The sequence below is a fragment of the Streptopelia decaocto genome, assembly GCF_964273445.1.
Source record: "Streptopelia decaocto genome assembly, chromosome: 2".
NCBI classification, from domain to species: Eukaryota; Metazoa; Chordata; class Aves; order Columbiformes; family Columbidae; genus Streptopelia; species Streptopelia decaocto.
The window spans coordinates 116,583,920-116,705,815 of NC_138655.1; the positions used below are offsets into that span (position 1 = coordinate 116,583,920).

Below are 121,896 nucleotides of genomic sequence, written 5' to 3' on the forward strand. Positions count from 1 at the left end.
GGCTTGTTACTTATTTTTAGCACTTGAATTTTGCACTGTGGTCTCTATGAACTTTACTACTTTGATAGTAACCAGAGTGCTCTTTGTGAACAAAACAAGAGAATAAAGCGACTACGAGTTTTAACTGCCACTGTAGGGGAAGCTGCAAGACACAGCAAAAGGCACACGTGAGTTCATACCAAAGAACTTCAATAGCTGACTGCTTATTTAGAAGCTATAGCACTGCGATCGAACAGCCCTGGCATCTGAAGATTCAGTAGCAGAGGACTGATTTGGGTATACAAATACACTACAGCACTATAAAACCAAAATGGCACTTGTTTTACTACATTTCTGGAACATAATGCCTTTTTCTTCACTTCTAAAAAAGCAGAGTGTCAAATTCCAGTGACTGAAATTAGCCTCCCCTTTTAGTTTTGTGGTTCTTCTGTTCACTGGTTCTTCTCATGAAAAACCTGTCCAATGAGGGGTCCAGTCTGCCTTGAAAACTTTATTAACTTCTACAGGAGACACTAATATAGCCAGGATAACCATAACTGGATGGAAACCAAAGAATGCAGAGAAAACAGTTGTAAGGGACAACTATTTGTACTAGAGAAGTACCATCCACACCTTGGTGTTCAGATACCAGCTCCCTTCTTCACTGGAACTCAAAGTCCTTACCTATGATTAACGCATTCACGTTTTTGAAAACCTGCAGTACTTAGAATGCAAAGTGAATTTTCAGTAGATTTACAACAATATCCATTAAACACATTTTTAACACAACTAAAAGTAAAGTCTGGGTCTCTGTGATACTTAGCACTTCTGTCAGTCCTCTGTTCAATGTTTCCATATGGCTAAAGATTAAACTCTTGTGTCCCCAGGCTGCATCTGAAGACATTAGCTTGTAACTAAGCCAACCTGGTAGTGGTCTATAGAAATCTATATAAAATTATATAGATTACTGGCAGGGTCCACTCAACAGATCTGTCATTTCCATAGCTGCCTGATCATTTGCACGATCTACTACCAGCTCTCTCTGCAACACTGGATGATAACGTGCCATAGCCTATGGTCAGAACAGTGGTGGCAACCAAAGGGCACTTGTGGCATATTAGCTCCACCTGCACCCAGTCTAAATTAGCCACCTAGGTTTCCTCTAGGAGCAAGAGGGAGAATGTGACACTTTCAGGTGGCAGTTAATCCCTTCTAACTTACCTTAGGACAGGTCTCCCCAGAGGCAACTCACCTTATAGATCTGCACTAACTAGAGAGTTACTTATGACAACTGAACTGAACACCTTTCTTTTAGCTACCTCAAGTAAGACAAGGCATGCTTGAGATTGCTACCAATATAACAGGAACTTTCAGGAAACTTAAAACATCTTTAAGCCAGACCTACCCTCCTTCACTTTTTTTAAATTCACCTTTGCTGCTGAATTTACCGTCTGAAGCAAGCATTCAGACTGCCAGAAATAACTGGCTATGTAGGTGAAATAAAGATGTGCAGCTCATTGCATTAACTTAAGGGTTAGGAGGTCCCTAAAGCATTGCTCTGTTTGTGCTCATAAACACATTATACCCCTTCCAAATATTGCCCAGAGCCTAGACTAGTCAGATCCCCACTCTGCTGGCTGCGACTTGTAGAGAGGCTACTATACCAGAAGGCACTTGAGCTTTTACTGCTCCAGATCAATTTTTTTTGCTTACAGATTTAAATTTCCTTTGCAGGGCAAAGTTAGGATTGTTTGGCAGATGTAACCTGTATATTTCAGTAACATACAAAGATTTCTTTCAAATGTCCCCTCCACATACTTTTTATTCTTGAATTGCTGAAATAAACACTCCACCTTAAAGGACTTACCCTTTGAATTAGCTGAGGCCAAAGGAACTGAACCTTTATTCAGTGATAGTGGCACCATTGCCTGCGCAATTAGAAGTTGTCTTCAGTCTGTTAGATCATCAGAACAGCAGTATTCTGCATGATTTCAGATAAAAGCCTATGATGTGCTCTAATTTCCAGGAAATTAGTTAACTTTATTAGAAATATTTCCTGAGGTCAGTGCTCAAGACTTACAGGATGGCTTGCATTGCCAAGACAAATGTGTGCATTTAAATCTGTAAGCAGATTTAGAATTCCTCTTCCAAACAGCAATATCTTGCTGCCTGACCCCTACCATGCCAGTAAATCCCATGTGTGTCTCAGAGCTCATTTCACCCTGTAGAAGGTAGGAAAAATCAGTAGCTGTAAATAAAGATTCAGAGGCCTCAGTCACATACTTATGTAGCTCTGTTCACCCTCAGGGGACAGGAAAGTATAAACAGAGGTCCCCTTATGTTTCTTCAGACTCACACGAAGAGTCCAGTACATCATGTTCCAAGGGCATCCATCAAGAAAGAGCTTCTCTACTGTCCTCGTTAAGGGCTTCCCATGAACTCTGGAGTCAGTAGGAGATAGTCCTTTGTGTTTTGGATGCACAGGGAGAATCAACATTATTATTTGGCAGTGATCAAAATCTGCCCATGGTTTCTGAAAGTCACAGATAAACACTGAGTCGTAATGGATAAAGTTGTCTTAGTTCTCCTTCCTTCTGGCCCTAGCACCTGCTAAAATGCTCAAGAAAATAGGATCAGACCTCATGTAAACAATCCATACTGTGCCCAAGCACCCACCCTTTCCACTCCAAACCACATGAGCTCCCAAGACTTTCAGAAATAGTCAGCCATACCATTAAAATCAGCATATCTAAATGAAAGCTCTGCGTACCATCCCACCGCTAGCAGATTTGGACTTCTGTTTGGCAAGCAGAAAAGATGGCTTAAAACATGGTCAGTCAGTCCAGCAATAGCTACTTACACCAGAAGGTTGCTACTTCGAACAGCATTGGACCATGCTGTCCAGATGTCAACTTGGAGGCTCCTGCCGCCACTGCTCAAGCGATAAGCAAGGGGCTCTCCCCTGTCTCGCCCAGCATGGCAAGCTCTGACCCCAAGGACCTCAATCCTCCCCTCCTGCCCACCTTCTCCCCACCAGCAGTGCAGTTCAGTGAGGCTTTTGTTATTTGTTTTTTAATAATCTCCTTTACACGAGCCACATACCTGTCAGTCCTGGACAGTGCTAGTGGGAAAGCCAATTGCATGGGGAACAGGTTAAAGCACCCCATCAAAAAAGCAGCAGCAGGAGAGAGGCATTAAAAATGAGAAGAAGGAGTGAGGAGGGACAGGTTAAAATCAGTGTCAAATAACGTTTGGGAGTTGCAATCCGGGTCCTCCTACTGTGCAGGTCTTCACATTTGTCCTTAAAATCTTTACTTATTATCTACATACGCATAAAAAAACGGTCAATACATAGCAAACCTTACCAGCAAGTGCAGTTTTGGGAAGAGCAGAAGCTCTTGGGAAGTTTTGGGAAGAGAGAAATTCAATTCAAATTTAATTGTTTCAATTCTCACAAAGGGAGCAATTTTCTTTTTTAGTGTTGAAACATTCATTTCCAACTTAAGAAGTATTTAATTCCTTTCAACACTTTTTTCTTAGGTGGTATTTTTAATTTAAAAAGCATTCCCAGTTACAAGCAAAAAGTCTAGGTCCCTCAAAAATAAATGTTTTCTAAATAAAATGCCAACCCCAAATTCTTTTTTCTGGTTTTGTGTTTTCCCAGAGAACTTTATAAAACCTCTGGGTTTTGGTTCAAAACCCAAATTCTTCTGGTCCAGCCACTGCTCAGACAAACCCCTTTTTTTCTGAGTTCTACTTGCAAGGGTATATTTCCACCATCAGATCTGCGTTCAGTGCTCCCAGCTTCTCTGCATTTGTCACACATAAGGTGATTTTATCCCGGAAGAACAAAAGAAACCCCATCAGTTTTCTGACTACACAACACGGACCCCTCATACTGGCTGCAGAACAGTAGCAGGTCACAACTACCACAGGAGACAGGAAAAACCAAAAGGAGATTTTGGACACGATGGACAGCAAAGGAAATAATCAGTATTTTCACAAGCAGAGATGCAAAAGTGTGAAGGCCAGTTGAACTAAGTCTATGGCTCCTTTGTGTTACCAGAAGCAATAGAGGGTCCACCAGAAACCTGCTGGACCTCTTAGTGGGGCCAGATGTAGCTCTGACTCTGCCACCACCTCATACCCCCTCATTCTCCACCCTCATGCCCCTCTGTGATGTGCCTGCCAGACTTTTCTGACTCATTTTCTTTTTACCTTGAGTTCTCAGACATCATATCCATGGGAGGGGGAAGGGAGGCGCTAATTGCATTTATTTAAAAAATTAGGAAGTTAAGCTTATCTCTCTGCCTGCATATGGGGAGCTGTGTGTCCTGGATGAGTGAGCTAACGTGAGATGGTTTCTAGGCAACTTCTGCAAACTGTGTTGGAATAGGAACATGAATTAAAATTAAAAACAAAACCTAAACAAGTCAAACAAAACAAGTAGCAGCTACTCCACACAAAACCAGTCTTGACTGACTCATAAGGTTCGTGTGAGGTCTTTTGTGGGATTAATATTGCTTTACTGTTAAGGAGTCTCATCTATTGTGAGACATGTGATAAGTGTGTTTATGCAGACAATATACATAGTCTGTGCATGATAAGAGGCCTGTCATGACATGTCCATGTGATGATATTACTTGATTGTTGAAATGCCACAAGCCAAGTGTTCCAGAAACATTAGTCCGAGTACTTCCAGGGGCTGGAAAAGAGTGTCATTCGGTCCAGTTCTTTCCTCTTTCCCAAATAATTTTACTTTGTATTTATCAATTCATTATACCTCTTTTTTTTCAAGGGATTAGTAAAGTTTAGGCAAAAAGTAGTGTTCCTGGAAGCTGCCTTTATTTTTTTACTGTGTAGTACAGAAATGAGGAAGACGTCTTATCTGCTTAGGTTAAATAAAGTTGCTAGCAGGTATTTTAAAAGACAGAATCACCATGATTATTCCAAAACGTGTGTTCAGGTTTCAAGAAGGGGGATACCAACATCAAGTGAAGTGATTAGTAAACAGACCTCCAAAGCAGTTTAATTTACAAACCAGCTTTTTTTTCCCTTAAATGTTGTGTGGCACTTTTTGCCTGAGTACAAGACTGTCTTCCCCCAAGAAAGTAGGTTATAAGCAGTGACACTTCACAAATTCTGTTATTCATATGAAGTCAGAGCAAATCAAGGTTATGGTTAGAAAACACAATCTCTACGTGTAATTCAGGCTGTTGTCCCAGCTCTAAAGAAATCATTGACCAGCAACACTCCTGGGCTTTCTTCCAATGTTTATGGCCCAACCTGGCTTTAGCAGCATTACTTTTCCCCTGCTCAAGAATCCACAGCAGCATCCCAGATACTTCAAACCACTCCACACGTATCCAGCTCCTGACCCTTCACAGGTTCTGACGCACAGACAGTGAGTGTGCAGCCCTGGGCTGCTGGTGGAAGCAGACTCATTTCTGGGGACCCCGCTGTGCTGGTGGTGACATGCTCTGGCTCCACCATCTCCTGCTAGAAAAAGTGCTGGGTTTCCCTGCCTTAGACATCCTGTGCAGTGGGACCCTGCTGGTTTTTTCCATAGCTGCTCCTGTCAATGCTGTCTGGAGTTTGTAAGCCCAAATTTAATCACGCTAGGACTTGATTCCCATGCATTTGGCCCCAGTTTCTGGAGTTATCCAGCCCTTAGCACTGCTGGGTGACTATGCATAGACTTCTTGTAATGCCTCCCAGATTTCTTCATGTCTGCTTTATTCACAGTGACCCTGACCCACTTGGACCTCTAAGACTTTGGTAGGCTCAGCTCAGCCTGAGTGAAGCTGATGCAGATATTGAGACTGGCCTCTTTTTTCCTGCAGTCTTTCCATTTATTCCCAAACTGACAGCTCTGCTCCTTGCAGTAAACACTGTTGCCTGCTGTCATCTCTGGAAAGCTTTCTGCCTGCCTTGTCTGCAGAGAGAAAGGGGCCTACCTAATAAAATAAGGAGAAAAAACGAGCAACACACAAAGTGACTCACAGTGTTGGGACCAAAGCATTTGTCCTCTGCAGACGCTCCTTTGCTCCTCACTACCTTTTACCAACTCTCCACTGTCCAGAAGATACTCCAATGGCTATTTTAGGGGAGGTGTTGGATTAGTCAGAGAGCTTACATCAGAACAAAGAAAGGCAATTTCTCCTCTCCTCTGCCTCAAGAAGACTTACAAGCAGCCCTTGAAAACTCAGGTCAGGAAAACACAAAAATTAGGTGTCACTTATTGTAATTCCAACCCAGAATGAAAGACACCAACTTGGTTTGCAGTGCATTATTATTATTATTACTACTACTGCTACTAATACAGAGTGAGAATGCAGGTGGTACCTAAGATTGCTCACATATTAGAGAACTAAGTGTTGTCCTGCATTACCTTTTGGGATTGTAGTGTTTTACAAAGACATTAGATTATCCACAAGTGAAAATTTAGCAGCAGAGCTGATGGACCTAGGGCTGCTCCAGCCTGTGCCCTTGCCTTTCCCACCATGCCCTTCTTGATGAAGGACTGAAGCATTAGATCACCCAGCTTGATGGCAGTTGTATGGTCATAGAGGTCTCCCTTGTGCCTCTTGGCTGCTCTCACCCCTGCTGGCACAAAAGGAAATCTGGCATCAGGTAACATTGGAAGATGCTCTTTGGAAAGTTCAAGTGGAAGATTTGTGTGTAGCAAAATTAAACCCCAAATTGTGGATGACTCAAATCTGGGTCCTATCATATCTAAATCCCATGGAAAGAAGGCTCCAAAAAGAGGTCTTAGTTTACCTCTCCCATGTAAGCAAATACATGGCTATGTATGAACAAGTGTCTCAGTGATGGCTAGGTGTGTTTCAGAAACTTTCAGTGTTTTTAGGAATTTAAAAGACCGGTCACCCATGAGAGGCCTTTACTGTACCCTCCAAGAAGCTACCCAGAGCTTTGTCAATTCTGTTCCATGAAGGAGCCATCTAAACCAAAAGCACTGTGGTGATGCACAGGTCTCACCATTTCAAGGACTTCGCAGAGGAAAATGGCTGAGGTTCACTTATTAGCTTTATTGGACACCCATAAAAATTTCAGGATTCTCTGTTATTATATAAGCAAGTGCAATTTTTACACTGCAGCTTGAAAACTACCATGTAAAAGGATTTTGGAGTAAATGTCTACCACTTATTCATGCCTTTTTAGGGAACTATTGGAGATTCACTTTTTAAGTAACTTCTGCTCTGGATCTTTGTGATTCATCTCTTCTGGAGATCTGAGAACATTGCAAGATACAGGCACATCTGTTTCCTGAGTGGAAACCTATAGGCAGTAACAGCTTGCTCTAATTGTGTATGTGAGTTTGTGGGCAGTACAAATACAATTGTGTTATGCACACGCACATACATGCAGAATATTCTGTTGGTAGCTTAAGCTAAAGCCTTAAATCAAAACACCAGAGGCATCAGAATCAGAAACCAATTCTGTAGGCTCCCCTCACATGTGATTTCAGCATAATTTTACAACATCTTGCCTTGTGGGTTGTACTTGATTGCATTTTTTTAAAGGGAAATTGTGAGTAAAGTACAGTAGATGAGAACTTGATCAGCTTTTGTAATCTGGTGCCAAATTTGCAGCAGAGTCTGGGTCAAAATAGCAGGAGAGGAAAGATTACAATGACTTTTCATCACACTTGTTGTTAAAACTTAGTGGTAGGATGCTCAGGGCTGTGTCACAGCACAAGCACTTCAGCGTATGATGGAAGCGAAACAGCACGTTGCCATGGCGGTCACTACCTGTGGAGTTATCTGCTCAGCAGAATAAATGCCTTGCTGTGGTGTGAAGCACACCATGTAGGCCCACAACACTCAGTGTACCCTGCCATGTCCCAACAAACAGCCAAGCTTTTCTCCGCATAAAACAGCTCATTCCACATGTAACGCCTGCAACAATTAAATTTTACCTGCTAATTACCCAGCTTTTCTGTCATCAATCTACTTAATCACAGCCCATCTCTCTGATTTTCACTGGTCAGGTCTTACTAATCCACATACTCCTTTCCTATGTGGCTCAGGAGAAGGTAGGCATGCATTAGGCGAGGACTCCCAGGGGGGATTACTGCTTCGGCACTGCCAAAGACAGACACGCTGACATAAAGATGAGCAGAAGTTCATGCGTAACATTATTTCATGATGTTTTGAGCAACTAAACCTCAAAAAGTCTGCAAAATGCTCCCAAGCAACTCACAGATGGGTGACCACACTGTCACCTCAGAGAGATGCTAAGTTGTTCAGTGTCATTTTCTGAGGTACATTGGACTGCAAGAGGGAAATACCCGTAACAATGTGAATAGTGATTCATTAGATATCTTTCTGACCGGCCATTTCAAATGAACATGAGAATCACAAACAATTTTTCAGACTGAAGGATGGGGCAGCTAACCAGCATAAAAATATATTACTTTTAGAATGCTGTATTTCCATTATATGTGGATTTTTCTGCAGGAATTCCACTGAAATCCACTACTTCAGGTTTACACCACTGGGATCAAAATCTGGTCCCCCTCCATAAGGAGGTCCCATTAAGGCATCTATGATCCTGCAATGTAATAGGCCTTAATGTTAGTAATCCATTGTTAGCAGTATTTTGAAGGAAAGGGAGAGCAATCTCCTCTCCACTGACTGCCAAGGAAACTCCCAGGAATGGTCTCCTAATGGAGGACTCTCAACTGAACGCTTGAGTCTAGACATTGGGAACAGAGACTATGAGTAGTAGTACTTGGCTAGTAGTATTCAGGCTTGACTTTAGACAAAAATCTCAATTATAGGCCTCACTGCTACCATGATGGTGCAGCTGGAGTCCAGTTGCTGTGCAGATACAGAGACTCTCCTGCTTCCCGATGCATGGTGGTTATCTGCAGAAGACAGAGCCAGTCACTTGGAGAAGTGTAAATAAGGTAGAGGTAACCAGAAAGTTCTGAAGCAAACTCAGCCAGTACAAGACAGTGGTCAGCATTTGCTAGCCCCCAAACCATGTCGTGAATCTCAGTCTAGCTCCCAGGGCACCAAGGTCTCCCCTGCAGAGACCTTTGCGGCCAGTGATGATGAAATGAGAGGGCCATTCCCTCAGTGCCTCTTCCCTGGGATGCCTTTTAGCTTTACAGATCTGCCCATATTTGCTGTCATGGAGGAGAAGACTGCGAGTTTATGAAGACACCCTGTGAACTGCAGAGACTGGTCTTGTCAACACCTGTCCTTCCAAATCCTCACTCCTACTGTGATTTTTCAAGCATATTTAAAATTCCCTTTCATGTAATTGGTGATTTCCCTTCCTTCCCTCCTACAGGTTAGGTTTAAAGGGGCAGGAGGTCTTTTTCTGTATTGATTTGTTTTCCTGACCTTTCAGATACATGCAGAGAAGATCAGGAAAAAGGCACTGGAAAAGGCACAGAACAAAAGCACAGTGCTTGCTCTCATTTAAAGAAGTAAGAGAAACATGAGACTTAGCATTGAGTAGAAAATAAACTGTCCACTGAGGAAAAGAAAGAAGCTGCCCCTATGGAGAAGGGACTGTGAGGAGTTCCACTTTGCATGGCAACACTGATGGAGCAGGCTGTGAAAATGGAGAGTCAGCCTGCAGAGAGCAGGCGTGATCTCAGACGTTTTGCTTTCCTCTTTTCCTTTTTTTTTTTTTTTTAACAAGAAATGTAATTTAAGCAGATAAATCCTATTTCCAGATAAAAGGAAATCAGATAAATCATTTTTAATCCTTGATATTTACACCCTGCTATTAAGCCGCTCCCCACCACAGTGCACTGTGTGTGGTACTGTTAAATGTGCTGTGGATTTGGTTAGACATAAAGCAGACGCCCTGATCGCTAAAGCTCCCCTGACATTTCCTCGTGAGTGCATCATGGTGGCTTGACCAAATTCTAAACTGGGTAATAATATTTTTTTCTTGCTTAATTCCTCCCATGCGTTCAATAAGATTTTATATTCATCTTCCCTCCTGTATCTTGTAGCACTGCTTTGCCTTGCTGTATTCCGCACTAAAAGCAGATATAGTACAGCATGAACAAAGTGATTATGACAAGGCCTTTACCAACCTCATAGCAACATGGTGAGGATTAATTAGTTGCTTATTCAGAGTTTTTATATCCTAAAATTAAAAATAGTATAATAATAATAAAAACAGATTACAACATTATCAGAATCAGTTACTAAAATCCCCAGTAAGACAATACAAGTTTCCCACTCAAAAACTTTCAAGACAGTATTCCAATCCCACCCCTACTGGGAGAAACACAAAAAAATAACCCGGACTAACTTTTACAGTCACTAAATTAAATCTCATTAAAGGCCTGTATGACTTCCTCTTTCATAATTATGCTGAAACAAATTATGACCATTTTAATTCTGAAGAGAAGAATCTAAGGAATGCATCCATTTATGCAGCATTTCTAATCTACTTTCCGTTCACATATTTAGTTAATTCAGATTAAGTTTTCCTCAGTGACTCTGTATAAGCACATCCTCATTCTGAAGCAAACACCTTCCTTTGCAGATACTCAGCAGCAGCTTTTGTAATTTCAGTGACCTTGTGGATTCATGTGTTTGGACATGGGAGATGGTTTCTTCCAAGCCTCAGACCTCTGGGATTCAGATCTGACCACCAGAGATGTGAGGGAACTGCAGAGGAGGTTCCCATAGTCCCTCACTCAAGATGTCACCCGAGATTGCTTCAAACCACATTCCAAGGGCAGCAAACTATGAGGGCTGTCAAGGAGCCAAGAGCAGATGGCTGTGGGTCCTCCGGTGCCATTCCCACTCACACTTTGTTCATCCCTGGTGTTCAGAGGCAGCAGAGATTGGTCTCTCCATGCAAAATCTATTCCTTTGGGTGCAAGGTGCATCCTGAAGGAATCCTTTTTGGAGCACATGTGTTCATATGGTCAGAATGAGATTTAGGATTGAGACTTCTATGTTCAATTTTGGTACCATGAATACCTGTCAGGTCTTCAGGACCTCACAGCAAGAATAACTTCACTTTCTTAGAGAGGGAAATACTCTGACAAGTTTCAAACCCTCTGAAAGGTGTCACTAATTCACTCCACTATTACACTACTACCAGCAAGGTCTGATGAAAGCCACCAGCACCAGGGCAAAGAGCCCACAAATGGGAAACTAGAGTACCCTGATACACAAAGAGCCAATGCTCAATAGAAAACAACCAAAACTAATCCTTTCCTTGTGGCCTGAGGCACAGAAATTCTCTCTGAGAGTGACATTCTTTTAAAAGAAGAGTAATCAAATATAAATGCTTTTCAGCACAGAAGCTTACGCCTGCACCCACGATGTGCAGGGACAAATGCACCTGTGAAGAAAATACCTTTGTTCCTTTCTGGCTTACATCAGGGCAATGTGCTGTTGATGGTTGCAACTCATCTGCCTGAATGTAAAGGCAGTGCCCTAAAAAAACAAAACATTGCTTTTGTGTACGGTTAAATCTGGCTTGCCAACAGGGATTCGTTTAAGATACGGGGGGTCCTGAGGCTACATGCCACTGATGTATTTTGAAGTTAGGGCAGATCCATTCATTGCTTAGCAAACCTTTACAACTATGCCAGCGTACCCTGTGTAAGCCATGGGAGGTGTTTAGGAGACTACAGAGGAGCATTCATTAGAGCCGCTCAACGGTGAGGAGCTGAAGCACAAATGCATTCTGCTGAATGAGGAACAAACGCACTGCTCAGAGCAGGTTTGCAGATATGTACACCATTATAATGTGCTCTTACCACAGTCTTATGTCCTTTTCAGCTTCTTTGTTCTAGCTTTTCCTGTGTTTCCTCCTTCCTCCCCTCACCTTCATCATTCCCAATTGCTTCTCTGCCTTTACCTTGCTCTTTTCCCTCTTTCCTTCCCGTCTCCAGCTGCAAGGCCACTCTTCCACTCAGTTCTGAGCAGTCCCAGCAACACAACAGCAGCTTCTCGGACACTTCACTAGCTCCATAGCTCTCCCTGGCAGGACCTGAACACTTTCAGACACACAGACCTGGGTGCATGTCAACTCAACACATCACCTGTACTTTGCATTACTGACGGGTCACCCTAAGAGCTCTATTTTTCTTCTCACAAAATAGATAAAACAGGTCCTGCAGGGTGATCCATCCCATTCTCATCGCCTTCTAGAGTGGTCTCACTTGCACTGGCTGTAGGTATTATAGCTCAGGCAATGCTCTTGAATCAGGCACCTCAATTAAATTGCCCTTTATTTAAGGGTAGCCAGGATGAATCTGGGCTCATACTCTGCCAACCTGATGTACTTTTTGCAGTAGGCTGGGGGCTGATGTATTTTTTTTGCCAACTCAGGCCAAAGATAAATATAAAATCTGGATTCACTGAAGCTGTATACCTGCAGTCTGCACTGGGTTCAGTCCTTTTCTAACTGTGGAGAAGTTCAAAGCCACCGTCAGCTGCACAAACAATCTATGAATTCATAATCTGTGAATTTTGAGGATGGGGAACAATTACTGTACAATGCTGCACATGTATTATTCAAGCTCCTGAAGCCACCCAGCTGGCAAGACAACAAAAGAACAAACGTTTTGCAATAAAGTTCATATTAATTGAAAGACCAAAGAGTCACATATGCCTCTCCTTTTAGCCTTAAGGACAGCCAAAAAAATAATGCCATTTTAAGAGCCACTGCTTTCAAAAAGGAGGTGAGGGGGGGTTTGTTTTTTAATTATCAGAAAGCCATATTCACTTTTAATGCCCATCTATGCTACTCTACCATTATACAGAGCAATCCATTTTGGTGAGCCTATGATGCTATATAGTTTGCCTTTTGTGGATTGTATGACCTGTCACCTCAAATGTTGATCTAGATATTACCAGAGAAGGGGTAAACACAATAAAGATCTAGTTCTGTAAACTCAATTCACATTCATGACACCACTATAGAAAACCGGTGCTGGATGGGAAGCCCTTTGGTTTGTTATTGACAGCATAAGAAGTATGCCTCAACTAAATTAACTTGGATTTTCTGATTTAGAGGTAAGTGTACATACAGCTGTCTTCAGGACAGACTCATCTACGAAGCTATATGTTGTGATAGCAACATTTTTTTGCTGTACTCCATCCACACAAGGGCAAATTTCATGGCTCCCTTCATTGATTTAAAAGGGTGTGCAGCAGATGAGTTAGGTAGAAATAAAACGTGGATTCTCAGTGCTCGGATGGTTGTAGTAGATACAGAGCGCCTCTGTGATACTGCAAGAGCATGAGACTTGCATGCCTCCTGCAAAGTGGTATTCTGCGTGGCCACAGCTCCTGGGAAACTGCTCTCCTGAAGCAAAGAAAAAGGTATTCCCTGCAGAAAAGAGCTCTGACTTCTCGCCGGGACAACAGGTTATGCTGGATTAGACAGAGGTGTTTTGCCCATACCCTGTAGGACAGCACATCTGCTTTCCTGAGGATCTCAGCACTTTATTTAGGGCTGACCCTTGTTTCACCAAGTCAAAAATCCCACTATGTCCAAGTAGTGTAGGATCAGCCTCTTAATTCTTCAACACATTCAGGAACACAGACTTGAGTGAATTTCACTGTTTTACTGAAATCTCTGGCCAGGGAATCATGATTTGCTCCATCCTGAGCTCCCTATAGCACTTTATTTCAGATCTCCAAAAATGGTGACCACATTTAAACTTGTTCAGATTGCCTTGCACTTTTTTTTTTTTTTTTAGGGGTGGAAGTTTTGCCCTTTTTTTTTTTCTTTCAAAATTGATTGTTTCTAAACAGCTGATTGCAGCATTGATTCCTCCCCTTCTATCATGCAAGGTGAATCTAGATACTTTAATAATGGTCTAAGATTGTGTCTGCCCTGTACCAAAAACACTCTTCAGTTCTGTTCTGCAAAATATATATGCATTGCTTGCTGTTTTTTGGCCCCTGGTCAAAGGAAATAACAAATGAGCACAATAAATTTAAGATATGGGTAAAGAGAGATCTTTTGCATGTGGAAAGATCACTACCAGGAATTTCAAAACCCCACTCCACTTGCTCCAGCTCCTCCAAACACTGTTCCTCTCCTACCTTCCAGGATATCAGCAGTCATGGAGGAGGAGAGAAGCCAAACAAATGACAGCTGCTGAAGTCTGGCTTCTGCAAACAGTCCAGGGACAATCTGCTCCTTTCCAGACCACTTGGGGGAAAAAAATACCCTTCAATTTTTTAAGCATACATTTTGTATTTGAAAGACCACACACAGTCGAGAGCTTTGAAATGATACTGTGGAATTCAAAAGGATATTTTCTGGCCATAATGATTTATGGTGCTGCATCAGATCTCTCTTTGAAGAAATGAGATGAAGCCAAGTGGCTTTGGCAGGAAGGGGAACGGCCATCCAATGATGTGTCCAGACATCAGGTTTAAAACAAATAAAGACCCAACCATCACCACAGGATGTTGCAAAGGCTCGAATTACAAATGGGTTAAAAAAGGGATTAGACAAATTCACGGAGACTGGGAACACTGGCAGCTATTAAACTTAAGGATCTGGCTCCAGCCTCTGGCTTGTAGAGTCCCTTAATTCATAGATTACCAGCAACTGCTAGGTTTTATTGAATGAAGATGCCTCTGCGCGCCTTGTCATTGTAGCCTTTCCTTATGCAGCTGCCAAAGGTGGTGCTGGTACCTGCAGGAGGGGGAAGCTCTGATTTGCTCTGCTGAGTTACCCTGGGCTGTGTGGATAAGCGCTGCCAGCTGCACCAGGGGGTCTCTCATCAATTGGACATACAAATGTGTTCAGTGGACACCAATTGCAGAGCAAGTGGGAGAAAGTATCCTGTGCTGTGCTCAGTCAGGAGCTGAGCAGCTACGTGTCTCCTGACGCAGCTCCCAGAAGGATGACAGCTACGAGAAAATACACTCATTAGGTTTCCTGCAGAACTTTTGGAAAAAAATGCATGCACCCTAGGATTGTCTTTAACACTGAACACAAACACTGCAGTGTAGTCAGCTGGAAGCCCCTCCACAAATTCAAAATACAGCCCAGAACTGAGAGCTTGTACAACAATATCTTCACCCCATGGGTGGAGGAAAAGCAAAAGGGGAGTCTCTGAGGTTGCAGCCTGGAAAGGAAAAGCTCTGCTCAGAGGAGAGCTTTCCCCCAGGGCTCTCCAGTGACATCCCCAGGCCTCTGTACCTCACTGAAGAACAACCCAGAGGTATTTTCAGAAGAGATACAACTGAGAGCAGACTTCAAAAATACTCATCATCTCCTGTAAAAAAGAAGTTCTCACCATTAGCAGCTCCACGCATGATACAAAGAGCCTGGTGTTGGTGAAGACCCTGCCCTGTGGTTACCTACCCAGGTGAGAAGGGACATCTCCTCAAAGGCTGGTTCCCTTCTCAAGCAAAGAGCGTTTGAAAATCTGGATTTTCACTCAAAAAATCCACTAATCAATGTCTGCACTTTAATACTGTGGTGTAGGAGAGCTGTCCCACATTTTGAGAAGTTGTGTGATTTTTTTTTCGGTAAATGCTCCTTCCCTAATACGTAATGCAAGCAGACTTTAATGCCGATCCCACACAGCACCTGTAAGCCATCTGGAAGATGAACAGCTACACAGACACAAGCAGCCTACCCCAAAGTTATGGCAAAGAGAGAGAATGATCCCAGCTGCAAAGGTAGAGGCAGAGCACTAGTCTCAATACATTTTTCAAGTCTCCTCTCAGACATAACTTGTCTCCCAGCTCTGTCATGCCAAGCCCAGGCTCATTCTCCTCATGTTTACACAGGTGTAAACCCAGGAATGTATTCATTGCAGCTGGTAGTGGGGGGTTTCCTCCTTTCTCAAGCTGTAGAGTTCCATTTTACCAAATCGATGGCATGGTCACTTTGTTACTGAGCGAAAAAAAACAAAAGGTCCTCACTGAACTCTTTGAGATTGTGCTTTGTCCTGCACATCTTCCAGCACCCAGCACTAAATGTCACCACAGAGGGCAACAGCAGGGAACTGTCATGGTCCCCAAATCAGCACGTTAGTGTGGTGACAGTGACAAACAGCTGGAGTACAGCCAGCCCTCTTACTCACCCCCTCCTTGATTGCTACAGCTTGTACCCAACAGTTAAAAAAAAAAACAAGCACTGCCTACATTTGAGACAATAAAGCCTTAGGAGAGGTGAGGTGCACAGAGGAAAAAAAATGATGTGATGACTAAAACAGGTGCCAGGGACCCCAGGGATGCAGGCGCTGCGTGACGCCAGGCAGTTCAGCTGCCGGTTCTGCGTGCCTTCTGCACCACAGTGGTGGTGGGAGGCTTAATGAGCACTTGGGAATCCTGTAACTTTTTTTTCTTAATTAAGTTGGGCTGCATGGTGAGGTTTTGCTATAACAGATCTGGCTGAAATACCATGCACAATGATCTGCTGAAAAGTCATCTCAATATTAAAAATGATTGGAAAAAATGTATCTAGAATTAATTTTAATGTGCATATTTTTCTCTCCATCCTATTTTACCTCCCCCATTTTTTCCTAACCTGCCTTCCTCCTTTTATTTCAGTGCAGCCTTGTAAAAGACTGGTCCAGGTCTCTCTGACTTCTGTTTCCTGTGCTATGGGTCTTATGTTCAAATCCCCAAGAGGCAGCAGCAGGTGGAGCAGAGGCAGATGACCTCTTCAAATTTTTTAGGGCTTTAAAATGGATGTTGAACCATTTATGGAATGGATTGTATGCTTTTTCTTCCAGTCCAAAGGACCTTTTAAAAGCAAGAAGTAGCCAAAGGAGGGAAAAGACTTCCATTTAAATGAAGCAAAGCTTTAAATAAACTAAGGTTTCCCAAGGAAATGAGACTTGCAGACCAATTCCCCAGACACCTTTTAGGCTGGTTGGTCCAACTCAGCCAGTTTTGCTAAGCAGGCAGACACCTCAGATTCCTGTGAGCTTTGAGGCATCCAGTAGATGAAAAGGGTCACATTAGGTCATGCACTGTGCTGATAACTATGAATGCTGCCACTACATCTCCAGCCTCCCCATTCAAACGGGGATGTGAGTGGGGAGGAAGAGGAAGGCATGAGCAGCATGACTCCTGGGGTGGGGTGGGAAGGCACGGTTAGGAACCTGAGGATGCTTCAGTGAGACTCTAGCAGGCTTTGGGGGAATTGGCCACAGCTCCAATAGCCAGCTGGAGAGCACTGGGCTCGATGGTGTCTATCAGGAGGCCAGAAAGCACTGTGCTGGTGCTTTTTTTTTTTTTAAAGATAACAAAAACAAGGCTAGTAAGAGCTGATAGGGCTGTCAGAAGAAAGCAGCTGCAAAGGCCAGAGATGGTCCTCAGTCTCATAAAATCTACCTCAGTGGGAGCAAGTAGGACTCATCTCACTAGTCACATTGCAATGCAAAAGTCTGCCACTAAAATGGTGACCCCTGTCTCTATTCATAGAAAAAGGGGAAGAACAACATAGTTAGAGGGTGCCATAACTTAGTTTAGGACAAGAAGAGGAAGACCCAAGACTATGCTAGTTATGTGTATGCTGACTGCAATGGAAGCCTAGGGTCACTGCTGCAGAAACCTGGGATGGGGAAATCCTTCTTCAGATGGATAAGTCCCATCCAGTAGTCCCCCTAAACTCTTTTTGCTTGAGCCTGCCATCCAAAAAGACATTCCACTCTCACAAGCAGGTATTTTCAGCAGAGAGGATCCCAAACTCCAAGACAACTCACTCAAAGCACTGTACCATTAATACAGATATCTCCTGTGCCCAGCATTCCTTTTGCAACCCCCTGCCTCCCCCAGCACCATCTCATTCCCCGTCCTTCTGCCAGGGAGAAGTTGTAAGAGCTGGAGTGCGAGCATACAACCTGGCTGCCATTGTAAGCACAAGGAAAGATTGTCTTCCTTCCTCAACTCTGCCCTGGTGAGGTCACATCTGGAGTACTGTGTCCAGTTTAAGAAGGACAAGAAATTACTGGAGGGAGTCCAGCGGTGGGCTACAAAGATGATGAGGTGTCTGGAGCATCTTTTTTATGAGGAGAGACTGAGAGAGCTGAGTCTGTTCAGCCTGGAGAAGAGAAGGCTGAGAGGGGATCTTATCAATGTTTATAAATATCTCAAGAGTGAGTGTCAAGAGGATGGGACCAGACTCCTTTCAGTGGTGCCCAGAGATAGGATGTGGGACAAAGGGCACAGACTGAAACATTCAGTTCCATCTGAATATGAGAAGAAACTTCTTTACTTTAGGGTGCCAGAGCACTGGAACAGGCTGCCCAGAGAGGCTGTGGAGTCTCCTTCTCTGGAGACATTCAAAACCTGCCTGGACTGATTCCCATGCGATCATCTTTAGCAGGTGGGTTGGACTAGGTGATCTCCAGAGGTCCCTTCCAACCCCAACCATTTTGTGATTCTGTAAATCTGTGAAAGGACTAAACAGCGCTTTCTCCAAAGGGTGTTGCCAGCTACATGATATCCACCTGCCAGCTGTACCAAGCCGTGCAGCAGCATGTCTAACCAGTAGCACCACAGCCTCACAGACCTTATTTGTAGAGGCTACAAATAATGAAGAATACGTCAAAGGGGAAAAAAAAATCTATTAAAAACTTCTCTTAACTTCTCTTTTTAATAGGATTTCTGTAGTCATCCCATTTCACATCTTTGACCTCGGAGTAAAAGTCAGAGTCAGTTTTGTTGCACAGGAATCCCCTTGCAGCAGCTGCAGTGTGGCAGAACTGCCATCTCTCCTCTCCCACTTCTTCCCCCATGTTGGTGAATCCCCTGCAGGTTTTTTCCGAACTGCCTCTGTCTGCAGCTCCTGCACAGTGCAAGCAGATCTTAACATCCATCAGTAGATCCACCAGACCTCACTCCTGCTGTCATCTCCAAGGCTTCAGCTGCCATCCTCCTTCACTGACAGCCACCTGCCTTTGCCATGAGACACCATTGCATGTTACTCAGCAGGACTGATTCCTTTAGCTGGAAAAGTGTGCCGTTCCATGTGGTCTTTTTCTCTCTCCTTGCCAAGTAGCAGAGAAGGTCTCCAGGTGCCTCTGGCAGGAGATAACCAGAGAAAGCAACAAAGGAGCTGCTGAGCCAGTTCCTGCCCTGGGATTTGGTGAGATGCCCAAAAAGAAGGAAAGCCTGTGCACTGACAGTCTCATGAGCTAGTGCCAAAAAGACTGCCTGCTCCTCCTGAACACAACTCCTACATGCCTGGCTTCGATAACACAGCCCACACTTTTGCAGTGGTCATGAAGATGCACTCTGACCTTAAAGCCTCTGACCTTAAAGACCTCTTCCAGACCTTGGACCTGCCATGCAGGTTTGCACGGGGGAGAATCGTGGGACCTTGCCAGCCTTCCCTGCCTCTCCGCTGCTGATTCAATGGAAATGGGAATGCACTGAGTCAGACACCAGACCCCATCGCTCTGAGCACTCAACAGACTCAAGAGTCAAGAGACCTCCAGCTGAAAACACACAAGGAGGGAGATAAGCATGCCACAGATACCTCCCTTTTTTTTTTTTTCTCCTCCATGCCTTTCCAACCTCTTTATGTGACACATACAGCTAATCATGATGCTCCCCTTGATAGTCAGTTAGCGATTTGCATCCTTTTGGTAATTATCCCATCACCTGCATGGAGCAGATAATTCAGTGGGCCTGCTGGCGCTGCTCAGCAGCCACGTCCCCAGGTTATAAAGTGAAGTGCTGAGTGGAAAATTTTAATGACTAGGGGCTGGTGAAATCTTAAATTGATGGCAATGTATGGTGAAGTCTCTTAAATAATGTGAAATGCCCTTTTGGCTGGAAAGGGCTGGATGAACCAGAGGTTGATAAGTTGTTAAATTACATCCCATGGCTGGCTGCTTGTCTTGGGAAGGTACTGAGTGATAAGTGCGCAAATTATCATTACTGCATGGAATGAAACTATTTCCAGCAGAGATGATTTGATAAAAGTAAAAGAGAAGTTATTTATCATTATTAAAAATGGTACATTTGTACTTCTCCACACTGAACAGATCCTGAACTGGCAATCATCTTCCAAAAAGTTAAATGAGCCTGATTTAAAGGGCTTTATGAATGTTTTAATGGATGGATTTTTCTCTCATGGAGAAAGAAGGTTTAAATATCTAAATTGCTGTGTTTCTCAGAATATTTTCCCCATTCATTGCAGGCAGCTTGATTTTCTTATTTTTTTTTTTCCACACCTTGTTGTCATGGTTGTCTTTTCCTAAAAAAACCCTAAAGCTCTTTCACAAACAAGGAGGAAACAGGCTGCTATATGCAATGGTAGCTGAGAGCTTTGTTTTCTATACCTGCACTTTGGGCCCTGCAGAGACAGACAAGGCTTAAACTAATTTTCAGTGGTTGGCTGCTCAGTGGTGGAGGGGATTAGGTGGTAGACTCAGTTTTGTTGCCAAACACAGTGACCTCAGCTTTAATTACTACAGTTGGCAGCTAACCATTAGCCACTGACCAGTGGCCCTTTGGACCTCTCAGGATACAATTCAAATGAACCCGATATGAGTTCATATGGGTTTCCCATACAGCTCTAGAGGGTTCCAAGGCCATGTTGGGCAAGGTGAAGCTGGCAACATTCAGTGAGCTAAATGGATTAATGGTGTTATTCTCCAGGATCCTTTAGCTCAGGTCACTTAAATGAAGGTGGGACTACCTATAGATTACCATGACTGCCACAGGAGAGCCATCACTAGCTCTTGCATGGGGAAGAGCCCAGTTGTATTCCCAAACCATTTCCTTTCCCATCCCTGAGGTCACAAGGGACTTGGTAATTTTTTATTCCTTGAAACTGCATGCAGACCCTACTTCATGATAATGTTAAGCTTAGAGTCCACCAAGGTAGCTAAACATGTCTGGGCGAAAAGACAAGAATAAATGCTACGACTTCAATGGGGCAGCTTCACATGTGTAATGTATGTGAAATCCTGTTTACCGAACTAAAACCTCTTTCCAGTATTTATTGAGGTTTTCTGAGGAAGATGTCATTGTTGATATTTTGGCATTAAGTTAGAAGCCTGCTGTCTCCTATTAGTATAGTAGTGGTTGGTTCAGGTTTGATTATCAAATCACCTAATAAAACTTTCCATCTAATATGGGCCAAGGGCTAATACAGATTAGATGTTTATTCTCCTGCAGTTCAACCAAGTTCACCTGCATCTGACTACAATGGCCCTTTCAACACAGTCTTAACCTTGACCTGAAGTCTTCCAGAGAGACGATTCGGCATCAGTGTAGGTATTTCAAACAAAAGTACCTTTGAAAAATGGGAAAGACATTCTATCCATAATAATATAAAGATAATGCCGCAGTACTTAGAGCACCAGTGCTTTCCAAAGCCCTGCTAGCACCATCACCAGAGGGAAGAAAACATCAGCTTGCATTGACATGATCCCTTCTGGCAAGATGCACTTCCAAGGTCTTTGTAAAGTTTTTCTCCTCTTGTATTCCAGGACTTGAGATGCTATTACAGATCACTCATTTCAGTATTTTTTCCTCTCTTTCTCTGTTTATTTATTAATTCATATTACAATAATGTTCTATGCCCATGAAAGTAAGACAGTCTTTGAGATTTACTGATGCTCAGAACAAGCAAAGCCCCAGTAACAATTTATTTACATGGAATGTGCTCAACAAGACAAACTTAAAAGAAGAGAGCTGGAATTAAAGATCAATTGGAGAACCAAAACTTTGTTCATTAAATCTGCATGCTTGCCAGCAAAACAAGCACAAGGCAGCAGTAGGATTTCATAAGTAGATTCTCCCAGGGCTCCTCACGCTGACCTGACAGGAGCCAGCATCAAATATTTTAATTCTGTTGCACCTCAGTATCAAACTTAGCTCCATCACGCCTCAGTAGAGTTGTGTCTTCTCAAACAAGGGACAAGTTTGGCCAAGAAGCTTCAGTGGGAACAGCACATAGATAGCCCTGAGCAAAACTTGGTCCTGTCAAAACGTCTGTTTTCTGTGTCCATTAAAAAAACATGTCCCAGCATATAATCATGCAACTGGCAGAACGTGGATCTCCTTTAGCACGCAATTCATCAGAGACCTGCTCCTTCTCTCCTGAGCTCTTTTATTTGCAGTGAAAGACCAGTTCTCTCAGCTTGCCTCTGGCTTGTGGAAGAGCAGGACCTCGACTCCGAGAGCTTTCTGTGTTACACGGACTGAAGAACAAAGTGGTACGCAGGCCCTTGTTGCCCTTACTGACATCACCAGGAAAGACCAGATGCTGAGAGTGGAAATTGCCAAAGGGACATTTTCAGTGATTTATCTCCTTTGCTGAAGTCCACATGCCTTACGGCAAATTACCTTCCATGAGAAAAGTTTCATGAGGGAGAAAATACTGGGGTGCTGTCACAGACTCAATTAACTCCCGGTGTGCGACAAAGACCATTGAATTAAAAAAGTGGGTGAGCTCACCCATTCAGTGGATATCAAAAGAGGGCAAATTCTGTATTGTCTAAACCAGGTGTGGAACAGTGCTGCTTACCTTCAGCTGTGCCCCTGGGAAGGAAAACTCAGGGTCATCCACAGCTCTGGAGAGGAGTTACTCTGGGCACCTCCTCATCCACCACCATCACCATGTTGGATGGGACGTATGAAAACAAATGGCAAAACTCAGAAACTGCTCCAAAATTGGAATTATCTTCCTCCAACTGACTTAATTAACCAGCACTTTATCAGACTCTGGATTCCTTGCAAAGATGTGACAGTCTTGGAAATATTAAAGCAATACCAGCTGTTCAGTTTCTAAATTCACTCAGGCCTGGCTGAGCAAAGCATTCCCCTACTTGCACAGCTTGAGGTGCACTTAGAGGAGTGAGCCTGGATTAAAGCACATGCTAAAAATAACACATATGAATAATTGGCTTGCTAATTTGGGGTCTTAAAGTTGAAGAAGTCCTTTTATAAACTCAGGGAGGATATATGATTCTGATTTCCGATGGCATCGCTAAGTGTAATTCCTCTCAGATGTTTAAGCATGGTGAATACATGTGCAGCAGTTAACTTAAAACTGCATTGACTCAAACTATACACCATGAGTAATAGTTTCAATGCTCATGCATGAAAAAAAATCCTATGCTCCATTTATTCTTCTGCTCCCCTGTGTCTCCCTTGTAGTGACCAAGGGCAGTGACAGAAAACAAGCTAATACCCTCCCCATTTTGCTAGGATTCCCTTTTCAAGACCCCAGAGGAACAGGGCAAGCTCCTAGTGGCTTTCTGCATTAGTAATTCTGCCCCTGGGGGGGATGAAACTAATTTTCATCGTCTTGACTCACAGAGATGGAGCGCAAGAGCCTTGATCTCTGCCCAGGCATCTGCAGTGCTACCTGCAGCAGAGGGAATGCCGCAAAGCCACAAGTGCTGGGTATGCAACAGTACACCCTAAAATGGATTTAACAGGCCACACTGCATCAAAACAAGGGTTTGCCTGGCCCAATATAGCCTCTCTCTGACAGTGGTCAGAAGCAAATTATTACGGAGAGCAGAAATAGGGTTTGTGTACAAAGATCTTTCCGTGATACCCCTCTCAACTTCTGTCTGCCAGCAGTTCAGGCACTCTCTGGGTCTCAGGTTGTATTTTAGTTACCATTAGATCAAACCTCCCCATTTCTACCCAAAACTTTGCTAAAACCGTTTACACTTAAGGTTGCCAGAGCAATCTGTGGCTGTAGCTCCACAAGCCTTTCCTGTCACCAGTGAGTTACCAGCACACAAAACTGAGGACTTGTTCCTTCATTTCAGGGAATTCAAAGAGATCAAGTTTACGGACTGATGTAGCTGATCAAGAACAAGCCAAACAAAAGATGCTTGTTACTTATCATGTCAATTTGTTACCTCTTCATTCTGCCAACAGACCTTTGTTGAGAAGCCACTTTCTCATGCTGATGCCCACGCTCCCCTGTGTTCCTTCACTTCCCCTACAGCATCTGGTGTCAGCTTGCAAGGTCCTGAGGGTAAAGAGTTGTACTCTGAGGGGTCTAACGAGCTCCTGGTAACCAGAAAATATAATTACTGATAGCACTATTTAGTCTATCATATCGAAGTATGTACAGCTGGCTAAAACTCACCCCTATTCTGCTAGGCAATTTATTTGAGATGGTTGACAACCAGCACGTAAATGACAAAGTTACTTTGTTGTAGAGGAAAAGCATCTGGGTACTTAAGATATTGATGAACTGGACTATAAGCGGATTATCACAATGCTATGAGTAGAGACTAATTTCCCAGTAGAAAAAGCCTTTTGAAACACAAGACAAAATGTCAATCCATTTAGTGGTCACACATATTTAAAACATATCTCTTATTTTGCTCCCTGCTACTGACTCTCAGCCATCAAATGAAATGGAACTGAGAGGAATGTCCAGCATTTAAACACGATATAACTTTCAGACAATCTGGATCTCAGATTCGGAAAGATGGGATTTGGTGGAAAGCTAAAAGGCTTGTACAGTTCCATGGTCTATTCAAATTCCCCCTGGAGTCTAAAAACATGAACACATAGATTTTCCTTGGAGATGACTGCTTCAGGGTAGGAGGATTTCTCCTGTGGACTAGTGGAGGAATCCAGGACCTTCTGGCTATACCTGGAGGGCCTCTTCCAGCCTCTTGTTTTAGTCATGTGCAAAATTTCCTTTGATTTTTGTGTGACAAAGAGAACATACAGCATTAAATCCTTACTGGAGAGACCCCACTACTTTCGGTGGAAGTACAATGGCCAAAAGCAAAAAGAAAATAAAACTGGGAGGAAACTGTGGAGAAACCCTGGCGCATATAGTAAATATACAGAAGTCTCTATAAGAATAGATCTCTTATTAACACTTAGTGGAGAACTTCAAAGGACTACCTCTTCTATGGGCAAACCACACCTCACCCTTGACAATCTGTAGGTAGATCACCCAAGCCACAGGTTCAGCATCTCTCATGGTACGTGAACCCAGTGCCATACCATTCATGCCACTCAGACTGGGCTCTAAACTTCCCAAAATCCTGCCGCTGGGCAAAGAAAACTTCAGGGTTGGGGGCCAAACACAGGGCACAGTTTTGTCATCTCTAATTGCAGTCTCTGCCTGGGAGGAAGGAGACCTGGGATTAAGTTCCTGGTGTTAGGACTGGTTCTGTGTTCTAGCAAGTGACCCTTTAACTTCAAAAATAGGTCCAGGAGCAGGACCTGTGGTACCACGCTCTATGATGGTGGCCCAGCCACTGGCGAGCAGGAGACAGGTGCCCTGGGGTTACCATCGGCCAAGATCCAGCAGCTGCTGGGAAGGAGCTGAAATCACACAGGGAGGGCTGAGCCAAGGAACATCCACCCTGGGGAGCTTTAATGGCACAGCTCAAAGGGGCTGCTCCAATATTAACTGAAGACACAAGGGATATTTCCACCCATGTCTTTGGGTAAGATTTGAGAGCCATTTCAGGAAAATGCATCAGCACATGGTAAATCCTATTGAAGATTATGACATTCAATCACACCCTTAAGTCTGACCTCATGCTTACGTGCGTACCTGTACAGGAGGCTGATAGCAGCGCTCCCATGAACTCCCACTTTCCAGACTTGTCAGCTGATCAGATCCTTATGTCGCCAGGGTCATTTTAATCCTAACTCAGCTGGAACAATACACAAGTTGCCTGTCTAGACATAAATCTATTTCTGAAAAAAAAAAGGGGGGGTGGGGAGGAGCGGGAAAGAGGGAGAGAGGGAAGAATGAAATTATTTTTGAGCCATTTTCAAATCCCAGACCTTCAAACAATGCAATTTCACAGCCGATTTCAGGTTCCGGGTTTGGTTTTGCTGATAAAAGCAGATATATAGATATATATTTTTATATATATATATATATATATTTTTTTTTTTTTTAAAGCCATTTAAAGGGTCCCACTGAGGCAAAACTCAAACTCCTGTGCCTGGTTGCCATCCCAAAGGATCAGTCCCACCAGTGGAGCAGGTGGTACTGGGTCACCCGCACCAGTGTGACAAACTGTGATAATTGGATTGTTTGGGGAGTGGGGGAGGGATGCGACCACTGTGTACAAACCTCGGAAGGGAATTAAAAGCAAGCCTGCATCCCAGTTAATAGCACTCTATAAAAATGCAAAGTGGCTAATGATAAGCAAAGGAAGTTCCATTAAGCCATGCGCCAGGCACGAAGGGGCAACATTGACCCCAAGAAGGATCTTCGCTGGAAATGGTCAGGCAGCAGAAACAGGTGCAGAAATAAAAGCAAACCGACAGCTTATTTTAAACTCCCCAATATGCAATGATAATGAACACAAGGGCCAGGGACAGCCACAGAAACTGAAGTGGCCAGAGCATGATTTTTTATACCCATTAAAGTCACAGGCATGCTCAAAACCAGAGGAAAATTGGTACATGGCTTGCCTAGCACTGGCTGTCCATTAGCCCTGTGCTGCACCGAGGGCTTGCCTAGGGTATTTGGGGCAGGGTGGGACTGAGGGTAGGGGAAGGAGCACAGGGAAATGTTCCCTTCAGCCCCAAGCACCTGCCAAGCTGCGATGCGGTCAGTAGGGAAAGGGACTCTCGTCGGGCCGATAATGAGCCGTCCTCATTATAAGATTAGATGCCAGAGTGAACAACACCCTCTTAATAATGCACACATCACTATGACAACCGCGGAGTTTGATACCCGAGGACAACTTTATTGTGCTTGTGAAATTTCCTTATTTTAAAAACACTATTTATAGTTATCAGACATTGATTTGCCATATCCACCCTCCTCCTCGTCTCTTTGCCTTCCTTGTTTCCAAGGCAGGATTGGCCAAAGTGTTTACACGCCGCTCCTAAGGTTAGCAAACTGCTGTCAAGTATCAGTGCCAGAGTCTGCTGACATAATTATCCTGCTAGCCCATACATAATTAGTAAAGCTAAGCCCAAACTATATTAATACTAGGATTAATTACAGTGGAAGCATAAACAAGGATATTAATGCTATGAAAGTAGCAGTACGGATATTCGACAGCCCATATGCTTGTCTGTAGGACCACTAGGGATTGTGTTGAATCGGGAGCTGTGCAGTGCCCTGACTGTAATGAGAAATGAGAAAACTGCTGAAAAATTGATGCCGCCTGCAGATTGCACAATCCGCTGAACAGCAGGGGGTCGGCTTCTTACATCTCCCACTCTCGGTACAATATGCTAATTTCTGCATGCATACGAGTGTAAAAGGAAAGAAGAAAAGATTTCACAAAAGGAAAAAAATGCAAATGACAACCACAAAGATCACTGCAGAGAAATCCATGAGCTTTATATGGATTAACTGTGTTGGAGCTACTGCTCGCCTGAGTTTAACCCTTTCTGTCCTAGACCCTTTGGCAGGTCCTTTTTGTGGTGCAGAGGAATACTTATGGCTCCTTTGTGGGGAGGGAGGGAAGGGCAGTGGGGAGCTGAAAGGATGGAAAGGATCTTTTTTGCTCTTTTCCATGGCTGCACTCCTCTTGCTTTAACATTGACAAGGAGGCAAGGGTCTGGAAGGGGGATATAAAGGGGACTGAGAGGGGAGTTTGGAAAAGGAAGTGCACCAAATGTTAGTGGCATTTGAGAGAGGGCCACTAAAGCCCAGCCTGATCCAGCTTTAACTAGCTGGGGGGGAATGGCAACTGACCATCCCTTGTCCTGCAAGAGTTCTCTGACTCCCTTTGCCCTTTGCAGCACGTGGCCAGCAAGGTCCTCCTAATAACATGCTACAAAATCCTCATCAAGAAGACAATTACCTCTGATTATTTTCTACTCCCAATTCACCACCTCTTCCTCCCAGGCGAAAGAAGCAGATGTGCTGGCTTGATGACAAGCCCATCACTTCGCTGGAGACAGCCGAAGTGCCGCCGGCCCCGCGGATTCCCGGCATGCTCATAGCGTGCAGCACGCCTGCAGACAAGCGGGCTCCAGCAGCGCCCAGACAATCCCGCTGCCATTTGCATTCCCCTTGCTCCCTGGGAGAGCCTAACCCTGCCCGCAGCCTGCCCCCCTCTTCTGCCCATGGGAGCCAAGGGAATGGCCCCAACCACAGCGCCAGGGAGCAAACTGGCCACTTTGCTTTGCATGCAGCACTGACAGTGCGGGCTAAAACCCATGTATGTCAACTCCCATGTAGATAATGGAGAGGTGGGTGTCCATACAGCCCCACTCTTTGGGGGCCACCCACCCAACAGTTTAAGCCCCTCTTGCAGCAGAACAGGAAGACAAAGAGCATCTCCTCCCCAACCTGCAGGGGGGGAATACCTACGTTTCTGCAAAAAGACAAATCAAAGCCTTAATTCTTCTCCAATAATTAAAGAGATTAGTTGCTCTCTCTTCAGTAGCAGCAGGAGCAGCAGCAGGTGCTGTTATGCTTGGTCCGATGTATGCATAATGCGGCTTCTGTATGCAATCGCTGTGTCCAAGCGTGAACAGAAACCTTAGGAAATATTTGTCACTAAAAAGTTGCCGCTGGGCCTGTGTAATAGAGTAAGTGCTTAGCAAAAAGAAATTGTTTGTTTGTTTGTTTTAAATACTTTTGGAAAGAATTTAGCACTCCTGGAAAAAAATATTACTGCTCTGGCAGCCCAGAGTACAAAGACCGAAATGCTTGTGTCATGCCCAGCTGGGAGAAAGATCTGGATCTTAGGATGCCCCAACCTGGACAGACACTTGCAGTGAAAAGGTTAAGCGGCAGAGGAGACAAATATGAAGAAGTTTATGCTGCCTTCCTATCTGAACACGGCAGAGACTGTGAGAAAGAAGTAGGACAAATGATTTGGGGGTTTTGTGGCACAAATTTACCAACAGAAATGGTGACAACAACCAATAACCACCTTCAGATTTCAGTACCTATGTGAATCTTCAGCCCACGATTGAGAAACATTTGTATCCCCCTGGAAAGTCTCCAATCACCTTCTGAGTGTCCTCCCATCCACCAGCCTTCTCCCTCAATACACCATCTCCTCCTTCAAGTCTCTTTTACTGCCAGAGCTGTTTACACTGTTTGCTGATCTTTAAGGGATTTTTTTCCTGATTGTGACTTATCAATTTGATTTTATTCTTTGTATCTGTGATTGCTTGTACAAGCTCTTCTTCCCCAACTAAGTGTTCTTCCCACCAAATGATATCGAGTCTCTGGCCTGGCCTGATACTGGAACCCATAAAAGCAGGTGAGATTTCACCTGGGAGACCTTCACAGCAGACCTTTCTTCCCATATGGTTGCATAACACCTTATAGACCCCAGGTGAGAACCCCCAAGTCCAGGCATCCTTGCAGCAATGGTGGGACACATACCCACACAAGACACCAGCACTGGGGGGGGGTACAACATGCTGCCAGATCCCATCCCCCAGGCAGCACGGCTGTGCCTGTGCCAAATCCACCACAATCAGTCGAACTACGTCAGATTAAACCAGCTCATTAAAGTGGCCTCTCGGGTTTATAATGAAGGCTTCTCCTTTATACAAGCTAAACTGGCACCCCTGGACTATTCACGCATTCGATTTGAAACAGAAACAACACCTAATTCTCCTAGTCTGCATTGGCATGGCTGATGAGCAGGTTTTTTTTTGACTGCCACTGCAATTTAACGCTATGGTGGCAAATTTCAGTTTAAATCATTTTTACCCCTATCTCTTTTTGCATTCCTGCATCACCTCTGGGAAAAAAATGTTTGCACTGTAAAGTCAATCCTGCCTTCATTTATTATTTAAGCCTGGATCAGGTCATTGATACAGCCAAAAGCCCAGCACCGCAATCAATCAGCTCAGCTTTGCTGAAGGAGAAGCACAGAGGCAGGGACAGAAGCCCTTACACCAGGATTGTCACTGAGAAGAAAGTAAGAGGAGCCACACACCATCAGAGTCTCCTAGAAACACCAAGTGCTGTTTCCACCTGGGAAACCAGCACTTTGAAATCTATGGCAGAGCAATGCAGGACATATTTTCATCAGGGCACTTCCATTTGAATTTGTGCTGAGCTCAGGAGGACCAGGTGAGTTTGCATAATTAACAACCTGACCTTGCAACCGGAATGCAAACACAGTTCCCAGTGAAGTCAACGGGAGAGTGCTGTGTATGAAGAAACCAAGGCTTATATATGAGTTTTGTATATGGTAGTGATGAATTCAGCTATAAAAAAATGTTTGTACAGTGGTGATATTTCCTTCTTTTTTTTTTTTTTTGAGAACTTCTAAGGAATTTGTGCTAGTAGCAAAGTATAGAAAGTCTGTGACCATTCCCATGACAACACCTTACTGTTGGTGCAAAAAAAACCCTATATAAATCAGGCTTTGCAGAGCACTTGTGGGAAACAATCTTGCTGCCACAAGCCCTACTGAAGACTTCGAAGAGGGCAATAGCTAAGGAGAAAAGTAGCGAGGAAACGGCGAGATCCCCTTCCAGAGGCTGTGGCAGACAACTCGAGCCATGTGGAGACAGATGAGCCCTTACCTCAGATGTGCAAATGCTCTGGCTCCCATCCAGGGAAGCCATCGCACCCCCGAGGCCCCCCTACCCTCCTTCTTGCCCGGAAAGTTGTGTCGTGCCACTGTGCGCGCTGTGAGACAGATGCCCCTCGCTGCTCCAGCCCAGGGGAGCCCTGTGCGACACGGGGACATGTAGATGTGCACAATATGCTTCTGCCTGTCGCTTGGCTGTGGCAGCACTTTGAGTTGTGGGTATTTGTTGGGGTTTTTTTTCTGGATAAAAGGGGCTGCATGAGCATAAGTCCTGATTGCTACCCCGGGTTGAGTGCAAGCCCTCTGAGTGGGACTGATCTGTCATGGTGGGCAGTTCTCTGTCTGATGTGACCTGAAGTAATTAAAAGTGGCCCAGCGGGCTGGTGCCTCCCTCCCCCATCTCTCCTCTCCCTCTGTTTGCTGGCATTTACCCAAAACAACAGTGACTGATGGCTCGCAGAGGGCTGTCGCTGCTTTCCCTGCCATGATACAGCCATTGATCCGGCAGCATCTGCCAACTCATCAGCTCTTACTCTAATTCTCTGCCTCCGGGTTTGGGTTTTGTTGGTTTGTTTTGGTTTTGGTTTTGTTTTGGTTTTTTTTGTTGTTTTTCCCTCTTTCTTAATTGCTGTGAAGGTGAACTCCTTTTTGACCAGACTGACGAGATCTGCCAGTTGCCACTGTGTCAGCACTCAGCCCCAGGAGTGCTCGTGACCACACACTGACCTTAATCGAGGATGTTCAGCTGGCTGGTGGGGCAGAGGGCTGGTGGAAAAGCAGAGAGGCAGTGATTTAGCTCAGCCCCCAATGGCCGCTTTGCATCCATTACTGGCCCTCTGCTTTGGGTCCATCACTAAGAACCTGACTTGATGTTAATGCATGTTATGGCCCTAAATAGGGAGCCTATTGTGTGTTTCTCCTCTTTCTCCCCATCTCTCCCATCTATGAGGCATGGAGAAAAAACATGTCAAGCACCAAGACGGCGTTATACTCTGGTATTGTAATAATTGCACCAAACCTCTATTATCAAGAGACTGGACATGGCCTTTTTGCAAAGTATGAATGAGCTCCAGAGCAAGAAGTATCAGCTGTAGCTTGAGACATGTGAAGGGAGTCTGCCCTGGGTCAGCCCAGCGTGCGCAAATGAGTGTGAGCAACTACCCACAGACTTCCCTGAAAGCAAAGCAGTATTCATCATTAAAGCCAGAAGAACAACCGCCACCATTGACAAGCTGCCTTTCACATGGCAGGTTCATCATAAATGAAGCCTTGGATCTGCAGGCTATATGAGTGGTATGAAAAACTTCGTATGAATTGACCTGGCCCTAAAGGACTCGATACAGCTCCATGGGAATCACTGCAGCTTCTGTGGGCCAATAGCACCTGAGTGATGCAAGACCCACTGACAACACCAGTAGAGATGTCAGTCTGGTTTTGATGGTGTCCAAGACTACCTTTTTTCCTCTCTTCCCTTTTAATGCGTCATATAACTATTACTGCCCACAAATAACGAATATTTTATCATGGTTTTAAATTCAGCATAGGGCCACACTAAACAGAAGCCTCATAAGACTTTCCATTTTCCCTTTTTTCTTCCTTTTTTTTTGTTCTCTTGCCTTCTCCTTTCAGATGGAGGTGTGCACATGCAAAGCAAAGTGATACTTCTTCCATGTGGTGCAGGTACCTGAGTGACTGCTCCACCAGGCACCCCGCTGGCCACTTGCACATCCTGAGTTACAAGCTCACTAGCAGGCTGATCCTCTTACACACGGCAGCGTGCCAGCCTGCCCAAACTGGGCTTACTCATTACCACACACCCACCACTGGTAATCACATCCATGAGCTCCCCTGCCCTAGGGTGAGGGAGGGAAAGGCTCTTAAAGCAAGACCAGGAGACTCTTTTGGCCAAGGTCTTTCTTTGCTCAGTGTCCATTCATCCACATTATCAGCTTATCAGCTTCAGCTGAAAACATCTGAACTTTCCAACCACAGGCATTCAAATATCATCAACCGGATACTCAACCATCTTGAGAGCACCCTAAACGTGCTGGGATTTGGAAGGAATATGGCAATCCCAGTTTGCTACCTGTCAGCAGCTCCTTCTTTCCAGCAGGGAGGAGAATCAGGATGCTTGGAACTGTCTCCTCTGCCGCTTTCGGCCATCCCTCCCACCCCGTGGTGCAGTACAGAGTGAGGGGAAGGACGTGAGGGCACATCTGGCTGCCACACTTCAGCCTCGCTGTGGGTTTTCACCGAGCACCATGTGCAGCAGCACCAGATGGACCTGGGAACCACATGTGGCCCGTCGGCTGCACTTTTGTCACCCTGCACAGTGGATCGCGATGAAAGAAAACATCAGCCATGCCATTTTATCGCCAAATCCCAAACTCAGGTTTCATCCAGATGCAACGCAGACACAGGAGGCTGACGTGACCCTGCAGACATCCCACCTGGCTACATCCTGGTCACCACATGCAGACCTGAACACCAGGTACCTTCTGGGGCTGGGGAATGGGCTGAGCACAGATGAGTTGGGAAGGCAGACTGCTCTTCAAGTGCATCATGGAGGTCTTGGGAAGCAGGCAGAGGAACTCCTGACCAGCACCGCTTTCTGATGAGCATTTTGATGAAATTTTGAATTTTGAAGCAAATATATAGAGATATACTTACAGCAGTTAGAGGATACAAATAGATTTTCTTGCCTGTTCTTTTCTGCAGAATAACAAGACATAAAAGAACCCTTGTTCTGCTTGTGCCTTGGGTTTTTTTTATCCAAATGTCAGGATGGTCCAACCCACTGCCAAGCCAGCAGGACTTTCAGAGGTCTAAGAAGCACTGCGCTATCAGTTTGCCTTCAGTCAAAGCACTGACCAGATTTTTTATGACCACTTTCTCCTTGCAATGTCTTTTGGCTCTTAGACAAAGCAGACCTACCTGCAGAGAGCCACCTAAAGAGGTGGAGGGTCCTGCTCTTAGCCCAGTGTGAGTTGCCTCCCTCCTGCTAGTGCATATGGCAGCGAGGTCACCTGGAGCAAGGAGCTAATCACCAGGACACTACTCCTACAAAAAAAAACCACAACGAAAAACGGTGGCTTTTCAACAGGATCACTCCCATCCTGGGGCAGACAGTGCAGCCACTCATACGCTGCTCTCAGCTGGCTGTGAGAGTGGGCACAGCCCCTTCCTTAGCTGCGGGAGCAAAGTGAACCCACAACATCAGAAGCAGGCTCGGTGTCACTCTCACGAAGGGAAACTCCACGTGCTGGGAAATGAAATTAGAGTGAGGAGTTTGACAGCAACGTGCCTTCCTCAGCCCAAATTAATATCACTATAGAGGTGCAGAGACAGGGAGAGGGTGGTAAACACTTCTATACACACAACTTGGAAGAAGGGGAAGCAAAGACTTTTAACAAAGTCTAGGCCTACTTACCTAAATATTTCCTTTTTACATTACCACTCTTTTACAGTCTAACCACCCAAGTGGTATACATGTTTGTTAGGATCCCTTATTTAGGGATCACCAGTGTCCAAAGACAGTATCAGTTCCACCTGGGAAAAAAAAACAACAATATCTTCAATTTATTTTCTAACGCTGGGGAAGAGGCTGCATTTTTTATAAAGTTTCCGAGGAGTATTTGGAGATATCCCCAGGTTGGTGAGATTACAAGGCAAACACTTTGTTCAGAACCACAAGAACTCTTCTGCTGTCTCCCAAAAAATAACCCGGTAATAATGAATAGCAAATGTGGGTCAGATGCTCAGCTAAGAAAAATCGGCATTGCTTGTCAGTCCCTGGCAGAGCTCAGGTGGTTTACACCAGCAAGGACCAGGGTTCATCACTCTACCTGAGGATATCTACAGAGGATTCCTGATTTGCTGGGGTGGCATAAAGCTGTTATTGACATGAATTTGGGATGCCTGCTCCACTCATGATTAATGAGGCCACATGTGAGTTATACTAGTCACCCTGGCATGACTGACACTTGGATTTTTCCTGTGCCACATTACTGCCTCTTGTTTATGCCAAAGGATTTACAGACACAAACCCTAACTCTGAGATTTAAACATCTGCTTTCTTAATCCCTCTACCTATGCTGCTAATTTGCCTTAGCTGAGACCTTGGAGGGAAAATAATATAAATGGTGCATTTTAAAATGTCTAAGCAACTCCCTAAAACAGCAGTCCTGTCAGTCAATGTCATGATTTTAAAATCTTGTATTTCCAGTCTGCCACAGTTGGAAACACTTGCTGTATTCCTCTGGAAAGGAGGATTTCTCAGCCATCCGGTAGCAGAAAGTCTTCCTTTCAAGCACTGATAATGATATATATTGATATTTGTTTGCTACAGCTGTAACTGTTTGGGGGACTGAATATCATACACATAGCAAAACCAGCTGGCAGACTAATTGATTGATTGGTTGGGTGATTTTTGAGTGGAAGCAAGATTTTGTATTTGAAAAGGAAATTTTTGCTGTTGGTCAATGTGGAGAAGCTTACAGTAAATTGGCTGAGGTATGAAATCTCAGATATAGATTCTCATTTACAAACAGATAAATCTGTTCTAATTAGAGCTGAGATTTCCAGCTACATAATCCCAGGGGAATTCGCAACCAAGAAGTTGTTCTTGAGGAAAAGTCTTCTTAAGCAACCAAGGCCAAAGGCTAAGGTGATCAAAGGTGAAAGTTAGATTAAGTACAATTTAGCACCTGCTTTGGCAGCTTACCACATGGGTATATAATCACCTCACAGGGTATAAATATGTGCAAGAGTGTGCATTAAATACAGACACAAATCTGGGAATAAATTCACTTTAATATTTAAAAGCTTGGCTCTACAGCAAAATTACACTGCTATAAACTCAAGTGTGACTCTGAACTCATATAACTACTCAGGCACTGTCCTCTGTGGATAACCTAACTTTGGAGTCAGCCGTGCACTGTGGTGCAAGCAGCTGGTAAGACTTTCTGCCGCAGTCAGTTTCCAACTCTCTACCTCAGCTGTAAAAGACAGTTGAAGTGCTCTAAACCTGTCAAGGCTTAATTGCAAGGCAACAATAAACTGTGGCAGATGCTCTCTGTTATCCCCTCATCTCACTCACTTAGATAGCAAAAAGTGATAAGGAGGAAGGAAGAGAGACTTCAAGTTGGAAAAGTTTTAAAGGCTTTACTAATGCTACTAATAAATAGAGAAAATATACAAAATATACAAAACCAATCTTGAATGTCCCAGGGTAGAGCAGCATTTAACCCCTCCAGCACGGAGCTGGTGTGACTCCAGCAGTGACGGAGCTGGGAGCCAGTGTCACTCCAGTGGCTGCAGGGAGAGACCCTCAAGTCCTGGGTGAGACTTCACAGCAAACCAGAACTGGATTCAGGGATGCAGGGTTGCAGGCCTTGGATTGTAGGCACGGGTGGTAGGGTCCTCTTCTGATGCCAGCCATGGTCGAAGAGAGCGAGACCCTCGTGATCTCCCTCTTTTATAGGGTGTATGATGAGTATGGGATGGAATACTCGGTCAGTTTTAGTCACCTGTTCTGTCCATCCCTCCCTGCAACTATGCCCCATTATCAGCTAACCTTAGTTATCATAGTAATAAATCTAAACATGAGCTTCTTCTGCATTCCATTGGTCATCTTATCAGTTCGGAGTGAACACTGTCTCAAAAAAAAAAAAAAATGCCATTACTTAGAAGGTACTTAGAAGAACTTAGCTGAAAGGAAAAATCACTAAAGGAGAACTGCTCTTGTTTTTAACAAAACCAGGACAAAACTGCAGGCACAAAGCATCTGTTTATTTACACTGGCTGCTTCATTTCCAGTGCTGCATGGAGTTAGTTAAGGGTGAACTGAAAAAGCGACCACTGTTGTCTATGGAGATAGTTCAATAAATGTATATTGCACCCGCAGCCACAAACCCATTTTCACTCAGGAGGTGAATGTGCCCAAGCGAGTGGGTCTAAGAGCAGTCTTGACATTTTCATTATGTTTAATAAAGGGAAAGGCTGAAGAGATGGGTCGAAAAGCCTGGGGAGGTAGAAGTCATGTAAAAGCTGCTTCCAACTGTGTGTAAAATGGTTAGTGACTCTGGTGTCATAACAGTTTGACAGCGAGTTGAACACCGTGTGGTCTCCTGTGCGCCTGTTTCTCGTGGGGCAAAGGACAGCTTTCCTTGAATTGCCAAGCCTGCTCCAGTGGTCAGATATTATTGAAGAGGTGACAGAGGCTGGGGCTGGCAGGGCTGGTTTGTTTTCAGAGGTATTAGAGGTATTATATTCAGTTCCAAGTTAGCGACATCTGCTTGGACTCAGATCCTCATGAGGCTCTTAGTCCTGTATATTATTTACAGTGCACTTCTTTTCCAGGGGCAAATGTCTAAACATTTTGTAGTTGGCTTTTTCTGCAGAGAAACAGCTCTAGCATATAGAATAATCTCAGTGAAATGAAGGATGGAAATAGTGGCAGGAAAGGTTAGAAGAAGAGCAGCTAGCAAAATATCAAACTTAGCTAATAATAAAACAAAGTGTGCAGATGAATCCTTTTATTTCTTTCTTTCACTGGTGCCTTTTGCCAATAGTTAAATATTAATAAAGGAGAAGGACCAAAACTTGTGGTATGAACAGCTCCTCCCTGCTCTTCTACTAAATGCCAGGGAAGTTCAGCTGCAAAATTTCAGCTTTCTACTGTTTGATATTAAATAAAAAATCCTAGCATTCACCAATGACAACATTCCTTAGCAAATCCATCTGCTACCGTGCTGTTTTCCACGGAGGTTGAGCTCATCAGCTTTCACACTGTTTTGATGCCCATGGATGTTTTCAGCCAACTTGAAGGCACACCTGAGAACCCGTAAGGCCCCTTTCTTCAGGAAATCTTTTGTAGCTCAAAACTTGCAACCTACAAGGCTCATTGCAATGCTGAGTACCAAACCAGCAACTTCAGCTAGAGAAGAAGGGCTGTGCCAAAGTGGAAAGGGTTTAGCTAAGGAACCTACACGTTGTTATCATGCAACCACATTGTGAACTTGGGATTGAACCTCTAAGTTTGTGTACTTCCCATCTACTCTCATAATCAGGAGAGGACAAAAGTCTCAAGATGTTAAAAAATGATGTGGGCTGCCCCTCCTCAGGTCTGGTTGATGTGTGCTTCAGGGAATGGTCACCCTGCTGTCCTGGCCACCCCTCTGCTGCTCCACTCAGTCTCCGCCAAAGCTCACTTCTCCCTCAATTTTGTCAGCATAATTGCACATGAAAGAGCTCTCTAACCCTACTGTTGAAGTGATGAGAGCTACAAAAATAAACGTAGTACTGGAAGTGTTGAGGATGACCCAGATTACTGTGACAGAATTGGGTTAGGGAGCACCTCCAACCTGCAGTTATGTTGGCAGATACAAAGCGGAGATAATGTTTAGCAGGGTGGAAAAGGACAGCTGGGGCTTGGGGGTGCTCTGAAACTGGGTTCATCTGAGGCCAGAAGAGCACTTTAACCCCTGCTTTAAACAGCACCTGCTGTCAAGAGGGCATCTCATTTCCTAGCTGTGTGAACTCTTCCCTACAGTTCAAGCATTCAGGAGGCTTTCCATTGACGACAGCAGTGAAGCTAAAAGAAGCAATGAAGAGAAAGAGGGACAGGGTGAGAAGCTGGTAAGATGTGAAGGTTGTCCTTGCTTTAGGGTCTAGGCAAAAGATTCCTTCGAATTACACAGAAGTAAGAGACAAGCCCTCTTCGTTCACTAAAACTTTAGAGGATCCTGCAGGATCTGGCACTTGGCCTTGTTAAACCTCATACAATTTACCTCAGCCCAACGATCCAGCTGGCCCAGATCCCACTGTATGGCCATCCTACCCTCCAGCAGATCAACATTCCTACCCAGCTTGGTGTTGCCTTCCACCTTACTGAGGGTGCACTCAGTCCTCTCATACAGATCATTGATAAAAGAGATAAAACAAAGTTGACCCCAATACTGAGCCCTGGGGAACACCACTCATGACTGGCCGCCAACTGGTCTCGATGCCAATCACCACCATTCTTCGGGCCTGACCATCCAGGCAGTTTTTAACCCAGGGAAGAGTTCACCTACCCAAGCCACAAGCAGCCGGTTAATGATCACCTAATGATGACCTCTCTGCTGTTCCTCACAAATAAACTATATATATGGTGATACAAAGCACTCCTTTAATAGCAGTTTGAGACCAGTTGGAGGGTGTTGGTTTTGAAGTAACCCCTGGAAAGACTGGGCTCTGGATCACATCATAACAGGGCCACTACCCTGTAACTGATTAAAAGCATCTCTTATTCTTGGCAGCACTCCCTCAAGTCTTGACTTTACAATGCGATTCAGGTAATGAGAGCAAGGTGATCAGAGATATTAATAGACATCAAGTCTAGCTGGAAGATGGAAAGCTGAGTGTAAACGTGAACACGTCCATTAAGCGAGTTTTGTCTGTGAGCTTGGTGAAAGGACTGAAGTGCAGGGAAGAGAAAGTCATTCTCATTTCCAGTAATATTTTATCGATTTACTTCACATAATGCAGTTCAATAACTCATCCCCCAAATAGATGAAACTTCAGCTCCATATAAATAGGTATTAATCTCATGTAAATTACTGATGAGTCTTAATTAAGCAATAAGATAGAACAGCCCATATAGTCGGGCTGATTAATGGCACACCTTGGACATGCACCGAGGCACAGGGAAGCACACGGCAAAATAAAGTGCTTCCAGTCCACCCATGGCATTAAATTAATCAGTACAACAGTAACTCCAAACCCACCCTCAGGGTACTGGCATAGTCGAGGCCTGACTGCTGCTCCATCCATGACCATGCAACTTCCAGCTGGTCGTTTAGAAGAAAATATGGCAGAAACCGAGTCTCTCAGATTCTTCCAAAACAGCAGACCACATGATTGCATCACTGTGGACATCTCTCTTATGCATCCAAATAAAACATGCCAGTAAGAGCAGTAGAAGCACAGGAGAAGGTATATAATGCAAGAAATTCACCAAGTAGAGAGAAGCCTTAGCAAATCCCTGGAATACACTGTGTTCTTCAGTGTAAGCTGAAAACAATTCTGCACATTTCAGAGGGCACCATTCTGATTTTGTTTATGGTGCTGTAAATTAGGAGGGACTCCATGGAGTTCAACAGAACTAAAAGAGTGTGAAATCGATGTGAGGGAGAGAAAAGGGGAAAAAAAGCTCCGTATGTTTCTCTCCTTGCACACTAGCGTCAGAGTCTGCTTCCTGGTTTATCAAAGCATGCGACAGCCTTTTCTATTTCCCGCTAGAGAAGTGGACTATTAGCATACAGCTGCACCTGCAGAGCAAACCAGAAAGAACTGGAGTTTTGGTGGAGTGTTTTTCTGGTTGTTTTTTGGGTTTTTTGTTTTGTTTTGTTTTCACAAAAGGCAATAAAACATCAGAAGAGGGAGACACAATAAAGCAGGTTCTCATCTACAGTAATTCAGTGCAGCTTCATTGTAGTCAGTGGAGTTATACTGATTTACACTAGATGGTTAGTGTATATCAGTCTCCCCCCACCCCTCACTCCCCCTGGGTCCCCAGAGGTTGAAAGCAAGCACTGAAGAGAAAACAACGTATAAGGCCAAACAAATTCAAGTGGCAGAGAACCTTGCAGAATGAGAATGCACCAATATTTAACAATGCAAAGACTATGTGCCAGGGAAGGAGAAGGGAGACAGAGGACATTCCCAGGAAACTGAGAAAAGTTTCTGGTGGAAAAGGCATTGCAGCTGGGCAGTCCTGAAGTGCTAGCACCACCTCTGAGACTCTTCTGAGAAGCGGGGGAAAGAATATTTAAGAAGTGAATAAATGAGGGGTTCCCACTCTATATGCTGAGACTACAGCTTTATTACTATAGGAGCCCACTGATTACAGATTCCTGTTCCCTCCTTGCTCAGGGTCTTCCTAGTCTCCTGCATGCTGGGGCTCTGCATGCCTCCATTCTCACTGTTCTGCCTCACTAAGAACCCTCCCACACGAGGCTTGGCATCTCCTTAAGTTTTTCTTTGTTTTCTCCTTTCCTCCTATGTCCCTTCACCACTGATTTTGTGGGCTCTGCTTTCATTAAGGTGGGAGGTAAGTGAAGAAAAGAGCCATTAGCAATTGATTATTAGCACTAAGGACTTTGGCCCCAAGGATAACTGTCCTTGCTGACTAAAGTACTGACAGTGGCTATCAAATCACTTTCTAGCTTAATAGCACTCTTCCAGCATGCTCCGTCCATCTTTCCAATCCAATTGGAAAAGTCCAGAGCAGGCTGGAAGCTTTGACAATGAACATCAAATATGGCTGGTTGTCACCTGGGGCAGCTGAGGAACAACCAAGTCACTTGTTCTATCATGGCCTGCTTCTGACAGCAATAAGCTCTGACTGAGGTGAGGGGGGCAAGCAGAAGTCAGCAACCTGTCCTGTCACCTCCACTGAATCCAACAGAGAGAATGAGTCAGCGTGCCAGGATGCCCTGCTAATTTTTCTCCAAACTTCAGCACTTTGGGGCTTTTTACTCAATTACCAGAATAACAGCTTGCATATTTGAACTCTTTTTTGTCTTTCACTATTCACTCAGCACTTCTGCACAGACACACATACCCCCCCACACACCATTTGAGCTACTGGCAGTACAGCTACATCCATCCTAGCAAAGCCCTCTAGGGCAGATGTAAGTAATACCAGCCAAAAGTGCTTTGGGTAGTGCACCTTTTAGTCTGGTTCACTGATGTAAATGAACTCTGCCAGGGAAAAAAAAAAAATGTTTGTTTTTATGCTTGATGTTTGTTTAACTGCAGCTGCCATAAAAATCCAGCTGGAAATGTCACAGCAGAATCACACCCTGACTGACAATAAAATACCAGCCAACGTTTCTAGCATAAATCTTGCATAAAGAAAGTACCAAGGTTTAATTTCTAGGACAAAAGGAAGTGAGCAGACCCAGTAGGCAAGAATTTAAAAGAAAAGGAAGAAGAGAGGCACCTTAGGAGAAAACAATTCTATTATTAAATAGATATTCATTCACGTACATTAGCAGATAGTGCTGCATCCCATTAGCAGCCACTGTTACAACAGTAAGAATTTTTCTGTCTGTTTAAGACCTCTGGATAAAGCTGCCAGTTCTTGAATGGAAAAAGCTCCAATGAAAATATTTAGTTTTGGCGGAGACGAGACCACCTACGAGGCTTTCCGTTTCCCTTTTTTCTCCTCATCTCCCTCTCCCAACCCCCTTGCAGCCATTAATTTACTAGCAGCAGCTGTGATTGTCTGAGATATGCAGAGAAGTATAAGAAGACCATCCTGTGCCTCATGCCAATGCTGTTAGTTCAGGAATATTATGGGATTATTTTTTAAGATGTTCCTCCTCTTGTATGCAAGGCTGGAATTGAAAAAAAGGAACTTAAGAGGATTTTCATGCAGTGTGTTTGTTATTCATTTTGTTGTTGCCACAGCATGTGGGATTTGTGTGCATTTAAGATATCAACTTAACTATGTTCCCTTCATTTCATTACTTGTGTTTGCCAGCTGATGGGATGCCAAGGTGAAGTAACTGAATCAAAGAAGATTTAAAGTAAATACCATTTAGAATACAGGGCAAACAATGTAATACTAGTGAGGTGGCTAGAGAAGGGGGAGGTGAGGGGAAGAAAAGGGGTATTGTGGGCCATTTTAATAGAGGGTGCCTCTCCAAAAAACTAATGAGAGGAGAAAACAGCTGTCCTGACAAAAATAATCTCAAATGTTGCCAGAGACTTCCGTCACCATCAGTCCCTTCTTTCGAAGGACTACTGCACTCAGGTTTTATTTGGTGATGTCTTTTACTGTGTTCTGAAAGGCATTCCAATCATCAGTTATCCTTAGGAGGACAACTACAAATAAACTACTGCACTATGCAGTAGATTTGGTTTGTCCCATTTGCATTGTTTCTTTACCAGATAGGCCTTACCAGTGTACGCCCAAGAGATTTTGCCTTTCATCTTCTCGTTCTCAGATTTTTTTCTTTACAGGTACCAAGAAGGTACAGACTGAAAATGAGATGCCTGGAGTATAAGCACTGGCTACATACTCTGTGCCCTACTTACTTTTTTTGGAGAGCCCTATTGAGTTAGATCATGTGTTATTCACATTGTAGAGCTCTGCCCAAGGGGCAAGCATCCAATATCACCTTCACTGTTTTGCAGTCGGGAAGGTACTATAAAATCTACTGTCACACACCTCTCTGTAATTTCACTGGTTAAGGAGACTGACAGTGATCAATAGTTAATGTTTCAGAGAAAGGAAGGAAACATCCTGTTCTTGAAAATAGTGAAATAACTTGGATCTTGAACAACTAACTTCTATCAGGAACTATCACTACCTGCACTTAAGGCACTTCAAGGTTAGAGCCACTTATTTTCAGTCTTTTAAAAAACAAAATGATATTTTGTCCAGGGAACACACTAGTGTGGAAAATTCAGAAAAAATATCTCTCTATGCCTCTCTGTCCTCCATCCAGATTTTGGAAATGAGAATATTTATTAACAGTGGCAAATTGGAAAAGATATGGCCCAGTGAAGGGGAAAAGTCATTGTTACTCCTTGCGAAAATATTTTTCTAACAGCTTCAAAACTCATGGACCTGTCAAGATGGTTTTGGTTTGAAAGTAAAGGAACTGGGGCTTTGGGAATCAGATAAATGTCATGTAAAGCATGAAGAGCCAATGCACCAGCTACCATGCAAAGGCCTGATTTCCAAACAGCTCACTTGGCACCCTCCAAGCCTTGCTGCTTTCTGAGTAGCTGCCCATAACAACAGATTTAGCTTCAAAATGACATCAGGAAACCGAGACCTCTGACTCCTGTTTTACAGCTGGAGGGGCTGCACAGAGGATCAGAGCAAGGAGGAGACAGATGCAGACCTCCCGACTGCTTAGCTGCTGTCCTGACCGCAAGCGATACCCCATCCCCAACACTCCTTTGAGCGACACATGTCACCCGACCGTCCCAGCTGTCACCGTGCCAGCACACTGCCGGCGGTGCCCTCACGGCGGGCAGCAGCTGCACCCGTCACACGTGCCGGCCTACCTGCCCTCCTGCCGGCAAGGGCAGCGGCAGCGGGGAACACGGGGACAGCGGGGGCTTTGGCATGTATCGGGGATCAAACCACATAACCAGGATCCCTGGAGTGTTTGTATGTTGGTTGCTAGCAAATGTTAGAGCCCTAGCAGGGAGAGAGGCACAGCTGCTGTCACCCACACTGCTTGGAGTAACGCAGGACATGATACAACTGCACCTTTGCTCTTGTCTGAGGCTTTTGGTCATCGGTCTTGAGTCACAGCCTGAGGGCACTGGATGAGATGATAGGAGATGTGACTGCACATGGCTTGAGACGGGTCATTCCACTGCTGTGGCTCTGTTTCTCAAGGTTGTACAGCCCTAATGATTATCCCTATATTATCACTGAGTCTCTTTATTCACCTGTTTACAGTACAGTTTACAAGGATGCTGTATACTGCTCTTGTGTAGTTTTAGTTTTTTAACCTCTATTGTTTACAAAACCCCACTTAAAAGGCTGAAAAAAAATTTGTCTATTGATATCTTTTATTTTTCCATTTGGAGAACATTGATTTTTTTTCCTTGTGTTTTTAATGGAGCTTGAAATTAACACGAATCTGTTTGTTCAGATCCCTGTTTGAATTAGTGCAGTTTTAGTAATAAAGTTAGGTAGCTGTTACCTTGGAAACAGAGCTCTGTTTTAGAAAACATTTTAACAAACATCAGGGCCTACACAAACAGAAGTAGTAAAACCAAATTCCTCAATATGAGATTGGTAGATGTTGGTATCAACCTTCAGCCCAGAACACGCCGCCTGCCTGATGGCAATCGCATAGAAGGTGTGTTAACTTGGAGGCTTTGGCTTTTTCACAATGTTCGAGTTTCTGCAAGCACTTCTTTTTTTTTTCCCCTTTTCATCGACAAGCGCCGTGTTGTCAGTCAGCATTAAGGATTCGCTGCTTTTCACTATCCCTTAATTGCCAAGCTAATCTGAACTACTTGGCTTAGCTGTGTGATCCTGTAAAGGTGCTGGCGTACCACGGGTACCTCTGATTCCACAGCAGTATCATCTCCAAGGCACTGGGCACAATTGTCACGGCAAGATGGCCACAGGGAGCTGACGATTAGTTGCAGGGATATACTCTGCTGCTACAAGTACGCAGGTCTGAACAGTAGCCCGCACACTCAGAAATGCATTAGGCCTTATCTTCCGCAGAAGTGCAGGGGAGAGCCTCGAGACAAAACCACTGAAATGTATGTGACAGTTCGGAGAGCGGTGGTACAAACACAGAGGTAGAATATACCCCACAGCTGAAATTAGAAAGCGGCTGTCTGTATTCAACAATTTCAGTGGACAGAACAAGAGACAGAACAGACTGACCCAGCTGTGTTAAGCTTGATCACCTGAAAATTGCTATTTATACCGGTTAGATAAGGTTCATTTTTCTCAATTTCTTTAGTTTCCAGTAACATCCAGCTGGTGCACCAGGATAGGACCACTCCCCTCTTCCTCTCCCCTGAAAGAGGAAGCATTTAACAAAGACCAAAAAACCTCCAGAACAGCAGAATTGTTTCAACACCTCCTTGAGAGGTCTGATTCATGTATGCCTGACTTTGACCATGAGGCTAAAGGTGTCTCAGCCATGCTTAACTCAGACTCCAATTAAAAATAAAGTGCCGAAGGAGAGGTGGCATGTGCTGTTCTGCTGAGGTTTGTTGTTTTTATGATTGTTTCTGGCTTCCAATATCACCTTCAAAAAAATAAAAAAGGACAAAACTTGTAGCTTTGCAAAACACCGACTGGCTGGTTACTTATTTAGCTACATGTATCTTTTGTGGACAGGCAGCAGAACAATGAAGAAGGAAGGCTAATGCCTAGTGTAACCTCAGCACGGACGCATACAGCATAACAGATGAGTAGCCACCGCGTTTGAAGAGCAGTTCATGAAGCAAAGTAGAAATGATGTGTGTGCAGGATATAATTACAGCAGTAATGTAATCACATTCCATGTTAGATTATTAGGGGTCTATTCTGCCCTTGACATGCCTACATAACTCCCATTAATGTTAATTGAGGTTATGCACGTGAATCAGCAGCTGAGTAAATCACTAAATTAATTACATGTAAAGTACCTGTTTCATTCTTTTAAATCCACCCATACATTTGGCCAGTGCAAATGCTTATAGTCCAGGAACGAAATACCACAGGGCGGAGGAGAAGGGATGTGGAAAAGACTGCGTGGATTTAAAAACCCCATTAAGTAAAATTAAGTTTTGACAAATCGGTAAGGGATAGTGGGAATATTAATTCCTGGACAGAGCTTCCTGTACACTCTTCAGAAACCCTGTGGCTCTGTTTCAATAAGCTGGGAGAGACTCTTGCTTTTCTGTAGCACCTCCTGCAGAGGAGGTTATCTGGAGCTTTTGTAAACAAAGGTGTTAAATACCGGCTCTGCAGGCAAAGGCGGCACCTATTGTGAGTGCAGCCCTAAGAGCAAGGGCAAGCTTGGATAAGGCATACAGCTACTATTTTTCTCTGCTTGGCAGTCACAACCCCCACCTTCCACCCAGAAATGCTTTGATCAAGCAGATGTGATGACAAGAATCAGTGCGACGACAAAGTCTTTGCCAATGGTGGGAGAAGTTTGGGCTTGAAATTCAAAGCACACGTTTCACTGAAGGGTCTCTCTGAGAATGCTTATCCCAGAGTTTGAAGGGTGCAGATTGGTATACAAGAAACTGAGTCAACCTTCCCTCACCCTTTCTTTGTTTTGTTTTTGGTTTAAGCACCAGGAGCTCTTGAGCTTTCAGTACTCCTGAGCTGCTAAAACTGGGTGCAAAGAACAGAAAGTGCTTCCTGGAGAGAGGAGGGGGCAGTAAATACCCTCCATCACCTGCACCTCTAGTATTGCCTCCTTCTCATGCTATAATTAGAGCAGAGCTGGGCTGTCAGCCTTTTCCACAGCAGGAACCCCCTTGGAATCCCTGTCTCAACTGGGCAGGATCTGGAAGGGATTCCCCTACCCGTTCAGCAACCTGAGAAGGCCCGGATGGTCATAAAACCCTGACACCTGTTTGTGATACCCCACCGGGAGATGGGACAACTGCCCCACATTCGCCTTCCTGAAATAGAGCAATATCCAGATACAACCATCAGAGCCCCCCTTGCAATAGATTAGAAAGGATGCCTGGGATTTTAAACCTTTATTTTGCATGGAGTAAACAGCCTCTCTGGTTTCATGTAAACCTCTCTAAAAAGAGCAGCTTCTGAGGGAGCTTTAGTTACTGTGAGCTCCGCTGCCCCCACAGATAGTTTGTGGCCCAGCTCCCCATGTGTGCCTGGTGGCACTGGAGCATGTTGGACGTGCTTAGCCATCTAAAGAGGCCTGACTTCAAAGAGTTACGCTCACAGGCTCACTGCCTGCCTGACAGGCAAAGGGAAACTTAAATTTCACCTCTAGACAGTGTGGACACAGCTGCCAAAGTAAAGTGAAGCTAACCCCGGTCAGCTGCACTGCAGATGGGGTTGCCAATTTAATTATCAGTAGGATTACTTTCTGTAATTATTAGCAGATGTTTATACCCATTTATTTGTAATAATTTTCACTTGGGAGTCCCTTGTCATCATTGCGGGTATAAGCAGGGTCAGCTGGAGGCATAAGCAAGGTAAGCAGATGCTTGAGCTGGCAGGGAATTGAAAGAGGTAAAACTGCAGCTTTAAGTGATGGTTTCATCCCTGGGCCTACATCAGTCTAGTGGCAACAGTATAGCTGTTCCCACAGGTCCTGTCCTTCTGGAGGAATAACGTGATGGATCTGCTGCTTCGGCATATGGCTTACCCCTATCTACCTCCCTCACAAAGACAGACTACGTGGTAATTGTGCTTCCTAGTGGCAGGGAAATGAAGGTGAGGCACAATAAAGGTATCTAAAAACAGACCATCTTCCTCTCCTCACCCTGCTCTTTGGTGCATGTTTCAGTGTTGTCTTGATGCAACCCCATCAGCAAGACCACAGCAGCCAACCGTGGGGCTAGGGAACCAGTGCTCAATGCCTCAAAATGCTCAAGAGGGATGAGGCTTAAAGAAATGTCCCTGCTGCTCCAAAGGAACCCCAGTGCAGGCTGGGTACAGAGCCAGAGCTGCTGCTCTCAACCCAAAACCATCTCCCTTACCTTCCTCACACTCTGCACTGTATGTACTGCTGAGAACTTGGAAGCTGTCATGGAGAAAGGACTGGCCTCTGCCTCAGAAAGCTAAAAACCTAACACCTACGAAAGATGAGACACAGAAAACAGATATCTAGATGACAAATAAAATTTTTGATGCTTAATTCAGACTTTCATGCTTAATAATATAGACTTATGTATTTGCTTGAGAAACCCAATGGCTTGTTCATGCCTTGGTTTTATTCAGTTAAAACTACAAAGGTCTCTGAAAAGCATTCAAGGTTACGGAATTAATAGTTTAAGAATGAAAGGTACACCTTGCGGACATAGGACTTGCTTTCTGCCTATGTCTATATTCCTAAGTGTCTGGCTCAAAATCTCAGCTGCTGCTCACTTCTGTTTAAAATACAACTACAAAACAAAATCAGCATGTGAAAATGTCATAATGTTTTTAAAGGGACAGCTATCTCGCTGCCCTCATTTCAGAAAGGAGGGGACTGGCACTTGGAGGAGAAACTGTGAATAGTCAGGCAGCCACCAAATGGCAGATCCATTTAAATGAGCTCCTGTCCCATTTCATGTTGTGCAAGTTCCATCACCTGATGTATGCATGGATCCTATTCCCAGAACAGGTCAGATTCAGCAATATGAGAAAACCTAACTCACCTCTACAACGACTTTTATGTCTCCAGCACATAGTGTCTTTCTAAGACATTGCCCATGCTCAGAGTAAGTATACAAAGACTAATGATTAAATATTCCTGTACCAAAGATGCAGTACTGGAAATTTTACTCTGCAGTTCCACAAATATCAATTAATTGACCCCAACTCTTCTGCACTTTCTGACATACTAGAAATCACACCTTGCTAGGGCCTCTCCTTTCTCTCCTTTTGCATTACAGATTGCACTTCAGTCTAAGTATTCAACTCCAGTTTGTTTTGCTAAATAAAGCTCTGGGCATGTCTGTGCTGGGAGAGAAGTGATAAATTATGTGAATAGATGGCAGGTCAGGCACTGCAAATATAGCCAGCCCAATCCAAGAGAACTTGCAAGATTTAGATATTGATGATACTGAAGTTTTGATGGTGGCACGCAGAATTGGGCTATGCCTCCCTCACACCCCATGGTGCTGGTGATGGAGGCTGCTCTGTCTTTTCACATGACTAAGCCTCCATCTCTGTGTATACTCATTGCATGATACAGTCTATAACCAGTACCCTATGTCAGAAAGTGGAATCTTTTCCAAAAGTGTCTAGAAGAGGGCTGCGAAGTTGGTGAAGGGTTTGGAGAGGAAGCCGTATGGGGAGCAGCTAAAGTCACTTGGTTTGTTCAGCCTAGAGGAGACCAAGAGGAGACATCATGGTGGCTACAGCTTCCTCACAAGTGGAACAGGAGGGGCAGGTGCTGAACTCTTCTCTTAAGTGACCAATGACAGAGCCCAAGGCAATGTCAGGAAGATGTGCCAGGGGAGGTTTAGGTTGGACATTAGGAAAAGGTTCTTCCCCTAGAGGGTGGTGGGGCACTGAACAGGCTCCCCAGGGAGGTGTCACGGCCCCAAGCCTGACAGTGTTCAAGAAGAGACTGGACAACACCCTCAGACACATGGTGTGAACTGTGGGGTTGTCATGTGCCTGGACAGGAGTTGGACTTGATGATCCTTGTGGGTCCCTTCCAACTCAGGACATTCTATGATTTTTCCTCACTGAATTTTAAAGCTGTCTTGTTAAGCCCTGCTTTTGGCCTATTTATGTTGGGGTGCTCCACAGGCAGTCCCCCATCCTCCCCACAGTTAATCTCCCACCAGCCTCTAATTTGCAGAAGGGGTCCGACTCAGTGCTGCCCATCAAACAGGCCGCTAATCCCAGGTCATGGAGAGGCCAGTGGCCAGAGCAGTGTGCAAGCCCCTGCCTGCCGTGTCCCCATCCCCATCTCACTCAGGGCCCAGCCAGGCCTGAGGCCCCGACACCCTCAGCGTGGTGCCCCAGGCCGGGGTTCCCAGTTGCCCACAGCAGCACAGCCCAAGGCAGGAGCCAATGCGGCTGCTGGCAGCACCACGGTGCAGCCCCCAAGGGGCAGCCAGCACTGGCAACCCAAGAAACGCGGCTTTCACCAGAGGCCGGCATTGCCACATCTTGCCCTTCGCTGGACTTCGTGCCTCTCTCGTCACAAATTTAAATATAAACCCGAGCAGCAGGTGCTACCCCAGATATGTAGGAGAGGGAGGAGGGAAAGACACAAAAGGGAGGATGGGAAATAAGGAACAACAAAAAAAACCAAACAGCCCTTCACCATTCAACTCTTCTGCTGACAGCCCGAAGGAAAACCGCGCTGCTGCCTCCCAGCCGGGCCCCCCGCCGCGATGAGAGGCCGGGCGGGGAAGGGCGGCGGAGCGCAGCGCCACCGAGCCGCGCTCTGCCAGCGCCAGATGTCGGGGAGCTGCGCCTAACGGCGGAACCGGGCAGCGATAACCCCGGGGGAAACCGGCCCGCCCCGCTGGCCCGCAGCGCCGAGGCGGCCTCCCCGCCGCGCTGCCTGAGGCGCGGCCGCCACCTGCCGTCCCGCCGCCGCGCTGCAGCCGCGGCGCCCCGGCAGGGGAGGGCGGCAGACGCGGAGGCCCCCAGCCGCGTTGTTAGCTGGAGGCAGTGCGGGAAGGAAGCGTGTCTGTGACGGGAAGGCGGGCTCCGGCATCGGCCCCCGCTCAACGCGGGGCCTGCGGGTCTGACAGCCGCCGGGACGAGGCCCACATGGGACTCCCGAAATGGCTTGGGCGCTGCGGAAGGTGCCGCTGGGGCCCGGGGAGCGCCAAGGCCCAGGGCGCTGCCGCAGGCTGGCGGGGCAGCATCGGCCTCCTCCTTCTCCCTTTCGCTCCGGCATTTCCTTTGCAAATCCTGTGAACGGACCAGCTGCTTGAAGCGAGGCAAAATTTAGCTCTGACGTTCTGTCGGCCCCCGACTGATTTCAGGCATAAAATAAGGCAGAATCTGGCTGTAAGTGAGTGCAAATCTTCGGGGTGTCTTTGAGCAAAAAAAGCCTGGAACACCGCAAATGACACCGAGGACTTAACAGTTGGGAGTAGCAGGAGTCGGCCAGTAGAACAGGCCAGGAACAGGGTAAACCCCACCACCTATTGCTATTCTTTCCCCTTTCCCTTGCTGTTTATATGCTAATAATACTTGTTTTGCAGACAGATTCCCTGTCTGATGTAAATCACACCACGTTGTAATATCCCCTTACATCCTCTCTGTTCACCACGGTAGATGCAGACTGCTGTCAGCCATTCCTGAGCAGATGTCAAGCCAATTCATGTAGGGATTTATCTCCTCACCACTGTTTTGGGGGTAATAAATTGATGATGGATGAATAATTACGGCCACTGCGGTCAAATAGTACACATAGGTTGTGATGAGTGAGTGATTGCTGAGCTGGAGCATGGGAAGAGCCAAGACCAGGAGAGAAGTTTCTCCCTCTAATGATTCTTCTTAGGTAACAAGATTTAAATGCTGTTGCCTCTCACTGCTTTGTTCATGCTTATAGCAGCCAGGATGCAGTCCTGTGGGTTTCAGGAAAAGGAATTAAGGCTAGAGAGGATGCTTACGTGGTTAGAAAATATTTATTCCTCTGTACTTCTATTGATTACCTTTAGGTATGAATAGCAATGATATTCTTGTCCTCCAAATGTTCGTTCTGGTCAATAAAAAAATTAATTTGTATACCAACAAATCCGCAACTACCCAGGAGGGAAATGAGCTCAGTATATAATAGAGGGGAGAGTTTTTGCAAAAGGGAGAGTGTAGAAAGAAGCCTGCTTCTAAGAATTATCGATAAAATAATTATATGTTTATAGAATCCAATTTTGTATCTTGAAGCGTTTTATACACTCAGTCCTCAGCGATAACTGCAACTATTTCAATAATTGCTGTTTGCTGAAGAAAATTGATTTTAAAATCTCCCCGATTCATTTACAAATTATTGTTATTTTTTGAACTAAAGTAGTGTCCTGGAGTCTGTAGCACAGATTAGCGCTCCTCTGAGGTTGTGCTGTGTAAACTCTTAATAGAGGAGTGTTGTCCCTTCAAACTGTCACCCAGGAACCAGCTTTCTAACCACACAGATCCATGAGTATGTATTTTGTGTTTGGTACCGAATGACTGCACTACAGCTGACACCAGAGATAAAAGCATTTATTTATTAGAGCCTACACAAGCTTTCAAGCACCAAAAGGTGCCTTAAAAAGATAGCATTCACACATAAAGGTCTTGAACTCAAAATGGAAATCTACTCTTGAACAGCTGGTGTTGCAGCTACCGTGGACTCTCTGAGCTCCTCAGAGATGCGGAGGAGCTGGGGAATGCTGGAGCACCATTCACAGCTGCTTTCGGCCTCTGCCTGTGCCAACCCAGAGCTGAGGGCAAGGAGGACAACACGAGAGGTTTGCAGAGGTGGGATAGGATCCAAACACTGTACCTCACTAAATTTGAGAAACAGGCTTGCATGGAGCTCGCTCCAGTTGTGCTCGGGAGGTGCAGTGAACAGGCCCCTTCCCTCCTCATGGAGAAAATTTGCTGGGTGACATCTTAGCCTTGGTGCTGGGGCTGTAGGGGGGAGGGAAGAACTAAAGAGCAAATGCCCCAAGAGGTCCAAGGAAAAACATATTGGGGCACTCGTGATCCAAACAAAATTGCCACCATATGCAAATGGTGGCAAAAATGGCAAGAGAAAAGTATTTTTCTCCTCATGTTATGGTATATGGTGAACTGCCAATATGAGAAAACAGGCTGTTAATAACCAGTATTACCCAGGAAATTTGTGACAAGACTTACCTTCCTCTCAATCTCAGCATTAACCAGTGGCCAAAATGACTGAAACAGCATTTGAAGGTCAAGCGATTGATCCCTTGCTACAGACTGTACCCAAAGTGGAGAGAAAATTAATGTCCTGAGCAATGCAAAACACGAAGTAGAAACAAGTGGTGTGGGGGAAATCCATCCTCAGACAAAGGCCTGTGCTGAGCCAACGCATCTTAAGTTGAAACTCAGGGGACACATGGGTTCTGGAGCACTGCCCTGGAGGTACACTTCTATCCCCACATACACAACCACAGCAGGAGCACAAAATGTCTTGCACAACAATGACAAGGAAGGTGTAGCCACGATCTGGACACTCCAGAGTATTTTCGCTGTTTGTCCATCTATCTCCAAAACATGTGAAGGGCAAGTCTCGAGTGAAACAGATGGGCAAAAACTACTCTTGACTCGGATCCAAAGCCCACAGCAATCAAGGGCAAACCTCATGCAGCACCCACAGCTTCTGTGAATACAGTCAGTCTGTAACAAGGAAATATCAAATACACATAGAGGAAAGGGTATCTCAAAGCACCTTCACAAGCATTTCACCTTTGTTAAAAACACCTGATAGGATCCTTGTCCCTGCTGGATGCAGTAAAACAATTTAATGGCCAAATATCCAGTCATAGTGTTACCACCTTTCATGGTATGTGTTGAATTTTTCAAGTCTCAGCTTCTGGAAGCATTCTGTGATTATGTGAAAAGCCCAGTTTTATTCTGGTTTTTGGTTGGTTGGTTGTTTTTTGGTTTTGTTTTGATTACTTTAGTTATTATTCTCCAAGTAGCTGTAGAGAAAAGCTCCAAAGCCAGGAACACTGAAAGGCCCAACTCAAATCAAATGTATAATATACACATACATATAGATACACGTGTGTGTGTGTGTGTGTGTGTACGTATATTATAACCCCACTTCATGGTTTGACATAGGATTTTTTCAAACCTGAGGACTTGGCAATACTGTGATCATTAATGAGCAGGCACGGCCTTTGAGGAGAAACACATACGGCATCACATCGCTGAACACTGAGGTACCACCAGTCACAAGCATTACACAGCCAAATTCTTGGCTGTTCCAAACAGGCTTTAGTTCCACTGAGTTACATAAACCAGCAGCTGGGTCATGAACTAAAACCTGAAATCAGGGAAAATACGAAATTCTGGGAATGCAGACATTTCAGCTTGCTTCACACCCCCCATCTTTTGTTAAACAGGTTTTTTTTTTTTTGGCATTTGCACAGACAACATGCCAGTGTGTCTTCTACAGTGCTCCAAGGAAGAAAATTCAAGCTGCTCTGCCTGATATTAAAAGATGTAGCATTTGGTAATATTTGGATGCAATCCAATTGCTAAACTGCTTAACTGCAGATTGTAGCGCAAGCACAGCTTGAAGGGAAAGCAGCAAAAGACAGATGAAAATGAAATTTATCAACAGGAATAAAGGAACATGTGAGCAGAAAGCAGCAGGAGGAACATCCAGTGTCTGAGAATGGAGAGAAGCGTACCAAGCACATTAACAGTGGTATTAGTGATTTAAACACAGCTACGTAATGAAGCTGAGCACCAGCGTCATGATAAATTGGATTGGAAGAAGGAACTTTGGAGCCAGTGGAAGCGAAGCATGTGGCCAAATGTGTGATGGCATGTGAAATGAGAGTGACCCCACCTGGCATACTTTAGATACTAAAGACCAATGCCAGCTACTTACTCAAATGACAGAACAGAAGTTGCAATGTGTAAGATGAATACACATTTGAAGAAACAGATTCTCTTGCTGTTAAGAAGATCACGGTCTGGTCATAAAAGACTCAGTTGTGTAACCTCCAAGTATTCGGCCTTTGAATAAGTCCAACTGTGTTACATGCATTCAAGTGTTAATAATTAAGGGTGGGATATCAACCTCAAGCTTTGAATTTTCCCAGATATTGCCAGTTTAAATCTGACTCTTGGCATTGCTATAGCATGTTTTTGCTTTGAAAAGGAATGATGAGGTCCTAGGAATATCACATCAGCCTTCCTAATGAGAGAACCATAGAAAATAGGGCTGAAAGGGACCTTGTGAGGTCATCTAGTCCAGCCCTCTGCCCTAAGGCAGGATCAGTTATACCCAAATCACTCCTGACAGATATTTGTCTAACCTGTTCTTAAAAATGTCTGGCAATGAAGATCCCACAACCTCCCCAGGCAATCTGTTTCAGTACTTCATTACTATTATAGCTAGAAAGCCTGTCCTAATGTTTTCCTTAAATTTCCTTTGCTCCAATTTAAATCTATTAGTTCTTTTTGTATTCCCAGAGGACACAGAGAACAATTTATTACTTTCCTCTTAGCAGCAAGCTTTATGTATCTGAGAACTGTTATCACATTCTTATTCCCTCCCCTACATCTCCTTTTTCTAGCTGTATAAACCCATTTCTTTAAATCTGTCCTCACAGGTCATGTTTTCTGGACTTCTGATCAATAGCACTGCTTTCTGCTGGACTTTCCAATTGGTCTACATCTTTCTTTTTTTGATGTATGGTGCACAAAAGCAGACACATTACTCCACCTGAGGTCTGAAAGCAGAGAATAAGTAGGGTAGGATTACTTCACATTTCTTCTCCATGGCACATTATTTATAGAGCCGAAATTGCATTGGCTTTCCTCACACTGTGGCCTGTGTTCAGTTTTTAATTCACAGCAGTCACAGATCCCTTCTAGGGATGTATGTTGTTGGCTGTAGGAATTCAGTGGCGAGATCCTGGAGTGTCCAACGCTTCACTTCCTTGACTTTAAACCTGTTGATCTCAGACTACCTTGTGCAGGTCTGGTAAGGAGCTCCTCTGTCTATTGGTGTCATTCCATTGAGAGCAGTGGAGTAACATCAGAAAACAATTTAGCCCAAGACGCCCATCCAAAACAGAGGAATTCAGTAACAATTCTTCCCAATAGCACCATGTTTAGCATATTCAGTCTGAAATAACCTGAAACACAATGATTGCTCTTCAGAGGAGTGGAGGAAGTTTAAAATACAGAAAATTAAGCACTGAATATTATAGCCCAGAAGTATCCCAGTATGATGAAAGGTTTCCAGCCTACCTGTATCTTGATGGGCATGATACCCAGTGAGGGGAGGGCTCTTTCAATCACCAATAATACTCAAATTAGGATGAAATGGGAACTGTGTCTTACCAGCTCCACCTTGTTAGTTGTCCGAAGTAAAGTTCAAGCCCTATTCGTATCTGTGATGTATGGAATTATATTTGTCTTATTATACAATCTTGAAATATGCTGCGAGGAACGAGGGATTGTTTCTCTTTCTGCTCTTCAGGCAGATCCTTCTCTGTAGCAGATGGAGTAATTTGCAGTTACAGCCTCAAGCAGAGGGAGAACAAGGTTCCTCACAGTAATGGGGCATAAACAACAACCCAAAAAGACACTGTGGCAAGAAACAGGTTAACTCTTCAAGGGCCAAAGTGTTTTTTCTCCTGAAATAGAATTACAAGTTATCCACCCACTGTTTATAAGCACATTAAACATTTAAATGAAATTTTAAAATTGCTCTGAATTTGACATTCCTCTAATTTTGATTTTTAACAAGTATTTGAAACAGTTTGGCATTATTAAAAAATAATGGTGGAATACTAAAGAGCACGAAGGAACAAATCAAACTCCCATCAAACTCAAAACATGTAATTCTCACAGATGCCTTTGAAAATCCCTGCTTTGAATATTGTTGTCCATTGGATAAACAGCTCAAACATCACTGGCTTTCTACACAAACATAGTCTGCCTGCAATAATTTATGAAAATCATAAAATTGATTTAAACTCTTCCCAGCGCTCCATAAATTTTATGCAGCCCTTAAATTATAAAGCTGCTGCTGCTGCTGCTGCGACACTGATCGGAATAATGCTTAGTCTCTTCTCTCGAGATATTAATAGTTGGCATGTCAGAGGAGAAGGGAAGAGACACGGGCAGCTGAGTTGTTTGTTTCAATTTAACAGGGCAGAATAAAACAGCTTAGATGCCAGGGCTCTAGCCCCACTGAGACTGTGTACATCAAGTTCTTATTGGCAAAATAGTTCTTCTAACTCTCCCTGGTCTTCACGTGATTTTAAACCAGAAAATAACTTTCATTGATTTCACAAGGACACTTTTTTTTGCATGCATCATCAGATCTGTGATACTTGAGATGTTTCCCTTCTAATTTATAATCAGTGTGTTCCTGTTCTCAGATATGTGACAACAAAATGCTGCAATCTGCCCAATTACACATTGGTGCAAAAAAGCTCCACAAACCTCACTACATCCTTATCAGATAGGCTCCCACTCAGCCCAAAGCTGTACTAGAACAAAGGCTGGCTTTTTGCTTTTACTAAAATTAGATTTTTTAGGAGTGTTTAATTTTTTTTTTAATCTCCACCTTCTCTGGCGAAGATTAAAAACATAATTTTTGGCACCGAATCTAACACAAGGTGAAATTAAAGTCCTAGTATAGAGAAACTATGTTTGAATGGGCTCCTTTACTCTTAAATTTGGCCTAGGCATGTATTAAAACTGCAGACTTGCTTTGGCTTTATTGAGATTTTGGTTTGTGCAAGCTCACTCAGATTAAGAGCATCCTTGTTTTTCTGGTGAATTCTTATCTGGAGTAGCCCGTTCTTCAAAGGCAAAATGCTCAGGACCTTATTAAAATCACTTTTTTGGTGTTTCATCCTAGGGATACATATTCAGCAGCTGCCATAATATTTTTCTTACAGCATTGACACTTTCCAGCTCTTTCCACTCTCTTGATAACGTTTCCTTGTCTGTCATGCAGACAGTCGGCATTTTTAAGGGATGCGTTTTCAACCTTTCTGTACTCACGCTTTTCTCCCACGTAACCCTGTGAGTTTCATTCTTCCTCGTACGCTATGTTTTTGCTCAGAGGTATACAAACCATCTGTGCCTCTAATACAATGTTCTTAAATAGCCTCCAGGCAGATCTCTATGGTTTTTAAGTACTTCTCTTTGCCCTTCAGCCTGCTGTTAACCATTTTCCTCGTAGTTTTATAATCTGCCCTTTTAAAGTTCGTTGTTACTGTGTTGTCCCTAAGGGAACAACTCTTTCATGATATCAAAATCAAAAGTGTGCAGTGATCACCGTTACCCCACAGAGGCTTGACAACGCCTTCCTCTAGTAACTTCTGCCTATTACAAGGTATAATAGCTCCCCCTTGCCCGTGGCCTTAACTCATCAGGCATTGCACTGAGGTGTGCCACGGGAGTCAAGGAAAAGGAATCCTTTGCCATATGGACTGGAATGGCACCAAAGGCACTTTACATCTCCTGACAAAGGACAAGCTGCTTTTGCCAGCTGTTGCTTTGCCTCCAAAGCTGTTGCTTTGCCTCCAAATAAGAAGTGATAGTGGGGTAAACACTGTAGAATTCCTGTCTGGTCCCATCCATTTTCCCCAGGAGGAAGTTACTTCCCAGCGGCTGGCTCTGAGATTTTGCAGGTTCTCAAAATCTCGAAGAAGTCTACAGGAGATTGCAGTCTCTCATGTACAACCCTGTGGTGTTTCTCCCCTGGTTTTAATGGCTACTCTTGTGGCTGCTGCCTCTGGAATGCTCTCAAGGAAGCAGGGCGGAAAGAGAGGTCTACAACATGAAAAATCTCTGCGGATTAACTCCTGGCTCAAGGAATGGGAATAAAGGGATGATACTGAAGAGGCAGTTGATACACCAGCCTGTTTGCGGAATGCACAAAGGATTGATTTATGGCACCTTGCCATGGGAGAGAGCTATAGGTTATTAACGAACTTCAATGGACAAACACTTGCTGAGCCTGCATATCATACCTCGTGTGCTGTACCAAAGGTAATGACTCATCTTCAGGCATGCCTGATGTCCTTGAAAATGCAATTGGCTCTACACAGCCAAGTGAAGCATTACTTCATTAATACACTACAGCACGAGGGAAACAATCAGCTGAAACGATGACATTGCTACTTCCTGCTTCATTATAAATCTGCAGCTCCCTAATAGGATTATATACCGAAGCACTGTAAAAAAAAAAAAAAAAAAAAAAAGACATTAAGACCTGTGATGAAATTTAAAAAAATGTGTAATTGGAAGAGCTAAATACAGGCTTCTTGTGTTCAGTGTCTTCAAAACATAGCCTTTGATACTCCAAATTATATTTCCTACAAAAGCGCCAGACACAAAAATCAGAATAGAATTCTGATTCATCTCTTCCTGTTTAGGTCAAGGAAATAACTATTTGCAGTCCAACAAGTTTGGTTTTATTTGAGAAAAATTAACCTTATCAGACAGACTAGAAATACAAGCAAGGATAGAAACTCTTGGACCACCTGCTCACGTGTGCATTTTCTTGCTCATGCCATCCTGTGTCTTTGCAATTTCTGTCTCAATAATGCAGCATTCTTAATGATTCACCTTGATTCCTATCATTTAGAGAAAGATCCTGATTCTTTAAAAGAGAGGTACCAGAGCATCTCACCTTTCCAAGTGACATTCAAGCACCTTTGCAACATAAAAAGCCTCCACTATAAGCATCCATGCTACTACAGTTCACTATGTTTTTTCCAGCTGACTGCTCAGCTAAGAAGAGCAAGAACTAACACCACCAGAAATGAATGTTTTGGAGTCTTCACAAGCTTGGAAATTTCAAAGGTTTTATTAATAAACACTGTACAAGATTCCTATATTAGGTAACCAGCCTCAGCTACTTTCACGTTGCTCCTCCAGGGTGCTTCTCTCACGCTCAGCTGAGCAAGCTCCACCAGAAAAAAAATACATATACATTCCCCACTAAAGGAGGGAAAAATTACTGGGTGGAGGGGGGGGGGGGGAGGGGGAGGGGAGGGGAGGGGAGGGGAGGGGAGGGGAGGGGAGGGGAGGGGAGGGGAGGGGAGGGGAGGGGAGGGGAGGGGAGGGGAGAGGGGAGTGCAGGGAGAAAGAAAAAGCCAGGACAATTGTCCATTCCAGCTCTAGCCCAATGATCCATGTACGCACTTTGGGTTCCCTTCTATTAGAAAGTTCTTGTGATGATTGGTTTTTCCATGGCCCATTGCTTAAGGCAGGTGATTGCTTAAGACAGTTGCACGTTTCTTTCCTAAATGAACAAGTAATTGTTCCCTTTAGTCACAGGTTTCACAGGGAGTTGATGGCGTGTGTAATTTTCCTGGTGTTTCACACTAAGAACACTGAATTTTCACATGACTACTTGACTAAAATGCTTTTGTGCATCACTCACACCTCTTAATAAATATATCCAATTAGTTATTGTTAGGTGAAGTGGGAGTGAAATACAATGAATACAAAGGTCTCCTACTGGTCAGAGCACTATGAATTGGGAGTCAGAATCAAGGAAATAAACTGTGTTTCGTATCCACCTCTCACTGCCCTGCTGTGTTGCCTGATGAACAACATGCCTGCCATTGTATTATTTCCAAGTAAATCCAATTAATCTACTTGCATTCCAGACATCTGTCATGAAGTTGCAAGGCAAGAAGCATGATTAAGCAAAAGTACTGCAAACAATATTTTGAGGTAACCCTCTTTTTACTGGACTTTAGTCTCACAAGTCTTTCACTAGAGACAGAAATTTTTGTTTAAATGCCGTTAATAACCACATTCAAACAAGACCTCAATCTTATTTTGAACATGCCAAATCAGCTGCATATTTGGGAGGCCCTCTCTAATTTTAAGGTAAATCCAAGTTCCCTCTGATCCTTGGCAAACATTTATCTCTTTATAGCCACGTCTCCTAAACTGCCTTGCAGCTTAAGTGAAAAGCTTTCCGGCTGTGCAAGAAAAATGTAAGTATATTTTTGTGCTGATGAACAGAACCAGAAAAGTTGAAGTAAGCAGTTGATGGTTAATTCATTCTTTCAGATGAATCTGAGCAAGTCAAGAGTATTTAGGCAGTTGTTGAAATATGTCCAAATATTCCTTCAGTATACTGTAATGCTATAAGATTTCTCACAGGGGTATGTGTGTATATATATATATAAATAGATTCAAACAAGTTTGTAGTATATATAATAAACCGAAAGAGCAATTCCTGGGAACCTTTGATTCTGTATTTCTTCTTCCTATGTTTGGTTTTCTTCTTTAGATATGCAGAATCCATACAAATTATGTATTAATATTTACATATGTAACATGTCCTCATGGGAATAATCAGGTTGTCACACTGCACCTCCCTGGCAGTTGTAATATCAGACTGGTGCCATAAGAAGACTTAAATATGCATTTATAGGTCTGGTTTTAATTTTCTGAAAAGACAACAGATCCATTCATTTTGAAAATCAGGGTAACATGCACTCACAGAATTAGTGTGAAATAGTATGCAGACTTGCATCTGATCTTATGCTCCAGGAAGCTGGTATGTACAGAGACAGGTAGCAGTCATAAGAGGCTTCATCACCGGGTGACAGAAAATCCCATTTTATGCACTGAAATTTTCATTAAAATATCTCTAGGCCACTTATAGAAAACATAATTTATTGTTTAATACCAGATTAACAAACTAAAACCAGCCGTTTCACACAGCAACTTCTAATTTGCTCCTCAATGAAGCTTTACAGCCCAAATAATTTTGAATGTCCTGTCATGTAGCAGCAGAACTGGTTTCCTTGCCTTGTACCCTGTAATTCTGCAGCAGTCTAAGGTCATGCTTAAATATGGTTACAGAATAGCCCATGCTTCCACGTAATTTCAAAGCCACTAGTCCCACTTCTACCACCTTGTTCTCCTCAATTCCATCAGCTCACAGTGTTATTTTGAATGTCAGCACATCCTGTTACATAAATGGTACAGAAATGGTGACTTTCAGTGTATTGTACATGGGTCACTGAAAAATTTTAAAACTTTGTATCACAGCTATAACATTTCTTGACTTAAATTTCCTGTTTACAGTTTCCTATTTGGAGAATATAATGCTTTTCCACAGCTTAAAGATTAAACTGATTTTTTTAAAACAAGATGTTTGATATCCCCAATAATTAGGAACACATATGTAGCCAATTGGAACAAACATATACTTAAATAAAAACAACCCCACCATCAAACCACAAAGTCCATCAGTGTGATAACAAAACTGAACAATCTCCAAGGGTTTAGGCATCTTTCTTTTGCATTAGCTGATACAATCAACCACTTTTTTTTTTTTTTTAATCTTGTTAGCACAAACAATTCAAATGAATTTGATACTTTTTAGATTGCATTCACAGGGTTAAGATCACATAAGTGTAGCAAGTGCAGGCTTCTTTACTGGTAGGGCTCTGCATAGAGCTGATCTGCCAAATCACACATGCCAATGTTAGTGCAAACTTTTGTTAAGCTATGAGACAGAAAAGTTCAGCCTGTTGCACAGCAATGAAGTCTCTCTCTTTTGAATGTCAAGCCAACAATAACAGGTAAAAAACACACAACTGCCAACTTAGGCCAGTAAATAGAAAGGAAATACATTTTTAGTAATGGAGGACATTTTAAAATGTATTGATTGAAAATTTATATAAGCTGAATATGTACAGGTAGGTATATTTTGCTACTAATCTGCGACCTCAAATAACTTTTACATACATGGTTAAATTGTCTTTTAAAATAAATACATGACATGCTATTCACACAGTTCTATCTGAACTGCAAAGACTTATGTCTTGCTAGTTTTATACTAAGTTCCTGTAGCTGGACTATAACTAAGTAAGAAAAGACTCAGACACCATGCTTAAATTTCTAGGAAAACACTCAATCTTACATCCATAGAAGGATAAGTACAATAGAAAAAAATATAACTCCTAATCATCATTTTCCTCATCATCAAATGAGAGAAGACTGCTGTTTTTTATTTGCTTAGCTGTACTCGGAGAAGTAGTTGCTTCTCTCTTAGTTTTCTTTGCCTCTTTCATCTTCTTACTTGAACTTACATTGAAGTCCAAAACTTTCTCTGATGAACGTTTGGCTGGTTTCTTGAACATAATTTTTCCATCAGCAGGTTCTGGTTCACCATCTATAACAGAGTAAAATCAAAACTCATCTGCACATGTTCACACACGCATACAGACCTTCACTATTCCCTTTTTCCACAGAAACAAGATCAGCGAGACCTCCAATAGAATACAACAACCATGAAAATGTACTTTTTGGCTACAAAGCTTGTATCGATGAATGTCCTTCATGCACACACATCTGTTTCACGGCAAACAGCCCTTGAAGACAGTTCCCCTGCAGTTCCTACTAGAAATGGGTTCTCACTAACCAGAGCTTTTACCTAGAAGAGACTGTGAGCAATAGAGCTTTTCCCACACAATCCAGCCACATCCGCTTATCAAAATGGAGAGGACAACTTTACAGAATCCTCTAATTCCACTTCACCATTTGTAAAATCCATGACAACAAATGCACTTATTTCAGAATTATGGTACCTCTCTAAAGAACAAAATGGCACATATACAAGACAAAGCTTTTCTTTTTCTTCTAATACACCCTATCCTGCTGAGACAGCTAAAAATATAACACAGCCATAAACCTGCCTTTTATTATCATACAGAATGAAAGTTGTAGGGTTTTTTTGTATCTGCAAAAATAACAAAACTATTGCAACTGACTAATCCTGCTCCTCTGCTTGTAATAGAGCAAATAACAATTTTAAAAACAAGATAAGTCTGTTCCAGGATTATCAGGCAGAGGAAGATAGGCTGTTGCACGAGAAAGAGCATCAAGGTAATATTTCTGGAAAAAAAAGAGTATAACTGTAAAGTCATGAATCAGACACAAAGGCTCATGTTGTGGTAGTTTGCAATTATTATAATTTATATGTGACAGGATGTTAAAGAACCATAGGTTCTGCACAAGATATTTTTCCTGAAGTACTTTTGTGAAATTCATTATTCAACCGAAATTTCCTAACAATATACAATATACATGTGTTTGACAAGATTATGGGCTATTTAATTGTAGCAAATAAATATCTTTTGTCTTTAGCAGAAATTCTTTCCTCAATTCATATGCATTATGACAGAAAACTAACATTTTAGTGTTATCATGCACATGGCTGGTTGAAACACTCTTCAGTGCATATTCCAAACAATACAAGTATTATTATACATCTGGTATCTTAAGGGTTGTGTGGTACAAATTAAGCCCATCAATCTCATTAGGAAACTTCACTTATTATTCTTTAACTGTCATAGACCATTTTTAAGAAGAAACCAGGCTTAAAAAAAGTAAGCACCAATTCTGTCAATGACTTCTACAAAAAGCATACTTGTGCAGTAGTTATGATAGAATACTACTATGCAGAAAATAACTAACCAGGTTTTGGGAAAATATTTCAGTACTGGTACATTAGAAAAGCATTACAGTTAGAATAAGCTACCAGCAATATTAAACTGTATATATGATAAGCATACTTGTCAGTGTTGTGATTTCTGCATGGAAAGCTGAGGTGGTTAGATGCTGTACATGGGATACAGAAGCTTAGGAAGTGCCTATGAGAAATTCTGGCAGAGAAAAATAACTATTTCTGAAAACATATCACACCCAACCAATCAAAATGCACTATGTACCATTTTTCTCAGAAGCTGAATTAAAAACTCAAATTTAAAAGTATTTTTCCACATAACTGCCTCCATTTTTAGGCTCTGAAGTTAATACAATTCCCCTTACTAATTGTTGTTTAACTACAAGGTTTATTTTGGAAACCCAGATCTTCTAACTTAAACAAGATCCAAGGCACATGATATAAGCCAAATTCTGGGAAAAAAAAAAAAAGGCATCTATAAAAAATTTCACTTAGAAGCAGACCCAGCTGTCTATATACTTGAGCCAGTCAGCACACAAACTGCAGACAGCACCAGTACAGCTGTGGAAATAGGACTTCAAGGCAACCAGCATAAGCACAAGGAGCATCAAAAAAATCTCACTGGACACTCTTTTAAAGAGCAATTACTACATATTCTTAGCATGGTAAATTGAAAAACCAAACCCCTAAAAACCTAATGAATGTATATCTACAAAATAAATCAGATAAACAACTATGTACTCATATTCCACGTAAAAATGGAAGTCAGAAATTTTCATTTTACCCCCAAGTTTCCTGCTGTCCACACTATGAACTGCACAAAATTATTTTATCTTGTCTACCAGATGGAGATACTGATAGGCATCTTTGAAATACAAATTTAAACTCTGAATAAGCAAAGTGCATAAACCAAGCAAAACTCAAAAACTCCACCAAAATGACAACTGGCTTAGCTCTGACCTTCAGGGCCTCAACGCTATTTGCAGATCACTCTGCATCAAACGAAAAAAGATTTTAGCTCTTGGCCTGGTTAAACACTGTCAAAATTTCATTATATGCTCAAGGACATTCCTTCCAACAGGAAGCCCAGGCCAAATTCAGGCAGCTATGAGGTGCTGGCAGTGCTTGACAAAGAGTGAAGCAGATGAAGAAACACAGCAGACCTTGCCTTACCTGAGGAACTTGTGGGAAGAGGGAGGACAGACTAACCCTTTTTGAAAGAATTTGACGCAGCAGCTCAAGAAATCTGTGTTGATTTGTTACGACTGTCTTTTCCAGCTAGTAAAAATTTCACCTCATAATTTCTAATTTTACCAGACTCTTATGTATCAGCTGTTTATTTTATTGATGACCTCTAAAAACAGACTTGTATTAAGCAGTGCAAAGAAGATACTGAAGAAACAACCTCAGTGTTCGAAGTTTTTAAAACAAGTTCTGACAAAAGACTGTATCAGTATTACAAACTAGGAAAAGTAGAATTCCTGATAAACACACCGAAACACACAAAGTAAAATACAACCAACATAAAAGCACTACAGGAGGAATAATAAAACCCATTTCTGATAAGAGAGTCAAAAAACTATACTAGCAGTTCAAATTCTGATTGTTTTAGTCATTGCTGCTTTTACACTGGTTGACTAAGAGGTGCACAACCAGATGTTGAGCTGAAAACTCACTTTGCATGTGACATCAACTTAAGAAGCCACAAATTCAGATTTGGTTTTATTCTTTTTTAATTGCAAGTTATATATTACAAAAGAAGTAGAAAAGAGAGTCTGAAAAATAAACACTGCTCTTCAGTTTACTGTATTTTTTTATTTAGTAGCCATTTGTGTAGTTAGCAGCACCATTTTTCAGCAGTTTCTGCCTGCACGGGTCAATGAGGCAACAACAGACAACACCAACGCCACTAAACTGGCAGGAACAGCAGGAGGAGCAGCACAAACAGTATTTCAGGATATATTTCTATTCAGTGGTAAAGGTTGGGAAAAATTTATGATAACCCAGCAAATTTCTTCATGCTTTCTAAGGTTCAGGCCAACCGTTTCAGGTGCTCCTTCTAATGCTTTCTGGCCACCCATTTCTATGCACACCTTTGCAAGCGTTTACTACAGGAATTTAAAACACTGGTATCATGAAGATAAAAAGGCCTTTTTTCCGGATATTAAAAAGACTTTGAATGAGCAAGGACACCTCCTGCCATATCTGGTCATCTGCATGTATCAGAGTGTCCCAGAGGCCAGATCAACTAGAAAAGCAGTAGAAAATCAATTCCATAGACTATAATGAATGCTGGGATAAATTAGCTTGCAGTAATTGCCATCTTTTGTGCAAATTTAATTTCTCATAAGACCATTCTTTGTCTCTCAATGAACAGTAACGATTTATAAAATACTGCATAACAATATTAGGCAAAATGACTGTTGATCAAAAAATTACTCTTCTGAAAAAGCCTATAAGTCAGTCCTCCATGAATAAAAATATTTCAATATGGAAGGGCATTTTCTCATATAGGAAAGGTTCAGTCCTAGAAAAAAAATCCCTTTGACTACACTTGCAAAAGCCAATGTATAAGCTTCACTAAATTTCTGCCCTAGGATGCAACTAAGTGCAGCTACAACATTAATCAGCGCTTTTTTTGCCAAATTAATGCAAAAGTGTTATTCATCTGTAAAAGAAAATGCAATTCACAGGAACTGATGGCACCTGAAATTTAAATTTTTTATATTTTTTTAAAGCGTAGCTGTGTCAAACTGGTTATAGGAGAAAACAAAGGAGAAAGAATGTAAATGAGATATGGAAAATCATAGAATAATATCCCGAACCAAAGCCTGAAGACAAGGACCTTCAAATGCAGACAATCACTAGAGATATAAAAGAGGAGAGGGCAGAACCTCTGTGCTTACTGAGTGCTTACTATGTTTTGAAAAAGTAACAGTTTCTGTTCACAACAGATAGTTAGCAGCCCATCACTTACAAACTACCAAAGCGCCTCAGCATTGATTTCAACATGGTGAAAAGGAAGATTATCAGTTGGGAAATTTACTTCCCTGTTACCTTTTCAGCTTCACATAATTTCACTCATTATCTGATTTGGGGCTATACATTATGGTCTAGTACCCGTCAATTTCACTTTCAACTCTGAGATAAAACCAACAAGAAAGGTAATCAAATTGCAGCATCAAACTTTATTTATATTTCCCATTTTCAGAATTGACAATTGTCAAAAAAAAAAAGGGGGGGAAATTAACACATTATTCAAAATTTTCTTTATTAAACTGGAAGTAAAGATCTGTCTGAATACCTGCTTCTGATTAGAAATGAGAATCTAAATCTAGAGGTCAAACTGACAGTACAAAGATGGATAAAGACTCAAAAGAAGCCTTCAGCAAGCTGTAGCACAGTCACCAACACTTTAATTGAAAATGTCGCACTGGGTCCTCTCCATAGCAGAGGAACATAGGAGCACTTACCCTGTTTATTCCCATAAGCCAAACTAAGGAAAATGAACCCGAGACCTCATATTAACAGAAAAGGCACATGAATGTTTACACAAAAATGTAGCAGAGAGAGCAGCAGTCCCCAGAGTACAGTGATTCAACACTCTTGCCTACTACTGTGGACTTTTCCCTCAAATGCAAGTTATTACTCAAGGGCTGAAGGGGTAATAAGCAGGGGTACCCAAGTCCTACAAGAACTCAGTACTACTATCCTCACCACATACAATTGTGTCTTAGGAATGTCTTTTTCCACCAAAGAAGTTCAGTTATTCTATTCAAATACATTTCCATTTCACACTGTGTATTCAGCTTCTAGCTCTTTTGGACCCTTTTTCACAGCACGGACTCCACCTCAATAGATTCTCATGGATAATTACTTCTTTTTGCCCAACCTTACAAAATCACTTTTCCTCCTACCGTGATCATGCAAAATTCAAGTTGCTTATATGAAAAGGAAATGAATGCTCAGAAAGAATCATGCCGTTCAACCCAACAGGTTGAAATTTGTCCCAATACCAGGAGGGTGATTCCAGTTTTGAAAAGAAATCATGTGACAACTTTAGAAACTGCACATGCTTTGGCTTCAATAACAACAGACGAGGAAGTAAGTGGGAACCTCAACACATTTTCTCAGAGAATTAAAATTCTGTAAACACAGCTCTCAGTTCTCTACCTGGTTACACACAACAAACCTATACATACCTGCAAAAACAAATAAAATGTAGATTTAAGTAGTTTCAAGCTAATCTACATTATAAAAATGAAGACTTTTTCATCAATCTGCTTTTCAAAACTTTAAGATTCTCAATGTGTTTTCTCCCACTACTGTTATTTGACTTCTACGTTTATACCATTTCTACTATTTAAATTTTAAAACATACTTCTACATAGGGACAACACAAACCTGAATTTTCCAATACAAACAGCAGAAAAAGACAGAAGCTATAAGCTAAGGATGCCATATTGATAGTCACATGCTAGACTCTTAATCTGCTCTAAACTCAATTTACAGCCTTTGTAAACAGCCACAATGGCAAAAGGAGGAAAAGTTCCACAAGTTCTATGAATCACCTTTTGATTTTATACTTCTGAGGTTTCAGTTCTATATTCTTAATTATAAAGACATGTCCACTAGAGACCGTGCTATCTACGTTTAATCCGTCAACTCTGTCAGCAAAAAATAAAAGTAAAGTTACTTTTCATCACACCCTGTGCGATGATGGAAGGCTTTGGCCTCTCAAAGCATTTATGTCAACCATACCTGAATGATGAACACTGGCAGAATTTCTTAACTGTATTCACCAAGTGTAGTTTTACATCTTTATTGTCTAACTGCAGCAACCTCTCCCACACCACTTCTGTATCTCTATTCTTGAATGTTAAGTAAGATAAAGCCTCCTAATTCTTTGTAGCAAATGAACACTTCTTTTCTATACCTTGCTGCTTGTTGGCACTATTGTATCATCTGTTATTTTCAACCAATCCAAATAGTTTTGCTTAATTTATTTGCAAGTCACAACACGTACTGGGGCTGGACCGGTCAGTCAAGTGAACAAATTAACAAGCTTACACACCTGCCATTCTTTCCACTGAAGCACTAACCTGAGTTTTCTCATTCTGCCCAGACACTTTCTTCATTGAACTCATATGACTACCTTTTAGACACCCACTCCACTGTCATATTTGACTGAACTAATGAGTTCAAAAATTATCACAAGTGATGCCAAAAGACTGTGTACTAGGACAGAGATACACACACCATAACAAAATAAACAAAAATTTAAGGTGGTATTTGGAGGTAGGATCACGCACCATCAAGAAGCACAGAACTGCAACATTACAAAAAGCCAGACAGCTTGATTATGTACTCAACAACTTAAGGTTAGGAATCACAAGTCCAAATTACTTAGCAGAAAAATTCAAAACAACTAATCAAAGGTAGTATTAAGCAGTAAACAACTGAGTAAATAGCAAGCTCCCTTTTATGGGTTACCTCTCTTTGGCTAAACAAAGCAAGAAATTAGTACACTGAAATTCACCTGATTCATTTGACTTTAAGGCCTCTTTGATTTGTTGTTTAATTTTCATTGCTTCCTCAGCAGTCAAGTCCCCTTTTTTCAGTGTTACTACTTGAGGCTGCTCATCTTCGTTGTCACTATCATCATCTGCAAGTGGAAGCTGCTCCCTCTAGATAAGAGAGAAATAAAAACAATTCTAATCACCATATTAAATGACAACAGCTAAGGGTGGGCGAGTACTCTTTGGTGTCACTTCTACAGTAAAGTTAGTGAGGAGACCTGGCACAGCTCTTTGTCCAAATGGCACAACAGTTCTATCCTTGAAACTTTGTGTCCCCTAGGAAAAAACAAAACCGCAACACAGTATGGCCTCTTTCAATTAAAGACCAAAACAGCAGGAACCTGGAAAGTAAGAAATTAATCCCTTTGTTCATCATCTTTACTATACAGGCACTGCTTTTCATGCAACACTGAGAAAATCTTAAATGCGTGGGTCCAAACTCAAGTCTTCTATGCTGTTCTCAAAGCAATGCAAAGGGAAAGGGTGGCTTTGCTTTTAAAGCTGCCTAACCAAATCACTGTGAGCATGACTGACACAAGGAAGACCATGTCCTTGTTTCCACTCCGTAAAACTTGTGTTCTGAGACAGAAGAATAATTCTGAATAAAATTTTACACAAATAAACTTGCTGGCATGGAAACCTCAGTGCAACAACATAAAGTTTGGCAATATTAGAGGAACTGAAAACTTCATCTTATAAGAAAAAGTATAGGTAGTATTACTGTAATCTACTTAAGTTAAAAATAGATCGACAAAATGCAATTTTCCTCTGGAAGTGAAACAGTTTGTACTAAATTTACTAAAGGCATACTTTTATCTCAGATTCCAGCTTGTCACAAACAATGATAGGCCTCTTTCTTAAGGCACCCTGTAAAACCTTAGTTGGCAGGAAAGACACACAAAAGCACATTGGAAACATAGAAAAAAAGAACACCTTCAGAAAAGGCTGCCTTCTAACAAGCTGGCTCAAACCCTACTGCCCCTGTCCTGCTTTCCTGGCCATCACACCAGAGTTTGTCTGCTGACTTATGTTAAGATGATGTTAACTTCTTTCCAACATATTTTGTTACTTTTTTTTTTTTTTTTAAATTCATGCCTGGGCTCTGTAAGGCCAGTTAAACTTGGGACATCATTACTATTTCCCCACCTTGTCCCCACTGATCGCTTTGGCACCAAGAGGTCAGCACTGGCTGCTCTGCAAAGAGTGCCACGATGACCACAGCTACAATTATTAACAACAACGAGAGGGAGAGGCACTAGAATTTTTGTTGTTGTTTTGAATCACAGAATCACAGAGTGGCTGGGGTTGGAATGGACCTCTGGAGATCATCTAGTCCAACCACCTGCTAACGCAGGTTCACCAGAGCAAATCGCACAGGAATGTGTTCCAGGCGATTTTGAATGTCTCCAGAGAAGGAGACTCCACAACCTCTCTGGGCAGCCTGTTCCAGCACCCTCAAATTAAAGTTTCTCCTCATGTTTAAATGGAACCTCCTATACTTCAGTCTGTGCCTGTTGCCCCTCATCCTATCATTTGGGCAGCACGGTGGTCAAGAGGGCGGTCCCAGGTCCTTCTCTGCAATGCTGCTTTCCAGTAGGTCTGCCCCCAACCTGTACTGGTGCCCGGGGTTATTCCTCCCCAGGTGCAGGACCCTACACTTGCCCTTGTTAAACTTCATTAGGTTCTTCCCTGTCCAATCCCCCAGCCTGTCCTGGTCTCGCTGGATGGGAGCACAGCCTCCTGGTGTGTCAGCCCTTCCTCCCAGTTTGGTATCATCAGCAAACTTGATGGGGGTACACTCAGTCTCTTCATCCAGATCACTGATTAACAGGTTGAACAGGACTGGACCCAACATTGACCCCTGGGGAACTGTGCTAACTACAGACCTCCAATCAGACTCTGCACCATTGATCACAACCCTCTGAGCTCTGCCATCCAGCCAGTTCTCAATCCACCTCACCATGCATTCATCCTGAGCTTGCCTATGAGGATGTTGTGAGAGACAATGTCAAAAACCTTGCAGAATTTCCATCACAGAAGCAAAAACAAATTAGAGACAGTTTCCGTTAATTTCAAACGGGTAACCCCTGTTTCCCCTTGCCCTATAGGGGCACAGCCTGAAGTGCTGCTTCCCCACCGTCTCCCCCGCTTCATTTTAGGTCCCTGGACGAGAGGCGGGCATCAGGCCGGGGGAGGCCCCTTGGAGCGGCCGCGGCGGTCGGAAAGGAAAAGCGGGGCCCCGGCACAAGCCAGCGGTAGCCCGGGACGGGGAAGGCCGCGCTGCCCCAGCGCGGGGCCAGGCCGTTACCTTGGTTTCCACCGTGGGCCCCTCCCGATACCCGACCTGCCGCTTGAAGCGGCTGAGAAAGGCGGGCTCGGCCGGCCGCACGTAGGAGACCTGGTTCCTTTTGCTCATGGCCGCCACCCGCGACCAGGCCGCGCTGCCGCATTCCCCCCGCGCACTTCCGGGCTGAGCGGGCACCAGGGGACGGCAGCCCTAGTGGGACAGAACTAACGCGCCTCCCTGCTTCCGCAACTTCCGCATCGGAACAGGCTACCCGGGGAAGTGGTGGAGTCACCACCCCTGAAGGTGTTTAAAAGGCGTTTAGACGAGATTCCTAGGGAGACAGTTTAGTGCTAGAGTTAGGTTATGGTTGGACTCGGTGATCCTGAAGGTCTCTTCCAACTGAAATGATTTTATGATTCTATTATATGATTCTCCCCATCACGTGAAGAGGGCGAGTGCACTTTCAGCCAATGGCGGGGGAGGCGGATATAGAGCGAAAGGCCGCGCCCACTCAGGCTTCGAGGCGGGGGGGGAGAGGGGGCGGGGTTACACCGCCTGCGGCTCTTAGCGCCAAATTCAAACGTTCCGCCATTTTGGAGCGGCGGCCGGTGTGGGGGGGAAGGCGCCGGTGTCCGCAGGGCCGGTGAGGATCATGGCTCCCGGCATGAGAGGTGAGGGGAGGAGAGGAGAGGAGAGGCGGCCGCGGGGCTTTTGCGGCTGCGAAGGGGCTGAGGGATGTTTCCCGCTCTGTGCCGGGAGCGGGCGGCCGCGGGGGCGGCTCGGTGAGGGCCCGGTGGAGCTATGGCCGCTGTTACTTTCAGCCGCCCGGCCTTTATCAATTCGTTTTCTCTAAATATCGAGTTTTGATGTTTGTAACTAGTCCCTTACGAACGCTTTGAAACAGGAGCTAAGAACAGTCAGCTGAGAGTCGGTCGTTTCCCAAGATACGGGTTGTGCAAATAGCTGCTTCATTTCAGTTCTAAAATGAGCTGCTTCTCTTGTCCCAGCTCGTTTAAATACCTCGCGCATTCGAAAAATAAATAACTGAATTAAAAGTTAGCACGTCCCTCAAATGTTATTGTGTGAATCGCAGCAGAAAGCTCGCACAGCAGCGGGATATTTATGCAGCATGAGTGTTAATGAGAAGGTCAGTGCCTTTGCACATCTTTATTAATCATAGTTTGAAAGGAATCCTACAATAGAACCTGTGCACTTTTAGAGACTTTGTAGGGCCTTTATTACTGGAATATTTGATCTTTCATTGTAACTTAGCTTTTAAATTGCTTATGTTACTTACTTAATACTTTGACCAACATATGTGAAAAATTTCATGTCAGATTCACTCCTAAGTAAAAAAAAATAAGTCATATCTACTTATGAGGTAGTATGTGCCTTCTTGAAATGTGAAGCTGTGCAATTGCTGCTCATACATACACGAGAGCTTTATGTATTACAGAGTGCTCAATATTACTTCACGAAGGTGAAAGTAACATAGCTACTCAGTTTGCAGGTTTAGGAAATTGGGTGTTTGTAGTCACATCAGTAAAACTGTTTCATGCTGTATTGTTTTACTTGCAGTGAGTTAGAAATTTTTCAAATATAACAGGAAGATATTATGCTGTTAACATTTATGTTCCTTATTCTCCAAAACACTTGCAAAACCATATATACGTTAATTTAAGAGACTACTCATTGCGGATACATTTACAATTGTGTGCATGCTAACATTGCTGGACTGCAGCTTTCTCTGCCTGTGCAAGAAACTGCAAACTTTCTGTCAAAGGAAGATAGAACTGCACAAAAATATTTAGTAACTGATTCAAACATGAAACAGATATTGATAAGGCTCTCCGTTTATCTCCTTCAGTACTGCTTACAGGATTTTCTATTTAAATGGGGTTTTTTTTGCAATAATTTTATCTTGTTTCATTTTTGTGTGGTTTTATTTCACTTTTATTTTACAGGAGATTTACGTGACTCTGCATTGCCTTCGTTGAATTCACCTAGGTAAAGTAGTCTTGGCCACTCCCATATATTAATAATCACGTAGTACAAAAAGTGCGAACAAAATCTAGTCTAACTTTGTAAAATAATTTAAAGTTTTTTCTTTCAATGTTTTCCTGTACAAAATTATTACCTTTTTCTCCTAACTTCCATACAGTTTTTTTAAAAAAAAGAGTTATCTTAATAAAAGTGTTGTTCTGAGACATCAGATTCCCCTTGGAATGCTGCCATGCAGTAAATTCTCATTTGTTCATTAACTCTGTAGCTGGACTATAGAATTTCTCTGAAGAGATATTCCATGAGGAACTTCAGTTCTGTGAAGAAGTCCTAAGAAAACTCAGAATAATACTGACAAAAAAATATTTGGCAAGTTTGTGTGGTGTGTCTTAAATTCGGTGTAACATCTTCCCTTTCCCAGCTACTTCCTTTTCTTTTTTAGCCCTTTTCTCTGCCACTCCCCACCCATGCGTTTCAGTCATGAAGTCCATTCCCTGCTTTTAAAACTATTTTATTTCTTTTGTTTACCAAAAGTAAAAAGTCAAGAGCAGTTATAACACCCTTGAGCTGTAACTGTCTTTTGGGAAAGGATGAAGCCAAGTAAATCCAAATTTGCTGCCACTTCACGTAATTTAATTCTTGAATGTTATATCAGTACCTTGGTATTTATGCCAGAACTCCTCAAAGTGTTATTGTAATAGTTAATACACAGTTACTTACTCAAGCTAGATTTACTGGTGCATCCACTAATAAATATGATGAAATAAGTTAGGGAGTTTTTAGATGCAAGTGTTGCTATACTTTATTGGACTCATGGATCAATAATTGATTTTTCTTTCCTTTGTTGAGAGCAGCAAAGAAAAATGCTAGTAACTTTCTTGGTGGAATGTGACATCATCTCATCCATTTGTAAAGTCTTATAACTTGCAGTAGTAAGAAGGATACTTGAAGCTCATAGTCTTAGGAACTACTGCAGCCTTTATTTTAACACTGGCTTTATAGCTATCAAGTTCCTGTGAAATGTGTTCTTTTAGAGCTGAAATTACATGTAACAGCAATAAATGCCAGTAACTTCATGTTCTGTGTTTTTTAAATCTGTCACATTGTTACCTTTAATAAATCTTACTTGTAATGGATTGATGTGTACAGCTGGAATTACTTTATTTCCAAGAGACACCTTTGAGTGACTTCACATGCTTAATCTGATTTTTGTGATTTAATTTTATCAAACAGCCGATAAATCTATTTTGAAGTAATCTAATGCATAAATATTCATTTAGTGCTGAAGGTGATGCTATCAAAGTTTACGTAAGAGTACGTCCCCCTTCAGAGGGAACTGTGTTAACGGATGGAGATCAAGGCTTGTGTTTATCTGTTCTTTCATCAAATACCATCCGTCTGCATTCGAAGCCTGAGCCAAAGATCTTCACTTTTGATCATGTTGCAAATATGGAAACAACACAGGTAATAACTTCCAGAATCTCAAATGGTATTGCAGTTTTCCCCTGAATTTTGGCAACTGCTACACTAAACCTTTCTAGAGATGTAATGCCTTAAGTCTTGTTTTTTTTGCAGTGGTCAGATTGTATGTACACAATGTATGCATACGTAGATATGTAGTTATAGGATATAAATGTTGCACTAAATTCTGCACTCTGATAGTTTTAATGTATTTTTTTAATCCATTAATTACATTAATTAATAAGTTTTTGTTAAAATTGAAGCTTCTGTTTTTAACTGCTTTAGTAACACAATAGACAGCAGATAAATCCCTCTGTTGAGGCAAACATGGAAAAATAGCTGGCAGTTAGTAGCTAATATTAAAGATGTGACTGGTATATTAGGAATTTCTGGGTTAATTTTCTATCTGTTATATTTCCTTCCATTTGCCTTTTAAACAGATGCATTGTTCATCTGGGACAGGTAATACTGGAAGGAAAATCCTTCAATTTAATTTTTATAATATTGTGTTTGAAATTCTGAATACAGTTTTAATTCCTCTAAGACTTCAATTCCATTTAACTTATGCTAAAAAAAAAAACCCAAAACTCCCAAAACACCCCACCCACTGTAGGCTGTTATTTGTAGCTAGGCTCTTGTTGCAGGTCTAAGACAAATTCATGAAAATAGATGAGGCTAACAGTTGTGCAGATTTGTTGAATATACCAATGTGAAGTGGCAAATATTGAAAGTTAACTAGATTTGATGAGTGTCATAGGCTCAACTTTGACCTACTGATGGTATAAACCACATAAGAATCAAAAACACAGGACCAAAATTAATATAATATATATGTGAAAGCCATTACTATGATGCTGGGTTTCATTATTTTTCTTTCAGTCATTAACAAGGAATAAAATTTTTTCAGAGGGAGTGTTTTGTGTCACAAAGACTTACAATGTATCTTTTTGCTCTGAGAACTCCAGGACTCATGATACCTGTCTAACCTTAAAGAATGTGTCTATTCTATACATTAAAAAGTTAGGCATAGGAAGCCCTGATGGAAGAGAGAATTAAATGCCTGGTATCAAGTGCCTTGTATTTCCCTTGTCCCCAGGAGTCCGTGTTCTCAAGTGTGGCCAAATCTGTGGTTGAATCTTGTATGAATGGCTACAATGGAACCATCTTTGCATAGTAAGTCATTTAATGGTATTTCATAGCAGTTGCAACACTTGAGGAGATTGTGTTAACGAGTTGTGGTTTTAAGCCCAGAGCCTGCTTAATGTTACCATAAGCCTTGAAAATGCTTCCTTAGTGCGGCACAACAGAGGGAATATTCTTGCGATATTTAAAAGGACTTCCTATTCCTATTGGAGGAATCTGTTTATAGGTGCTATGCTTCTAATACTTAAGACCAGTCATGTGGATTGTAAACTCACTTCATTTTTCCTGTCATTTGTCTGAGCACTAGAAATTTTCTTGTACCATTAAAGAGAAAGCTAGTTGTTTTCAATATGTTCACAGTAAAATGGAACAAAAATTGCTTTGACTTGATATTTGGCCAGCTCAACTCTTTAGTGAGTCTTAGCTGCTCATACGAGAGCTCATGAATGATAATTTTAACTTTCAAAATGTTTTCAAGGTAGAAATATATCCATGACTAATAGCATTAAATATTATTATATTAACTCTCAATATTTTTTCATTTTGAAAACTGAATAAGCACTTTGGTCAAAAATGCTAACTTGAAGGACTGATCTAATCAAAACTTTATGTGGATTTTTAATTTATCACTGTATTTTCAAAACCGTGAAGGGAAGTCTACTTTGTTACAATAGACAAATGTGGAAAAATGAAGTTGCCCTGAAGTTCCTCTGGCATGATTAATAACTGTGGTTAAAAAAAGATACTTTCAACTTAAAAGTATTGTCATCATTTTGGGTGTATGTGCACTACTGAGTGACACAAAATCCAAAAGACTGAGCCAAAAATTAATTTAATGTATATATTTGAAAGACTTAACTTTAATGCTAAGTTCTGCTATTTCCTTTTCCAACAAAAATAAGGAAGAAAGTGGTGGGTGATGGGGGAAAGAAAAGGTGACTTATCAAACAGAATTTTATGGTCAAATTTGCTGTTCTGTTTTTATGCCTTTTTAGCTGACTGATTTCTCAACTTGCATATTCTGTCTCTTTTTATCTTCCATTTAGAATTTTTTTCTTTGCTTTAAACTGTGAGTTCTTAAACAGATTATTGAAAAATTCAGAGCCAGAATAAAACTTTATCTGACTTTTTTTTTTTTTTTTTTTTTTTCATTAGTGGCCAGACTGGATCAGGAAAAACCTTTACTATGATGGGTGAGTGTATGAGAGAGAGCTTAATCTTTCAGTGGTTTCTAAATGTTTTTTTGTCTTGAGTTGAAATGTCATCTTGCTCAAACATCAGGGGTGATTTAGATTTGTCTTCCTGCACATAAATCTAGGGTTTAAGAAATGTTTTAGCACTCAGTGCAGTTGTTCTTACTTTATATCAAAAGAATGAAGTATAAGTACTCTATTTTTTTTAAGATGTAGATTTTTTTTCTGTTTTTAACACGACAGTAGCTTTTCAATTAAATCAAACACTTTTAGCAGATTTTCCAAAAATGAGTATTTTACTGGTTTCCCTCTTTGGCTGATATCCTTTGCATGTGTAGAAAAATATGGTAGTATGCAAGGATCTTCCATATTATAATATAGTGAGGTTTTCAAAATAACTACTTCTTATCCAACTAGGAATTTACAGGTTCTCTGTACATGAAGGGATCCCCTTGTAATTTTGTTCTTCATACAGTGGTGATTTTAAATGCGTTAGTATTGTACTTGATATTAGAAAGTTACTGCAATAACCAAAACCAGCTTGGCTGACATATTTTTGAGCGCTACATAGAAATTAACTAAACACAGGGACAAACTCAACCCATCTTTCTGGTTCTTCAAACCCAGGTTAAGGTAGCTGTATTGACCTACCTGCACATCTCTACACGTTTTCTATGCAAGTCCATATAGTTTACACTATTTTAGACTTAGGTAACCTATGGACAGGTAAAACAAACTTTCAAAAGCATCATTTAGACTATAAATAAATCCCATTATGGAATATTATCTTAGATCTTCAATGTGGATTTTATTACATTTCATCTGTGATTTTTCTTATAAACTGACTAAAACCAGGTTGCTGAAGTCTTCTGTAATGACATCTTAAAAATATCAACCATTATTCTTGAGTAGTACTAATTATTTTTTTTAATAAAAAAATCTCTTTAGGACCATCTGATTCTGATAATTTCACTCACAGTCTGAGAGGCGTAATTCCACGGAGCTTTGAATACTTATTTTTTCTAATTGAACGTGAAAAAGAAAAGGTACATTTATTTTATACTTATTATTGCAGTGAAAGTAATGTCTCACATTAAAGATTAGCTAAGGCTGCTTGATAACCTGGGTGTGTAGCAGTAAAGTTTCCAGGATTATTGCCATCTTGCATCAGATTTTTTAATGAGAAGTGCTTGCATCTAGTACTTTACCAAATTACAGTATGCTTTCTTCAGACACAAGTGTGCTTATATTCTGAGTCTAAAAATGCATCTAGGTTTCTGGATGTTGGCTGTCAACTGGGCATCAGAAATTTATAGTATGTGGAATATGTATGCAAACTAGTAGCTTTAGATATGTATAAAAAGAGCCTCTCTGCCATACAATGGCAGACTTAACAAAATCAATCTGTTTATAGTGTAAATTACCGTGTTTTTCAGGCTGGCAGTGGAAAGAGTTTTCTCTGCAAATGCTCGTTTATTGAAATCTACAATGAACAGATATTTGACTTGCTAGATTCTGCTTCAGCTGGACTCTTTCTCAGAGAACACATCAAGAAGGGAGTCTTTGTTGATGGTGCTGTTGAACAGGTGTTGTCATCTGCTGCTGAAGCATACCAGGTAATTTTTGTCACTTTTTAATGTTTGGGCTGTTTATCTTGATGCTTATTTGGTAAATATTCTTCTTTGATTAAAGCACATATTTTTTGCACAGTGTCTGTGACACCCTCTTCTTCTATTTCCATCCTCAAAAAAAAGCATAAAAAGCTGTTTCTAGGCAATTCTTCCTGACTATCCCACACATGTAAGAAATCTTCTAGTTCTGGAGTTTGGAATGGATGAATTGCAATTACAGTAATCTTTTCCGTAATGTATGCTTCATACATCTCTGAAATAGTACCAGAAGGCTACATCTCCTGCTAATTAGGCTGTGTGCGTGTTCAAGAAGCTTTCAGGTTTATTTTTCCATGAATGAGACGCATACACATAGCACTACTGTGACTTTAATTTTTTTTTTTTTTTCCCTTTGTGTACTGCTAACATCCACCAGTGTTGGATGTTATCCTTTTAAATGGCAATGGTGCTCTTGGAAGAAAGAAGTGAATATTATAATTAGTGCTTTTATTAAGCTTGACCATAGCTGTATTTTTTCACTTCTCTTGTAAGAAAGGTTAAAAAAAGTCCTGGTCCTTGAGAGTTTTGAAAGCTGTTGCACTGAAATATGCTTACTATGTTTGTCACCAGTATATAAATACTGGTTACAGTCTGAGATACTTGGAATTACTGGATGTCTTTTTCATGCTTAGGTATTAACTATGGGCTGGAGAAACCGTCGTGTAGCATCGACCTCAATGAACAGGGAGTCCTCAAGATCACATGCAGTTTTCACTATCACAGTGGAATCAATGGAGAAGAACAATGAAATTGTTAACATTCGGTCTTCCCTGCTCAACCTGGTAGACTTGGCAGGATCTGAGAGACAGAAAGACACCCATACAGAAGGACTGAGGTTAAAGGTTAGATCTGTAATACCTGTGGCATCTTTCTCCTTTCAGATGTGCTGCCCTGTTCCATCCACCAAATCTGTTCACCCTTGTTCTCTTTTTTTTTTTTTTCCTCTTTTAGGAAGCGGGTAACATAAATCGATCACTAAGTTGCCTGGGCCAAGTAATCACAGCACTTGTTGATGTGGGTAATGGAAAACAGAGACACATTTGTTACCGGGATTCCAAGCTGACTTTTCTCTTACGGGTAATATATATCCTCTGGATTTTATGTGCTACTTGGGCTGTAGAAAAAAATACTTGTTCAGATTGGTAGGGTTTTTTTTTACTCTAAAAAGCTGAACTTGGATACATGAAAATTTTTTTTCTATATTGCTCAGGTGGAAGAAATCTCGAAAAACAGCTTTTTACCTAAACAGGCTTCCAGTCGATTTATTACTGTTAACTGAATACAAGAAAATTTATGCTCATAATCTCCTTTTACATATTTGCAAGTTTTAAAGAAAAAGCAGCATATGTTTTCATTCCTATAACTTGGGAAATACTGTGTATTACAATATAATATTTAGAGATGTGCTGAAATGTTTGACAGGGTTTCCAGAATTCATCTGTGTGTGCAAAATGGTGTTATGATGTTAAGAATTAGATAAATTTACAGTTTCCTACCTAAGAGCTTATGGGCTCTTTTCAAAATGAACAGAAAACAAAGGTGGAAGCAGTCAAAGATTTGTTGGATGCCAGTAGTCCTCAAAATTCTGTGAAGAGTAAAGAATAATATCTGTAATATATTTTTGCATTATAGTATAGTACTTGTACATAATACAGTATTTTTATTACAACACAGAATTATTGTGATCACAGTGGAATTTCCCAATCATTCTATCCCTGTTCCATGTAGATCTTAGAATCATAAACTTCTGAAGAATTATGTTCTTCCAATGCAACTAAAAATACAAAGAAATTGGAAGAGAATTGCATCTATATGAGCTACTACTTTCTTAAGTGTTTATTTTTTTTAGGTGTTTGTACTGCAAAGAAGTCCACAAATATGACTTTCTCTGCTAGACAGAGAATGTAATTGAGGCTTGTGGGCTATTTTGTAGTACTAGGCTTTTAGGTATAATTTTCCAGAGATTTGAGAGCTACTTGTCAAACAGCAGAGAGATATTTGAAGATGTGCACGTAAAAGGGGGAGGTTACTTCTGTATTTTTGGTCAAGAATTTGTTGTTTTGTGATTTTGTTTGTTTGGCAATTGCACCAAAAGATAGGTTGGAACAATCAACAGGGTAGATGATATTCAAAATAGTGCGAATACCAATCTGCTTATGACCAAGATTAAAATGAAATTACTTTATTTCCTGTTGTGTTGTTTGTTTTTTTTTTCTCTCTCTCTCTGTTGTTCAGGTGTAACATATCTCAAATTGTTAATTATTAATACAGAATCAGGGTTTTGAAAATGCAAATAAAGTCTTTATTTACAGTCACATCCTTGATAACTCACATTTGAATTAAAATTCAGAAACTTAAGTAGCATGGAGATTGAACAAACTGCAGAAGGGATTTAATTTAATCAAAGTGATACACAGTAGCTCGTAGATGATGGCTTCTTGCTGTAGCCAAAAACATGCAAAACAAGATAACTTCTGTGTTTTTAAATAGGATTCCCTTGGTGGTAATGCAAAAACATGTATAATCGCAAATGTTCATCCAGGATCCAGGTGTTTTGGTGAAACACTGTCCACCCTTAATTTTGCTCAGCGAGCAAAGCTGATTAAAAACAAGGTAAGAGAGTTATTCAATGTCTTTATTGTTGCAACAAACAATTTTGTGTTGTTTAAGCTGTACATCTGCAGACAGGGTAGCTTCAAGGAAATAATCTTGTGACTTCACTAATTTAAATGGCTATAACTTATTTAGGAAAGCAAATTTAGGATTTTAAAATGTTTGACAAATGATTATTGAAAAGGACTTGTTTTTGCTTACAAATAGGCTACAACAGCTGGGCACTAGGTAATGGCTGATAATAGCGTGCGTTCATTCCTTGTTCTCCGAGCACATCACTGGGAAAAGTAAATCTGTACTAAAAGTTAAAATTGTCATTAAAAAAAAAAAGATTCAATAATATTTCAGTGCAACCGGGTTTTATATATGCTAATTCCCAAGCCATAATTTCACATCGCTGGGTTTTGAAAGTATGTTGGCATTTGGCTGGAAACTACTGCCCTTGGTGTATACTACTTAGCTTTGTTGGTTAAAAAGCTCCTGAGAAAATTCTGCAGAAAACATTAAATTTTTAACAAATATTTTTAGCTAAAGTAGCACTTGCTGGTTTCTTGGTAAATTGAATGTTGCTTTTCCCATGATTTTTTCCTTTCCTAAGGTGGAAAACTTCTCAGTAATTTTGTTGCTTTGCAATCTTTGACTCTTCTTTTATCCTATAAAAGATAAGATTTTTTTTTTAATTTGTGTATCTTTGTAACTTTCTTTTAACATATTTATGAAAGGCTGTGGTAAATGAAGACACGCAAGGAAATGTGAGCCAACTGCAAGCTGAGGTCAAGAAGCTGAAAGACCAGCTTGCTCAACTAACTTCAGTACCATCTATGCGTCACGTTTCTATATCACAAGGTAAGAGTTGGGGGTGAGGGGAGAGAGAACTTGCTACTCTTTTAGCCCAGAGTGTTGGAACCTTATACAATTCATTAAGTTTCTGAACAATTAAAATTGTTGTAAGGACTGACCTATAGAGGTTGAATTTGTCTTATGGATCCTATTGCCTGTATTTGTATCTCATGTTTTGCAGAAATTGTTAACGTGATTTTATTTTCTTTGTGTGTGAGGCTATGCTTCTATTGTAGCATACCTAAAATACTCTTCCAGCTCAAAAGACATCTTATCTTGCCTAATCCTATAAGTAACAAAAGGTTTACATGTGACTGCTTGTACATTTATGTTGGAGGGAGGCCACTAAGGTGTTGACAATGCCCATTCAATCTGCATTCTTTTTAAGCTCAGGACAGGACTTTTTTCTTTACTTCTTCTTCCCCTTTTGCCCTTTCAGGAAGATCCTAAGAAGGATGTTTACCTTTCAGTAAAAGTTCAGTATCAATGTAAGATGGTAATGGGATTTTTATCAATATGTAAGTTTTCTTCCAGAAGCTTTTCACTAGACCACTGTATCTATGCTATAGATACCAGCATAGCTTTCTATTACATATACTTCTCACTGAAATTCATTACCTTATAATGTTTTATTATATGGTGGTCAATTTGGTCTTGTAACTCTCACTATGATCCTGAGTCAACTCTTTCCTGACCTTGCTGAGAAATCAAAGATACAACAATAGAAGTTTAACTAAAGAAGTTAGAAAGACTCTTCATCTGTGGATGAGTTTTTCTAAGGAAAAGTTACTTCTCTATGAGCATCACATTTACACATTAAAAAAAGCTGGCGATGATGTTAATACTGAGTCATTGTCTGTGAATACAGAGAGAGGGCTCAAAAATGTTGTTTGAGTTGTGAGGGAAAGCAAATGATTATGCTTAAACACTGAAGAAAGGTTTTATGCAGAACCTAATATATTAGAGCTGTGTTTAGTCTATGCAATTAAATCAGGTTTGTAATATTTGACCACACAAATATGAAAGCTGCTTAGAAGCCCCTTTAAAGACATCCTGGCATTTTTTAATATATTAAATTAAATAGGATAGTCATTGTGCACCTAGATACTATGGTTATTAGTATTCTATAAGCAGTCTTGCCTGCATGAGGCTATTCAGGAATGCTATTTTAAATTAATTTCTGAAGTGGATTAGTTAAACCCTTTTAATCCCTTATGTGGACACTTTCCTTCCAGATTAAATTACTAATTGTCCACTTAATTCATGCTTATTTTCCTGAATTTCCTTCTCATAAACCAGTTAGTCTACCTTTAATATGTGCAACTAATAATGCAATAAATGGTTTAGTGTTATCAAATTAATTTCAGAGGGGTTTTGCAGTTTATAGATACATTCAGCTGAACAAACTGATTCTTTAATTTTATTAAAAGTTCATCGCAAAGCTCTTTAATGCTTGAACAACTTTGTTAATTATACAATTAAGTATATTGACTCTGCTCTTTATCAGGACTTGCAGGCGACTAAGAATTACAGTCTAAACGTCTTTGCTATGGGTACGGCATATGATTTTAGAGGAATTATGCTGTTAAAATAATTTATTTAAATTTTCTTTACATAACTGTCATGTTATGTATTTAGGAAAACTTGGTTAACTGATATGTTAATAAATATGGCACTCGTTTTATTGACTTACCCTACAGGTACTGTCGATGAAGGGAAGAACAGCATAAATTACATGAACAACTTTCTTGAAGCAATGTTGTTCTGGGAGAAATCAGAAGGTGAAAAGAAGGTAAGAAAGCATTAATATTTCTAAGTATATTCTGTGTACTATCTGATGAGACCATATTGAAACAGACTCCTAATGATTTTTCTTTGTTTTTGAATAAAAATACTCTGTCTAAAGATAAGGTTTCATAATAATGGAACTAGTCAAATGACATTAAAAAAAATCTTTCAAAATCAGACAAGCCATAGGATAGCTTTCATAGTATGTTTAGTTTTAGGGGTTTTATTTGAATTTTCTAATAAAAACTTTGAACAGAACAACAAACTTGACAATCAATGGTAGGACAAGGGGTAATGAGTTCAAACTGGATCACAAGAAGTTCCACTTAAATTTGAGAAGGAACTTCTTCTCAGTGAGGGTAACAGAACACTGGAACAGGTTGCCCAGGGACGTTGTGGAGTCTCCTTCTCTGGAGACATTCAAACCCCGCCTGGACACCTTCCTGCGTAGCCTCATCTAGGTGTTCCTGCTCCGGCAGGGGGATTGGACTAGATGACCTTTTGAGGTCACTTCCAATCCCGAACATTCTGTGATTCTGTGAAACTTCTGTTTTACACAGTTCTGAGTGCATCTTTGAGTATCTGGTTCAACAGTGTGTTTTTTGAAGCAAACCTCACAGTCATCCCCATTTTATTGTGCATTCCTTCATGTCATGGTGCAATGCTGAATCATGCAAAAGAGAATTTTTTTTGGGGGGGTGGTGCGGGGGGAGGGAAGAAAATGACCTGAAACTCTAGAGGTGCATCTAATGTGCTTAACTGAATATTTAATCTACAGGATCATATTGGAGCTTCCAAGTAAAGTTTTTGCAATAGAGCATGTAATTTGGCTTCTTGATACGAGTTGTTGCTCTCTACAGGTCTGCTCAAAATGAATGTGTTCACAAAATTGTTAACTGAGTTTTGCATCATTTGTGTGTATGTAATACGTGCACCTTAAAAATTAATCCAGTGTAACTCACTTTCCACCAATCTGTGTATGTACTTTCTAAGAATTTATTGGAAAGAATTGCTCAACTAGAAGATCTGTGTGCCAAGAAGGAGAAATTCATTCAGTCCAATAAAATGATAGTTAAATTCCGTGAAGACCATATCGTTCGCTTGGAGAGATTACATAAGGAGTCTGGTGGAAGTTTATTGCCAAAAGAGCAGAATGATCTTCTCAGTGAATTGAGAGAGGAATTGCAGATGCTCAGAGAACAGGTAAGTCTCTAGTTTTTCCCTTCTAGAAGAGTTATTGTGAGAATAGCTCATGTGATGGGCTTCTGTGATGAGTGGATACGGGCTTCTTAGGAAAGACAGGCAGGAAAAAAGTGGATGGGTGGTGGGTCCCTTTACAGAAGCACTTGAGGGAATGTGCCAGCAGAGGTTTAGGTTGGACATTAGGAAAAGGTTCTTCCCCCAGAGGGTGGTGGGGCACTGAACAGGCTCCCCAGGGAGGTGTCACAGCCCCAAGCCTGACAGTGTTCAAGAAGAGACTGGACAACACCCTCAGACACATGGTGTGAACTGTGGGGCTGTCATGTGCAGGGACAGGAGTTGGACTTGATGATCCTTGTGGGTCTCTTCCAACTCAGGACATTCTATGCTTCTATGAAAGTAATAGCATATAGATTCCCTATGGAAGGGTTTAGAGCTTGTGAGTTTGTGTAAGAGGAGAAGCTAGTAAGGGTGATGTCATGGGAGCTTGCTACAGGCCACCTGATCTGGGTGAGGTAGAGGACTAAGTCTGCTTTAAGCAACTCTCAAGGAAGTCTCCAAATCACAAATCCCCATTGTTATGGGAGACTTTAACCTCAATGACATCTGTTGAAAGTGAAAGACAGCAGGATGCAAGTAATTCAGCAGGTTTCTAAAGGAGAATAGCACAGATGTTAGATGAGTCAATCGGGGGTGTCATGCTGTCCGGGAGCTGTCTGAGGAAGGCAAGCAGCCAACCTAAGGCTTCAGCAGAGGAGGCTTTAGGTTATTCAGGTATCTGGTAGGTGTGGTATCACTTGTGAGGCAATTTTGAAGAACAGAGAAGCTCAAGACAGAAGGCAGATCTGTAAAAACAATTTTGTCCAAGCACAAGCAGGAAAAAGGAGTAGATATATTAGAAGACCAGCTTGAATCTGTAACTCATAACTGAACTCCAAAGTGAAGTGGGGAGGAAAGTACGGAAGGTCAGGACAGTCATTAAAGAATTATAGAAACATTACTATAGCATGGATGGGCAGTGTTAAGAAAAGCCAAAGCTCAAGGTTGAAACTGAAAAGGGGTGTCAAGAGTAGCAAGAAAAGCTGCTACTGCTTTATTACCAGTAAAAGAATAAGCACACTAAATGCAAACCCACTGTCCTTTTTAAGAGCAGATACCAAGAGAGTAAGAAAATTAAAAAAAAAAAAAAAAAAAGGGGGCAGTTTTAACCACTGTTGGGAATACCTTTTTTTCCCTTTTCTGTTGCAAGTTAGTGCTTATTAAAGGTAAGGTCGTAGAGGAACAGCTAGTTATGCATAGCGTTGTCTGGAAAATAAAAGCTGTTGAATAAAAATATTGCTTATCACAGATGGAACAACACCCACGAATTGCAAAGTATGCCATGGAGAACCATAACCTCAGAGAGGAGAATAAAAGACTTCGTTCTTTACAGTCAGTTAAAAAGGCCCAAGAAATTGATGCTCAGACTATTGCAGAACTAGAAAAAGCTTTTTTGGAAGCTTCAGCTGCAGAGAAAAATACTGGAGGTAAAAATATGCTAACGTTCTTCAGCTAAATAAGCTTACTGTATTTCTGTTGTGTGCAATGTAGTGTTGAAAATGTTTGTCTTGATGTATTTTTGCCTTCTTCAAAGTGATACCTAAAGACTGATAAAACAGGTTTCCTTAGTTTAATTCACACTGGCCTTCAATGAAATACAGCAGTAGGGAATTTGGATTCTCGTGCATCTTGTGAACACCATCCGTAATCATATTTTGTTGTCCTCAGTTATTATGAAGACTGCAGTAATATTAATTATTCTGCTGATTTTCACATGAACTGTTGCTAATACCCATTTTCTTCAATCTCGATTGCTGCTGTGCTCTTCAAAAGCTTACAAATGCTTTCATTTTAGTAAAACTTAAAATATTTGAGCTACTCTGATTTCAGAGGATGTATGTTTGTTCTTTAGGTCATCATTTATATTCTACCACCGTATCAGTGGAAGGCAACTCCCTGGCATCTGTTGAAAAGCTGAAGGCACGCCTGCTACAGACTCAAAGTGAACTGGCGAGTTCAAAACAAGAATATGAAGAATTCAAAGAGCTAACCAAGTGAGACAAAACAGCATAGAAATGTCTTAATGTATTTAATGTCTTAATGTATTTAAATAATTATTTATATTGATTTTTTTAAAGGTAGTCTCAGACCCTGAATATACAGTCGTAAGTATGTTCTTTGGATATAAAAGAGGGTCAGGTTAAGAGAACTGGCATTCCCATAGAATATGTTCCTGTTCAACTCAGTTACTCCCAGACTAGGAGACTACCATGATGCAGTCTGAAGGCAGGTCTGCACTGTTGCAGATTTGTTTTTCTGAAAGCTCTTCTTTATGCTAAGATGCAGAAGAATGCACATCATCTTGGAGTTCTGATAGTCACCTGTTTAATGGGGCAGGGAGAGTTTGGCTTAGCTGCCAGGTTGAGCAGTAACTAAATATTCCAGATGGAAGCAGTGACAGGAACTGAGAGTTGAGGGGTTTTGGAGGGGCATATTTTGGGGTTTTTGTTTGGTTTAGTGCAACAGTAGTTTTTCATATAACCACTTGAAGATTGCAAAATCTTCAAGTGAATGTAGAATCCAAGCACCCCAGAGAATTTTGGCTAACCTGTTGGCTGATTTTGTTTGGTGGTGGGGTTTGTTTGGGTTTTGGGGTTTTCATTTGTTTGTTTTCCACTACAGACTTAATAAGGCAATAGTACCACTATCTTGAGACTTGTTATCAGAAGAGAGATTTAATTCAAATGAAAGCAAAGACATGGTATCAGTAGTTCACTGATGTCCATATGCTTTGGCATGTAAATGGAAGATAACACTCTACTTTGTCCTTACTAATGTACTAAAGAATTTGGTGTCATTGTTTTCCTTGAGGGCAGCACAAGATAACGCAAAAGACCTGAGGAATATCTTTACTGTGTGTGCATGTAAATATATGCAAGTGCATAATACACGGCTTAACTTGATCAACCCCATTTCTGAAAAATTCAGGTCCTGTTACTGGAGATACAAGAAAAATAATGGTGTTTCCATCAAATGTAACGTAAATCTAGAAGGCTAAAGGGACCTGATTTTTTTTTTTTAATTGTATTTATTTTTTTGTTCTACCTAATGTTGATTTTTATTAATTTTGGTGAATCTAGAGTGGTTCTAGAAGCATCGGCATAAGATATGTCAATTTTTGCCTCTTCGCTTTTTGTTGTTGTTGTTGCAAAGTAGCTTTTTAATGTTCTTTTTCCTCATTCGTGCAATTTTATGACTTTGTGTTTTTATTCTTAAATTTCTGAGTAACAAATCCTATGCACATTCTAAATGTTAGCGTTAGGATCTACTGAGTTTATCAATTCAGCAACCCATCTGTTGTCCTGTATCATTAGTTACAATAGTTTGTTTATATCCTCATATATTATTTTCCTGACAATTTGGCATATTCCTGTTTCATGTATCACATGTTTTGTGCATGTTTTGCTTTCCTGATAGTAGGTATGCGTTTTATTGTCACTTTCTTCGTGGATTGCAGTCAAACAGAAGCATCTTTCTGAGCCTCTGGATTCACCTCTTGATTTCACTAAATTTTAAACTCGTTTTCAGCTTCAGAGTAACAAAATGCTTCGTTTTACATGCAAGTGTAATGGTATTCTGTATCTGAATAAGTAGAGTAAAATGTAACAATTTCACAAAATCAATGTATGCTTATTTTTCCGTTGTTCAATAGCAGTCAGAACTAAAGTTCTATTCTAATCCATAACTTTTGTTGGAAACTCTAAAAACACAAGGGAAAAGTGATAGCGTTAAACTGCCAAAAGATGAAATAGTATATTTCCTTTTGTCTGTAGACTTTGACCCTACAATTATGTCAGTAAGGCCAACTATCAGAGTAACAGCATGTAGCTCTGCAAAATACATAATGAAAATTCTTCCTAAATTTCTGCTCAACTGTTGGATTTCAGTTAAAGTACTCTTAGAGGGCAAAGTAATCTTAACAGAGAAGCACTTCCAAAAAAAAAAAAAAATCTTTAAAGGATTTTCTTTAATCCTGCCAAGCACCAGTTCAGACTTCCCATATAACTGGATAACATTTTTAAAGCTTAAAACCGTATTGGTATGGATGATATCACTTTCTCATAAAAGGAATTGCAGAGCTCTCAGCTTATTTCATACCGTGTAATGGATTTTTTTCTGACACTTTTAGTTATCCATCTGCTTGCTTCATTATGCAAGCACAAATAAGCTTCTTAGCTGCGGGGTTCTTTTAACTTTTTAATACAGTGCTGGTGGCTTTCTTCTCAAAATAATGTATTTCAGTGTTTGGGTGAAAGTTCAGCTTCAGTTTGCTCATTGGCAGTAGTGCAGTTTATTCATACTGGTAGGAGGGCAAACTGATGGAGTGGTTTTTGACAGTAGTAAAATGCTTACTAAACAGGAAAGAGCACATGGAACTGCAATCGGAGCTTCAATCCCTTCGGAAAGCAAACCAGCATCTTGAAAACATTCTGGAAGCAACCAAAGCACACAAGCGCCGAGAAGTCTCTCAGTTACATAAACTACATAGAGAAACTCTGAAGGTATGATGATAAGTTTATTTAAAACCAGCCATACTTACTCCTGAGTTGTATGATCCTTAACGTAACTAGTGTTCTGGCATGTAATCCATATGTGATAAAGCAGATACGCTGCTTTTTTGTTCTGAAATACTTACTGAATGTCTGCTGCTGTAATCAAGTGACAAATCTGAAAAAGTGTAGTGACTTAGAACTAACCACTTTGAGCATTTTATTTCATTATTCTGCTTATAGAACTATGAAGTACAATACCAGCCAAAGTCTTAGTTCCATTTTACAGTTAAAATAAAGACTGCTTTGTAATCTCTATAACAGAACATAACCACTCCAACAAAAGCTTACCAGCTAAGATCTCGCCTTGTGCCGCGAATAAGCCCAGAAATTTTGGATTACCATTCTGAAGATTTTCAGTGTTCTGAAGTGATGGATGACATTTTGAAAGAGCCAGTTCCCCCAGAGATGAATGAACAAGCGTATGAGGCCATTGCTGAGGAGCTTAAAGTGGCACAGGTGATTGTTCTGGATAAAAACTGAAGTGTATGTGTAACTTTATAATAACGAAGGTTTTGGCATGAAATACTTCCTCGCCAACCTGCCCAAATATATTATAATTTGCGTGGGAAACTGAAGCTGTTAAGGCTTCACTAAACAATTCTCTAACTATACATTGCACTTAAGAGGACTTACAATGAAAATACTGATAGGGATTTGAGAGTTTATTATTGTAAGTAGTTTAAGAAACACAGGACATTTAAACTTTTTTTAACCTGATAACTTGTTTCTGAGGAAATTTATTTCTAAGTTTCTGGTGACAGCTACATGTGGCACATTACCCAAGCTTAAAATATAAACTTCATTATTTGAAGAAACCTGCCAAATATTGCTTGTCCACTGTTAAATACCTTAATTGTCTTATATCTAACCTAAAGGGCAGGGAAGGTCTTTTGTCACATTGAGAATGCTACAAAGCTACCTGAACTACCCTCTAGAAGCTGGAATTAGCTTGAGTGCATGTAAAACCATGGTATGACACCCAAAACCCTTATTTGATGCTTACCATGGTGCAGAGATCCTGCAAGGAATTTAGCTAGTGTATATTTCTAATAACTTCTTTTTAAAAGTCTTATTTCTCCAAGATAAAGATGAGTCTGAAAACTAAATGTTTATTGGATTCAGTCCTTGTATTCCCTGATGGACTTTCTTGTGTTTTGACAGTTTATCTAGTAATAGGTGAAATCGGCTACTTGAGCTACCAGTTTATTTTTGAATGTTCTGTTTTCTGTTGGTTCAGGTCATGAAAAAAGAAAGTAGTTGATATTTTTATATTTAATATGCACAGACTGCCATATGGCATGTGAGAATAACTGGTAGATGGGTGTTCTAATTTTGAGCGTCTGTTGTGTCACAGGAGCAACTGAGCACAATGCAAACAAGGCTGGATGAAGAGGAAAGCAAAAATATAAAACTTCAGCAGCATATTAATAAACTGGAGCATCATTCTGCACAAATACAGGAGGTGAGAGTACAATGTAATACAGGGCTATATGTGAGTGTGAGATACGGCAAGGTGATATCTACCACAGTCTGTGAGGTCTGCAGTGTTACTTGCATTTTGATTTTGAAAAATTTACATAGCGTGACAGCTCAGGGCATTGCAGGAAGATAAGGTCTTCATTTAACGTAACACTGCAGGTTTGAGGTTTTTGTTTTAAATGTTGTGATTCTGAGCCTGCTTGATCTTAAATATAAGCAAATAGACACTCAAGATGTATGTGCTTAGTTTTGGACAACTGCGTGATTTCTGGAAAACAGCAATAGTCACAAGGAAATTTTAAACTTTGGAATGCTGAAAATACTACTTGCCTCAGTTGGAACTGAACTGAAATATCCTTACTCTCCAATTCACAAGTCTTCCTTAATTGCTAGATTTGATTTAACATCAGAAAGGAAATAAGGCCTGTTTTCTTCCCAGGTCAGTCTCATTTCTGATAGCTCTGTTCAGATGTAGATCTCAGTTCCTAAGCTGTGGGTTGCTTTTGAACTTTTTAGGTAAGGTAATGTCTTCGGCTATATTGAAATAATTTTTTTTTTTCTTTGACTTCTATGGATTTCAGATTTGTCAAATATCAAATTTAAAGAAAAATGCATCTTGCATTTGTAATCAGCTGATTAAATTCTCTAATACTTTATTATTGTTACAGCACTATGACTTAGTCTCTCCTGCATTTCCTTCCATTTAAAAATTTTACTTCTCTTCTCAAGCTTCTTTCATCTGAAAGGAATGACTGGAGTAAAGAGCGTCAGGACCTCCTTGAACAGATAAAATCGCTTGAAAAGCAATTTCAAGACAGTCAAAGCAAGACTGATAGTAAGTCCGTAACATTGAAATTTCATATGAAGTTCTGAGGTGTCTTAATACTTTGAATCAACAATAGCACGTCTTGAGTAACTAATTGGATTTAAGATGTTAAAGTCATACTGGTTTGGTTTTGGTTTTTTTCTTTTTTTATCTTATAGAAAAAGATCTCTAATACTTACAAAATAGCTTTTCTCTGCCCAATCTTGCACAGTATACAATATTGAAAATGGTTCTCTTTTCAGTCTGAATGTGAAGGGAGTACAGGATACAGTATTTTAAAAGGAAAATACTAACTAAAAATAACAGGAAAGTCCTATATTGGTCTATGGAAATGCAGTGAATATCCTCTGGAATGTTTTTAATTCTGCCTATACTCTTTAGTTCTTAAAGTCAATGTTTCATTGACCTTTTCCATTTACAAATTACTTTTGTGTGTTACCTTCAAGGTTAATTCCACTAAAAATGTGGAAAGTCATGTGAGACTTTCCCAGGATGTTCTGTAGTGTTACAAGTCCTATATCTAGCGCAGTTTTCCAAATAACATGTAAAATATGTTTGGTTTTTGACAGTATTAAAAAGTGAAGTCTACGACTTGCGCATTGTCCTGCAGTCTGCAGACAAGGAGCTGTCTGCTGTAAAATCAGAATATAGTGCCTTTAGGGAAAAGCAAGAGAAAGAAATGAGTCAGCTTTCTGGTAGACATATGGATGTACAGTTCCAGCTGGACAGCGTCAGGTATGTAAACTTACTGATCTCCAAAACTTAAGTAACTGAAGAGGCATAGTTCTTTGTTTTTTTTCCAATTTTGTCTTAAAAATGAAAGTGCTACTTCTCAGTCTGGTCACAAGAAGGTGTTGCAGTGATGCTGCTCTAAAAATACAAGCAGAAAGAAACTATAAAAATAAACTGAAGCTTCACTATTGAAACCTGAAATGCTCGTTATGTTGTATGCAACAACTTACATTATTATTGGGATATGAAAACCAGTGAGATTTTTAATCATTAGTGTAGCTTAGTTATGTTGAGTTTTGTTGTTGTTGGGTTTTGTTTATTTTGTTGGGTTTTGGTTTTGTGGTTTGTTGTTTGGGGGTTTGCTTTGTTTTGTTTTCATGGGAAGTTTAACCACATTAGTGCATTATAGAGGGTCATGTCTTAGCTGAAGTCATTTTTCGAGTGATGCATTGTGAGACTGGAAACCTGAAATTGAAACTGAATGTTGTGGTTTCGTTGATGCCTTCTGTAATAGCAGAAGTAGTGACTTTGGAGGATGTTCTTTCTGTAGATTCTCCATTAATAACATGAATCCTAACACTTGTTTAGCAGCTCATTTGCCCCTCTTTGCTTTTCATTTCTGTGAAAGATCAAATGAAATAAGTTTTCAGAGTAACAATTTAGAAGGAAATAACACAGATGTGCCCAGAATATATAAAGATTTTATATGGGATAAATAAGCATGATATCATCTTAGCAGATGAAGGACTCAGGATCATTCTAGCAGAGTTCAATCAAAAAAGGTCTTTATTAAGACAGAGTAACTGAAATGTCTATAGAATTTTGTAAGAAGTAAATTATTTCTGGGGATCAGAATGAGTTCTCTGCCTTATCTGACAATGCCACTTAAATTTCCTTCATAATTTTACAGTTTCTGACTTTAAAAAGTTACCATATATGTCAGTTACTTATTTCTAAAATAACTGTGTTCTATATATTTTCTGAAGATTATAAAATACAATTGATTGGAGTATTTTTATAGTGAAACAAGCCCTTATCCTTAATCTTGTGGGTGGCTTTTTTGTTTTTATAAAGGCTAGAACATGAAAAGATTCTTGAAGAAAAAGCAAGCCTGCAGGATGACTATGACAATTTACAAGAAGTAGCGAAGTTTGAGACAGATCAACTGAAGCAACAGCTTAAGGACAGAAACCAAGAAGCTGAAACAATGAAAACTGAGCTTTGTGTAAGACAGTCAAGACTTTTAAAGGACTTTATTATATGGTTCCTCATGTAGCCAGATTGTTTAATTCTGTTATTGTATCATCAGTGCTAGATTCCACGGTAATAACAAGTTTCCTGGTGATCTCATTTGGAAGATGTACCCAAAATTAAGTAAAACTTACTGCAAGATTTTTGCAAATGCAGGCTACAAGTAATATCCAAATAGCATGATGAAGTAGGAGGTTTTTAGGCTGAAGAAATGGTTATGGGAATGTTGAGAGAGATGGGTTAATTAGTAAAGGAACAAGAAACTTCTTTGGAAAAGAATCCTGACACCGAAATAAATACTGGTAACCTTTTCTCTTGGTGCTAGCTTAAGACTAGCTTACTTATTCTGTCTTTACAAAGCAGTTTCTAAAAAATTTTCATAGTGGATATGATCTTGTTAAAATGATCTATGCCTTTTTGTGGTGGATCGCTCTCCTGCAATTGAGTTGATGCTGTCCTTGAAAGCCTGTCAGGCTGCAGCGACTGCAGAACAGCAGTAAGGTTGCTCAAGGGCTTTTGCAAATGATTTTGCCTGCTTTTCTGCAGTGTACACCGTGCCTGCTCAGCAAGTTTGCTGTAAGTTTTCCTTTTTGGTGTTTAAAGGAATACTGACAGGATGAAAATTAGTCTTTTTAATTCCTTTCCTTATAGTCCAATATCTTGAACTCCTGGTTAGAATTTGAAAAGTCTCCCCAGATAAGTATACAGTTGAAAATTCTATTTTCCCCCTTTGAAGCCTTGGATATGGAAGAACTTTGTAGCTATATGAAATCATCATTGATGGCCAGTAAAAAGATCTGATTGCTTAATATAAATAAGAGTTCACTTTTGAACTTGTCTGGGACAAAGCTAAAGATCTTTGTTTCCATCTAAGGTTTTTGGGGTTTTTTTTAGTCATCCTAAGAGTTTGTTTAGATTTAATTTTGGTTTAAATTATTCTAAAGACCTTACATTGTAACTCATTATAACAGCATATATTTTGATATTCTAGAACCTTTTGAAACTCCTGAAAACAGAAAAAGAACATAATGAAAAACTAACATTACAATTACAAGAAGACAAAGAAAACAATTCAAAGTAAGTTCTAATGAGTGGTGGGGCTTATTTTTGTCTGACTTTGGTGGTGTCCTGTGCTAGGTTTTGTATTTGGAGGAGGATCCTGTTTGTAGAGGTATTTTTCCCCAGCTGGGTGGAGGTGATTACATAATGAGCTTTTTTTATTTTATCCAACTTAGAGCAACACTTCATTTTAATGTATGCAATTAACACGACAAATGTAATTTTATTACAAGTATGCTTTTTTTCATATCAAAGATAAAGTTCCACTACTGATAGCAGTGTATGGCTAGTAACTGAACCATTAGTCTTTTGTATAGCACTGAGAAGTTAATAGTTAAAGAACTCTTCAAAAATTAAGTGCAAATAAGAATAAACTTATGTGACTTGATTCTTGCTAAAGCCCTCTTATGTTCTGATTATATTTCTCATGAGAAATATGTTTTCTTCTCCAGGGAGCTCTTGAAAGTACTTGGAAAAGGTCAAGTGGAGAAACCATCCTCTGAAATGGTGACACGATGTGAGCAGCAGGTACAACAACAGAATTTAATGACTAAATCATGTGTTTGTGGATTAATAGCAATTTTACCGGTGAACTGACTGTTCATAGACTATCAGCAAAATAAATATAGAGCACTCAATTTTCAGATTGTTTTGTTAAACTACTGCTTAATTTTTATGGTAAGGTAAACAACTTAGTTCCTCACATTTTTTCATGGCTTTGTGCTTTACAAATCATATTTTAAAAGTAATTAAATCTCTCCTTCACAATTATTATTTCTTCTAGGAAGCAAAACTGCAGAAATTGGAACAGGAGCTGGCTGCTGCTCAAGAGTTTATTGTTTCTTTGAAGAAGACAAATGATGCAGATAAGGTTTGTGCTTATTTCTGTTACTGATACCTGGTTTCGCAGGTAACTATGTTTTGTGGTAGAGTTGAAAGCCCAGACCATTTCTGTGATACTTAGTAATTTTGTGATTCTATGCAATCATGCTGTGTATCTAGGTAAAATAAATTCTACCTTTTACCGGCATGGAGTTTGCAGAATAGCAGGAAACTGGTTGTGCATTCAGAGAAAACACAAGATAACTGAAGGTTAAATAAAAAAACAATCCAGGTAAAGCTGTCTATTGGACAAAACATTCAATGCATAAATGGTGCATAATTCCCCTGAGATTAATATGGCCTTCCAGTCAGTGTCATGTCGTAATGGGCTAATAGAAAAGGTAAGAAAGTTGATATATTAATGTGACTGTGACTGTCTTTATTAATAAAATGAAAGCATTTTTGCATGACAAGACTACTCTGGTGGTCTGAAAGCTTAAATAGGAAAAGTTTCTGTAGTACAAGCATTTACACTGTACGTAAAACAGGCATAAGAAATCACAGTGTTTATTATCCAGCATGATGCATTGATAATTCTTGCTTTTTCCATGCTAAACCAAAAAAATTGTCATGTATAAGGTCAGAAGAATCTGATATTGTCAGTGCACTGGTGTTTCTTGAATATGCCTTTTTCCATTACAAACAAATGTAACCTCAAGATATAGTACTTCTATTAGAAACCCATTACAGCCTGAGACTAAATCAGAGGACTAGTCTTCAAATGAACACAGCAGGTTGTTTAATTCTTTATGTAAGTGCTTAGAACAAAAGCCAGTGATTTAACAGCAAATTTCCTGTTACTCCTTTACATGTGCATATTGAGGCCTCATTTTCAAATAGCTGTTTGAAATTTGGGATTGAGAAATTAAACACCAAAAAAAGTCCAGTAATAAAATGTGTAGAGTGTATATATATCTAATGTATCAGGATTTACTACTTTTTATTTTTTTTTTTTTCAGGAAGTTGTAACTGACTTGATGAGACAGATCCAGGAGCTGAGATCTTCAATTAATCACAAAACTGAATCCATAGATGGGCTGACAAGAGAGCTTGAGGATATAAATGTATGTTCTGTCATTTTGAAGGACATGGCATAGTTTTTCAGAAATGGAAGGCAACGACATGTCTTATCATGGGTCTTGAACAGTGTAACTTGCTGTAGCATTTTAGAAAGAAACTTCTTTGTTTTGACATGTGGAAATCTTGTGAACATTTTATGCCTAAGGCTGTCTTGAAAACTGAACTCTTTCCACAGGGTGGGTAAAGAGCAGTGTCTCTAAAGGGACCTGTTCACATCCTGTAAACTACACTCAGCTGACAGTCACACTTAGATATTCTCAGAAATTGGCAATTTAAGACCTCAACAACTGAAGCCGAATTGTAAATTAATTTTTGAGGAAGTGAATTTTTATGTTGCTGATATTAATATGTTCTACATCTGAAAACAAAGAACTAAAACTAGAAATTTGAATAGCAATTAATATATATGATGTGTCTTTATTAAAATAGGTCTGGTTTGCAATCTGCAACCAACAGAATGCTCTAGGTACTGTAAATGTATGAACTATGAATTCAAAAGGTTCTACAGACAAAATGTTGATGAGACAGATTTCTACATGGATTTCTACATGGTTTTCTGAATAATTGTGGTAGTGGTTAATATGTATTGTGGTGGCTAATACATATTAAATTAATAATCGTTTTCTATTGTTCTGACAACTCATTTCTAATAACATAGTTTGTACAATTCAGCAACTATGATATATCATTCTGATTTTAGTCATTGACACTGAGATTTTAAATGTTTGTAGTTGTCATAATAAGATTTGTGATATACAGTTAGTTGTATTAGTTTTGCCCGCTTTCTTTGATAAAATGTTTTCCTAAAATATTCTAAAATTTAATTTAATCCTTTTCGTAGTGCAAGTATAATCTTGTTCTGGCTGCAAAAGAAGAAAGCAAAGTAATCATAGAGGATCAAGAAAAGAAGATTGAAGAACTGAGAGAAGCTTTGGAGAGAAAACAAATAGCTGATAATATTGAGGTAAAAACATTTAGTGTTGGTATATTACTATTTACTATTACTTGTTCAACAGACCAATCGGATGTGGTTTTGCTTAAAGTACTTGTGTAAAATTTAACCTCATTTTAGTTCAAACTAAAGCTAGTTAAGCTGCTCTTAGAGGAATTTTTCATGAGATACCTGACAAATTCTGTTAAATTATCACATTACTTGACATAAATATTTTATAAGCTACTTCAGAAAAGCCTATGCTAAAAGCCTGGTTTAATTTTGTTAAGGCCACTAAGGAGCCATCAGCTAAATGTAATGGTAAAATTAGAAGATAGAAGAATATATTATATTTAATATTATCTCTTCTACCACTGCTGCTATATTCAGTAACATTTTTTCTTTACTCGTAATTTTAACTGAAAGCTCCACCTGCTGGAAACAGATTTAGGATGCATGACTGATCCAACTGCAGTTTTGCTTTTTAAAACTGTATCTTTCTGTAACTTTGTCTTTCCTGTTACTGCTCTTACTATTATTTTGGTGAACATGTTCATCAGTCTAAGCCACTATTATCTCCTTACAAGTAATTGCTACAAGATCATCTGCCACATTACATATTAGTCCAATCAAATAGCACGAATAAAGTCTTCCAGAGTAGCGTTTGCTTCTCAAAAAACATTCTGAAATAAATTTCCCCTCTCTTCATTCATGGTCTGCCACCGTTTACTGCAGGGCGACAATAAACCATGGCAGATGCTCTCTGTTAACCCCCCACCCTCCCCAGTAAGGAAAGGTAATAGGAGGACAAGGGAGAGAGACTTGCAAGTTGGGAAAGTTAAAAATGCTTTACTAATGCTACTAATAAATGGAGAAAATAATACAAAACATACAAAACCAATCTTGAATTTCCCCGGGCAGCACAGCAAGGGAGCCAGGGCCACTCCGGCGGCTGCAGGGCAGGCACCTGGAAGTCCTGGGCTGGACTCTACAGCAAACCAGAACTGGATTCAGGGATGCAGGGTCTGGATCCAGGCCTGGGATCTCAGACATGACAGGCAGGGTCCTCTTCAGATACCAGCCACAGCTGAAGAGAGTGAGACCCTCATGATCTTCTGCTTTTGTAGGGTATATGATGTATATGGGATGGAATACTCAGTTGGTCAGTTTTAGTCACCTGTTCTGTTTGCCCCTCCTTGCAAATACATCCCTCTCACTTATGAGATGTACAAAATTTATCAGTGAACTTAGCTGCTGTAGCAATAAGTCTAAACCTGGGCCTTTTCTGCATACCACTGCTACTGTTATCAGCTCAAGAACGAAGAGTGTCTGAAAAAACATGCAGCCAAAATCAGAAAAGTGCAGTTATATAGAAGAACTTAGCTGAAAGGAAAATTCATTAAAAGAGCAACTGGTCTTGTTTTTAGCAAAACCAGGACATGGTCATATCTAAATTTGACATTCTGGAATCCTAAACTGAGTTGCCTGCCAAATGGATCAGTGGTGTTTGTGGGTGTGGCTCCTGATAAAATCATAGTGTTCCTCCTTTGACTTTGTACGTCAGTTATTAATTTCCTTCGTGCTTTCTTTACTGGACAAGAACTAATACAAGGTGACACTTAACCTAGAAGGAGAAATGGTACTTTTTATTTTAACACACCTTGTGTAGGTTTGATGTCCTATCAGAGTGGGAGTCTCGATCCTAGAATAAATCCAGAGGTATCTACAGAATAGCAGTGTACTAAAAAAAGCTGTAATCACTAATTCAGCATAGGTTAGAATCTATGTATTCTTTTCTGAATTCTTATTTAAAGAATTGTATCTCTTTTTAAGTATACCTTATGCTTTAAAACAGTGGTTGATTCCAAGTATCTCCCACAAGTATTAGCTGTAGCTACACTGTAGAAAAATTCTCATTTTTGTTCTGCAACCAAGACAATGGACATGGAAAACATGCTAAAATGAAAAATTTATATAAGTAGAAGGGAAGGGGACATGCTTGTAGCTGTTAGCAATCTTAGCAACAATGCCAAAATATCTCTAAACAATTTCTTTAGAGTAATAACTTTGACATTTTTTTTCTTAATTCATCCAATGACTTAAAATAGAGAGACCTTTTGTGTGAAGACTTGCATCATACCACTGAGCAGCTGATAAGTCTGACAGAGGCCTCTAAGAAACATGATTCATTGCTTCAGTGTGCCCAGGAAGACATAACAAAGAAAGAAGCTCTAATCCAGGAACTCAAGGAACAGGTAAAACAAGGAAATTCTTCTGATAATTAGCTCCTTGGGAGGTAGCTGTGGTTAACTGTAGCTTGTGGAAAAGGTTTTACTTGGAATTTTAGAGCATGTTGTACACAGTACTCTTGGTGAAAAGCAGTGCTCCTTCCTGTAAAAGCAAAGTAGTAGTAGTAGTAGTAGTAGTAGTAGTTCAAAATTTCTGAACAAAGGCTAGATAACTTTTCAATACTTTGTCTAGAGATACAAAAATACGTACTCTAAAAGCAGAGTAAAATTATCAGTACCTATAATAACAGAGGAACCTGAGGTTATCAGCAGTGTAACCTAGGGGATTACTTTTTCCTCTGCTTAATACTTATCCGCAAACTATAATTATGTAACAGAGATAATTTTTGAGCTCTAAGATATGCAATCTGCGAGTGATTTGGAGCTTTTGCAGACCAAATAGCTATGTTAAGCCTTTGTCTAAATTTTATTTTCAGTTGTCACAGCTGTCATAGGGCTAAGTAATATATTTGTATTGGCAAAAACTCTCATAAGTTTTTTTTAAAAGAAGAGTCTTTTTGTAATGTTAGCATATTATCTTTGAGGAAACTGATTATATCTATACCAGTCAAATCTTGGTTTGTTTCAAATCATGTTTTGATCAATAACATTTGCCAGGAAAGTTCATAATAGTTTTTGTCCTAGCAAGCCCTTTGAAAGGTAGATTGTGTTTAGCAAGGCAAAAAAATAAAATACAAACAAGAGCAAAATTCAGATTGACTACACAGTATACAGTATATAGTGTATATGGACTTTCAGAAAATGCTTGTTACATGCAACTATTGAACCACTAACAGTTATAACATAAATATATAAAATTATGAAAGTGAAGTCTAAGGTAATCTAATATAACTTGTGTATGAAAGGTTGCTCAAAATAGATGGCTGCTCTTTTCTTTAATATTTTGTGTGTATTATGAGCTAATTTAATTCTAATTGGGGTTTCTAATAGTTGCACAAAATGACAGAAGAACTGGAGAAGAGGAAGAATGAATATGAACTAAAAATGAAGCAAATAGATTGCTTTGTGGACTCATCTTCAGTAACATTTCCTCAGGTATAGCATTTGAAAGAAACATTTTCATTGCAATAACTGTTAAAACTCGTTGAAAAGGACTAATAAACTTTACAGCATGACTTCAGGCTGGGACCAGAAATGACAATGTATTGAGAAATGTATTATTGATGATCTGTCTGCCAGGAATTTAACATATGTCTCCAAATAAGTAATAAAACATGTAACCAACACTTAGGGGAAACAGATCTTTACTAAGAGTTTGTGGGGTTTGTTTCTTTTAACTTGCCAGTGTCCGAAAACTCCCCCCAATTTTGATGTGAACTTGGTAAAGCTCTTGGAAACTCATGAGCAAGAAATAGCTGATCGGAGGGCTTCTGCAATAAACCTGGAGCACCTTGTACATGAACTGAATGAAGAACGAAGAGCTAAAAATGATGAAATTTTAAGGCTGAAGGTACTGTGCATTAATCTCTACAGGCAATTTGTAAGGTTAAAATAAGACAGAATTCAGATTTTTAATGAGCTCTGCTTAGAAGTCTGTTCATTAAAGCAGGAAGGCAGTTCTTGGTCTTTTCTTTACCTAGGCTGGCAGCAAATAGCGGCAACTTGCTTGACATGTCCATATGTCTCATTTTCCCAAGGACTGAGCTGTTTCATATTCATTATTGTCAAATGGTAATGTTATTTCTGCTGATGAAACTGTTCTGACTTAATCTAAATCAAGTTTCTAATAAAACTGTAAATGGAACAGTGATGCAGATCTTTGCCAGAGAACTGTGGTTGTTTTCTGAGAAATAGTTTTGTGTTCTGTTTTACTCAAAAATATGCTCAACTGGAAATGAAAACGGGAATTGCAATTTGGTCTTCAAATACGATGTTTCTGATTTCACTGGCTTAGGAACAATTAAATGAGTTGGAGAACATGCGTCTGGAAATGCAGATATTGGTGGAGAACAACAGGAACTTACAGAGCCTTGTAGAAGCTCAGAGACTGAGCAAGAACAGGTAAAGTAAAATAAAACAAACAAAAAACTGTATTGACTGGAAGCACGTTAGCTTAAGGTAAATAAATTTTCAGTTTTTATTTCAAATACAATCTTGCATATTAATTGTATAATTAGAGATTGACTCAGCCTTTTCTATGAAAGTTGCTTACTGGCTTGTAAGTTTATTGCCTTTAGATCACAAATTCTTGAATATAACAAGCTCTTATTAAAAAAATGGAAATAGAATGTAAAATACACAGCCATTTCTGTATATTATGTATTGCCATATCACTCATGCAGTTATGGATTCAGTAGATAGGAAACCCCAACCTTTTTCCTTAACTTGGCAAGACTACTGAACAACGATCTTGTAGGAAGGAGTTACTTTCTGCAGTCTGCATGTGAACATCATTAAATAACAAAACATTTACCTCAGTCCTGAACCTGTCTAACATACAGTTGCAGAGTTGTTACATTTCTAATTGTCTGCATTAAAACATTAGTTTCTCTATACTCTAACAAAGGTTAATGTGATGTTCTTGGAATATAAAAGTTTAAACCCTTCCAGAGTTGTTTCATGATGTTTAGTATTCTGAGTATGAACATGTATCAAGACAGCTACACACACTTACTGGTTTGATCTGGATAAGATGATGTTTTTACAACTGGTTTCTTCTGTTTGTGAGAAACTTTCTTTATTCTTGGATTTCCTAGTGATCAGAAACATCCTGATGTTCAGTACCTCAAAGAGAAAGAGGAGGAGATTGCTGAAGAACGACTGGCCAAGGTATATTATTACCCTTCTCATGTTAGTTGCTGTTTCCCCACTGTGTGGCATTAACATATTTTCTTCTGTTTCATGGCAGTGAAACAAACACTGATTTGTAGTGAATTCTAACAGACACAGACCCTGAAACTTAAGGTTTCTGTCTTGGTCTAACAGCAATGAACTGGGTGTCAGAATGCACAATAAACAAAAACCAATTCAGATCCCTAAACCTGACTCATCTCCACAGAGTTGGAAAGTGAAGGTTGTGTCACTTGCTGATGTCAAGGCTCTGCCAAAGCTGCAGCAGAGCTTGCCACAGATCTCCCAAAGAGAAGAACAACCCCCTGTTACAACCCTTTGCTCTGCTGTGTACGAATGGGCAGAGATATCGCTGTGGGTCATTTGTACTGGTGTGAAATTTGAAATGTGTGCATATAGCAAAGAGATGAACTTACAGTGAATGTTAGAGATGAGGGTTATCGGGCAGTAGGAAGATTAGGGTAGGATATGGAATGAGATACATAGCACCAGTTAAGTGACAAATAATTTTAAATATATGTATCAAAACATTAAACATTAAGAATTTAATATTTTTGAACTTTTACAGAGTAAAGCAATGGAGGAGATGCTGAAAATCAAAGCAGAGTAAGTTTAAATATCGTTCATTGAACTGGAGGCTTGTATTGAACTCATTAATACGAAAAAGGTATATTTAACAATAGAAGTCCAAGATCTAAAACTATAGAAGATGTAATTTGGAAATGTTTACACTTCTGCAAGACACATTGAGTTCTTACTCTTTCTCATCAGTAGGTGGTAGTAGCATCTATTACTATCTATTATTTTATAAAAGGGCAGCGTTATATCAGGAAAATGCTCTGAAATAGGTAGAACCATAAGAATCTTAAATTGGAAGGGACATTCTGAATTGTTGAAAATTATCATTTTTGAATTATTTTATATGCAGTTGATTCTAAGTACATTCTGTATCAGAATTAATTTAAATACTGTTCTTTATTAATATCATAAATAGTTTATAATTTTAAACTTAATCTAATTATTTGAGGGTTTTATGTTTTAATTTTTGTTCTTCAACTTGAATAACAAAAATTGTTTATTGTTAGAGAAAATGTTGCTTCTGTTATTCTTCTCCTAATCTGTATTGCTTCAGGATTCACAGTGGCTGAATCTCCTAATATTTGTGTTACTTATGTAGAAAGTATTCGATTAAATGTAAATAACTTTTTTTAAGGATGAAGACCGTTTTTATGCACATAATATAAATTACTTTTAAAATAACTAAGTTCTCCGGAAACCCAAGACTTAATTAGGGGTTATTTTGCTATTCAGTTCATTGGGTTTTTCATACCTGTCTGGTCTCTGAAATACCCTTTATAACAGTGCCACAGTGTCTCATACAAACAAATATTGTACAAAAAGGAAAAAGACACTTTTGTCACCAAGAAAATGTCTTGAGAAATGCAGCAAGTGAATACTGTTTTCATTTAGGAGGTCTTTAACACCAGGCTTCAGTGAAAAAAAAAAAAAAAAAAAGATTGCATAAATTGAAATATTTTTGTCGTATTTGAATAGACACGCAAAACTACTAAGGTTCCTATGATCAGTAGACAGACTGCTAAGTTTGGCATGGTTTAATATTATGTGAGCGTGATAGAGGTAAAACATTTTCAGCAGACAAGACCTTATCCGAAGTGGTGGTCCTTCTGGAACTGGGCCAAACAGGCTCAGGTCACCTCTGAGCTGTTCAGAGATGTTTCTGAGCAACAAGGCTGTTGGGGAAAAGTCCTATGCAAACAAGCAATTTAGGAGAAACTGGAAGAGAAGCAGAGTTCATCTGGCACATTTACCTGCCTTAGATGAATTCTGAGTGTTCTTGTAGGTGAAGCTTCTGTTTTCTTTCATGAGTGGACTTGTATGGAAACAGCATGCTTCCAAAAAGAAGAGCAACTCCAAAACACCAACCAATTAAGAGATTGCATCAAACAAGCTGTGAAGCAGAATGTAGTTTTTCCTTTTGTTAGCACTGAGTTCTAGGGAAAATAAATTGTCTTTAAAGGGTATTTTTAGAAGAGGCTGCCTACATGTCCAAGGCTGACTTACTAATTCAGTTGTATGCCATTTATGTTGGGGTTTAATATTATATGATGCTTTTGTATTGGCAGATTAGAAGAGACCAAAAACACCCTCAAAATCAAAGAGAACACTTGTCTTGAAATGACTCTGGAGATGGAACGAACAAGAGCTTTGGAGCTGAAAGCATTTAATGAAAAAGAAGAAATTAGATCAAAACTGGAGGAAATGTATGAAGAGAGAGACAGAATTAGAAAGGTTCTATAATTTTTTTGTTGTCTTTACAGCAGAATCTTATTCAGCAGAGGTAGAGCTGTTGCTAATTGGATAATCTGAATTAATCAGTGATCAAAGACTGCCTCTGAAAATGTTTTGTCTTGCAGTTTAGTGATATTTGTAATGGTGTTTCCTGCACTAGTGGAACTCTTGGTATGGAAATCACTGTTGTAATTTGTAGTACAAATCAAATGGTGCTTTTTTCCTTCAGAGGGATCTAGTGTAGTACCTAAGGAGACATAAGACAAATATGTGTGTCCTGAATGAACAAACTCTTGCATCATATGTTACAACAAACTTAAATCTTAGCATTTCAATAGTTGTAAAGAAGCTATTTCTTCTGGAAGGAGGAGGGGCTGCAGTTAAGAGGTACACAATGTATTTATTACAGGAAATGGACTTGCTGAGGAAGCGAGTTAACTCTCTTACCGAGGAGAATGGGAAATTACTTGGTCATCAAAACCTAAACCAGAAGATTCAGTATCTTGTGAAACTGAAGAAAGATTACGCTAAACTTAGTGAGGTGAGTTGCCAAGTAGAATACAGATGGAGTAATGGCCTGACATAGAAGAGAGATAAGCTTTGAGAATGGAAACTAAAATTCTTGCTCTTCTGTTGGAGAGTAATAGTAGATATTTCTGATTTTGTGTAGTTTGGTGGTCATGGCTGGTCTGCCTCCTCACAGGCCCCAGACAAGAATCACCCCATTTTATTTCCTCAGGTACATAGTGTATAAAATACTTGAACAAGTGTAGATACCACTTAATTAGAAATATGAAAGAAGTGAGTATGATTTCCTTAATATACCCGTGTTTTTTCTGTTTTACAGGAGACTGAAAAACTACGACTTGAAAATGCTTTTTTGAAGGAATCAAAAAAAAATGTGACATAGGTAGACACAATGATCAGCTATAATGACACAAATGAAACTGCAGAGCCATCTTTTTAAAGTGTACAGAATAAGCAAAAGCCAGGTATCAAACTTGACTTTTGCTGTAGTCCTGTAATAATTAAGTAGTTTCTGGATTTTTTTACTGGCAATAACTTTAGTGAAGAATTTTTATTCCAGCTAAGTCGGCAGCTTTCAATGAAATATTAATGCCTTCCTATAATGTTTTAAAAACTGATTTTTGTGTAGGTGCTGGAAGATACTTCCTTGAAACTTTTTTACCCTTTGGTACCTTGCTAAGGAAAAGCTTTCTCACTGGGAACACACTTGCGTTCTTGTTTCCTTTTGTGCTTTTGTTCAGGTTTCAACCTCTTCTGAAACGCTACATTTTCCACCAGAGCCAAATTTCCAAAAGCACAATTTCTTTGAGTTAGTGTGTTTTTGTTTGTTTTTTGTTTTGTTTTAGCTAAAACATAGGGCAATTTTACTGGATTGCTTAAAAATAATTTTAATATTGAAGTTTGTTCATAAAGCATGAATGTGAATTTAGTAATAGACTTGTAAATAGTACTATAAATATATTCTGGCTTTGTAGTCTTTCTCTATTTGAAATTAAAATGCTTTTTAAACATTTTTTCCCCAGTATAAACTTACAGCAGACTTCTACATTGGCATCATAGGAAATTCTTTCAAAGTATTTTGCAATCATTTTCTTATCAAACTCAAGTTAGAAATGTTAACAAACAAGATCTGAAAACATGCAGGACATTTTACGAGTATGCCATAAGTTTATGTAATCGCACTTAAGCTTTACTGCAAATAAGTGAAACTTCTTTAGTGGGACACAAAAACATTGGCTTATATACTAATATAACACACTCGTGAGTTTAGCCCCCCTTTTTTTTTTACTGTCAGTAATACCATAATTCTTTTTTTGGCTACTTTGGACAGTACTACTTTTGCCCGCAAGCGATGGGGCAAAAGGGAATGAAGAGAAAGGTGTTAACTGCAGCATATTCCTAGTGCGTATTTCAGTTCTCAGCTGAGGGAAAGCAGATTTTCCCCCAGATTATGTAGGACTTTTAAAGTTACCTAATTGTGTGGATGTGTTTCCACTTGGTGGAGTATAGACATAAAAAACCCTTAAACTCGGGAGTTGTTTTTTTTCTGTAGACAACCATAGAAATCAGAAGTAACTAACAATTACTGTAATAGCAGTTTAGAGGGGTTTGCCTTGGACCATAAAGCTTTTGTTTCCTGTTGGCTTGCTGTCGTTGTTGTTATTGACATCTTCTGCATTTATAAATGTTCCTCAGCCTGTTTGTGTGACTGTTCTTGGACTATTTCCACGCAGACAGAGGTTTCTGCCGCTCCCGGGAAGGGGAGGCTCGATCCCTGTTTGCTCACCCGTGAACCTTACTCTGTGTTCTGTCTACAACAGGACCTCTTGTCCTCATACTCTTTTTTTAAAAAAAAATAAAGCTTTTGTATATAAATCAACATTGCAGAGATGCATTCCCTTTTCTCCCTCTCCTCCAGCACCGCAGCCCAGCAGGGCCGCCCCTTCCCGTCCCGCCCGCCCCGCGCAGGCGGAAGGCGGCGGGACGCGGCGGGGCCCGGGGATGCGGGCGGGCGGCGGAGCGGCAGCGGCGGCCGCGGGGCTGCTGGGGGCGGCGGCGGCCGCCGCGGCGAAGCTGGCGCTGGGGCCGGGCGGGGAGGCGGCCGGAGGCTGGGTAAGGAACGGGGAAATCAGAGCAGGGAAGCGGCTTCCCTGTGAGTTAACGCGTGTTCTGGGGGCGGCTTCGCTGTGTGTTGCGTCCGTGATGGGGAAGAAACAGGCGGGTTCTCCCCGGTGCCCTTCCGGGGGCTGCCCTGCACCTGCCTTCGGAGGGGTTTGCTGGGAAACTGGGGCGGTCTCGGAGAGCCCAGCCGTGAGTCACCTGGCGAGGCAGCCTGGCCTTGTAGCTGCTGCATGGTTGACTAATGTGCGGTGTTAATGTAAATAGACAGCGAGCAGACTGGAGTGAGTCTGCTGGTGTATGAACCAGAAGAAACCAAGCGTGGTGTGGGAACGCCTGAAGCCAATTCTGACTCTGAAAGTGCCTTCACAGTGGTTTTATGTCAGCTCTGTTTTAAAAGCAGGATGTCAGTACACTTAAGTATCAAAAGCTTGTTGTTGGCCCTCCGCTTTGCTAATAATGCTGCCCTGCTCCCTCTCTTGTTCTCCTTTTCACTCGTGACAAGAGCAAAGAGGTGGAGTGGTTGATTTCCATTGTGCTGCTGAGCCGATGTGCTCATCTGGTGAGTTCTTGGATGTTTGTAAAGGATGATCCTTATTTCAGTTGTGTTTCTCAAACCTCATTGTGCTGAAAGTTACAATGGACTGCTGGCCCTTCACCTCATGCAACAATGTTCTTACCTGGAGAGGTGAATTCTTGCACAGGGGCTGTGAATGGGGAGATGCTGAGGCAGACAGCACACATGTATCATAAAAACACATCGGGGAGACTCATTTAGGTATAGAGCAGGGGTTGATGTTCAAATGGCAAATGTACATTTGGATTTGAAACCCAAAGGAGAATCCACAAGAGAAACTGGATCTGAAAAAAAATCCATCCTTGCATCAGGGAAAAAAGAAAATCAACTTTTGTGATTATTAGGGATGGTTAAAAAAGTGAAAACTCAGTACTTGCCCATTCTGTTGATCCTTTCTGATACATCAGAAAAGGTAGCAGGAAGGAGAATTTAAAAAATCCTGATACTGTTCCCAATCCTACCCAAAAAGATTGTGCTTTCCACTGCCAGAAAAGCAGAGCATGGAATTACTGAAAATGTTGACATATTTTCTGTGTAATCTTTCTCCTTTGAAATTCATAGAAATATTGCCCATTCTTTGGGGATTTTTTGGGCCACTTTTTTTTTTTTTTAAGGTGCTGTGACAAAGTGTCATGTCATTGAGGTGGAGTGTTGCCAAGCAGGTCAAGGGAGGTGATCTTTTCCCTCTACTCAGCAATAGTTAGGCCACACCTGGAGTGCTGTGTCCAGTGCTGGGCTCCCCAGTACAGGAAAGAGATGGAGCTACTGGAAAGAGTCCAGCAAAGTGCCACGAAGCGGATGAAGAGACCAGAGCGTCTCTTCCGTGAGGAGAGGCTGAGAGAACTGAGACTGTTGAGCGTGGAGAAGAGTCACAGAATAATTTAGGTTGCAAGACACCCTCAAGATCATCAAGTCCAACCATAACCTAACTCTAGCACTAAACCACATCCCTGAAAACCTCGTCTATACGCCTTTGAAACGCCTCCAGGGATGGTAATCCAACCATCTCCCTGGGCAGCCTGTTCCAAAGAAGGCTCAGAGGGATCTCATCCATGTGTACAAATACCTGAAGGGAGGATGCACAAAGGACAAAGCCAGGCTCTTTCCAGTGGTGCCCAGTGAGAGGACCAGAGGTGATGGGCACAAACTGAAACATGGGCGGTTTCCCCTGAACATCAGGAAACTTTTTCATGGTGAGGGTACAGGTTGCCCAGAGAGGTGGTGGAGTCTCCATCCTTGGAGGTATTCAAAAGCTGTCTGGACACAGACCTGGACAACCTGCTTTAGGAGCTGGGGGCTGGACCAGATAATCTCCAGAGGTCCCTTCCAACCTCAGCTATGCTCTGATTCTGTGTTCTTTTTTTCTGAACAAATTGGTTCCTCCAGTTACTTCCTTCAAGTCCATTCTAGGTGATAATTGTGAACTAAATCACTTTCACTGTAAAACTAACGGTTTTGAAAACTAACAGTTTTAAGTAAATGCCGTAATCATCTTAGTAGTTTAAATTGCACTTAAGTGTTTCAGAGGGCTCACTCTTTGAATCCTGCATCCTTGCAGGTGACAGAGTTTCAAGGAATTTTGTGCTTGAGGAAGAACAACAGAAATACAAAAATAAGTCTTAAGAGAGCAGCCAACACTTTTGCAGTGTGGAATGCAGCAGCAAATGTTAAAAGTGTATTGACGCTTCTAAGTGGTTATGACGTAGGGTAACAGGATGCTCAACAGCGGAACAAAGATGGATTTCCTGGCCAGAAGGATGTGTCATGGCAGTCCAGCCTGAGAGTGGCCTTAACCAGGAGGGGTCATTTCACTCGAACAAAAGTTTTCCTTTGCTTTCCTCTCTCCCCTGCCCAACTTCATCTAAAATTACTTCTGCCACTTCAGGAGTGATTCTAGATTATCTGAAATGTACACTGAAATTAATCTCTTAGAAAAGCAATCAGAACAGTAATACTTGACTCACTGGGCTGACTTGGCTGAGCCCTTGGCAGGAGAGGAATTTATACCTCCCTCCTTCCTTGTGGGGAACACCTGGGGGTGTTCCTATATCTCTACTGACGTGCCACCGCGATGACCGCCCCTCTGCCCAGGACACAGAGGGACTTGACCTCTCTTTGGAAAACCTTCCTTCTGGGCATATGCCATCTCCTGAGCTCACTGCAGCTGATTTCCCTGGCTCTGCAATAGAAGAAGAACCCATGGTTTCAGGGTCACTTTTCAAGATAGCTCAGCTGCTGTGATGGTGGGAACCAGCTTTGCTCCAGCACTGGTAGACTGATGGACTAATTCTGGTTGGGCAGGACCTCCAGAGGTCTCTAGTCCAACCTCTGCTCTGCAACAGGTTGCTTGTGAACCTTCTCTAGTCACATTTTTAATATCTCCAAGGTTTGAGAGCCCATGACCTCTGTTCGATCACATTTGTTTTCCCCTTGTTTCAGATCAAGGCTTCACTTGTTCTAATCTTCATTTGCTGCATCTTCTTATTTCCCAATGCACGTTGGAGAAGAGCCTGGGCTCCATCCTCTCTATACCTTTGGGCGGGTGGCTAACAACAGTAACAAGATCTCTTTTTCTTAAGCCCTTTTTTCCTAGCAGAGTACCTCAGTAAGCTCTTTCTGATCCAGAAATAATATACTGAATTTAGGTGAAACACAGAAAATTGTTTTCCCCTCTCATCTCCTGACTCCCAAGTCTGCCAACCCACTAGAGGCATATGTGGATGTACCCAGCTGCCCTGAGCAAGGTAAAACTGCCTGGTCACACGGGCAGAGGGTGAAGCTGGGAGGCAAACCTCATCCCACGAGCTCTAACATGGGAGCAGGTTTCTTCTTTAGAAGGCCGGTAGTAGTGGGGGATAGATGTCCTTCTTGCCCCTCTCTGCAGAGTTTGCCATGGCAGCAGTTGGAAAGCAAAGTGCTTCACTGGTGGGAATTGGTTTTGATAGTTTACTGTTGTCCTGATAGTTTGGAGGCTTTTGCCACAAGTGGGGCAAAATGAGACTAAACACCATAACTGGGAAGGGGTTAGCCTCTGAGAGCTCATGCCAGCCATCAAGCAGGGATTTGCTTTGCAGTATTTTCCTTTTCCTTTTGCTTTCCCTTTCCCTTTTCCTTTTCTTTTCCCTTTTCCTTTTCTTTTCCTATTAACCTTGTATCACTTGCTTCAGAAATCCCTGTGGCTTGCCCTAGCTTGTGGTTAGTAATTTTTTTCAGTCTCACTTCTGTGCCTGGCAAAATTATGGATAAGATTGTTCTGGGAGTTATTGAAAAACACCTGAAAGACAACACAGTCATTGGTCCCAGCCAGCACATGCCTTCATGAGGGGAAAGTCCTGCTTAACAAACTTAATTTAATTCTATGACAAGATTATCTACGTAGTTGGCCAGGGAAGCCTGTTGGTGTGATCTTTTTGGATTTCAGTAAAGCCTTTGATACTGTTTCTCACAGTATTCTGTATTCTCCTGGACAAGATGTCCAGCACACAACTGGGTAAACACACAGTGCAGTGGGTGAGCAATTAGCTGATGGGCCCGGCTCAAAGGGTTCTAGTAAATGGGGTTATGTTGGGCTGGCAACCAGTCAGTAGCGGGGTTCCGCCAGGATCCATCTTAGCACCAGCACTCTTCAATGTCTTTATAAATGACTTAGACTCAGGACTTGAGGGATTACTTAGAAAGTCTAGACAACACCCTCAGACACTTGGTGTGAACTGTGGGGTTGTCATTTGCAGGGACAGGAGTTGGACTCGATGATCCTTGTGGGTCCCTTCCAACTCAGGACATTCTCTGATTCTATGATTTCTTCTTCTGAGTGGGAGCAGAGCACGATTGGTGGCCTCCATTGACTTGGGTTGCTGGCAGGGGGCTGCAGTGCAGCCGTTCCTGCAGGGCAGGTGCCACCTCTCAGCTGTGCTTCTTGGTAGCTTCACACCTACTTTTCTGTCTGCTTCAAGATGGATTTCACCACGGACTGAGAGAGGTGACGGACCGTGAAGACATGATCACTATGGGCTTAGATAAAGTCTTGCTTTGCCTTGCCCTCCCATGCTCCCGGAGTGTTTGTGAGTCGTTCCGCCTGTGAGCTCTCAGTAAATCTGCTCTGCAGCGAGCTTGCAAAATAAAGGCACGAAGCCCCTCAGCTCTCACTTTTGTCCCAGAGGACCCTGCTCTGCTGTCGCTGCAGCAGTAAGGCAGGCCAGGTCATGGGAGGTGGTGAGGACCAGTGTTTTGGGACCACACTGGTCTCAGCCCAGATTCACAACCTGTACCACAGGCAGTGCCAGCACATACAGCTTTGACAACCTCTCTGGCGGGGCTGAATTCTGCCGTTTTCCAGACACCTAGTGATGAGCAAAGAGCATTTCACTGGATTGTGTGTGGACCACATCTAGAGCTTGAGAGCTTTCTGGAGTTTGGCTTCTGGCATCTGCTGCACACTGTCCCACAACTTCCTGGCTCGTACTCTGAGCCTGGACTCACAGCAGGACATGCCAGGGTCACGCTCCATCCAGGAGCTTCTCGCAGAAGCATCCTCGCTTCTGTTTCCTTCTGCGATTTAATATGTTCATCTTCATGTAATACCAGCCATTAGGTTTTGCTCCAAAGTGTCTGTGAAATAGGGGAGGTGGATGAGCGGTCAGTGAAAACACACGGGTTTTTCCCTTTTGTCCTACAGATGCCTGTGCTGCTTCGCGTTGGTGGGGTTGGTTTGGTGTTTGTGTGCAACGCGGTGATGTGGACGGTCTTTGCAAAAGCCCTGCGACTCTCCTCCTCCTCAGCCGCTGCCTCTGTGACAACAACGGCCTCCAACTTCATCTTTTCGGTGAGTAGATCCCTTCCCCAGGTGCTGAAGCCTGGAGGAGCACAGCGATGGGGGAACGGTCACACTGGATGCGTGACCAGCATCGCTGGCTGCAAAGGGAGAGGTACAAATACAGGCAGATGTGAAACGATTGTGTCAGGCCTCAGCTGCTCTGCTTGTTGTTCCTGGCAGAGGCTGTAGGATTATTTCTGGTGCAGGAGGAAGGGTGCTGCTGCCCAGTGCAGTGCTTTGCAGCAGCTGTACAGTTTACTGAACTTTTCTAATTGCCAGTGAGAGCCAGAGCTGGGAGCTTTGCTTTGTTTTGCTTTTTCATCGCAACACCTCACCTGTGACAAGCCAAAGCCACCCTGTCTGGGTGTGAAGATGCATTACCTCTAGTGACAACAAGAGCATTTTGACCTGCAGGTTTTTTCTGCTCACTTTCCACTCTCAGCAGCTGTCCACTTTTGTTCCTGTGCTCCAACAACTCATAGCCAGCTCATGGTGGTGTACAAAACCTAAGACACTGGGGCCATTTTTTATCAACTGGAGTCACCCAGTCGACTGGACATTTGGCTCCTGAGAGGTGCTGGGAAGGCAGCAAAACACATTTGCACCTGCCAGAATCCTGGTTTGGGTCTGCAATATGGCTGTGCTTCCAGGCTGGATTGTAGAGCAGGTTGTCTTTGGCATCACCTGCAGCAGCCATTTCTCTTGGTGGTCCTAGCAGGAGTTTTTTCCAGGGCCGGTTCCCCCAGCAGAAGTCCCTGCCGCTCTGATAGTGCAGGAGGCTTTGGGGCAACTTGGCCTAACAAAACTTTGTCTTTTCCTTTCAGGCCATCCTGGGCAAGCTTCTCTTCGGGGAGACGTGGACGCCTCTGTGGTGGGTCGGCCTCACTGTGACGCTCTGCGGCCTAGTGCTGCTGCACACCGCTGCGCTCTGGCCAGCCCAGCTCCCGGCGGAGAAGAAGGAGGCGTGATGGCTGCGAGAGGGGGCATGGCACAGTGGCACCCCTCATTGCTGCCTCATGACAGTGGCCCCAGCCAGCTCTGGATGCACCAGCCATGGACCTGCTGAGCCCCGTTCACCTGCTGAATTTGCAAAGTCACGCTGATTGCGTCTGTCCCAGCAGGCCGGCGGTGGTGTGGTGGCAGTGACAGCCTCGGAGGGAGCTGGTCTGCTCTGAGTCAGTATTTTGGAGATCAGGGCCAGAGGCTTATCAGCTGCTCCTCCTCTTCACACCCTGTGGCTGCAGAGCTTTCTTGGTTTGGGGAAGGCTAAAAGTAAACATGGTGGCTGTGGAAGGTGCCTATGCATCAGTACTTTTCCATCAGAGGACCTGTCCTGAAATAGAAGAGCAATCAGAAGTAGACACTGAAGGCAGCTGATATTTCTGCTCTGCTGTTCCTGATGTTCCTCTCTGCCTCTTTAAATGGCCCTGGAGCTCCTGCTGCCTTTAAGGCTGTGGGGCCTTTCATTAATTCCTTCAGCTTCCCGTATCAGTCACACACACCTTTTAACTTGCCATTTGTATCTGACTGTTATAATTCCCACTTTCCTGTTCCTGACATGTTACTCTAAGGTTTCTGTTCTTTCCTTTAAACTCTTAACCAGGATGGGGTTTTGATCACCATTGTAATTTTGGGAGAATACAACAAACTGCTTATGAACAGCTGCTTTCACTGAGAGTGTCCATGTTCAGCACATCCCCCCCGCTCCACTTAAGTTGGCAATTGCTTCAACATTTGGTAGAATTGAGTTTCTCAGACAACATTTTTTGTACAGCTCTGGATGATGCCAATTCCCATTTGTGCGATGTAACCAACCATATCACTATTACCCACACATGCTAAATTTTGGGTCAGTGATTACTCTGTGTTCAGGATGAGTTGCCTGTCGACACGGTGCCTGTGTCAGGAATCATCACTTCTAAGGTATCGACTTCTTGCCCCTGCCCGCACATCTTGTTTTACTTGGGAATTTTTTAATTGCGTCCCTAATCAACAAATATAATGATGCCTATAGATGTATGCATCATGCTGGTGATATCACTTGTTTGCTCTGGGCTTGCCAGCTTGTCTCTGTCTCCTTGTAACCACAGAAAATGAATCACGGTTGTGGCATGCACAGAAAACCTAAGGACACATTTCTGTGAACCTGTCAGGTTTGTCGTGACTGGCAGATCCGTGCCGTGTCCAGCAGAAGCGCAAAACTAGACTCACGGCTGGAAATGCCACTGGAGTTGGGTTCATGCCTTTTCCTTCTTTGTATCAGAAAGATCAAAAGACAGTGCCCCCAGAAGGACAGCACCCTAGCTCATCACATCTGGCAGCCATGTCCCAAGAGGGGCGAAGCCTTTGCGTCTCCCCACCGTATGCCCAAAAGTCTTCCCCTCCAAGGGACGAGCTGCATGTGTGGTAGTGCAGAGGGCAGAGTGCTCCAAGTGCCTTTCCTCCTTACCAACGTGGGTCTTTGCACCTGGGGAGCTCTTTGGTTAGCAGCAGAGACAGAAAGAGTGGGGCATGTCCAGCCTCTGGGAAACGGGGACTTGACATGGTGACCCAGCATCCCTCGTAGGTCTGCAGAGATGACAAACAGGAACTACATATGCATTTCTAAGTACATCAGGTCGCCTTAGACTTTCGTACGTGATGGAGAAATAATGAAGGCTGCAAGCCTGATTTGTTTGACCTTGTTATTAACTCTCAGCCAGCTGTAAGCAGTGGCTGCCTTTGTGCAAACAGCAGGAGAAGGACCAGACTCTCTCTGGGTAATTTGGCTATTGCCCCTCCTAGCAAACTTTCTGGAAAGATTTTTAACATAGACTATCTCAAAACTGACATTACTTTGCTGCAGTCATTGTTGGAGGTCAAGGTCTAGGAGATGATTGCATATGTGCAGAAAGTGTGGGAAGCATTTTAATTGATGCTCACTTTTAGGGTGGAAGAGCGTGAATTAGGGCTGTAAATTTACTGTCCTAAATACGTAAAGGTGGAAACAGAAACAAGTTTTCCTCCAGTTCATGTGGGAGGAAAAAAATGCTGAGCAGGGTGCGTTTTTTGGCAGAATCCCTCTCCTCTGTGTACACAGGGTCTGACCCATGTCTGCTGGTGTTGCTTGTCAGTGTGGGGTCAGGGCTGCAAGGTAGGGCTGCAATCACCACATGGCAAAGCAGTACATCTCTGGTAAATGGTCCATGTGTGGTCATCCAGAATGCAGCTGGAGTTGTTCTTGAAAAGAACACTGTTTCCAAACTGAAACAGTGTCCAAAGCTCAGTGGCTGATATTTAATATTTAGTGATATTTTACACACCGCACATACACAAAAAAGTGATGTGAGACTAGTGAGTGAGCTGTGTTTGAAGAATGAGCAGTTAGGATGTGGTGGACCTTGTAAGGTGGCTGAAGATCATGGCCAACTCTTAAGACCCTGGTTTACCAGTGCAGAAGGTGGGTTATTCTTATGCAGGAGCTACACTAGTGTGCTTTTGTGGAGTTTTTGCACACTCAAGCCAAGGTTTTTTTAGAGAAGAGGCTTGGCCACACATTTCTGCTCAAATTCCAGCAAAATACACTTTTATTTGCACATCTCCCAGGCTTTAGCTGTAGTGAGTCTTTCGTGCAGCTTCCCCTCATTCTCAAACACAACCCTAATTTTTCAGCATCTCGTTCATCAGATTTTCTCAAGCAGGGCTATACCATGTCACACTTTAAACAGTAGAAGAAGCAGGTCCATGGTTAATGGCAAGGTTCACAATGTCACTTGTGAGAACTGAAGTATTTTTGAACTAATGGTGGAAAGCCTTTTGAAAAATCTATTGTATAAACAAGGTCCACAAGTATTATATTCTAAGGCAAATAGTATCTTGTATACCTTTACAAGGAACAAAGCCAAATGAAATTAATAGTCGCAGTTGAACCTTAAAGCATAGTTTGACCGATTAGATAAGGAGCTATACACAAAACCTGAGAAATGTCCCTGTTGTCATTGACGAGGAGCCATTGAAACTTGGAAGGTTATGTATCTTGGTCACAGCATATATCAAAAGAACTTGAATGATGGTATGTTTGCCCAGGTGATAAGTAGGAGAAGCAGATGCAATAAATAAGATTGTTCTGCTGAATTTGGTATACTTGAAGGAATATGATTCAGCGCCCAGTGTTGACTCTTCAGAGACCTTAAATATTGATCACAATGCAAGGGTGTCACACACTTAATTCCACTAAAATATGGCAAGCGGTGGAGTGTTTCTGAAGAAGAAAGCCATGGTAACTTGACGCGCCATAAGAGTGGTGCTACAGCTCTGACCTTGGCTCTCACAGAAAAGCCATGAAGTTAGGAATAAATGGGTACTAACCCTGATACATTCGTGGTGCCAGGTTCTCTGCTCACCTTCTGCAAAAGAGTAGCAGCAAACCTTCATTTTGGGAGTTCAATAGGGTAGTTTTGCAGGGTGGGAGCTCATCCACAGCAAACCACACAGTGATAGTAGCTCGTTTGGTCTTGGAGAAAAATCTGAGGTGAGCTGAAGTCAGTGCTAAAAGCCTTTCCAGGAGAACCAGGAGTTTACCTCTAAATATCAAGTTGCACCACGTCACTTTTTAAAGTAAAAGCTTGGAAGAAGACAACATTTCTGAAAATGTGGTCCTGAGGAAGAAACCAAGTATTTTAGACTGTAAAACAACACTTTGTAGCTTCAGGTGGAAGGTGGATGTTGAGCTAGGTGTTTCATTGCCCTTTCTAAGGCAAGTCTGTTTCTAGATAAGTTAACACCAAAAAAAAAGGTCAGCGACATGCCTGTAAAATCTGAAATGGGCTCCAGGGCCATGGGCAGGGGTGGGGGGCTACCTGGGAGCAGGGGCAGTCAGTCCCAGTGGCTGTACCTGAGCTTCAAGAGGGTGTTGGGAAACTGGTCTGGCAGAAGTATACCAAGATGGCAGGAGCCTACAAGGAGAGGCTGAAGGATGTGGCCTTGTTGGAGAGGAAGGCTCAGACTGACCTGAGAGTAGCTGACACATGCTTGGAGAGGAGTTACAGAAGCAATGGAGCCAAGCTCTGCTCTGTAGAAATGGCCAGAACAAGAAGAAGCAACAGGCACAGGTTATGTCTTGGGAGTTTCAAGGTGACCATCAGGGAAAAGAATGTTACCAGGATGTTCACTGCTCGGAGAGGCAGCAGAGTCTCCACCCATGGAGACTCTTGAGGTTTAGCTAGATCTCAACTGACCCAATCTAGTGTCGGTGACCGTTGTATCTGGGCAGGAGGTTGAACTTTCTGTGACCTGTGGCTGGATTTCTTGGGCAACACCAAAACCAGCTGGTTTGCCCTTTTGCCTCCAAGTTTGTCAGTTCCTATTAAACGCTGCTGTACCACAGAAAGCAGGTTCCTCCTTGAGATGCCATACAGACCTAGGCCACCAGAGGCTTATTGGCTAACCACAGAAACCAGAACACTTGCATATGCGTTTGTAGTCTGAAAACAAACTCACTGTTATGAAAGGAAAAGGACCCCCCCATACTTGGCTGCTGATTCTGAACTGCTTTGTGCATTCGAACCTTTGCTGATTGAGGAGACGTCCTGCTACGTGCAAAGCTGGTGGTGGCTTCCAGGACGGGGTAATGCTGACCAGCTGCAGCAGTCCAGCATGTGGTGACAAAAGGACCAGGAAGCCTGAACCTTGTAGTGCTCTGTCCCATAGCTGCATGAAGCACTGCAGCAACCCATGTCCAGTAGTAGCACTTGACATAGAACATTTTTTGCCCTGCTGAGTAACCAGCCAGCCACTCTTTTTATGCTCTTTTTAGTTTCTGATCTTAGCTGGTTTGAATTTTCCTCAAGGTTCAAGGAAAAGTGGCTGTGAATGGCTGTACTAATTGCCAAGACTTCATAAGCAGCTCCTGGGGCTAGTACATGCCCTTGAAATCCTGAGGGATTGCTGGTTTTGGGTTAATGCCTGGGGAGCTCCTGGGTTGGGCCGCTCACTCCCGTTTCGCTGGGGGGAGGTGATGCACACCCTGCTCCCCCCTGCACAGGTCTTGCACGGCACAGAGACTCCACTACAACAACGGAAATAACTGGGATGGGAGGGATGGAAGGAGCAGCAGTATATGGGGTGTGACAGATGGTACCATCACTTTTTGGAGACATGTACATTTTGAACCTAGTGCTCAGCCTCGCTTGCTCAGAGGCCATTATGTGCTGGGGTTTCGTCCCACCTGTGGGAGCTGGGGCTGGGGTTTGGCCGCACGAGCAGCTCACCTCCTCCCCTGACATAAGCACAGCCTCTTCATTTTTGCAGCGTGAGTTGCACAACTCTGCTTGGCACCATGACCTGCTCCTGGTGCTTGAGCACAGTCTGAACATCAGCCAAGGCTTCAGACCTAATTGTTTTCAGTGAGTTAAGGCAAATCCTAGGGAGAAATGAGCAGTGCCCCACAGAAGGATGAGGCATTACAAATTCCACATTTCCTCCTGCCAAGCAACTGTTTCCTCATCCAGAGAGGAGGTATTTTGAATGACTTGTTCCTTTTAGGACACTCCTGAGTTAGGCAACTCACAGGCATGGCTCTGCCAGGAACCATTGCTGCATGAAAATGCTTACTAAGAAACCCTGGTGAGCATGGAGCTCCTCCAGCTGCCAGCCAAGGTGAGAGCATCTTGTCTGCTGCAAAGGGCAATGGCCTGGGTGCTACAAAGAGAGGTGAGTGGGAGTGTGCTGGCTTGATTGCTCTTCAGTCCAAGTAACCACAGATCCCTGCCCTCAGTCAACCCCATCATACTAAGGAGGCTGCAACACATGACTTCTGCATGTCCAGGAGTGGGACCAAGCCTTTGAACCCATTCCCATGCAGCACATGAGCCAGGTCTCCAGCACTGGGCAGGACCAGCTCCTTTCCCCAAATCCTGCTGATCTAGGAATGTTCTCCCTTCCCACCACGTAGAGATTTCAGTTACGCTGCTGGCTGGTGGCGATGCAGCATGGCACAATGTGACCTGTAGTCTGTAGACTGTGTACATCTGTATGTGTACAGACACACACACCCACACAGACAGATGGGAGAAGCTGTTGCCTGAAGACCCTGACATGCAAGTTTCTGTTTTCTCACTTAGACATGTGCAACCAAATACATATCCTGTAGGTGGGAAGGTATTCTGTCAGTGTTTTCCTTGTTCTCTGAAGGTGTTTTTAATATATGGATAAACTATTTTATCCCTGATTCAATATTTGCGCTTTTGATTTCCTTGCCCTTACCATTTATTTTTTGCAGCCCTCTTTTGCTTTATTTTTCCTCGTACCTTTTCATATTGTTTGCTTTAGGTGTAGTCTGTGGATGTGTGTCCACACTGCAATCAGTCAGTGTGGTCATACATGCACACTCAAAGCTAGTGTGTATGGGTCAGTGGCAGTAGGGTGGATACGGCCCTGGAGTAACTGTACCCACCCCGTTGGGCCCTTTCCAAGCACACGCTGTGGGCTGCAGGATCACATGGTGGTGGTGGGAGGTCCTTCTCCCCATCTTAGGTCTCTTGATGGTGTGGGACAAAGTCATGAGAAGCAACTTAGCAGGCTAGGACTGTTCAATATGGAAAAGAGGTGGCAGTGTTTTGTAACAAAGGCTGAGAAGACCATGAGTTGCATGGAGAAAGTAAGTTGGCATAGCTGTTGACTGTCTCCTCTACCACAAGGATGGGGGCTGCAAGAGAAGTTAGCAAGCAACAGCGTCAAAGCCAGAGGAGCTTCCTTCTCGTACAGTGTGTCATTCAGTTGAGGAACTCCTGCCCACAAGGACACAATAGATACTGGCGGGTTCCTTCGGTTCAAAAAGAGGGCAATTTTATTTTTAAAAAAAAGTGTCTGACTGGAAGAAGTGACACAACGGAGATCTTTTCTTGTAATTTCTTGCACAAAATTCCAAAGAAGTATTTTGTGAGAAGCAGAAGTATCTTATCCTGAGTCATTTTAGTCCAATATGTAACATAATTTATTTGGTTATTTCCAGTGCAACAGTTGTACCAGAGTTGAAGGTCAAGCAGTCATAGT

General features: G+C 41.6%; 3 protein-coding genes across 3 annotated transcripts; 2 read left to right on the forward strand and 1 right to left on the reverse strand.

The window, feature by feature from the left end:
* Positions 1 to 60,936: 60,936 nt before the first annotated feature.
* On the reverse strand, positions 60,937 to 71,809 carry KIAA1143. The gene is made up of 3 exons (XM_082044853.1): positions 71,641 to 71,809; positions 69,293 to 69,440; positions 60,937 to 62,460 (listed from the first exon to the last, which is right to left on the reverse strand). The coding sequence occupies exons 1-3, from the start codon at positions 71,746 to 71,748 to the stop codon at positions 62,249 to 62,251; spliced, it is 468 nt and encodes a 155-aa protein (XP_081900979.1). The 5' UTR covers positions 71,749 to 71,809; the 3' UTR covers positions 60,937 to 62,248.
* Positions 71,810 to 72,196: 387 nt separating this feature from the next.
* On the forward strand, positions 72,197 to 108,238 carry KIF15 (kinesin family member 15). The gene is given in 36 exon segments (XM_082044395.1): positions 72,197 to 72,290; positions 73,584 to 73,626; positions 74,901 to 75,084; positions 76,178 to 76,254; positions 77,380 to 77,417; positions 78,366 to 78,463; positions 78,854 to 79,033; positions 79,720 to 79,929; positions 80,039 to 80,164; positions 81,578 to 81,700; positions 82,423 to 82,546; positions 84,241 to 84,332; positions 85,322 to 85,531; positions 86,877 to 87,054; positions 87,480 to 87,621; positions 89,988 to 90,129; positions 90,442 to 90,636; positions 91,535 to 91,642; positions 92,389 to 92,494; positions 93,055 to 93,220; positions 94,292 to 94,442; positions 95,460 to 95,545; positions 95,980 to 96,055; positions 96,312 to 96,398; positions 97,369 to 97,473; positions 98,331 to 98,453; positions 100,529 to 100,675; positions 101,660 to 101,764; positions 102,015 to 102,179; positions 102,624 to 102,730; positions 103,426 to 103,498; positions 104,088 to 104,125; positions 105,664 to 105,829; positions 106,239 to 106,370; positions 106,677 to 106,721; positions 106,724 to 108,238. Coding segments are annotated over 36 exon segments (4,206 nt in total). The 5' UTR covers positions 72,197 to 72,271; the 3' UTR covers positions 106,763 to 108,238.
* Positions 108,239 to 108,312: 74 nt separating this feature from the next.
* Positions 108,313 to 117,950, forward strand: TMEM42 (transmembrane protein 42). The gene is made up of 3 exons (XM_082044396.1): positions 108,313 to 108,469; positions 113,728 to 113,874; positions 114,690 to 117,950. Exons 1-3 carry the CDS (start codon positions 108,359 to 108,361, stop codon positions 114,831 to 114,833), a joined length of 402 nt encoding a protein of 133 aa, XP_081900522.1. The 5' UTR covers positions 108,313 to 108,358; the 3' UTR covers positions 114,834 to 117,950.
* Positions 117,951 to 121,896: the final 3,946 nt, after the last annotated feature.

Bases quoted from the DNA above. Each gene is read 5' to 3' on its own strand.
- TMEM42 (XM_082044396.1), top strand. From the start codon at position 108,359: ATGCGGGCGGGCGGCGGAGCGGCAGCGGCGGCCGCGGGGCTGCTGGGG. The intron at 108,470-113,727 runs GTAAGGAACGGG...TTTGTCCTACAG, and splicing joins GGGAGGCGGCCGGAGGCTGG to ATGCCTGTGCTGCTTCGCGT. The intron at 113,875-114,689 runs GTGAGTAGATCC...TTTTCCTTTCAG, and splicing joins CCTCCAACTTCATCTTTTCG to GCCATCCTGGGCAAGCTTCT.
- KIAA1143 (XM_082044853.1), bottom strand. From the start codon at position 71,748: ATGAGCAAAAGGAACCAGGTCTCCTACGTGCGGCCGGCCGAGCCCGCC. The intron at 69,441-71,640 runs GTAACGGCCTGG...TCTCTTATCTAG, and splicing joins GGCCCACGGTGGAAACCAAG to AGGGAGCAGCTTCCACTTGC. The intron at 62,461-69,292 runs GTGAATTTCAGT...ACTCTGTTATAG, and splicing joins CTTAAAGTCAAATGAATCAG to ATGGTGAACCAGAACCTGCT.